Source organism: Sarcophilus harrisii, chromosome 1 (genome assembly GCF_902635505.1).
Source record: "Sarcophilus harrisii chromosome 1, mSarHar1.11, whole genome shotgun sequence".
In the NCBI taxonomy this organism is placed as follows: domain Eukaryota; kingdom Metazoa; phylum Chordata; class Mammalia; order Dasyuromorphia; family Dasyuridae; genus Sarcophilus; species Sarcophilus harrisii.
In genome coordinates this window covers 385,013,855-385,135,750 of record NC_045426.1, presented here as the reverse complement: position 1 = coordinate 385,135,750, position 121,896 = coordinate 385,013,855, and the positions used below count along the sequence as shown (strand labels likewise).

General features: G+C 34.4%; 1 protein-coding gene across 2 annotated transcripts; it reads left to right on the top strand.

Annotated features, from left to right (window-relative positions):
* The first annotated feature begins 7,358 nt into the window (after nt 1-7,358).
* SLC6A3 (solute carrier family 6 member 3) lies at nt 7,359-99,199 on the top strand. Of its 2 annotated transcripts, none has more exons than XM_031946102.1 (15): nt 7,359-7,909; nt 12,469-12,801; nt 19,847-19,978; nt 31,090-31,321; nt 44,335-44,473; nt 48,355-48,489; nt 57,819-57,922; nt 61,653-61,777; nt 78,619-78,731; nt 80,084-80,212; nt 81,398-81,497; nt 86,003-86,103; nt 89,983-90,150; nt 93,774-93,845; nt 98,615-99,199. In XM_031946102.1, the coding sequence occupies exons 2-15, from the start codon at nt 12,546-12,548 to the stop codon at nt 98,636-98,638; spliced, it is 1,830 nt and encodes a 609-aa protein (XP_031801962.1). In that variant the 5' UTR covers nt 7,359-7,909; nt 12,469-12,545; the 3' UTR covers nt 98,639-99,199. The 2 variants fall into 2 exon arrangements, with proteins under 2 accessions (XP_031801962.1, XP_023351663.1); XM_023495895.2 differs by lacking the exon at nt 7,359-7,909 and adding an exon at nt 9,552-9,772.
* The last annotated feature ends 22,697 nt before the right edge of the window (nt 99,200-121,896 follow it).

Here is a 121,896-nt window from a genome sequence, read left to right as displayed (position 1 = left end):
AGTCTGGGATTCCTATATCAGTTATTGCTCTACTGGTTGGATTAGATGCCAGAACTGAATCTTTGTTCTTTTCCTGGGAATCTGAGCTGCATGCTACTAGTACTTGCCCTTGAATTTCTTCCTTTTTTAGGAGGAAAATCCCAGAACCTCTTTACCTTAGAACATTACCACCAGGCACAAATCCTTTCTGCCCTGGGTCTGTGATCTGCAACTGAGTAAGTGGTGACAAAGTTGCAAGCTAGTCTTTATCTTGATCAAAGTGTTCCTTTGGATTAAGTGTTGTCCTGGTATGGATCTGGGACATCTTCTCTAGTCGGTGGAGCCTCTCTTTGGGCACTGGAAGGCTTCACATCATATCCCATCTTCAGTGTCATCAGAGCTCTGTTTATTTCCCTATGCTGATGTAGGATAGACAAATGACTTACAGTTATTTCTATTTCATCTGGTATATTTTCTAGATCTTTTGGGAGGAGTTTTGTAGCAGAAAGTTCTACTGTACTGCATCCTGCTACTCTTTCATCTTGCCTCCCTATACAGTTTTTGAGGGAAAATATAATCCTTTCATTTTTTAAATTTAGGTTGAAAACTTAATTGAATTTGTTAATTTAGAGCATTTTATTTCATGACTAAAATTAAAGATTTTTGAAATCTTCTCTTTTATGAAAGAGCTCTATATTTATGACACTGTGGTCTTAATTTCAATGAAGAAACACATTTCCCTAACTAGAGAAATTACTTATGAGAGAGAAACTTTCTTGCACTAATTCTTCCATCTTACGTTTTTTTTTTGTTTGTTTGTTTGTTTGTTTGTTTTAGCAAGGATTGACCCAAGCCTTTTAAAAGATTTATTTTTTTGGTTGCTTGCCTCTATAGATAAAAACGGATATACTTTTGATACCTCTTGAGATGGCTAGGAGTTACAGTGGATAGACAGTTGAATCTGGGGTAAGAAAGGTCTTAATTCAAACTTGTGAGGCTTGTTGTGAAGGCTGGGAACTGAAATTGCTTTCTGCATCGATTTCCTTATCTGTAAAAATTGAGCTAATAGTAGTGCCAACTTCCCAGAGTTGTTATAAGGTTAAAATGAAATAATATGTGTAAAGCACTTTGGAAACCTTAAAAAAATTATATAAATGCAAACTATTATTTTATAAAAGAATCAGCTAAATGGCACACTGTATAGAGCAGTGGGACCAGTGTCAAGAAGACTCATCTTCATGAATTCAAATTTGGCCTCAGACACTTACTAGTTATGTGACCCTGAGCAAGTTATTTAACCCTGTTTGCCTCAGTTTTCTCATCTGTAAAATAAACTGGAGAAGGAAATGGCAAGCTATTCCAGTATCTTTGCTAAGAAAACCTCAAACAGGTTCATGAAGAGTCACATAGGACTGAATAACAATAAGATGTATTTCATAGGCAAAGGGTTTTTCTTCTTCCTGCTAAAGAAATTTAGCAAAATATCATGAAGCAAGGGCAGCTAGGTAATGAAGTGGAAAAAGCACCAGCCTTGGAGTCAAGGTTGTCTTGGAGTCAAGAATCAGAAATCAGGAGGATCTGAGTTCATAACCAACCTCAGGCACCTGACACTTGCTATCTATGTGGGCAAGTCATTTAACCCAGATTATCCTATTGCCCTCCTCCACATACACCAAATATCAAGGAACAGTAGAAAAAAATAGCTTAGTGGCAATATTTTAAATATAGTATGAACATACTCATATTACACTTTTTCCTGTGTACAATGGCATGTGTGTGCCCCACTCTCCAGAGAGTAGGAAGTAAATTTTTAAGTTAGAAAATGATGAGCAATTGGAACTATTATGGATCTAGCACACATACAAGAATTGTGACTATAAAAAGATAAAGAATAGTGGAGTGGTTGCAAAGGAATTTAAGGTCAAGGTTGTTTTCCCCCCAATATAGGGAAGGTTTTCAGTTAAGTGGCAAGAAGGCAGTTTGATGGGGAAAACTCAAAAGTGCTGTGGGAGAGGAATGATATAAATAAGGGAGCAAAGTGCCCTGGGTCTGAGAAGGAACAGGATCTACATAGCACAGGGATTATCCTGTGAGTGGAAGAGCTACTTCCTCTGAGACTTCGGGAATAATTCATAATAATAGATGACCTTTGTATAGTGCTTTAAAGTTTACAAAGCCCTTTACATACCTTATCTTATTTGATCCTTCCAACCTGTCTGTTTGGAAGGAAGGGGAGTTATGTGAGGTTTAGTACCACAGGTATTATCTCCATGTTATTATTTTGGGCAATTAGATGGCTCAGTGGAAAAAACACAGGATATAGAATTGGGAAAACCTGCATTAAAATCCTGCCTCAGATACTTACTATCTCTGTGATCCTAGGCAAATCACTTTATATCTGCCTCAGTTTCCTTGATGGTGAAATGGGGGTAATAGCATCATCCACTTCATAGGACTGTTGTGGAGATCAAATAAGATAATACTTGTAATCTAACTGCCCTTTAGGTTAATCCCCTTTTAATAAAAATAGTTTGCATTTATATAGTGCTTTAAGGTTTACAAAGTACTTTACAAATATTGTCTCATTTTAACTTTAGAACAACTCTGGGAAGTAGATGTTACTATTAGCTCAATTTTACAGATAAGGAAACTGATGCAGACAGCAATTTAAGTTTCTATACAATTGACATTGCCTGGCATATTTATTTATTTGTTATTCAGTCATTTCAATCATACCAACTCTTTGGGGTTTTCTTGGCAGGGATACTAGAATGACTTAACATTTCCTTCTCCAGTTCATTTTACAGATGAGGAAACTGAGGCAAATAGGGTGAAATCATTTGTCCAGGGTCACATAGCTGTAAGGGTCTGAGGTTAGGTTTGAACTCAGGTTTTCCTCATTCCAGGTCTAGCACTCTATTCACTTTGCCACCTAGCTGCACTTAGTAGGCTTTTAATAGAAGCTTGCCCCCTTCTCTTTATAGATAAAAAATCTGAGGCTCAGCAAGATTCATGGGCTATGGGTCACATGGTAAGCAAACATTGTAAGCCTAGAGCTGTTCTTTAAGTATGAGAGAATAGTTGTAGAGATACACTGAGAAGAGAGTAGCTTGCCAAAGTTGTTTTTTTTTTCCCCTGAGGCAATTGGGGTTAAGTGATTTGCCCAGGATCACACAGTCCAAAAGTTGTTTTATTTATGAATAGTGAGCTCTTCCATCCTTTCCCCTCTCTTGTTAAGTATCTAAGACAAATAAAGTGTGTCTACTCCAAGATTTATGTGCTGATAGGGCTGATAACTTGTAAGAAAAAAGATGGGTTTGTAAGAGTGATAGTGGCAATTGTGGGAAGAGAAAGATGTTCAATGGATTTCCCCACATCTTCACAGATAAAGTGTCACAATAAATAATCTTCTTTCTTGACTTCTCTGTGAAACTCCTGGAGTTCTAGAAGGATATCATGAGAAATTATTATTAGTTTGGGAAGAGTATAAAAACGCACTTCCCCATCAACTTCCAGAGAACAGTAAAGTCAGGAAATGTAGAACAGATGCCTTTTAAGGGAAACACCTGCTATTAGTGTTGTAACTAAAGATTTACATATATCTTTAGCATTGTTATTGCTTATCCTTGAAGAGGATCTTGACATGGGGAAGATGATTATCATACCTTGCAAGTGAAATTGGTCTTAATCGAAGAAGGGGCTGTACAAAATCATCAGTTTCACTGATAAAAATATTGCTTAGGGATTGGTTATGTTTTCCTCCTTTTAAGAAGAATAATAGCTAAAAATTTCATAATATTTTAAAATTTGAAAAGCAGTCCACAAATACTGTTTCATTTGATCCTCATAAAAACTCTGTCTCCTTCAGTTTCCTCATCTGTAAAATGAGGATTATTATCTGAACTGAAGGAAACTGAAAGAGATCGAGATTAAATGACTTTTCTCAGCTAAGGTCACACCAGAGCATCTAAGGAAGAATATGAACACAAATCTTCCTGACTGAATATAACACTATCTACTATTCTTTAGTAATATTATGCACTGTTTATTTGCTAGTGGGCAGCTACTCTCAGAAAACAATGGCCCACAATAAAGCATTGTTGGTGGAATTGTGAAATGATCTAACCATTCTGGAGAGCAATTTGAAATTATGCCCAAGAGGCTATAAAACTGTAGGTGCCCTTTGATCCAGCAGTGTCACTGCTGGGTCTATAGCCCAAAGAGATTATAAAATAAGGAAAGAAATCCATATGTGCAAGCATGTTGACAGCTGCTCTTTTTGTAGTGGCAAGGGGTTGGAAATTGAGTGGCTGCCCATTAGTTGGGAATGGCTGGATGAGTTATGGTATATTCATGGTATATTCATGGTATATATCATGGTATATTCATATACCATGGAATATGGTAAATTCATATAATAGATTATTGTTCTATAACAACTGATGAACAGGCTAATTTCATAAAAACCTGGAAAGATTTACATGAACTGATGCTGAGTGAAGTGAACAGAACCAGGAGAATATTGTACACAGTAACCACAAGATTATGTGATGATCAGCTGTGATGAATTTGGCTCTTCTCAGCAAGGCAGTAATTCAAGATAATTCCAACAGATTTGGGATGGAAAATGCCATTCTCATCCAGAGAGAGAACTAGGGAGAGTAAATGTGGATCGAAGAATAATATTTTCACCTTTTATTTGTTTGTTTTCTTGCTTGCTTTTTTCTTTCTCGTGTTTTTCCCCTTTTGATTTGATTTTTCTTGTTCAAAAAGAACAAATATGGAAATATGTTTAAAAGGAGTGTGCATGTTTAACCTATATCAGAGTGCTTGTTGTCTTGGTGAGGGGGAAGGTAAGGGAAGGATGGGAGAAAAATTTGGAACACAAAATCTTACAAAAATAAATGTTGGAAATTATGTCTATTTGGGAAAATAAAATACTGTTGAGAAAAAAAAGAATACAATGTGGGGGCTAAAGGCTAAGAGAGTAAGAATGAGTGGATGAATCAAGCATTTATCAAATGGAAAAATAAGATAGGCCTTGTTCTTAATGAGATCACATTCCAATGGAGAAGACAAAGCATAGGGTAGATTTCAATTCCAAGTGAAATAGAAAGGTCCCCGTGGTCCTTGGAGTTCAGCATCTCTTTTTAAATATCATTTCCATTGATTATATCTATTTTTGTTGAACTACTTGATAGTCTCCACAACTTTGGTGTTCAAAAACTTCCTTTTCAGGCTCTTCAAAAAATGTTGCACCAATTGCAGGAGCATTTAAGTCTCTGGAAACTCATCATCCTGTAACATCACATCCAACTGTGAAATTCAAACTACTCAGTATCCCCTGCCCTGGAGTCCTTCCCTCCCTCTGATTGGAGAGAGTGAAGAGCAAATATCTGGAAGGTTTTCTCAGATCTTCCAGTTGTCTCAACATTTGTCCCATAACTTTGGTCCTCTGAACTTTATCATGCCCACACTATGACCTTTCCTTCTGAGTATCTTCTAATGTGTTATCTTTTCCCATCATATTGAGCTGTCTTTGAGGGCAGGGGTTGTTTTTTGCTTTCTTTGTATTCCCAATACTTATCACTGTAGCTGGCACATAGTGGTGCTTAATTGATGTTTATTTCCTGACAGACTAATATTTGTCAAGTTGATCTCCAAAGGAGAGCAGCTAGATGGTGAAATGGAGACAATACCTGGGCTGGAGTTGGAAAGACTCATCTTCCTGAATTCAGATCTGATCTCAGATAATTACTAACAGTGTGACCCTGGGGAGGCCACTTCACTTTATTTGCCTCCGTTTCCTCATTTGTAAAATGAGCTGGAGAAGGAAATGACAATCTATCTTTGACAAGAAAACCCAAAATAGGGTCATAAAAGGTCAGCCACTATTGAACAACAGACTCTACAAAGAGTTGAATCTCTGGATGATGACATTGGACGTTAGACTAGAATTTCTGTTATTCCAAAGCCTCTTAGGTTTAGAGCGCTGAGATGACTCCATTAGAGTCTGGAGGAGATGATGCTGGGATAGCTTGCCCAATTTGCATGTCATGATAACCCATCATACTGACTCCTTTCATTAGGTTTTAAGCTCTTTGAGAACAATATAGTGCCTGTGCCTAGCACAAAGCCTTCAACTTAGTAGTTTGTTTAATGCTTACATGATATTTTTGCAATGTACTTCCCTTTTTTTTAAATAGCATTCTATTTTTCTAAATACAAGTAAAGTTAGTTTTCAATATTTATTTTTGTAAAATTTTGCGTTCCAAATTTTTCTCCCTCCCTCCTTTACTTCCCATAGACAGCAAGCAATCTGAAATAGGTTAAATATGTGCAACTTTTTAAAAATATATTCATATTTGTCATGCTCAAGAAAAGTCAGATCAAAAGGGAAAAAAAAACACAAGAAAGAAAAAACAAGCAAACAACCAACCAACAATAAAAAGGTGAAATTACTATGTTTTAATGCACATTAACTCTCCATAGTTCTCTAGATGCAGATGGCATTTTCCATTCCAAATCTATTGGAACTGTATTGAATCACCATATTGCTGAGAAGAGTCAAGTCCATCACAGTTGATCATCACATAATCTTCTTGCTACTGTGTACACTGTTCACAGCATTCTGCTCACTTCATTCATTATCAGTTCATGTAAGTCTTCCCAGGTTTTTCTGACATCAGCTTGCATATCATTTCCCATAGAACAATAATATTCCATTATATTCATATACTATAACTTATTCAGCCATTCCCCAACTGATGAATATTCATTCAATTTCCAGTTTCTTGCCACCACAAAAAAAAAAAAAAAAAAAAAGGATTGAAAAGGATTGCTACAAACATGTTTGCACATGTGGATCCTTTCCTTTCGTTTATGATCTTTTTGGAATGTGCTTCCCTTTCCATTCTTATTTTCTATTAAGTTTCCTTCAAGAACTCTCCCTTCTAATCAAATGATCTGCTAGCTGCTGATAGAGAATATTTCATTTCTCTCCTTCATGACTTTATACAGGTCTGGAATGCACAGCCTCCTCTCTTCTGTCCTAGATTCCTGCAAAGCACAACTCAAGTGAGCACACACGAGACCTGTCCTGACTAAAAGACATTCTCCTTCTTGAAATTATTTTGTATTTTCGTTATATTTGCTTGCTTGTACATGCATCCTTCCCCACTCCTTTCTTAGAATATAAGCTCTATGAGGACAATGACTGCCTTTTTTTTTAATGCCCAGTGCATTGCAAGTAAATGTTTATTGAATTTAATTGAGTTGAATTGAATGTTTGTATTGTAAAGTATTACGAAACTCTCTCTTCTAAACCAGTAGTCTGTTTCAGAGTTCTAGTTCAGCCCTAGGGACTCCATGCAATTCAATTAATCGCAACTGTCTTGGAAAACAGTATCCAGCAATTGCAGCCGTTACGACAACCAGTCCTCTGGACCGATTCAGTTAGCCTCAAGGAAATAAATAGCTTAACTACTGAGGGTACGCTCTCTCCTCTGCAAACATCTTTGCGAGCTGGGGTGGAAAGTGGTGGGGTGAGCAAAGGAAAGAAGGATGCAGCGCGTTTTCACGCGACATTGTGCTAGCACTTTTTCTGCTTAGAGAAGGAAGAGTGGCTACTGAGCTTCTTGCTAATCTCTTCGGAGTCAACTTGCGCCCCAAGCATTGCTATTGGGAGCTCCCAGCTAAAAAGAGAAGAGAGGAGGGTTAAAGACAGTGCATACAGCAAAGCTAGATCAACAACCGAAAAAAAAAACGGAAAATCTTGGATAGACCACGGAGCCCGAATGGGGGCGGAGAACCTGACATCTGTGTGGAAATATCCTGAGCTGGGACTCTGATACTGGGCGCTGGAGGGTCTGACATGCCTAGGGGGCTCCGCTTAGCTTCAACGCAAAGATCTGGGAGGTTTGCCTGAAAGGTAAGTGACATGAAGGGTCGTTTTGATCTCCCTTTCCCTCTTCGCAAAAAGCTGCCTGGTGTACCCCAGTCCTGCTGGATTTTATTCTCTGAGTGCTCCATAATGAGTTAGACAAAGGAAAAATGAGTATATATTTTTTTAATCGAGACTTCGGGGCAGGCCTTCCAGGAGCTCCATCCCAACTTCTCGAGCTGGTCAAACAGGTCCCAACGAAGTCAGTAGTTGTGTGGAGGAAAGAGGTACTGGGGAAATTCAGGAAGCCCCAGTACTGATGCTGCCACTAACTATCATTTGTGCCACAAGTCACTTTACTTAAATCAAATCACCTCTCTGGGCGTCCTTATTTGTATACTAATTCATATCCTTAGATGCAGAAGAAGGGAGTTGAATTAGATCAAATCGAAACTGCTTTCCAGCTCTAATAATCTATGAATCTGGGAGCGTAAAGAGGAGATTGTAGTTAGAAGAATCGCTAAATTGGACTCAGGTTATGTTTTGAATAGAACTCATAATAACAGAAATTTTTACATTTGATACATATTAAGAAAAGCTCAGCTTTTCTTAAACATAAAAGACAAATTGTTTAGTTTATCAAGTACTCCAGTCTTTGTGCAAAGAAAAAAAGGTTTGTAGATAGGTTACATATATAAAGTACTTTTAAGTTTTGAAACTCACTTTACGAACATTACCTCATTTGAAGTTCAAAGCAATCCCGAAGTACTATTATTGTTTTCATTTTACAAATGAAGCAACTTAAAGAGGTTTTCTTTTTTTAATTTCCAAGACAATTGAACTAGTAAATATCCAAGATAGTTTTAAGAAGTTATAGATTTATGGATGGAAGGAATGTAATATTCTGCCTACCCCCACATAACAGATGGGCAAATTGAGAGATTAAGTGTTTTACCCTCAGTCATCCAAAGGGTCTTCCTGACTCCAAATGCAGCCCTCTTTCCATTACATAAATTTGCCTACCTAGGTAGTAAGTAGGTTTCCAATGCAGTCTGCTCAAACTACCTCTTTCTGATTAGATCAAATCCTCCTTCAAAACGTTCACACAAACAAACTACAGCGAAAGGCCTGAACTTTGATTCATAGCGATTAAACGTAGGTGATGTGGTTCAGCTACTAAAACTCATTCTCCTAGAGAATTTGGGAGATTTTAGGAAGCTTGGTGATTGGAATTTTGCTTAGTCCGGTGCATGAAGTTAGGGCTTTATCTGAGGACCTAGAAAAGGGGATTTTTCCCCCCCAGAGAGGAAGCAGAATCTCTCTCTAGCCAATTCTCTAAAATTTTGGAACTAAACTTTTAATGCAGAGATCTTCTTGCAGTTCTGAAAACAGGGTGCAGGGAATGTTGGGTGGGCTAGTCTCTTCATTTCTCTGCTTCTCGCTTCCCCTACTTCAAAAACAAACTCCTCGAGGGAAAGGGAAGAAGGGCAGAATGGAGGTGGGGAAGTCGACCACTTGATTTCAGTATTCTAAGAGCCTTAGACTTGGGAACGAGCTGGAGGTCAGAAGGCATCTATCTATGTAGTTCAGGGCGAGGGTGAGGGATGGGGGAAGGGAGGAGGAATTTGGTCTAGGAGTGGAAAGCGAAGAGTGAGGTAGGGCGGGGCGGGGCGGGGCGGGGCGAAGCAGGAGACCCGGCTCTCAGAGCTGGGAACCCTAAAATGAGATAGAAAGAAACCTTGAGGTCTCGAAGAGAGCCAAAGGGCGTCCCCACTGGCTCAAATCTTCAGACAAGTCTGCTAGGCAGTCCCACAGACTTGGAAGTCCTTCTGTGAAGGTGAAACTAAGACAAACCTGTCGAGTCTTGGGGGAAAAATAATAATCTGGAGGGACATCTTCCTCCATAGCCAGGTAAGGAAGCCTTTCGGGGAGAAGCCCTTGACCCCCTCACTGGGGTTAGGTACCTACTTGGCTGCATCTGTGTCCATCCACCTCTATGCCTCGGGGTCTTACGGACTCCAACCTTCTTCCCCCAAGCTCCCACATCTATCCACATTGCCTACTTTCCCCATTGTTCCTTCGGGTCAGCCTTTTCTTGCGAGAGGGGCTTTGCATCCACCTCCCTGAACCATCCCAGCTTGTCTTGAAGAACGATTTCTCCGTGACTGGGAGTCAGAGGACAGGGTGTCCCTTAGGGTAAGAGAACTTTCACCTGTCTCCACGTGGGTTTGAGGATGAGGGTCAGCAGAGGCAGCGATTTAGAGAAAAGGTAGCTAGAGACCGTGGCAAGTAGAAAGCACTCCCACTTCCCGAAAAGTAATATTATAAAGAGTTAGTATTGAAAGTTCTAGTCGGAATTGTTGAAAAACATAAACGTGGGCACGAATAGACCTGTTTAAGATAAACTGGGCTACCATTCTGCGCTGTTTCTTTAGCCATTTAGCCCCTGGAAAAAGTGAAGAGATGTCTTTGTTTTGTGCTCCGCTACTTTGAAGCCAGAGTCGTGTCTTTAAGAGAATCGGTCCTCTCTCAAACTCAGAAGAAACTCATTTCTTGGGCGTTCGGGCAACATCCCCTCTCCGGAGTCTGGGACTCCACTGCCCAATTACCCTAAGAAATCTCGTTCTTCTCAATCTTGCTTTTTCTAAAGCGCTGGTGAACTGGGAGGAGCTGCTGCAGTTTACCGAGTATATGCCATGCAAGGAAACAAATAAAGGGAAATCATAGGTCCAGAGAAAACAATCCTATCCATTTTTCTCAGGGCACTGACTTGTAATTTTTTCCCCCCTTTAAACAGTGGGTCTCTTCAGAGTATAGTGTGGTTCACCCAGTGGGCAGCCAGTACGTGTTTGTTGATGTTGGTTTTGTGTCATGATTTCTTCTTTAGTGAATCAGAGAATCTGACAGTACATAAAGAGTCTGATCGTTCCTCCCAAAGACATAAAGGGAACTGTGATCGGCAAGCATAACCCCCAATATTCATACACAAAATTAATTTTCTTAACAAATACACTGTCTACAGAGCTTTGTAAGAAAAATGATTCATTGGGGGCTAGGGTGGTGTGTCTGCTTTATGCCCAGCTGGGGAAATCTTTGCCTCTGATGTCACAGTACTCAAGAAAGCAAAAGGAAAACGTGCCCTGTTGCCCCCTCTCCACTGAACTTAGTGGAAATCTCTCTTTTTAGAGGGCAAAGAGGTTGAACATCCATGGCACTTTAAAGAGGGGAAAAAATACTTACTTTCTGCACCTGTTACTTTGGGATTTGTGTGCACCTATGTCCAAAACGTGGTTAGTGGGTGTGTGTTAAATGGATGTACTTACTTTTCATTTCAAGTTCATGGCTGAAGAAGAAACAAATTAAATGACCTTTTACAAAGCACAAATGTCAAAGCTTTGAAATATAGCAGAATAATGCCACTGACTACTAGAGTTTTTTTCTTAGGTATTTGTTAAACCAAATGTATCTTTAAGCAACAGAAATCTATGTGCTGGTTTTGCCCTTGGGGAAAGACATGAGTCAAACATTGCAAAATGTTTAACAAAAAGGAAATAATTGACCTTAAGGTGATTTCGTCTGGAAAAGAGTTGGAAATAATCACCTCAGAGATGACCATCATTTTTACAATTCCATGTTCTTGTGGAGAAGAATGTTACATGATAAGGTGACATGATAGGATAAAGGTGTGTGGGCTTGGAGTGGGCAGACCTGAATTCAAATCTTGTTACTTGCTTAAATAACCATGAGGAAGTCACAACTTTTCTGGACCTCAGTTTTCTTATCTTTAAAAGGAACTATTCCAATGGGGTTTGAATGTGTGACTTTTTAATTTCTCGTTGAACTTGAAAGCTATGATTCAAATTGGAAGTTGAACCAAATGAGTATTTTAACCCAGCTTTTCCTGTTGGGTTGTAAATATTGGGAGGGAAGCATCATATTAAAAACAGATATTGTCTTAATCATGAGTAAAACTGAGGTATCTTGGTGCCCTTTTAATATGCTACAAAGAAATTTACTTATATGATAAAGCTTCCAGATATACTGGATGCTTCTGGGTTTTCTCTCTTTGAATTGATAGTTGATAATATAAATCTTGAAGCCATGTGCACATTTCTTTGATATTTGGAGGAAGAGGAATGTAAGAGAAGTTATATGGGGTGAATATTATATCAGTAGGTCTTCACAGAAGAAAAGTTTGGTGGTGTCTTTGATTTTGTGTTGTCACAGCTAACTACATTTTTATTTACAATTTTCAAATGATTTTGCTTATCTATATTTTGCTTTATATTTTTAGAATGAACTTTAAAGCATATGTTATTTTTAAAGGTTTGTTGCTATATGATCTTGATGAATATTAAATTACTATTGATAAACAAACTCAAAACTGAAACACCAAATTAGAATAGTTACATTTTATTTTTCAATGTAAGGAGTACATTTATATTTATAATCCTTTCCCTTTAATAGGTGCTTTATAGCTTGGTTCTCCATTATCTCCCTTTTCTATTCCATCATGTTTAATGTCACATAATATATGGTATATCTACAAGTGGTTCTTGCCTGTTAAATAATTTTCTTTCTTTGTTTTATATTGATGACCGACACAGAGAGAAGCTGAGAAACTTCATAATATTTCTTCATTCCCAAATCTGTGCGTATTAAAGCTAGATCCCCAGTGGGACAGATGTCTTCAGTAGTGACCCCAGCTAAAGAATCTAATGCCATGGGCCCCAAAGAAATGGAGCTCATTCTTGTTAAAGAACAAAATGGAATGCAATTCACCAATTCAACTCTCATTAACCCAACCCAAACCAGCATTGAAACAGAAGAAAGAGAGACCTGGAGCAAAAAGATTGACTTTCTCCTTTCTGTGATTGGCTTTGCTGTAGACCTTGCTAATGTTTGGAGATTTCCTTATCTCTGCTACAAAAATGGAGGCGGTAAGGCCCACCACAATACTGTACATTTCTAATAGCTATAATTTGGGTATTTAATGGATAAGAGTAAATAGATACATAGACATCCACAAGTTTTACATAGTTTGTTGATAAAAATGATATTTAAATGGTATAATGGAAAGAGCACTGAACTATATGTCAAAAGAATTGGGTTCAAGTTTTGGATGTCTCACTAATTGGCTTTGCAACTTTGACCAAGGCATTTGACTTTTAGAAGTCTTGGTATTCTCTCAAATAAAATGGCTGGAGTGAATCTGATAATTTCTAAGCCTCTTTCCAAGTTGAGTTCTTTGTAATTCTATGATACTTCTGACCCATTATCAATATGGCATATTTAAGGCTATTTTTATACATCAAAGTGTTAAGATACTTCCAGTTATAGGAAAAAGGATGGATTTGTGATGCTCAATCTATAGTTTTAAAATCTCAAAATGTTAGTAATTAAAAAGAACCTTACAGATCAAGTTGAAACCCAGAAACAGGAAGTGATTCACCAAAGTTTTTTCAAGTAGCTAATAACAGAGCCAAGTTGATAAAAATTATTCTCCAAATCATATAAAGTTAGAATAAATGTAAAAGTTCGTTATATAAGGTACCCAATGTATTATAAAATATGTATGCAAACAAAAAGTCAACATTCTTTAAGTATCTACTGTGTATCAGATATTGTATGTTCTAAGTACTTAGAAACACATACAAAAAAAAAAATGAAACAATCTCCACTCTTAAGGAGTTAATACTTTATCAGGGGAGACAAAATATATAATTTAAGTATTTGCAGAAGAAACATGTGCAAAATAAATACAAAATTAATATTAGATAACTATCTTCAAGAGAGCTAAGGAAGGGGTCCACTAGCATTTGGATGGACTGGGAATGTCATGAGTCATGTCTTGAAGAAAAAGAGGAATCCTATGAGATAGAGGGTAAAGAAGAAGCACACATTAGACATGGAGGTTGGCCAGTACAAATGGATGGAACAGAGAGGGAATAGAGTGCCATGAATGAAGAACAGAGGGAAGGCCAGTTTGCTTAAATTGTAGAATGCAGGGAGAGAAATGATATAGAATGATAGAAAGAAAAATTGTGCCCGTGTTGCGAAGGACTTAAAAACCAGAGTTGTTTATAGTTTATCCTATAGGGAATCTTTGGAGCTTTTTGAATGAGTCTGTGACTTGCTCTGATCTTTAGTAAAGAAAAAATAACTGACAGCTATGTGTAGGATGGACTAGAGTAGGAGGAAAACTGAGGCAGCAGGATCAATTAGGAAGTCAGTTATCCAGGCAAGAGGTTTTGAAAGCCTGAACCAAGGTATGGCTTTGTAAGTAGAGAGGAGTTCAATTCTAGAAATGTTATGGAGATTATAACCACAAGATTGATTGATGATGGAATTGAATGATAACTTACAAAAAGATCCATTAAACCTATAAAGTATATGAATGAATGAATCATTATGAGTGATTTTTATTTAAAAAAAAATATAGTACTCTACTATATTAAGCAGCTAGGTAGCCCAGTGGATAGAGTGCTGGGCTTAGAGTCAAGAAGATCTGAGTTCAAAGCCAGCCTCAGACACTTATTAAGTGAGTCTGGGCAAGTAACTTGACCCTGTTTGCTTCAGTTCCCTCATCTGTAAATGAGATGGAGAAGGAAATGAAACTACTCCTGTAGATTCCCAAATGGAATTACAGAGATTTGGACACAACTGAACAATGATAACAACTCAACTGTATCATTATCATCATCATCATTCATTTAATTTTAAAAGTGTTTTAAGATTTGCAAAGCACTTTATAAATACTGTTTCATTTGTTAATTATTATCTCACAACAACTCTGGAAGGAAGGTATGATTATTTTCTTCATTTGACAGATGAAGAAACTGAGTCAGATAATGGTTAAGTGACTTGTGCAGGTTGACATAGCTTGCTAAGAGTCTAAGGCCAAATTCACCCTCAGATATTCCAGAACTCTAGTCATTGTGCCATCCATTCATCTGCCATTCAACTTTAAACTCATGTGTAAGCTACAAAAAATTTTCATTAAACATTTAGGTAATAATAATTGTATTGCCTATTTAGAATCAGTGAGGAGGCATAGTGAAATGGAAAAGGCACTGAATTTTTCCAATCCTGACTCCATTGTTTATTATCTATATGTCCTTGTATGGTTCATTTAATTGCCACATCCTTTTCATTATACCATAACTATAATTCCTCCTCTGATGCTGACAATATCTTGGTACAGGCCCCCCTCATTTCACATTTGGACTGTTGCGGTAACTTACTGCTTCATCTCCATGCTTCAACTCCCTTCTCTCTCCAGTCCATCCTCTACCTAGATGTCAAATTGATCTGATCAGATCCAGCCCATGTCACACCCCTATTCAATAAATTCCTATGAATCCCTATTACCTCTAGAATCAAATACAAAATCTCTTTTGTTTTTGCAGCCCTCCATAAATGGCCCCTTCCTATTTTCCTAATCTTTATTTACCTTATTCCTCTTCATGAGTTCTCCTATCCATTCCCACTGGACTCCTTGCTGTTCCATGGATAAGAAATTTCATCTCCCAGTTGTTCCTCTTTCCTGGTCTCCTGAAGTCTAAAAACTCACTTATAAAAAGCCCTTTTAAATCTTTCTTAAAGCTAGTGCCTTCCCTCTGGGACTATCTATCCATCTATTAATCTATCTATCTATCTATTCATCTCTCTACCTATCTTTTCATTTATCTATCTATCTACTTACTACCTACCTACCTATCTACATATCTACCTACCTACCCACCTACTTATCTATCTACCTACTTGCCTGGTTGGTTGTTGTCCTTCGTTCTTGAAGAGGACCAAAATGATATCATGATGTTACAGTCAAGTTAGTGTGTCCAACTGGTTGATTGGATCAATCTATTTATCTATCAACCTATCTATCTATCCATTCATCTATTCATCCATCCATTTGTCTACCCATTTATCTATTTATCTATCCATTCATCTATTTATCTATCTATCCATCCATTCATCCAGTTTTCTATCTAGCTATCCACACATAAACATATATGTGTATGTATATACAACATTCACACACATACTTATATATTTGTATATATGTGTATGTGGGTGTAACTGATTATACACATCTTATTTGTATATAGCTGTTTGAATAATACCTCCTTCATCAAACTGTTTGCTTCTTAGGGGAATGTACTGTCCTTTGCCTTTGTTTGTATCTCTAATGCTTAGTACATGTGCCTGGCACACTGTAGGTATTTAATAAATGCTTCTGACTTGACTTCTTTGGCCTATAATTTCCTCATACACAAGCTGAATGAGAGTTAAATTAGTAGATCTAAAATTTTGAGTTTAGAAACTGGGATCCCCTGACTTCCAGGACAAGGCTGTTTTTAAAAAGATTATTATGACAGATAATACCAATATGGGTGCAGTTTGGCGGACTAATGTAATCTATAACTCATAGGGATTGGACATTGATCTTGGCTTGATTAAGTCATAATAACTTAAGTCATAATAACCAGTTTAACTGATGAGGCATAGACATCAGTTGTATATAAAGTGTTTGGATACATCATTTGCCCACAAAAAGTTCAAATACTATTTTAGTTAGATATTCAAAAGCAATAAAAATATAGGTATCTAATATGAAGGCAATACTTTGCCTTTAATCATAAAGATTATATTATCATATTCAAGCCATGACAACCACCGTTTTTAAATTGTTTGAATTTTATTTTGGATTTCAAAATAAATAAAGGTACCACTTTTATTTTTATTTTTATTTAAAAGAGAAATAGATTCAAACTAAAAGGGTACTCCCTGGGTAAGGAATGCATACAAAGGAGCAAATAAAGACTTAAAATACAAGACATCTATTTAGACTGAATTTCCAGTTCCATATTGTAATTGAAAACTAACTGAACTACAAACTTAAAAGCCAATTTTATGCTGTGTGATTTTGGAGAAATTATCTATTTGTCTCAATTTTCTGATCTATATTAAGGGGAAACCCTATTTCTTCCTCGGGTTCTGTCCTATAAACTCTTGGAACAATTTTAATTCCAACTCTTCATAGTAGTCTTCCTGTTTAGTGGCAATGATAGCAGTGATGCTGCTGCTGATAAAAATAACCTAGTAATAATAATCAAATGATGTTTACACAACACTTAAAGACTGGAAAAGTGCTTTACATACATCATCTCATTTGGTTCTCACAACCCAGTTAGATGAAGATGATAGCCATAATTATTCCCATTTTCCCAAGATTCAAAGATTGGAATCTGAGGACTTCCTTCTACTGTGGAGTATTCACTAGAACACTTCATCTGTTAGTTGATATTGTGTGAACTAGGTCAGAAAATGCCAGTTATTTACTTCCATAGATGCCAAGAAAGAACTTTTGGAGGATTCTTCTCTTTGCTTCCCTATGTATGGAGTGATCAGTTGTGAAAACATATGCCATTGTCCTATGTTGTTATGCAGATGTTTCATTTGTGTCTAATTATTCATGACCACATTTGAGGTTTTCTTGGCAAAGTTATTGGAGTGGTTTGCCACTTCTTAATTCTAGCTAATTTTACAGATGAGGAATTGAGGTAAACAAGGTGAAGTGACCTGCACAGGATCACACAGCTAGGAAGTGTCTGAGGCCAGATTTGAACTCACAAAGCTGAATCTTTATGACTCCATCTATTATACCAACTAGTTGCCCTGCCATTGCCATGTATTGATGCTATACTGTACCCTGGGGAACAGGGGTGCAGATCTACTAGTCCTTCTCCCAACCATGGCAGACAAGCAGTCTATTCCATTTCCCCTTCTCTGTGCCATCTACTAAGGGAAAATTCCCTTCTCTCCGCTACTTCTCCCCCCATAAACTCATCCTCAGACACTTCAGTCCTAAATGTCCATAATCCATATCCTCTTCTCCCCTTGTGTTCAAGTATGCCCTCTGGATTTCCCACTCTGTTTTTAATAGACCCCTCTTAATCCTGAATCTTTCATTAAAATGTTTTTATTCCATCTTCTGGAATTAACAAGTCTTCTAAAAGACATTGCATCCATGGCCTCTTACTTAGTACCTTATGCACTTTCTCTCATGCTGCCCAGCATCCTAGATCAGGAAGAAGAGTAGACACAATTTTTGCTTCTCATTGTCCCTTCCAGCCCCCTTTTTGCCATTATTGAGTATCCCGTCCTCCTGGGAGTTTCATTCAATCTGGCCATATTACTCAGCCACAATTCCAGGGCAGAATTGTACATCGGAAAGAATTGGGTTTGGAGTTAGAACCTTGTTTCATTGCTTACTATCTGTGTGATTTTGGGAAAGTTACCTAAATTCTCTGGACTTCTTCATCTATAAAATGAGAGGGGGGTTAGACTAAATGAACTCTAATGTTCCTTTTAACTCCAAATATATAATCTATTAGTCTTCAGATCATTCTTTCTCTTATTTCAACGAACTTATGACTTGGCTTACTTTCTTCATCTCTACCCCAATATCTGCTTTCAGACTCAAAGATTTTGGTATCCACTTTCATATACTCTCAAACATCTTAACCTCTTAGTTCATCAGCCTTCTCAACTCCATGGCCTCCATCTTCATTTTACTCAAACACACATAGGAGTGATCATATCACCCATAATTGTGCTATTGCCATTATTTTTCTTACAGAGTTATTTTGTCTGATGATAAATTATTTTCCTTTTATCTATCCCTCTGCATCATACCTCCTAAACTCATTCTTCATTCTGACCATAACCTCCTATCCCTCTGTCTCACCTTATTCATCTAATTCATCACTCCTATTTTGTCTCACTTTTATTCTAAACTGGAATAGGAAGACAAATGTGGGTAGTTCAGAATTGTAAGCCAGAAAGGAATACAAGATCAAGTTAGAAATATCTTTATTTCCAGTCTGGCAACATTAATGAATATGATTACATAGCAAGTTGAACAGGAGAAAAGTTTCTAATGGGAAATAAAATTTCTAACATTACTTTAGGGACGATGAGAATGTGTAATCTACCCATAGTCATTCACAATAATATCTGGGTTTTTGGAAGCAAAAAAGAGAAGACAGGTTTAAAGTCTCAATTCTATAATCCTCATTTATCATTTTCTTATTTTGTATTTGTATGAGGTTAATACCTCATAACAAATCTGTAAAGTCAAGATGACTAAAACTGTTTTGCTGATGAAATAGCATTCTTGTCATAATCAAGTTCAATGAATTGTTGAAAATCTAGAGAGTGTTCACATTTGGTGATGGTGGTTTACCAGCAGAGATGTCAAACTTAAGGCACACCCACAAAACTCCCAAATGCTGCCTGCCCAAACCAGATTAACAAGTAATTTATAACAAAATAAAAATTCAACATAAATAATGTTAATTTGTGGTTTTCTAAGTCAATATGTAGTCCTTGGGGATCTGTTTATATTTGAATTTGAAATAACTAGTTTGTAGCACATACCCTGTGCTCCAGACACATATGGCTATCAGCAATCTACTATTCCCACAAAGCAGCAATATTACCAAGATTTCTACCAGTCCCAGGAAGTCTCAGTGCTGGCATATCTTTCCAGTTCACAGATTTCATAAAAATTTTCAATAATTCAAATCCCCCTTTAGTTCATATGCCTATATGTATTATGGGGAGACAACCTCTACTAATCCTCCAATAATCTCTTTAGCAACCTCACTCAATGCCATTTAGCATGGCATAAAGGAAAGAGTGATGACCTTAGAATTAATGGCTTTGATGCTGTTTAACACTGTTTCTGACATTAACCAACTAATTATAGGCAAGTCTCATAATCTCTCTAACTCTGAATTTTACTACTTGTAAAACGAGGACAAGAATTCTTGTATTACCTACTTCACTGGATTGTTATGAAGTATATGCATTTGGTAAACCTGAAGACACTAAAAAAAATTGAGCTTATTGCTTCAATGACAGGAATCCCAGCATATCAATCACCTTGGTGATCACATGTTATCCTTCCTTTTGCAGGAGCTTTCCTGGTCCCATATTTGTTTTTTATGGTGATTGCTGGGATGCCACTTTTCTACATGGAATTGGCATTAGGACAATTCAATAGGGAAGGAGCTGCTGGAGTCTGGAAAATCTGTCCAATATTAAAAGGTAAAGTTGCAGTTTGGGGAATGGGATGAAGATCTTATTTCAATATATAGGAAGAAGGAAGGAAGGAAGGAAGGAAGGAAGGAAGGAAGGAAGGAAGGAAGGAAGGAAGGAAGGAAGGGAGGGAGGGAGGGAGGGAGGGAGGGAGGAGAGAGAAGGAGACAGGAAGATAGGAAAGAAGGGAAGGAGGGAAGGAGGGAAGGAAGGAAGGAAGAAAAAGAGAGAAAAGAATAAAGGTAAGAAAAAAGGGAGGAGAGGTCTATAAAAGGAAGGAAGGAAGGATCAATAAAGAAGAGAAGAGAAAAGGAAAGGAAGGAAAAAAGACATGAAGTAACAAAGGAAAGAAGGAAATATGGAGGAAGAGAGGGGAAGGAAGCAAGAGGGGTTGAGAAAAGGAAAAAAAGTGGGAGGAAGGGAGGAAGAGAAGAAGACTATATTAAGCACTTACATTGCAAGTACAGTACAGTAGTAGGTGTTGATATAAACACAAGCAAAAAGAAAGACAGGCCCTACCCTCATAGAGGTTAAAATATAATGAAGGAAAACAAGAACCAAAATGGAACTGAGAAAAGGGGAAGGGGAAGAAGTTGAAAGCACTGAATATGGTGGCATGGTTTAAAATTCCAGAAATCTACAACAGAATTAGAAGAGGAATGAAGGCTGGCTTGGGCTGTTCTATAAAATGGAGGCCTCAGGACAAATTTAGTACTGGGAGAAGAGGGGAAAACTAAGAAAGAAATGTCCTAGGTTCAGAAAGCTGTAGGGGTGATTGGGTGCTGCAGGTCAAGGAAAACTGAGGTGTTGGGGGAAGTTCCAGGATGAGGTAACAGCAGGGGTATAATTTTGAGTCTGGAAGATAGAAACAGGGCCAGGGAGCCATTTTGCAAATAATAAAAATATCTAACATTTATCTATATAGTAGTTCAAAAGCATGAATTTTAAATTCCATTTCTCATGTATACACAATTATTTTAGCAATCTTTTTAAAAAATCAACATCTTTCCAAAACTGCAGTCCCTTACATTGTTGTACAATGTATAACAGTTTATTTATTGGTATAGGCAAGATAGAAATGTTCATTTGTTCTGATGGGTCCCCAGCCTTTGTCCCTGAGTTTCCCCAAAAGACAGAAAAGGAGAGATGATTGGTCAGAGCTGAGGATCTAGCCAAAACCACACACCTAGCTAGGGAACTTGGAGTAATAAAATCTTTTATCTGTTGCTCCTTATTTTGTCCTCTACAAAAACCCCATCCTGTCTGATTCATAATACTTTACTAAAAGACATCTTGCCTGATTCACAGATATTTTGCTAAAAAGAATCCTGCCTCCTTACCTAGATAAAAAAGGCATCCAGTCTTCTTACCTGACTCCTTCTTATCTTCCTTTTATAATTTACAGCCTTGTAGACTATTAGCATGCTAGCTAAGCCCCAAATTTTTGGTATATAAAGCTCTTTCTGAACTATTTCTAATTTGTTAAGATTTCTTTTAGAGGCTAGCCCATAAGCAATGGTGTAAATAAACTCTTTTATACTTTAAGAGTATCTCTTTGAATTTTCAAGCTATGAACCATGACTCTCACATACTTCATTTGTGGGTCTTGTTATTGATCTTTGAAACAAAGTACCATTTGCTTCCAAAATGCCTGACTTTGTACCCAGAACCTTTAAAAAGACTATGCTTTTAAAAATCAAAATAAGGAAATCAAGGTCATTAGGAGAGAGAACTAAAAAGGGGTATTCCCAGGAAAATAGCTGTACAGAAGGAAACCATAAAGCAGAAAGAATTCATACCAGTCAGTTCTCCAAAGATGTAGGTGATCACAAGAGAACATTGTTTAATTGTTGCCTCAAACTTCATTTTCTTTTCTGTGTAGACAATTTCATAGTCCTCCTCCTTCCCAAGAACTGCCTCCAAGGGACAAGTGCAAGGATCAATAGAGTAGTACAATATAGTGAAACATACATTGAATTTAGAATTAAAGGGTTTTGTACTTCCTTTTTTAAGTCCTCTTAAGTCTCTGAGTTTCAATTTCCTTCTCTATAAAATGAAGGATTTAGAATGAGTGGTTTCTAAGATTCCCTTAAGTTCTAAACCCTATGATACTTTGGGGATGAACATCCTCTACTTTAGAGGTAGATCAATCAACCTAACAGTAACCACCAATCCTAGATCTACTTTTACCCGAATTAATGAATAAACATCCAGGGTCTATTTTTGATTGTTCAATTTGCTGCATTTGACCTTGAAGTCATGACTATTTAGAAGAACTATTTATTATTTTTTATTATAATATTTATTAGAATAATTTATCCACTTTAATAAAGATAAACAATGTTCAGACATCAATATGGATATTTACTGAAAAGTTCTAATAGCCAAATGTGATAGAAGAGCCTAAAGCCAACATATTAGGAACCCAATGAATGATCTTGATTTCCGGATCAACTTATCAACTGATGGGTTGATTGCTTCTGTTTAGTTTTCTATTTTTCAAGCTAATTGTCTCCACTTCCTTAAGCCAGTCTGTCATGGTTTTAAAGTCTATCCTAGTCACTGTTCCCTGTGCACTTACCAATTTATGTATTTCCTAAAATATGGCACCTCAAACTGAGTACATTCTTCAAATATCATCCAACTAGAGCAAAGTATAGCAAAACAATCACCTCCCTACCCATGGGCATCATGCTTCTCTTCATAGAGTCAAAAAATCTCATTTGCTTTTATGGCAATCATATTATATTCTCGTAGTTCATTAAGACCTTCAATTATGTTTCAGATCATTAACTGCCTAGCTCATTTAATATTTCTGAATCCAAACATTTTTCCTGTTATATTTCATCTTTTTGAATTTGGTTCAATGTTCTAGCTGGTAAAAAAAAAAAATCTTTTGGCATCTTGACTTTATCATTTAACATGAAAATTATCCCTTCTAAGATTTTTGTCATTGACAGGATGATCATGTATTGCCAATATGTACATCTGGTTGGGCCAACTCACTTCTTCAGTGCTGAAAGCTCTGGTATCCCTGGTGATACTATTATACTGCTCTCTTCTGTTTTCTGTTGAGCACCACATCTTCACTCTGAGCTGAACATCCCTTTTGACTTATGGTTGGTGGCCTACTCTCTAATACTATCTGTTAGTTTTCAACTATCTAACCTCTTCGAAGCCATCTACTATTCTCTTCTTTCATCTGTTACTGTTACTAATAATCCTCTCCCTGGTAAGAAAGAACTAAAGTTCTTTTTTCATATAACTTGGAATTATGAGCCAGTACATCACAAAAATCAAGATCAGATGAAATACAATCTTTTGACAAATTTTTCTTTAAAAAAACAAACAAACCTATATTTTATTTTTAAAATCAGCAAAAATCTGTGCTCTTTCCCTTCCATCCCAACCTCATCTCTAATTGAGAGCAAAAAAAAAAAAAAAATCCCCATGCATGTATAAAACATATATAATCAAGCAAATTAAATTTCCACAGTGGCCATGTTAAAAAAAAAAAAAAAAAAAAAAAAAAAAAAAAAAAAAAAAAAAAAAAAACTCATTCTGTATTCTAAGTTCCTATCAGGAGACTGATAGGATGTTTCATCATTAGTAGTCTGAAATTATGGTTGCTGATTATACTAACAAAGAGTTCCTAATTCATTTTTAGTTGTTTTTCTTTATCATAGTGCTATCTCTCTATAAATTGTTCTCCTAGTTCTGTTTACTTCATTCTGCCTCAGTTCAAATGAAGCAGCTGTCTAGTGCAACAGATAGAACACTGGGCTGGAGTCAGGAAGATCTGTGTTTAAACACAGACATAGACACTGACTAGCTGTGTGATCCTGGTCTAGTCACATGACTTCTGTCTGCTTTGGTTTTCTCTGTAATAAAATAGGAATTATAATAGCACTTTCATGGAGTTATTATCAAGATCAAGTGACGTAATATCTGTGTAGGACTTAGCGTTGTACCTGGAATAAAGCATATGATTAATAAATCTTATTCTCTTTTTTTCTCTTTCCCCAAATAAGTCTTCCCAGATGTTGACAAAAAAAAAAAAAAAAAAAAAAAAAAAGAATAGAGAGTTGACCTGGTGGTGCAAAATCATCTTGATCTAGTCCTTTGGAATATTAAGAACACAAGCAGCTGAATCATAAAGTCTGTGTGACATTTTCTCCAGGGCCACTCACAAAAAGAGAACATAAATGTAGATAGACACATGGACAAAACCACCAAAGTAATTGGATTCACCAAAGCTGTGCCGCCTTAAATTAAATTATTATTATTATTATTACTTTATAGATTATTATAATCATTATTATGTAATATATTATATTTTTTAAATTAAAGAGATATCCCTTGGTTCAAAAAAAAGTATTCCCAGGTTTCTCTGAAACTATCTTTTTCTTTATTTCTTACAATAATATTTGATAATATTTATATGCCATAACTTGTTCAGCCATTTACCAATTTATGGTAAGAATCCCATTCTTTGCCACCTCAAAGAGTTATAAAGATCTGCACATTATTGGATTTTTTGTGTCTAAGATTAATTCGTCTTGAACTACTTTCCAATTAATTCTCCCTTCTTTCCTTTACTCCCATTTTGCTGTTGAATGAGATGTATTTTTGTACCCACCTGTGTGTATATATATATCATTCTGACTGCTTCAGAAAAGAGTGAGGTTCAAGTGTCAATTATTTCCCTTACCCCTTCTTCCTTGTTTGTAATACATATCTTTTGCACATTTCATTTTGTAAGATAAGATTCTTCATGATCTCTAAGATGCTATGGTTTACAAGGGACACATCTCTTTATATTAGAATATAAGCAGATTATTCTCATTTAGCCCTTTGTCAGTACTTATTTATTTGTCTTTTAATGCTTCTCTTAATTCCTATCTTTGAACTTCAAAGTTTCTACATAGATTTGGTCTTTTCATCAACAATTCTTGTAAGTTCCCTATTTCATCAAAGGTTGACTTTTCCTCCCTCCATGGATATATTAAGTTTTGCTAGATAAACGTTTCTTGACTTTGAGCCTACATCCTTTACCTTCTGGAATATTGTATTCCAAGCTCTTTGACCCTTGGTAGTAATGGCTGTTAAATCCTTTGTGAATTTGACTCTTGATCCGGGGTACTTGAATTATTAAATTTCTGACTGCTTGCCATGTTTTATTTTTTGTTTGTTTCTGTTTTTTGTTTTGTTGTTTGTTTGTTTTTGACCTGAAAGCTTTGGATTTTAATTAAAGTGTTTCTGGACATTTTTATTTGGAGGTTTCTTTCGACAAGTGATTGGTAAGTTCTTTTTATTTCTACTTTGCCTTCTAATTCTAATATATATGGAAAGGTTTTTGTTTTTAGCTTCTCAAAATATAATGTTTTTGTTTTAAGTTTCATCTTGATCATGGCATTTAAGTAGCACAATGATTTTTCATTTTTTCGCCTCATCAATCTGTTTTCCAGGTCAGCTCTTTAGATACTTTATATTTTGTTTTATTTTTCCCAGTCATTTGACTGAGTTTTAATATTTCTCATTGTCTTATGAAACCATTATGTCCATTATAATTATTAGAGAGTGTATTAATTGGGCAGTATTTTGAACTTCTTATGTCAAATTGTTAATTCTCTTTCCAATTCTTTCTTCCATAGCTTTAATATTTTTCTAATAGTTTTTTCTCTAAAACTCTTATTTCCTTGAAAAACATTTTAAACTCCTTAAAAAAACTATTATCTTCATTTCTTCCAGAAACTTTAGTTGAATATGTGTTGAAGCTTCATTTTTCTTTAAATCTCTTTAAGTCAAATTGTTGATTTTCTGGAGTCATTTTCTTCTTCTTGAGTTTGTCTTGAACATGTGTCATCATGATAGGTTTCTTTATGGTGAGATAATTTTTTCTGTTTGTTAATTCTTTCAGTCTATTTTATGACTTTGGACTTGATATTTGGGCCAGACTGCTGTGTACTTCTTAAGGGAAAGCACTAGTTGGTCTTTTTGCTACTTTCTTGGAGTATTGATTGTTGCATTATTCCAGAATTTCAGGCATATCTTAGTCTGGGAACCTGTAAGCTTTTAGTGTTCCCAAAGTGGTCTTCTCCAGGATAAAGTGAGATTCTTGTCTCCCATCCTTGTCTAAGTGCTGCAATTTCCTGACCAAAATTTGGTGTGAGCAGCAGTAAGACTGAGTGCTGCACAGTTCAGTGAGAGAAATGTAGGCTCCTCTTTGGTCTGGAAGCCCTTCCTTCTGCAGTTTTCAGAAACACACTACTACTGTTTTTTACTCCTCCTAAAGGCACACAGTGTAGGGCCTGATCTCATATTGGAGGGGAAAGGGAAACAAAATCACTTCCTCAACCTGACTGAATGGATAGTGGGTGACAAAGCTGCCATTTGGCACCAGATCCTGCCAATGAGCCCCAGTATGGGTCTTGAGGTACCCAGAATGATTCTTGGAACTTTTTGCACTAATACAAAGCCTCCTTTTGTATTGGAGTCCTTAATCTATAATGTGCTTGGCATCAGACCCCATCCCCAATATCTCCATACCTATCTGTCTTCCTGTGTCAAACTGGACTAGAAAAACGACTCACTCTGACTTCATGTTGAATTTCTCCAGCAGGGTTTGGCCAAGTACATTTTCTAAATCTTTTGAAGAGAACAAGGCACTTTGTGTTTTGATGCTCTAGCCAGTGGTTCTCAAACTTTTGTTTTCAGTATCTTTATCCTATTAAAAATTATTGAGGATCTCTCCAAAGCATTTTGTTTTTCTGGGTTATATTTATAGACATTTACCATGTTGGAAATAAAAACTATTTTTGAATTTGTAGACCCTCTAAAAGGGTTCAGAGATCCCCAGGATTCTCTAGACCATACTTTGAGAACCACTGCTCTAGACCTTCTTAAATTTTTTCGATTCATAACCCCTTTTTGCCCAAGAAATTTTTACATAATCCTGCGTGTATAGATATATAAAATAGTTATGCAAATAAAACATTTACTGATAACAAATCATAATTTTGTGACCCCCACATTCAGTTACAAGATCTTATATGGGATTGGGAATCAACTTAAGAAACTGTTCCAGACAACTCTCTAAAAGAACAAAAAGTTGCAGAGAAAGTGTCAATCTATAATGGCAGAGAATGTTTCCCTATTCAAGAGTTTTTTGTGCCTGTGATATAACAGGTCTATTTCCTTCCCGTTTCCCTTCTCCCCCTTAGCAACAAGAGCTGGTACAACAAAGTGAGGGCCAAGCTGTGAACCAGGGTAGTGTCATAGAAGTTCCATATAAAAGGCCCAGTAGAACAGAACTGATAGAAAAACCCCAAAGAGAAAGAGAGAGAGAAGAGAATAAAACCCATAGGAAGTCCTAAGACCAAGCCTAGAACAGAAGAATCTTGGCAAAGGACTTATTGGATCTCTCAACTATAATTCTTTTCCTATATACAGGCTATTGTATTTCATAAGGTTTTGCTTGTTTTCGTGTTGTAATTTTTATCTTTATAAACATAGGGTCAAGGATTTAGAATTACTTTAAGATTCCTCTATTTCTGGGGCTCTTTGGTCTCATGGGCCTTTTTGGCAGTTTGGTGAAATCAACAACCCCTTTAAATGTTTGAAATAAAGTACATAAAATCAAAAAAAGAAACCAATTATATTGAGATCATTATTAACACTCTAGACCTCAGGAGATGAACCCCCTGATTTCTAGCTCAGTCTCCTCATTTCAGAGAAGACTGTTTTGGAGACCAGAGAGTTTAAATTGTTTGCCCAAGATTACTTGGATACCAAATGACAGAACTGGGGCAGAAACTCAGATCTTCTCATTCACCCTCCAGTTTTGCTCTTTCTAGGAGGCCATACCGGGAACCAAAGTCATGATTGTCAAAGGTAGCATTTCATGGAATACCAAAATGCAGTCAGGAGAACAGAACCCTTTGTTTTCAAAGAGTGTCTCCTTCACTTCATCAAATGATTTAAGAAAAATAGTCACTCTTGAAAGTCACAGGGTATGCTTTCTGGGTTTTGCTTTGTTTTGTTTTGTTTTGTTTTTTTGAAACTTCAAACAAAAGTGTAATATTAGATTAGCAAGAGAATGAATGAAGTGATGGACAGTATGAACATTTTTCTTCCAAGCATGGATTCCAGATACTCAACAGCCAGTTTGTTTTCATGGCTAGGCTTGTTTTCATTGTTAACTTTTATAACCCTGTCATTGTCTAATAGTTTTAAATGAAAATTTGTCAAGAAAGCATTTTAAGACAAGTAAGAAAACTTGAAACAATCTGGACCTTGAGTTTTGTATAGTATTAGCTACAAAAATAGCAGGAATGTTTATTGAGAAAACACTCCCTTACATTACTTAGAATTATAAATTGTTAGAACTGGACGGGATCAGTTAATCTAACCTATTGATTGTTCAGTTAAGTCCAAAGAGATGACTTAAAAAATTTAAAATCAATTTGGTTGAAATCTTTGATAGATATTCTCTTTTGAAATAGAACTAAAATGTTAGCAGTTTTTAAATTATTCTTTGTGACTGCATTTTCACAGCACTTTAAAATATACAAAAATTTGTATCTCTATTGTTTAATGAACATTCAGAAAAAGTAGTTGACCTTGGCAACATTTATTTTGAAAGGAATCATGATTGTTTTCACTCTTTGATCCTTATGATTTAATAATGAACTGTAACTAATAAAACAATCATCAAGGAATGGAATTGTAAATATATATATATATATATATATATATATATATATATATATGCTCTTATTTTAATGAACTTTTCTCTTGAAAGGCACATGCCTTTCATAAATAAAATTTAAAAAGTAACGATCATAAACTATGGGCCCCAATTTTCCCCCAGAACCATCATCTCATTAGTGTTGAGAGCTTCTGGTGAGTATCTTTCTTTTCCACTACATATCATCACCTTCTTTGTAATTTAAAGTTTTAGAGAGCTTCCTATATACACTGAGTGTTTATGACCTGCCTAGGGAGCACTGACTATGTAAGAGAGAAACTCGGAACCCAAATTCTTCTAACATCAAGACCAGCTCTGTATCCACTTTGCCATGCTTCCTGATGATTTGAGAACTATATTAAATTTGTTATTGCCTCCAAAGCAGCTATTATGTTGATTTATTTCTAAAATATTTCCAAAGCAAAAATATGACTTGAATTCTCTAAAATGTAGCATATCTGGGGACTGGAGTGGCATAAAGATTGCAAAATTGGGAATCCTAAAAATTCTTAACCTTTGTCCTCTAACACACTAGAAATTCTAATCTTGACAAAATCTGGTCTTCACCCCACCTCCTAACCCCAGCTATAATTAGTAATTTGGCACCTGGAGCAATTCAGTTAGACAAAGCCCTCCCTTCTCATTTAATTAGTACCTATACTCAAATGACCCATAATGAGATACTTTTAAAAACTGAAAGATTCCCTGAGAAACATTTATCAAAATTATATTATTCAGTGATTAAAAATACCATAATAACTGAATTTGTAACAGCAACTCTAAGCATTTGTAAAGAATTATCTAGGCTATTTCACAAGCAGATATCAATCAGTATGACTAGTCTTTGGATTAAAAAAAAAAAAGCCAATGTTTACAACCTTAAAGTGAAATTAATTCAGGCAGTTGGGTCTCAGCTTTCTTTTATAAATAGGGAGATTAAATTGGTTGTTTTCTAAGATTTATTCCAATCTTAAAAATATATGATTCTCTGATACTAAGTATTGTAGTAATTCTAACTAGTATGAAAGAAAAATTCTGGAAAGGATATGTTATAAAATATTTAAGAAAATTTTAGTTTCTCATGTGTTCAGGGTAGCAATTCCTACTTCCGAATAACATTTTGGGGTTCAGCACCAAATTTGGGGGTTCAAGTCATGTGAAGAATTTACAATAGTCATTCTCTTTGGTAATAGGTAGGTTTATTTAGGAGAAGAGGTTGCAGAATAGAGATATAATAGACACCAGAAATAGTAAATATGAAATAGAGTTGGGGGAGCATATGAAAGACAAGTTCCTCACAAGAACTCACACTTAACCAGGAGAAGGGAAACACCTCATGAGATTAGAGTATGCCCTTAGCTGGCAGCCTAAATCCATAGAGGAGCTTAGCACCCTAAAAGAGTTACCTATAAGAGGACAGACACTATCAGGCATTGTGGGGGGATGAAAGGAAAGACACCAGGAGGCAGAGTGCTGTGGCAGGCTATAACCCCAAAAAGGATTCCACAAAAATGGCATGGACCATGGACAGATATTTCTATCTAGATTTCTGGCTGGATACATAATCTTTAATTTCTGGTTGTTTAAAAAATCAGAGCTAAGTTTGAGATTCTAGAGTTTAGAAATTATTGAAACTTGGAGCTTGTTCACAAAAAATAAGAGGACTAAATGGACATGGAGAGTTTAAAGTGAGTTTGCTTTGTACAATGAATAAATTCATATTTAAATCAAAATAGTAATGTATAGTAATGTAGTGAACAGCTGAATGGTGTAGTGGTTACAATGTCAGTCCTGAAGTCAGGAAGATTCATCTTTCTGAGTTCCAAGCTGGCCTTAGATACTAGCAGTATGACACTGGGCAAGTCACTTAGCCCTGTTTACCTCAGTTTCTTCATCTGTAAAATGAGCTAAGTATTTTAAAATAATTCTAACTAGTATGAAAGAAAAATTCTGGAAAGGATATGTTATAAAATATTTAAGAAAATTTTAGTTTCTTATGGCAAGGAAATGGCAAACTGCTCTAGTATCTTTTCCAAAAAGAACCCAAGTGGAGTCTTGAAGAACTACATGTATAACAATGATGTAGTGGTAGAATACATCTGAAATACTACATATATTAAGTAGAAAATTTTCATAGTCATTTAGATTTCTTGTAATAAGAAGAAATTGTAATAAATAAATAAGTTTCTTGTAATAAGTTCCTCAGTGAAAAGTAACACGATAGACACTTCCCCCTTTTTTTCTGTGAGAAAAGAGAATATTTGCATAACTATAAACATTTTATAGTAATGAAGATACTTTCTGAGATAAGTAAGTTGCTAATAGACTCAAAAGCTTGATCATTTCTTTCATTCCTTTTTCTTCATCTTAGGTGTGGGTTTTACTGTTATCCTTATATCCCTTTATGTTGGATTCTTCTATAATGTCATCATTGCCTGGGCTCTCCATTACTTTTTCTCATCCTTCACTATGGATCTTCCCTGGATACACTGTAATAATACCTGGAATAGTCTGAACTGCTCAGATACTCGTTTTTTCAACTCAAGTGACAACTTTGACATCAACGACACCTATAAGACCACTCCTGCTGCAGAGTATTTTGAGTAAGTAATAGCATGGCTGGTTCTGAGAGTAAAACATTTCATTTTCCTCTTCTAGAAATAGGAAGTTGTGAAAAAATGAAATATTTCCTAAAATAATTCTCACCCTCAGGCTATCTTGATTCTTAAATGCTATTGGCTGGCCCTTAAATTTCCATTGCTACCCCTTAAGGAATGGCACACTGGATAGAGTATTAGACCTGGAGTGAGGAAGACATCTTCCTGAGTTCAAATTCAGCTTCAGACACTAACTGTGTGACCATGGGCAAGACACATAACCCTGTTTGTCTCAATTTCTTCATCTATAAGATGAACTGGAGAAGGAAATGGCAAACCAGTCCAGTAACTTTGCCAGAAAACACCAAATTGGGTCGGATAAAGTCAGAGACAACTGAAAAACAACTGAACAACAAAAGAATATTTCTTCCAAAATCTATCTATTCTTTTTTAGATCTTTTTAACTTTGTATAATTACAATTATCTATTTTAACTTTTATGATTTAATCTATCCCTTTGTTTGATAAGGCATTTCAAATACACATACACACGCACTCTCTCTCTCTCTCTCTCTCTCTCTCTCTCTCTCTCTCTCTCTCTATCTCTCCCCTATATCTGTGGAAGGAATACTATCTGTTCCTCTTAGAAGTTTTGATAGTATGACATTTAAATTCATAATTTTGAATTGGTTAGGAAATGTAGTAGAAAATGGTGGTCTCAACCTCATTTTTTTCAAATTGGTTTTTATATTCACAATTTCTGTGTAATTTAATGAATTCACAGGATTCATTAGACATTGAGTCACTTTCCTTTGCATTGTGATGTTTGTTGAAAACTTTGTAGTCTCTTTGAAAATATTATTGACTTCATTGAGGTATTTAGGGATTTTGATTTGTCATGTACTTTGAAAAGAACTTTGAATCATTTAAATGGTTTCTTTACATCCTGTCTTTGAGATCAATGGCTTTGCCTTGCAGAGAGATCTTGTGTCCCTTTATTGATGCTGCCCTTTCTTTCCCTTCTACTACATTCCCCTCCATATTAGTGTTTTGTATTGCAAATTTGTTTATTTTTCTTTTTTTCTTCTTTGGTGAAGATTTCTATCATTAATTTGATGTTTTCAATTTTTTCATTGAGTTTCTCTCTTTCTTTGTCTGTCTGTCTGTTTGTCTCTCTCTCTCTCTGTTTCTCTGATTGTCTGTCTGCTTTCTCCCTACATTCATATATATATATATATATATATATATATATATATATATATATAAAACACTTTCATCACATTTCATTACTAATTTTTAGGATTTCAAGGCAGAAATAGATTTCCTTTCCTTTTGAGCCATTTTAGAAGTTTTAAAACTGTTTTATTCTGTCTTAGAATTCCACAGGATTCATTAGGCATTGAGTCACTTTCCTTTGTATTGTGATATTTGTTGAGAGCTTTGTAATACTCAACCTAGTTTTAGCATCTATTCTGTTCTTTATCTGCTTGTGCTCAGGGTTTTTACTGCATTTTCTTCCTCATAATCTTTAATATTTTAGCCTTTTTTCCCCTTATTTTTCTCTGATTTCTCTTCCTTTGATGATGCATCAGTGGGGATGGACTACAAACAGCATTACTTTCCTCCCACATTGGGCGATTTGGGTTTTACTGACTTTAATCACTTCCCTTAGATACTACCCTACCCTCTGGAGAGAAAGGATTGGACTCAAGTATTTTTTTTTCTTTCAGGATCAGCACAGTCATTCATGTTGCCTCAGTCCCTATCTTGGCTTTTATCCTTTACTTCTCTGACTGGTCTGGTTAGTATATACCACTATGGTGAGGGTCAGAGGAGGGCATGAGGAGTACTCTTGGCAAATTCTCTATACTCCTGAGTTTCTATATAATGACTTCCCCAAACAGAAGATATCATGCTTCCATTTTCTCTGTGGCTTGGCAGAAAGTATATGCTACTTGTATCAGAGTGGGGGATAAACAAGGGGTTAAAAAAGTATGCTAGAAAATCTTTTGCAACAGGAGACTAATCCAAAATAGACCATACGAATCTATTTGTGATTGCTTCTCCATGCCTGGAACAGAGAGGTTGGTGTGAAATAGGTGCTGAATGAGCATTTTGTAAAGATTAACATTTTCTATGTTCATTCATAAGAGTTTTATGTTGTCCACATTCTCTTTATTTTTTGGTCTGTGGATTCAATTGTAATTGTAGAAATCTTCAGTTTCTTGGATGTTATAAAAAAAGAGAGAAATATATTTCCATTTTTCTATTTTTTAATATAAATTGAATGCTAAGATATGGAGTTCAAGATTCCTGCTGGTCTTGATCTATTCTCCCAAATGAAAAAGTATGGTTTCTGACCAAGAAGCAGCATTAGTTACAAAATATCAAAAATCCCACCAAGTTAAAAAAAGTTGTCTCTGCTTGATTCCTATTATATTATTGCATATTTTGTTTGAATCAGCTTCCATATGTCTGATTGTATTTTATTAATTGCAGAAATGTTTCTATTTTTCATATTGATAAATAGGACCTATTCATTTCCAAAAAATAAGTTGATTCAGACCTTTTAAAAGTAAAGTGAATTTTAATTTTTTTTAGAATTGCAAATCAGGGAGTTTAAAAATTGAACAAAATAGATTTCCTGTGAAAATCAACATAAGTATTTCTTGTTAATTTTATTTTTTTTCTAATTTTGCCATCAACTCAGTAAAGTTTTAAATTAATTTTATTTTTTAAAAATATTCTTTTTGATTTTTTTAATTTAATGGATCTATTGTAAAAATTAATTTTGTAGGGTTTTTTTAAAGTCTTAAATCATTTTGTTTTTCACTTGAGAATATCCTACTACCAGATGAAAATGGGCCACTTTTTTCATGAGGATTACATACACACAGAGCTGTACTACATAAATATTACTCCTGTCAAGCAAATTTTGTATTTTTAATGAATCCAAGAGAATAGAAGTGCCTAGAGAAGATAGAAAATGAGAGACTTTCCATTTCCTCTTTGCTATAAACACTATCCACCTCTCAAGGAATGTACTGAGAAAAACATGAGAATACCCTTCCAAACTTAATTTTTTTCCTTTGATGTTGCTTTAGTGAAACCTATTGGTTGCTTAAAAGAGGTGATTCATGTAAGCCAGTTCATAGGGAGTCACTAATAAAATTATCAGGAAAAAAAAACCAAATTCAATTATTCAGATGCCAAGAGAAAAGAAATATATTTTTCAAGTAATCTGAATATGGTGTCTGTATAAAGAAAAATTGTAGGATGTTGAAATGATTTCTGAAGGGAGTTACAAAATTCTCTGTACAATTTCAGATTTCTTAAAATAAAAATTTCATCAAGTTTTAGTTGTTTAAAGTTCAACTGTTGCTTACATCTGAGGCAGAACTCTGACACCTGTCAACAAAGTGAATGAATTAGGGATCTTAATAGTAACATATAAAGCCAATGACTGTTCTGTTGTAAATTTTGCATGTTGGAAAGGTCCACACAGCTCCAAATACCTTTATCCTTTTCCCTCCATATATTTCTCTTCAGATTTTTCTTTGCTCTTTTTCATTTTTTTTCTTTGTTAGCATACTTGCCAATATTTCTCTTCTTGTTTAGGGGGAATGGTTCAACTATGCAGTTGCATTGCAAGGCCAGAGCACTGACATTGAAATATTTTATTCCTATGGGAATTGGGAGCCTGCCATATCTTATAGAGTCTTCCAATTTCACCAAGTCAGAACCAGCAAAGCAGACAGGCTCTGACAAAGGCAGCATTTGCTAATGTTTTGAAAAACATTAAATATTTATTTGTTTCATTGTTTTTTAGTAATTGATAAAATAAGTAAGGGGGAAAAGGTTCAAGGAATGAAGATGAGGTCTCCCCATATAACAGTAAGGTAAGTAACAGTGTCCCCATATGTAATGAGACTAAAAGTGACACATGTCACAATATTGGGGTTAAGGTTGAATAGCTAAGGAGAGCTTGGGTAAAGAAAATTATTTTTTATTTATTGTCCACTTTGCATAAAATAGTACAAAGCCATATGACAATGCTTTCACTTCAGATTTTACAACAGAGAGCCAGGGGACAAAATTGAGCTATATACCTGTTTAAAGACAGGGTGAACTCTCAGCCATTTGACCACTTTTAGAAAAATATGATGAAATCTCTTCAAGTTATAATAGCAACAGATGTGGCCTGCTTAGGGTAGAATTCAGGGCACCACTTCTTTATTCCTAGAAACTATGACTTTTTAAAATAAAATTCAAGATGACATTTGTTATTTCCTCCTTCCCTCCTTCTCTTCCTCTTTCCTTCTCTCCCTCCCTCCTTCCCTCTCTTCTTGCCTCCCTCCCTTCCTCCCTCTCTTTCTTCCTCCCTCCTTCCTTCCCTCTCTTTCTCCCTCTCTTCCTCCCTCCCTTCCTCCCTCCCTTCCTCCCTCTCTTCTTCCCTTCCTCCCTCTCTTCCTGTCTCCTTCTCTCTCTCCCTCCCTTCCTTCCTCCCTCCCTCCTTCCCTTCCTTCCTCCCTTCCTCCTTCTTTTCCTTCTTTCTTTCTTTGCTTCCTTTCTTCCTTCCTTGGTTCCTTCTTTCCTTGCTTGCTTTCTTCTTCTTCTTTTTTAACACTGCCTAATCACGCTAATGACTCATACTGGATTTACAACTCACTTAAACCTATTCATACTGATTGATATTGAACTTTACCTACCCCACTTCTATGTTTAGGAATTTTTAGTTGTTTTGTTTTGGGTTTTTTGAGTTTTTTAGCCATGTAAAGCTTTACATTTAGCTATCTATTATTACTTTAGCTATCTATATTGAATTTCCTCTTATTAGATGTAGTCCAATATTTCAATTTGTCCAGATCCTTTCAGATCATATTTCTGTCATATAATATGTTAGCTATCCCTCTTAGATTTGTGTGATTTGTCAGTTGTATTAAAATATATCCAAGTCATTGATCAAAATGTTAAACAGAACAAGGCCAAGCTCATATCCCTATGGATCCTGACTGAAGATTGCTTTCCACATTAATACTCAAATCATTTACAACTACTTTTGGAACTCTGATCAACACAATGATTAACTTTCATTCCAGAGGACTACTAATTAAGAATGAGACTTACCTCTTGATAGAGTCATGATGGACTAATATGCAAATACATTTTGGAACATGACCAACATGGGAATTTTTTATGCTTGATTTCCTATTTATTAAAAGTATTTTGGTTTTGGTTTTGGTTTTTTTCCTGGTAAAGTTGGGGGAGGGAGATGGAAAGTAAGGAGGAGAAAAATAAATGTTTGATAATTTAAAAATTTTAATTTAGAAAAAAATACTACTCTTTGGGTGTTGCCCTTCAACCAATTCTGGATGCTTCTAAATATATAATCCAAATATATAATCCATGCCACATCTCTCCATCTTTTTTACAAGAAGAGCATGAGATATTTTATGAAATGATTTGCTAAAATCTAGATGGACTATGGCCACAGAATTCCTTTTATCTACCAATTCAACAAACCTGAAAAGAAAAGAAAAAAGGGATGATGTTAATCTGGAATGAATTGTTCTTGATGAAGCCATGGTACCTTTTATGTAATCACAACTATCTTTTCAAAATGTTCACTAATCATCCTTGTAATGATCCATGCTAGAGTTTTCCTAGGAAATCTAGCCAAAATCAGTACTCTATAATTTTTTTATTAATTTCTTCACTTCTTTGAAAATCAGTTACCTTTTTTGTTTTCCACAAACTCAAGTATTATTGAAAATGACTCAGCAACCACTTTTGCCAGTTTTTTAAAGATGTAACACATCTTAAATCAGATATCACCTAAATCAGTGACTTAAAGATGTCAAGGGCATCAATAGGGTTTCTTACTGTCTCCTTACTTATCTTGGATATAAGCTCCCTATTGAGACATTTGTGTTCTATCATTTCCAGTATAAAGGTCATTCTCTTTGCTAGAGAAAACAGAAGTAAAATAATTTAGTAGCTTTACCTTCTGCTTGTTGGAAGTTATCCCATCTACTCCAAATGAAAGGTAATATCAATTCTTTTATCCTCCTTTCAATAAAGTTTTTTTTTTTTTTTTAAAAACGACTTTTATTTTGGGAAGCACAGTTAATCCTTCAGATCATTCTGAACTTTTAGCATTCATGATACTATTTTCACAAGACTGTGGAATGTTTTTATATCTGTTCTTTTGTTACCTGACTTTATTTTCATCATTTGTACATTCCTTTTTTTAAAAATTTAAGTTGATTGAAAAATTCTCTGGGTATACTTATTGGTCTCTTCAGACAACTTTCACTTTTTCTTTTTGTTGGAATTATTTACCTCTATGTATTTAGAAAGTGTTTCTTTCGTCTTAGGATGACTCCTCTTGTAGACATTTAATTCATGGAAAATACCACTGATGCATGATATATTGTATGTACTTGTGATTTCTCAAATGCTATATATACATGCATTTTATGTGTGCCATGTATACATGTGAGTTGCATATTATGTAAGATATAATAAGCACATGCCCTCCAGAGTTGAAAGATAATTTCTATTTCTTCTTGTTGTTTCTTATCTAATGACTATGGTCCATTAGTTCTTCACTTCAGAGTATGGATAAATAAAAAAAAGAAACAAACCACACTCAAATCTCTATTTTCCACTTATTTGCTGGCCTAGAAGACCATTTGAGACTATTAACCAAAATTGTCTCTAATTCATACAAATACAAATAAAAACATAATTCTTGCCCTCCTCTAATGGGAATACAACACATAAAAGAAAGCTCAAAAGAAAGTCCCATAGAGAAGGTGCTCACATAGGGGTATAGTAGAAAAAGTCTGGAGAGACAAGAGTGGAACTTGGTAAAGAGTAAAGACATGGCTGGCCTTGATATATTCCTTTAACTGGATGTTCTTGAAGGATCCCACCAAACATAAAAGGGGTTCCAAAGGCAGAGTACTTTTTAATTGTACCTGGATGAAGAGGAGGCTTCAGAGTAAAATGAACTTTCTGGATGAGAGAAGGCTATTGTGATGAGGTAGATAGAGATCAGAGGCATAGGAGGAGAAGCTGAAGATCAATGAAAGATAAAGCTAAGATATATTAGGGAGAAGATTGGAAGGGAGAAACAAAAAGATCTTCTTCTGAGGCTCCCTGAAGCATTGGATCAGAGAGAGACAAAAGGGAAAAGTGACAGATGACTGAGGTTTCAAGACTGAATAAGCTGGTGGCAGAAATAACTCATATTTCTCCAGAGTCTAAGAGACTAGTTAAGGAATTCATTATTCATTTTCTATAATGCCTTTAGACTGCAAAGGCTTTAAAAGAAATTGAGAAGTTGAAAGAAGGAGAAGACTTTGTGGGGGAAGGAAAGGAGAAATGATGAGTTCAATTTGGAGCATATTGAGTTTTAGACAACCAAAGAAGGATAGAGAAAGAAGAGAACAGATTCAAGATGGAGTATTGATGGACTTCCACACTAGAGTTCAGAAGAAAAAAAATAAATATGTAAAGGAAAGTGAGGTGTTAAATAGGAAGGAGAGAATCAGAAGAGAGCAGGGTATCCAGATTATCAAGTTGTAGTCAATAGTATCAAATACTGCATAGAAGTCAAGGGAAGGCAAGGGCTAAGACTGAGAAAATCTGATCACTTCACAGGATGTATCAAGAGAATTAATCTCTTAAAAAATTTCACTCAAGGTAACATCTTTTCTAGCATGAAATGAGGTGTATGTGTGTGGCGGGGGGAGACAATGGAGGAACACTGAACATAAATGAAGTATTCTCTTCATGCTTTGGTTGCTTCCTCTTTTTCAGCTGATTGTTTTACAAATTTTTATTAGAGCAGGGCACTAGTATGTGGTTATCTCACCTCTGCTGGGTTTTGAGAGAGAGGATATTAAATTATATGAACATTTTTACTTCTAAAGGACTGATTTTATTCTCATACTGCCAGTTTATTCAAACAATACCTGAGCATGGGCAGAAAGGGAATAAGCATTTATATGAGGAAATAAACTTACTTTTATGTAAATGGTTTCAATGGCCTTCACTATGATGGCCCTGTATTATTGTAATATTATTCTGATTAGTCTCCTGGCCCAGAGTCTCTCCCCCTCATGTCTATTATCCTGCCAAAGTCATTTTATTAAAGTGTAAGTCTGACTGTCATACCCTACTCCAAAAATTTCAATGGCCCCTATTACTTCCAGAATCAAATGTAAAAATCTTTTTTTGTTATATAAAACCCTTCCCAATCTGGCTGCTTTCAAAGTTTTCCATTCTTCTTATATACTTCATTCCTCACCATGTATTCTATTATCTCTGATACTATGTTCCATCTTCTGGCTATCTGAATTTGCATTGGCTGGAATTCTCTCTCTTCTCACCTCTGCTTCCTGGCTTCTGTGACTTCCTGAAAGATAGTCCAAATCACACCTTCTGCAGAAAGCTTTTCCTCTGTTTTCTTCTTTTCTATCACCCAGCTGCTAGTACTTTCCCTCTGGGATTACTTCCTTTTACATTTTATAGATTTCATCTGTACATAGTTATTTAAATGTTATCTCTCCCATTGAATATGAGCTTTTTGAGTGGAAAAGCCATGTTTTCATTTTATTTATATCCCCATAGCTTATCTCAGTACCTAGAACATGGTAAATGCATGCTAAATACTCACTGGTTGCTTGAATAGTTGTTGTCCTTTGTTCTCAAAGGGGGCCAAAATGACATCACTATGTGAGAATTGAGCTACAGTGTGTTCAGCAGTGGCTGCTTAGACCAATATGGGCTTGAAATGCTCTGCCACAGGTCAAACACAAATAGTCCATATGAACATTTGGGGTAGCTTCTCTAATTTTGTGTATCTTGTCTTTCTTTTGGGCTAATTCAATTCTGCTTTGCTCATAGAATAGAGCACCTTCTCTATGAGGGCACACCATGCTGGGCAGCCTTGTGCTAATGTCTCCTATTTCATACAATAGATTCTAAAATTCTTAAGAGATACCTAGAGAGTGTCATTGTATCACTTTTTCTGACCACCTTGTGAGCCCTTGCCCTGTGTGAGTTCTCCATAAAATCTTTTTTTCTTTTTTTGACAAAACTACATTTGACATTCAAACATTATAGCCAACCCAAAAGAGTTGTGCTCTCTACAGTAGAGTTAACTTACATTGATTTAGGGATATTGAAGTGATGTTTATCCTGATCCTTTATAGAGAGACTTCTGGAACAATAGTTTATGTTAACAGAACAGCAGCTTATTTCTACCAGATTCCTCCATGTTTACAAATTCACATGAAAATCTAATCAAAAGACTTGAAAGGTCATGTTTATTAAATTTATTTAAAGCCAACCAGATTTTGTAAATGTGTGGGCTGATTTGATTTCATTTAAATCCTGGATCTTCTAATTTATATGGTTAGTTACTATACTACTAATGAGACATAGAGCTATTATTACCATATTGGAAGCAGTAGAAATAAACATATATGTATATATGTCAATAATTTCCCAATCTTAGGGTGACAACACTTCTCCCTGGAGTTTATTCAAGGATTGCTATGAAATTTTCAAAACGAAAAAACAAACAACTTTCATTTGCCCTGATTTTTAAAATCCCCATAATTTATTTGTTATTTCTGTGACAGCTGGAGAAAATCATTATATTAAACAAAGAAGCTATGCTATTAACTCCAGAAAAAACATGAAAAATCACTGTTGTGTTCTTATATAACCATATTTGGTGTTTTGCTTAATCATCTTTTGAAAAATATATGTACATGTTTATATAATTTCCCCTCAGTCCCCCCATTTCAAGACATTCAAAGAAAAAGAAGTGAAGGAAAATCATATTTTTCTTTTTTGTTTTTGTTTTTTTGATCGTCAACAGTTGCACTTTTTTCTCAATACTATCTTATTGTTCCAAATATATGTAAAGATAGTTTTCAACATTCATCCCTGTGTAAGGGATGTAAGACCCTGTATTCCAAATATTTCTCCCTCCCTCCCTTAACTCTTCCCCTCCCTAAGACAGCAAGCAATCTGATATAGGTTAAACATGTGTAGTCCTTTTAAATATTTCCATATTTGCCATGTTGTGCAAGAAAAATCAGACCAAAAGGGGGAAAAAAAACATGAAAGAGAAAAAACACAAACAAACAAAAGGGGAAAGGAAAAATACTATGCTTCAAATCACATTCAGTGTCCTCAGTTCTCTCCCTGTATGCAGATGGCATTTTCCATTCCAAGTCTATTGGAATTGTCTTGAATCACTCCATTTCCAAGAAGAGTCAAGTCCATCACAGTTGATCACCACATAATCTTGTGTAAATGTGTAAAATGTCCTCATGATTCTGCTTACTTCACTCAACATTAGTTTATGCAAGTCTCTCCAGGGTTTTCTGAAAAAAATCTGCTTCTCTTGTATTTTGTATTTGAAAATCAAATTTTCTGTTCATTTCTGGTATTTTCATCAGAAATAATTGAAAATCTCCTGTTTCATTGAATGTACATCTTTCCCCCTGAATGATAATGTTAAATTTTGCTGGGTCATTGATTCTTGGTTGTAGTCCAAGCTCCTTTGCTTTCCAGAATATTATACTCCAGGTCCTCTGATCCTTTAATGTAGAAACTGCTTAGGTCCTAGGTAATCCTGAAATATGGCTTCTTGATATTTGAATTTTTCTTCCTGGCTGTTTGCAGTATTTTCTCCTTGATCTGATACTTCTGGAATTTGTCTATAATATTCCTTGGAATTTCCATTTTGGGGTCTCTTTCGGGGGTGATCAGTGTATTCTTTTGAATATTCCTTTGGCAAATAGATGAATGGCCATATGTCATGTTGGTCAATTGCATCATTCACATGCATGCTTATACAAAAGTCACTATGATGTTCTTCTCTTTCATTGCAATGTTTGATGAACAAGACTGACCAATTATGTAATTAAAGAGCCTGCACACTCATTGAACACCATTTCGGGGGAGAAATCATAAAAATACATCAGATATTTTCTTAAGCAAATTTTCATTTTAGTTGACCTAAATCATGTAAAGATAGGTAAGCACAGCAGAGAGATCAAAAGAGAAGCTGAAATAAGTGTTTATAACTGTTTCTGAGTCAGTATTAGTCTTAGTAAGAGGCAACATGACAGAATTGCTAATCATTTCCAATTGGTAAAAGTAACACCTTCTGCATAAAGCCTTTTCTGATTCCTCCAGGCTTCCAGTGCCTTATTCCACAATAAAATCTAATATTCTTGAAAGCAAACACTATTTACTTTTGTCTTTGTATTCCCAGTACTTTGTCTTTGTTTTCAAATGTGACTTTGTGACTCCATGGACTTATCCATGAGATCTTCTTAGCAAAGATTCTGGAGTGGTTTGTTATTCGCTTCTCCATTGCAGCCCTCAATGCTTTATCTATTGCACAACTTAGGTGTCCCATCAGTGCATTTAGTCAATAATAAATAAATATGTCGAAGGCAAAAATTGTTTAGTTTTGTCTTTGTATTCCCAGTGTTTTTGTCTTAGTTATCATATCTGACTTTGTGACTCCATGGACTTATTCATGAGGTCATTAGTGATTTATCATTCTCTTGTTCATTGCATTCCTCAGTGCTCTATCCATTGCACAACCTAGCTGTCCCAACAATGCATTTAGCCAATAATAAATAAATGTCTTGAAGGTAAACACTATTTACTTTTGTCTTTGTATTCCCAGTATTTTTGTCTTTGTTGTCATATCTGACTTTGTGACTCCATGGACTTTTTAGCAAAGATTCTGGAGAGGTTTGTCATTCCCTTCTCCATTGCATCCCTCAGTGCTCTATCCATTGCACAACCTAGCTATCCCAACAGTACAATTAGCCAATGATAAATTAATGTTAAGTAAAGGTGTAATGGAAAGAGTGCTCATCAGGAATCAGAAGAAACATGGGATCAAATATTGACACTTTACTAATTGTGTGGTAAACTCATGGTAAAATCACTGAATTTTGTATCATAGCTTTGGAAGCCTGAGAGGTCTTAAAGGAAATCTAATCCAGGCCTCTAACTTTGTAGATGAGGGAATTGAGTTCCTGAAAGATTAAAGGTCTTGTCCAAAGTTATAGAGGTAACAAATGGCAAAGGCTTCTATGAGCTTCCATTTCACACTGGCATTGATCTAAGCCAACATATGCTCTATGCATATGCCTCACTATGGGGGTAAATAAACAGATAGCTACTGAGGAGAAGGTAAAGAAGAGAAGAAACTTGAAAATTTTCAATATTTATAGTTGGGTTCCCAATTCTAAATAGAGGAAGCAGAATGCATGCAGTGCTCCTATCTGTATGATGGTAACAATTGTATACTATATATCTATATATGAATGTGTTTGTATGTATATACAAAGAGAAAGAGAATGCTATATACTTATTTCCCCAAGACCTTCTGATGTTTTAGAGATGTAATCTTAGTAATCATGGTATCCCTGTCCTGTGATATAGTAAAAAGAGAATCGAGAATTAGTCCAACTATTCTGGAAGATAGTTTGTAGCTAAATCCTCCTAAGCATTAAACCAAGACCACTTTTTGATCCAGTAAAGATGGAAGGGAAAATTTATTTGTACAAAAATATTTATAGTAGTGCTTTTAGTTATAGCATGGAAATGCATATTTCCTAATACATCCCTTCTCTTCCTAGAAAACATTCCATTAAAACAAATTATTAAAAAAAGAAAGAGAAAAAGTTTACTAAAACTAAAAAATATGAAGCATTGTACTTCCCATATACAGTTTCCCAGTTCTACAATGAAACTATGGGGGAAATCTTTTCATATCTCTTCTTTGGAGCCAATCAGGTTTATTGTAAATGAGGAAAGTGGGACCCAAAGAGTGATTTGTTGAAATTTCATGCAATCATTAAATACCAAAGATAAGGTTAAATATCTTAGTCACCTGACTCTAGATCCTTCATTTTGCCTATGTAGAAGTAATAGAATTGTATACAATCTTTCTCCTGATTTTTTCAGACGGGGAGTGTTGCATCTTCACCAAAGCAAAGGAATTGATGATTTGGGCCTTCCTCGATGGCAGCTAACCTCCTGCTTGGTTGTAGTAATTGTGCTGCTTTATTTCAGCTTATGGAAGGGAGTGAAGACATCTGGGAAGGTAAAGCTCATTGACAGCTAGATATTATGGAGTCAAAGATGCACATAAACTCAATTTGTTTTTGATAGTAACAGTATAGTAACAATCAGAGCCAGGATTCAGTATTGTTTTCTATTATTCATTAGTTTAAGTGGGACTACATTATAGATGTCAGTATAAGAAAGAGTTGGTTGAATCTGTACCTCTGAAATGAAAAACATGTAAAATAAAAACATACCTATAGAAATGAAAGAATTTTACCTAACTATCCATAGAGATAATATCTGTTGTCTAGGTTATGAAGTTTTATGATGATCAACCTCTATAACTTACCAATTAGCATATTTATCTTGCATAAGCATTACAAATGGATCATATCTGGGGCCTATAATTAAGTAGAAAGAAGAGAGCAGGCTAGATAAAGGCTTCTTAAATTTTTTCTACTCATAACTCATTTTTACCCAATAAACTTTTACATGGTCATATATAATAGATATACAAATCAAATATTTACTGATAATAACTTATAATTCTGCAATCTCCCCATTCAGTTTAAGAAACTTTGAAATGGATTACTTTTGGGAAACTGCAAACCTCCTTTAATGATCCCAAATTTCTCCTTGAAACAAAGATCAACCTTTTATCTACCTATCTATCTATCTATCTATCTATCTATCTATCTATATGTCTTTTTATTTACAAGATATATGCATAGATAATTTTTCAGCATTGACAATTGCAAGACCTTTTGTTCCAACTTTTCCCCTCCTTCCCCTCACCCGTCCCCCAAATGGCAGGTTGACCAATACATGTTAAATGTGTTGAAATATAAGTTAAATACAATATATGTATACATGTCCAAACAATTATTTTGCTGTACAAAAGGAATCATACTCTGAAATAGTGTACAACTGCACTATCAAAAGGAAAGTGAAGGAAATCAAAAGTGTAGGTGGACAAAAATAGAGGGATTGGGAATTCTATGTGGTGGGTCTTAGTCATCTCCCAGAGTTCTTTCGCTGGGTGTAGCTGGATCAGTTCATTACTGCTCCATTGGAACTGATTTGGTTCATCTCATTGCTGAAGAGGGCCACGTCCATCAGAATTGATCATCATATAGTATTGTTGTTAAAGTATATAATGATCTCCTGGTCCTGCTCATTTCACTTAGCATCAGTTCATGTAAGTCTCTCCAGGCCTTTCTGAAATCATCCTGCTGGTCATTTCTTACAGAACAATAACATTCCATAATATTCATATACCACAACTTATTCAGACATTTTCCAGTTGATGGGCATCTACTCAGTTTCCAGTTTCTGGCCACTACAAAGAGGGCTGACACAAACATTTGTGCACATACAGATCCCTTTCCCTTCTTTAAAATCTTTTTGGGATATAAGCCCAGTAATAACACTACTAGATCAAAGGGCATGCACAGTTTGATAACTTTTTGAACATAGTTCCAAATTGCTCTCCAGAATGGCTGGATGTGTTCACAATTCCACCAACAATGTATCAGTGTCCCAGTTTTCCCACATCCCCTCCAACATTCCACGTCATCTTTCCCTGTCATTCTAGCCAATGTGACAGGTGTGTAGTGGTATCTCAGAGTTGTCTTAATTTGCATTTCTCTGATTAATAATGACTTGGAGCACTTTTTCATATGGCTAGAAATAAATACAAATATTCTACCAATGATATTATATCACAGAGTCATGGAACACTATAATCACCAAAGAATTCAAAATGAGTATCACCTGGGGCAATGCAGAGATATGTGGTAGGTGAAACAAGCTGCAAGTCTTAAAACAAGCAACTAAGAAGAACCAAAGTAAAAGCATCAAAGAAATATATGACCAAAAAAAGAAGCTGGGCAGGTCTTATAGTCAAACTAAAAATAACTAGTGGTCAGCCTTTATGTCCATTCATATCCTTAAAGTGTCAAGAAAGAATGCCTTCTCCCTCTCCTATATATTTGTGGCCCATCTTTGGTAAGGATAAAATAAAAATCTTACAAGATGGATCATATTCTGCCTCTTTGGAATTGATCACACATCCACTCATGTATTTGAGTATAAAAATTAACACAGATTCTCATTTGTTAATAAGCAACAATGGCTTTAATGAAGGAAGGATGCTTTATTTAAGGCAAACCAATGGCAGTCCTTTACAAGCAAAAGAAAAAGTAGGACTCTAATTAATGACTGCACTAATAATATTTTCATCCTGTGGAAATTATCATGGTATTTGGAAATGAGAAAGAATGTAAGCAAGCATTGACCTTAGAGCCAGGAAGGCCTGTTTTTGTGTATTCTCTAGCTTTTTATCATATTCTGGATAGATAGGTTTATAAAATAACTGAATTGAATTGGAATGTTTCCATATACATATATAGATATATAATCTACATATATAGGGATATATACATGTAGATTATATATATCCTTATATATATATATATAGAGAGAGAGAGAGAGAGAAAGAGAGAGATGATCTAAATCTAATGCAGCGACATATCTAATAAGGATTTTATTAAAATTAAAAATGGCTTAGAGATATTTGGAGATAAAAATGCTACAAATTATTAGTCTATGAACCAAATGTTTTTAGTGATTTTATTTATGATATGCCCTTCAATTTCCCCATCTGCAAATGAATATAGTAGCCTCCCAGTGATGAGTTAGAGACCATTTAATTATGATAAAGTTTCTAAGTCTTTCCCACTGCTTCTTACTCTTAATGCTTTTTCTCTGAGATCATCTCCAATTTGCCCTATATACATGCTATTTTTACATTACTACTTTCATGTTATTTCCTCTCTTACAAAGTGAGCTTTTTTGTATCACCAGTGCTTAGCACAGTGCTTGGTATATAGTGGGAATTTAATAAATGTTAGTTGACTGACTGGTTTAAACAATGGGCCCAGTGTAACCTTGTATACTTACTTTAGTCAAAAAATTCATCAAGCTTTTAAAGGGAGAGCTAAGAAATTACCCTGTACTTTGTATGCTGAGGATAAATGCTTAAATTAAATCTGTGGTCTGATCTTGACCAAACCATTTTATCAAAAATATCTTTTGACACTCTTAAATCAAAGTAACAAAAATGTAAGCAAAAGACAATTCCACATTTTTGTGGAAAGATGCATGTATCTATTGAAATTAAGTCAGTAATTTCACTAGACTTTGAAGAAGTTACTAAATATGGGGAAGCAAGTTGAAATGCTAAAGATTAATTGCTTGAGATTAAGCATGTTATTTATAGAAACATCAATTTAAAAACCTTTAACCCCTCCAAAAATATTTATAGTTATAAAAAACAAATAACTAATTATGCCTCTGAATGAGGTCCAGAGAGTACCAAATCTGGAGCAGAGCATGAGAGCCAAGATAAAAGGAGAAAATAGTTGCTCTTATTTGACTGTCTTAATGGAGCTGAATTCTCTATCTTTTTCAGGTATGTTAGATATCTTAATAGTCACAATAAAAAACTTTTTTCCTTTTTAAAGCTTTCTGGTATATTATGCTCATAAATTTGGTGCCTACTTGTTTTTAATAGTTCAATTTGTAAGTATACAATACCCATAGAACATACTATACTTACTCCTTGTATAATGTATATATGTATGTGTATTTGTGGATATGCATGTGTGTGTGTATGAAAAAGGGAGAGAGTAATACAGAGGCAGAGACAGAGAGACAGAAACAGAGAGAAACAGAGAGAGAGAGGGGGGCTTGAAGGGAGGGAAGGAGGAAGAGAAGGAGAGAGAAGAGTGAGGGAGGGAGATGAAGAGGGAGGAAGCAAGGGAGGGAGGGAGGAAAGTAAGGAGGAAAGGAGAGAGAAACTAAAGTGATACCAAGAACAAAAATGAAGAAGGATAATTATCATGATTTTCTATTCAGGTGGTATGGATTACAGCCACCATGCCATATGTGGTCCTCACAGCCTTGCTATTACGAGGGGTCACCCTTCCAGGAGCCATTGATGGTATTAAAGCCTACCTGAGTGTTGATTTCTACCGTCTCTGTGAAGCATCTGTGAGTGTGTGTTCTTTATTCATTTATGAATTCATTTTATATCAGCTAGAATGTTTATGTCAGACTCATCTATTCTGCGGCTAAAGATTCATTAGGGAATCAGAATGATGGTATGTTATTTATTTCATCATGTTGTATTTGGTGAACACCAGTTATACACAAAAGACCAGGTTAGATAGGAAATTCAAAGAAATATGACACCATGCTTGCCCCACAGTAACATACGATAATGAGTATCTAAGGCATAAGGATAGGGAGTTATAATAAGAGGCAATCCATCATAAATTATTTAAAAGAGCTAGAAACTTTAAGTGCCTTAGAGTCTAGGAGATCACAGAAAGGAGAAATTGTGGTGACAGTCTTTAAAGAGAAAATATCACAAGTATTAAACCAAATAATCCATTAGTAAATTTAGGCTCTCCACAAACATCTAGGTATTGTTAATCCATATTAATGCTGGTTCAGGAAAAGGTATTACTAGTAAATGACTCATTTTGGCAAATAAACTTGTATAAATTACCTAGTAATCTTGTTAACATTATAAACAATCACATAACTCTAGAGTACTGTTATTTCCATTATTAGGTGTTAGAAGCAAAATAAATACAACTTTCTATACAAATGTAGCTCTTAGAGCAGCTTTCCCTTCAAAGCTCACAAAAAGTGAAGTGAATCCAGGTTTGAAGGATCTTATGGATCAACAGATATTCAGAATTGTTGATCATAAGAGCCCATTGTTGGGTTTTCTTTACAAGATCAGCTAGATGACAAGTAGTCCATAGCAAAAACACTTAAACACAAGAGAAAAATGATGGACAGTTTCTCCATATAAATACATAGATATGCTCTTCTATAAGTTAATATCCCATGAGTTAGGGAAAGGATATATATTAAAAACATATATCACCAAAGAACACATTTGGAGAAGCACACACACACACACACACACACACACAAGAAATATGAACAAAAACTGGCTATGCATGAAGGGATTACATGTTCTGTAAGGTATAGCTCTAGAAATTCTTTTTTTTTAATTCTTAGGATATAGATTCCAACTAGTAACACTCATTGGCTAGCTAAAGAATCCTTCTAACATGTTAGGTCTGAACTTTGAAATCCTTTGATTCTCTCTAAGCTGCTTCTCTTATGAGTTCAGGTCCTTATTTGGCTTAGATTGAGAAGATTTTACTCCTTTCAATCCCCACAGCTATCCTGGGCAAGTTGTCTTTCCTGAAGTATTATTTAGTAAAACTAGAGGAAACAAGACAGGACTTGATAATTAAAATTTTGCTCTGAACAGATACAAGTCTATATATACATATTTATGTTTATCATATACATGCACATGCATATACACATATATGTGGTGCACATGTATATAAATGTAGATTTGTGCATACAAGCATGTGCATGTAAACAAATGTATAATGTACCACACATAGGTACATATATGTGATTTCATCAGTGTAGGAGACTTTCATTATGAAATCTCACTTCACCATAGCAGACTGATAATTCATCCATAATTTTCGGTCTTAAAAAGTTACCTTCCCTTTATAGAATGTGACTTGCCCAGAATTACAGGATGCCAAGGTAGGATGTACATTCGCTCAGGTCTTCTTGATTCTAAGGCCTTGGTTCAGAAAAAAAGATAAGTGAAAAGGCCATGATTTGTGAAGACCGAGTTAGCACCCTGAATGTCTTAGAATCAGCCGGAGTGAAAACAAAAGCCCTTAATCTTTATTCTTGGTCTTTGGGGGTAGCAGTTAGGGGAATGGACACAGGAATCTCCACACCTTCTTTCTCTCTCTCAGCAGCCAAAAAGTAGCTCTCTTGCTTGTCTTACTCCACCCTCTAATCCCTCTTAAAATTCTCTGTTTCCACCAACAGATCGAGCCAGCACAGAATAGTGGGAAGGGCCATTTTCCAAGCATATGCTACTAGAGTATTGTCCAATTGGTAGTTAGCCTTAAATGCTCGGTTGTCCAGCTTATGTATGAATTCAAGAGTTTCAGCCCTTTATAATGATTATCTATAGATATTCCTTCTCCTTCACGTCTCAAATCCAATCACTTACTTACTAAGTCCTATTTAATTCCCTCTATGATATATCTCTTGTATCCAACTGATTGTTCCCAATGACACCACATTACTGTAGGTTCTTTTAATTAAAAAAAGTTGCCTAATGAATAAAGAACTGTTTCACTGTTTGTGACCCCATTTGGAATTTTCTTCAAAAAAGATGCTGAAGCAGTCTGCCATTTCCTTCTCTAGCCTATTTTGTAGATGAGGACATTGAGGCAAACAGTATTAAGTGGCTTACCTAGGATGATACTAATAGCAAATAGCTAAGCCCAAATTTGAATTTACGAATATGAATCTTCCTGACTCCAGGCCTAGCGCTGTGTCATTGGCCTTATTTCCTTTACTGGGAAACATGTTTATTAGTAAACTCATCAGTAAGGTAGGGGAAGATGCTGTGACAAGTTTGATTTCAGGAAACAGTCCCCATCATTATGAGTTGATGTTTTGTCCCTCTTGCTCTATCAGTTGCCTTCCTCCTTTAAGGGAAGTGATCCCAGCAATGCAAGCCCTCTTTCAGTTCAAACTGAAATCCAGCTCTACTTTATTTTATATGAACCTTGTTTATGTTCATTTATAATTCTCCATAGAAGGCCTATCCAATATACTGTGGTCCATCTTGTCTTTTTCAATTTAACATAAGTCAAAGCAGTACTTAAGCTCTCTCCACTTATTATCTCTCATTTGCTCAACAAGATGAGGCCCCATCCTTTTTATGATTATATATTTGCTCCCTGATATATATTTTATCATTTTTTGAATATAGGGCATAACTGGAAAAATGATGCAGCCTATCCACACTCTATATTTTTTCTCTGTGACTTTTTGGATTATGGGCAACTTTGATCTTTCAAAGATTATGATAATCCAGGGTTCTCAACTGTATAACATTTCTGGGAGAATATTTTTTAAAGATGTGTTTTTATTCTGGGGAGCAGCCTGTGGTTGTTAAAAAGCACTGCTCATTTTACAAATATAATGCCATCTTTTCATCCATTTGTTTTATTTTGGCTATGATTCATATGTCCATATGCAATGCCTGTTTTGGATATTTGTACCACTACATGACTTCAATGAACTGATCATTCAACTTCAATTCTTAATCTGGACAACAAGCATTTTTCATCCTAGAAAATGGATTCTTGAAGCAATCTCTTTTGAGCACATAGAGAAGGCTTGATAATATCCTAGGACTTGATGCATTTAGCTCAATATTATTCATAGGAAAAAAACATATGAAAGACCTCATTGTCAATTGAGAATTCCTCTTTCATTTGGATCTTGGGAAAGACATTAAAGGCAGAAAAGGCACTAGATTTGGAGACAAAGGATCTGAGTTTGAATCTAGACTATCTAGATACAAACTAAGCCACTCTAGGCCTCAATTTTCTCATCTGTAAAATGATAGGATTGTTCCTGCTAGCTTTAAAAAATATATATGATTATCTTCCATTACAATACTGAACACTTTTGCTGACAAAATCATTCTGTTTTATGTCTGGATTGACATTAATGACCAAAAGGCAGATACCAAGTACAGCCAGAGAATATAAGACATGATAGTAGCACATAGGAAATACAGACACACTACAATTATCATGTTCTCCACCCACCACTTCACCCTCTGAAGCTGCTTTCCTTGGCAGTCACCTCACAGGGCAGAGCACTAAGAATAGCCAGCAAAGTAAGGGTCTGTTCTTCCTCAAGACATTTCATTCAGTTATTTCACTGCAACTATACCAGTTCTGCCCAAAAGAAAGCTGTGACCATTCTCACGTCCACAAAAAAATGGAACCAGCCTCTCCTGCTTCAATGCTTATTCATGTTAGAATGGCAGCAAAATCCCTCACAAGTGTTCTGATTGATCTAATTTCTATCTAGTTTCTGCTGGTTGTATTACTAATAGGAATATATCCCTATATATCCCAATTATCCAAAATATCCATTTTGGAAAGGGATCATCTTCATCTCACAAAGGGAAGGGATTGGAGAGGACCATTTTTGCTCTTTAAAAAGGACCTAAAACAAAGTAGGGTTTGTTTTTTTTTGTTGTTGTTGTTTTTTTTAACCGCAGTAGGGGATGTAAGGATTCAAATGGTTCCTTTGCTTGTGAAAAGGCCAAAAAAGTTTCAGAGCATTTCAGCAAATACAAAGTTCTTTTCTCCAAGGCACCTTCTTCTCCTGCCCCTTGGGGGCAACTTGAACCCAATGCTATTTGATGATAATTGGGTAAATGATGTTTGCCTAGTTAAAACTTAGCCTATAGAATTAAAATTTGGGAAAATGTACTGATTAGGTTTCCTAACAAGGAAGAATGTTGAAAGAAAAGGCCCAGAAGGAGTGATAGAGCTAAGATGATGGAGTAAAGGCAGGAACTCACCAATATCTCTCCCAAACCACTCCAAATTCCTTTAAATAATAACTCTAAACAAATTTTTAGAGCATCAGAGCACTAAAAAAACTGAAATAGAACATTTTCCAGCACAAGAAAATTTAGAAGCTCAGCAGAAAATATCTTTGACAGACACCAGGGTAGGAGTCCAGCATGCAATCTTGGTGCAGGCCACACTAGTGCAGCCCTGGCCCCAGGCCCTGGCTGGCCCCAACTTCAGTAAAGCAGGCCCTTTGAAAAAAAAATGCTCTATGTCCTAAACCTCAGTTTTAGCTCTCTGAATTTAGTCTTTAAGGAAACACAACTGGAGAAATTTTTATCATTTTTAAGACTAGGAGTGAGCCCAGCCAAAAACTGAAGATAAGTCTGAAATTGGAAATGTCAAAGAGAAACAAGAGTTGACCAGTGATCCTCTCAAAATCCAGACTTGAAGAAAAACTTGTCCTTGTGAATACACATGGAAGATGCCTAACAGATTGTGATTGGCATTGAAAAGTGTCAAGCTAGGCATTGCTAATTCTCCTTATTTCCCTTTTTTCCCTTATTTTCCCCCTATTATAGTTCTAAAGCCATAGGTGTTACTACTATCCCCACTGAACAGATAAGGACTGAGACCAAGAGGTTAGGTTACATGCCCAGCTAGTAAATCACTGAGGTAGGATTCAAAGTCTTCTTGGTTCCAGGTCCTATCTACTATCATACCTGGTTCTCTCTCTTAAGAGGAAGAAGGGGAGAAGGAGACAAGAAAGGGAAGAAAGGGTAAGGGGGGAAATGAAGTGGAGGGAGAAAGAAAAATAAAATAGGAAGAGGGATAATCAGGAGTGAAAGAGGGAAAGAGAGGAAGAAAGGAAAGAAAGTGGAAAGAAGATGAGAAGGAGAAAGGAAAGGAAAAAGAGAACAGAGGGGGAAAAAGAGGGAAGAAGGGGGAAAGAAGAGGAAAGAGAAAAGTGGTGGGACCATGGAGACTCATCTATTAATTCATATTTTTGAAAAAGAAATGATAGCTTTCTTCCTTTATTTCTTATCTGATGAGAACAATCATTTAACTGCTCCTTATTACTTCTGAGAGGTTTTGATAAGTGTAATTGAATCCTCTAGTCTTTCTTTCTTTCTTTCTTTCTTTTTTTTTTTTTTTTTTTGCTGAGGCAATTGGAGTTAAGTGACTTGCCCAGGGTCACACAAAATCTTCTAGTCTTTTGAGAACTGAATAGAACCCAATAATAATAAAGTCATAGATTCTTGAGTCATTGTAGATAATTTGGGATTATCTTCCAGAGTCATTGTAGATAATTTGGGATTATCTTCCAGAGTCATTGTAGATAATTTGGGATTTGGAGTAAGAAGATTTAAGTTTCAGTCCTAGCTCCTGTGTGGCTTTTGTCACATGACTCAATTTCTTTAAATCTCAATTTCACCATTTATAAAATGAAGGGTTAAGCCTAGATGGTTATTAAATTCATTTATAGCTTTAAATATGTCTCAATTCCACATCCATACCTTGATTTGCATCCATCCTCTCTTTTCTAATCCCATTGATACTATATTAATATAAATACATCTCACCAACCATCCCAACTATCATAATAATTTCTCTATAAAGGCAGCATTTTGTAATGAATAAAGAAGTTACATTCTTTGTGACCCCATTTGGGATTTTCTTAACAAAGATACTGGAGTAGTTTGTCATTTCCATCTCCAGCTCACTTTACAAATGAGGAAACTGAGACAAACAGGATTAAGTGGCTGGCCCAGGGTGACACAAAATTGAATTCAGGAAGTTGAGTCTTTCTGACTCCAAACCAACACTATCCACAGTACCAGTTAGTCACCCCATCATGCTACTACCATTCTTGTTTAACAGATGAAGGTCATAAACTTGACCCCCGGTACACGGAATATGCTTAGTCTCTGCATCCCTCTTTAGGGATTGAGGGTGAAGTAAATTTGGATCCAGCGAGCAGAAGGATTACTTCTGTTATAGGTCCTTTCCAGAGAATAATCAGGACTCTTTTGAACCCATAGTTGCTGCTCAACACCCCTCATTATTGACCTCTCTATCTGAAGAGAATGAAAAGTCATGAGTTTAGGATTATAAAATGAGGGAGAATTATAAAGAATGCTGAAAGAATATTTATTACCAAGTTCTTCCTGGTCTCTTCCTCCTCTTCCTTCCCAGTCTTCTATTCATTCTATTCACTGAATGGATTTCATACATTTTTAGGTCAGCACAGTAGATGGGCAGGAAAAGTAAGTATGCTTTATGTAGTTGCATCAGGGCAGGAAAGAATTGTCTGCAAAGGATAAATCAGGAAGAAGGCTCAACCACAGGGTTAACTCTGTCCAAAGAGCAAGACCTCTTAATTTTTTTTTTTTGCTTGTGTTTTGTTTTTTTCAATTATATGCAAAGATAGTTTCAAACATTCATTTTTATAAGATTTTGAGTTCTAGATTTTTCATTTTTCTTCCCTTCCTTCCTCCTTCCCTAAGACAGCAAGAAATCTGATATAGATTATACATGTACAATCATTTTAAACCTTTTCCACATTAGCATGTTTTGAAAGAAGAATCAGAACAAAAGGAAAAACCACAAAAAAGAAAAAAAAAATTTAAATGGAAATAATATACTTTGATCTGCATTCAGATTCCATAGTTCTTTCTCTAAATGTAGATAGCATTTTCCATCACAGGTCTTTTAGAATTATTTTGGATCACTGTATTGCTGAGAAGAGTTAAGTCTTTCACAATTGATCATCACACAGTGTTCTTGTTACTATATACAATGTTCTCTTGATTTTGCTCATTTCACTCAGCATCAGTTCATGTAAGCCTTCCCAGGTTTTTCTGAAATCAACTGGCTCATTATTTCTTATAGCATAATAATATTCCATTACATTCATATACCACAACTTATTCAACTATTTCCCAGTTGATGGGCATCCCCTTAGTTTCCAATTATTTGTCGCCACAAAAAGAGCTGCTATAAGTATTTTTGTACGTATAAGCCCTTTTCCATTTTTTATTATCTCTTTGGAAATAGTATTGTTGGACCAAAGGGTGTGCATGGTTTTACAGTAGTTCCAAACAAGAACAAGAGTTCTTAATCTGGGATCTGTAAACTTGTCTTTGTTTTTGTTTGGTTAGGTTTGGTTTAATTGGAACTATATTCCAATGCAAATTATTTCCTTTGTAATTCCATGTATTTTATTGCTTGTATTTAAAAATGTTATTCCCAGACAGGTCTGTAGGCTTCATAAGGCCAAAAGGCTCCAGGACTCAAACAAGTTAAGAACCCGGATATAGAGAATGAGAACAAACTTCATATGGATAATGAAGAATTGATTACTATACACTGTATTTGGTTAGAACCAAATTTTTGAGAATATTTGTAATACAACTCACTGTGTCAGTATAGAAATTTATCCATGACATTTATATTCATCCAATATCTATAGACATTTCACTTAAGTATAGCATTAAAGGGTCTATTTTATTCAAGATAGGGAAAATATGACTATATTTATATAAAGCAGTAGCTGTCCTCAAAGAGCTAACAACTTGACAGAAAAGAAAAGATGCTCAAACAAATAGCTTCTATCTCTTCGGGAATAGAATGAATACAAAAGAAGGAAGGAAAGTGTCATTATAAGCCAAAAGATTGTGTACTAGCTAACCTGGGTTTTAGAAAAATGCTTTATATATTTCTTAAATGATTTTTAAAAACATATTTTTATTACTATTTTTTGTTTTTATGTCATCTTCATTTCTGGATATATCCCTCTACACATCCACACACCACACACCCTCATATCCAAAGAATAAAAAAGGAAATCCAAAAACAAATATCCAAAGAATAAAAAAAGGAAAGTTAAAAAAAAAAGCTAAAACTAACCAACACATCAACCAAATTCAACATTATATACAATGCTCCACATCCACAGTCCATCAACTCTGTAAAGAATTAAGAGGGGTATATTATCATATTCAGGGTATGCCAGAACCAGCTCAGAGATAATTGTTAAATTTTCAGTATGGGTTGTAAAGGCACTTTGGAAATCAGCAAAACCTGCAAGTCAGGATTTGGTTTATTGTTTAAGCTTAAGAAAGTATTAATATTGTAGAATAGACTTTCAAGTGGGCTGTGTATGTATCACCTCCCTTCCCAGAAATAGTTGTTAAACATTTACCAGTGCACTCCTGCTTATATCTCTTCTGAGCCAGGCTTAGTCATGGACTTTCTGTTTCTTAAAGATGCCATAGAAAAGCATTTCATTAAGATTTTAGGACACGTATATTCAATTTATGAATGGACAGAGTAACCTGGGTTTTATAAATTCCTATTCTTACAGATGTTATTGCATTACAGTTTTATTTTTGAAATCTCTTTTTAATAGCACTTTATTGACATATTGGGTTAAAACAGCAATTAAAATTATCCCGAAAAGATACCTCTTTTAAGAATATTCTCTTTTATGTTAGGGCTATAGGAAATATTTATTCCTTAAAGTATAAATTGATACTGATAATGTTTTGAATACTGTTTTCTTTTTGATAATGAATTGAGTCTAAACTCATGCCACTTTGCATAAGAAAGAACAGGACGCAGGACCCAGGCACAATTCCCCTCTGCAAGAACTCAGAACATGGTTACTGAAAACAATAATCTGAGGGGCAGGATTGGGTACATGCATGCATGCAGCAGTAATTTGCAAAATTACCTTGTATTCAACTCTTATCTTTCATCTTTGGACTGAATGAGTTTCCTGCAATTATCTCTAATAACAGCTTTCTCTCTTTCTTGCTCTCTCTCTCTCTTTCTCTTCTTTTGTGTATCTGGTTCTGGATCTGTTTGTAGGTTTGGATAGATGCTGCCACTCAAATATGCTTCTCTCTTGGTGTTGGGTTTGGTGTGTTAATAGCATTCTCCAGTTACAATAAATTTACTAACAACTGTTATAGGTAAGCTCTGAACTCTTATCTTTGAAAGTATTTGAATAATAAACTGGTGGGTCATTTATTTATTGAGATTTTAAAATAACTGATACAGAAGTCTTTGCCTGGAAGACAAGAAGGAAAACTGCTTATAAAACTTAGAAACTAGACCTTCAATTTACCCTTTTTGTGTATCATAGATTTAGGTAAGCTGGTGGATTCCTCAGAGTAATGTTTTTAAATACATAAAATAAAAAAATTGCAAAAGAAATAAATCATATTGAAATATATGAAATATATTATCATATGAATTTTTGGACTGCACAGTACAATTCTCCTACACTATCTTTTTGAATAACTTAAAATTAGAATAAGGATGTTTGTCTAAAGTCAATTAAAATACACATATTAAATGTGTAAAACAAAGAATAAAATGATATCACCCCTCTAATTCCATAGGATTTTCATGTTTCTAGAATTGATGACTCTAGATGACACTTAAGAGTACCATGTATTGGAATTGAAAATTTTATTGAAAAGTTCCGTTAAAACCTATATATTTTTTTCTTTATAAATTCAATCTTCCTCTACTATCCCTCCCACATCATCACTTTCAATCCCTCACATTTTCTTGATAAGTTTTCTCCTAATAGTAGTCAGCAGTCTGGCATCATTATATTTATTGGAAGCTCTTCTAGGACAGCTAGATGGATAAGTGGAGAATACTGGCTCTGTATCAGGAAGATTCATCTTCCTGAGTTCCAATTTGAACTCAGACACTAGCTATTTGACCCTGGGGCAAGTCACTCAACCTGGTTTGCTTCTGTTTCCTCATCTATAAAATGACCTGGAAATGGCAATTGACTTCAGAATCTTTCCCAAGAAAATGCCAAATAGAGTCACAAAGAGTTGGACACAACTAAACAAAACTATCTCTTCTAGATCACAGGATCATATTTGAACTAAAAGGGACCTCAGAGGTTGTATAGTTTAACTTCTTCATTTTACACAATGATTTAATTAAGGCCTAAAGAGATTAGGCTTGGCCAAGTTATAGATTTCAAGAAAGAGAGGCAAGATTTGAACCTAAAAGGGGAATTTAAATCTGACATATTCCCCTATCTTCTTAAACAAATGATTCTAAGCTTAAGTTAACCTTTTATTGAAGACTATTATAAATATGATAATCTCATGTAAAACAATAATGCTGTCGGGATCATTTTTCTTATACTAAGTGACTACAAAAGTGACCTCCCTGATCCATACTATCATCTTAGCTTCCACTTCTTGTCATTGCTAAATGTTTTCCCCTCTCTGCCTCACTCCCTTTCTGATTCACAGAAATGTGATCAAATGCCAATCAATCAATCAACAAACATTTATTAAATTACTGTGTGCCAGAAACTATGCTAGATCCTGGGAGTACAAAGTCAAAAATGAAAAAATATATAATCTGAAATTAAAATCAATAATATTCAATCTTAGTCCCAAGGAATAAAACTAGAAAATCTGAAGCTCATTGAAAGCACATACCAAATTAAGGACAGTGCTTAATATATATTCATAACATGCTATAAAGATAATCTTTAAATTATTATTTACACTCTCATCTACTACCTTCACTTCTGCAGAAGAAAATCTGATATATGTTATAAAGAACATTTAATAATTCTTTGTAGCACTAACCTGTCCCTGGATGAGTCGGTAAATGGGAACAATAAGGAATCTGATTGCCTTTTATCACCATGTTACTAAATTTTTCTTCTTTCAAATGAGATCAAATTAGATAATATCTCTGATGATCAAGTGAGATAATTTTATAAAACAGTTAGCATACTGTGTGGCATACAATAGGTACTTAACAAATGCTTAATAAATCCTTTCCCTTTTCTCTTCTTTTCTCCCCAGAAGCATTTAGGTAAACTAATTTTGGGCTGTGTTGCCTTTTAAAAAGTGGTAACATGCAGCTTGTTGACATGAATTCACTGACCAAAGAATCTGACTGAAAATAACCCGGGGATTTTAAGCTGGTGTCTTTGACCTTTATAGACTGATTATTTACCTTCTTTTGTATCAAAAGAGATACTATACACAGGAATATGGGAAGACCAAATGAATAGCAGGGAAAAAAATAAAGCTTGATTTCTGGACATTTTGATTGCTTTAAATAATGTTTATGTTTCCAATTTGTCTTCATCACCTACTTAACTGAATAATTCTTTGATACTATACTAAATTGACTCCCAGAAGTCTCCTTTTTATTGTCATTTTTGTAAATGTATCTACGTATACTTTGATTTCTACATATGAGGCCAAATGAAGTCATAAAACAGTTTTTTCTGTATATATCAGCTAAGTAAAATTAACTGAAAGTCATAGAAATTTTATTTTTCGATATGGGAGTGTGTTTGTACATAAATCAACTTAAAAAGAGAAGCATTATATAGATTAGTTAACTGGTGGTACAGTGGATAAAGTGCCAGGATTAAAGCCAAAGTGAGTTCAAATCTGGCCTCAGACACATACCAGCTAAATGACCCTGAGCAAAGTTACTTATGAAACTTTGTTTACCTTAGTTTCCTCATCTATGAAATGAGCTGGAGAAGGAAATGGCAAACCATTCTAGTATCCTGTTAAGAAAACTTAAAATGGGGTCATAGAGTCAGACAGGACTAAATAACTACACTAAGTAGTATAGTTATTTAGTTATAGTTTAGTTATCAAATAATTATACTGAACTTCACCTAGAAAATGTATATTACCCTGAAAAAAAGTTAATATGCCCATGATACATTGTTCTAAGAAACATACAAATGGTCAAAATTTGGCAATACAAAAGTCTTTTGGCACAGGTTTTCTTTTATGATCAGTATTTGGTGAATCAGGGAAATATGCTCAATAGCTGGCCAAGTTCTTATTTTAATTGGTTTTTGTGGTAGAATGAAAAAACTTCCAGTCTTCCATGTTGTTGACTGGTTATATCTAATACTCAAATTACGGGAGGGAGAAGAAGTTTTATTTTTCCTTTTCTTTTGACACTGCAATTGATTCAGCTCCTGAACATCTGACCAGGTTGCAGTCAAAATGGAGCAAACTTCTGCTTTCTTTCTCCCTCTTTTCTCTTCATCCTTCCCTTCACTTACTTTCCTTCTACCTTTTTTCCTAATTTCTTTTCTTTCCCTCTATTCATATCATTTCCACAAAAGACCCAAAAGAGTGGATAGAGGAAGCTGCATGGTCTAGATTGATTAGGGAAATTTTTTTCCTTCCTATTTTAAGCCCAAATTTTGCTTTAAAAACAAAACAAAACACTGATGAATTTTTGCCATTGAAGATAAGGAGGTTCTGCAAAAGAGTTCCTCATTTGTCCCCTATTAAGTAATAAACAGGACCATGAGAACCTGACCATCTCAGACTCTTGTTTGCAGATGCCCACTTGAGCATATTCATCAATCAGAAAGGTCCCTAGAGGTGAGATTGGTATTGGTCTTCTGTGGGGTTACTATAAACACAGGAGAGCTGTTCTGGATAAAAAAGCTTGCAGGAAACTACTGTGTTAATCACTGAGTTGATAGATTGGTCATTTTCATTCTGAAAAAAACAGGCTCCTTTACAAAAATGCCTTAAATGATGGCCCTGCCCTCCCCCTTAGCCCCACTTCTTCAAGTCCCAGTAAATTAAAAATAATGAGTTGAAAATTACATCTCTTCCCATAATCTTCCTCTGCTTCATAATGACTTGTTTTGTGTTTTCCCAGAGATGCGATTATCACTACCTCTGTCAACTCCCTGACAAGTTTTTTTTCTGGCTTTGTCATCTTCTCCTTTCTGGGCTATATGTCACAGAAACACAATGTGCCCATTGGTGATGTAGCCAAAGATGGTGAGTATATGACGATGACCAGTTCTTACACATGAAACTGTCTTTGATCTGAATTCCTTAGTCATAATCCTATCCTGACACATTTTGTCTTAGATGTCCACATGTCATTTGTAAATTCCTCTTAGAAGAAGGTGACAGACTTCAAAAATTGGAAGAGAAAGTTTTAAAGTGACAAGAAGGTCTCTATTTGAGTTGTTAATTAGAATGGTTGAGAGCTCTCCTAAAATACTTTCAAAATGCAGCATGGTTAAATAGTCTTAAAGATAATGGCTTCTTATGTCATTTGTAAACTCCTTCTTATGTCATTAGTAAACTCCTCTTAGAAGAAGGTGACTGACAGACTTCCCAAAATTGGAGGAGAAAGTCTTAAAGTGACAAGAGGATCTCTATTTGAGTCATTTATTAGAATGGTTGAGAGCTCTCCTAAAACACTTTCAAAATGCAGCATGGTTAAATAGTCTTAAAGATAATGGCTTCTTCTGAAATTTTCCCAGTCTATTTCTCAATATCCTATATTATATTTATGCTGGAAAACAGAGGCTCAAGACTGTTCCCATAGAATAGGTTATCTATATTATGAGAATACTTTTTTTTTTAAACAGATGCTACTCTTTTGGGTTAATAGGGTCAGATAAAAGGGAGTCAATCAAGGAACAAGCATTTATGATGCTAGGCACAGTTCTAGGTAGATCCTGGCTATACAAAGCCAAAAATGAAATCATTCCTGCCCTCCACTCAAGGAGCTTCCATTTTATAGAGGGAAAACAACAAAAGCACATAGAGAAAATAATTACAAATTCATTTCAGGAGAGAGACACGATTAAATGAAACAATCAGGAAAAGCTTCATACAAGCTATAAAGAAAACAAGGGATTCTAAAGGATGGAGGTAAAAGATGAAGTACATTTCAAATACAGGCAAATATTTGTATAAAAACATGGACATGGGAGGTGAAATTTCACATGTGAGGAACATCCAGAAAACCAGTTAAGTAAGACTTTAGAGTGCATAAAATGGAGTAATATATCAAAGCAGGTTGTGGAGAACTTTAAATAGCAAATAAAGGAGTTTTTATCTCATCCTAGAGGAGATAAGGGGGCATTAGATGGAATCCAGTGCTGTTGTGCCCAGAGTAAATTTGTTCAATTTCTTTGCCAGTTGAAAAGTTAAAAATTAAATGTAATTCCAGATGAAACCACTTGAAAGCATGTTAATGAATTTCAATTTTTGCCTTTGAGCATCTAGAAGGATAGATGGATATCTATGGATAGAATGGATAGAATACCAGTGGATAGAATACCAGGTCTGAAGTCAAGAAGACTCACCTTGTTCAGTTCAAATCTGACCTCAGACACTTATTAGATGGGCAGATCACAACTGTTTACCTCAGTTTCCTCATCCATAAAATGAGCTGGAGAAGAAGATGACATACTGTTTTAGTATCTTTGTTAAGAAAACCCCAAATGGGGGTCACAATGAGTTGGACATGAAAAACGACTGAAAAACCTCAACAAATGATGTTAATGGCAGGGAGAAGTCACACTGGCAGAAGAGTCTTCATGTGTTGAGGTGAAAATTAGGTCAAATGGATGGATATTAGACTTGAAATTAAATGCATAAATTGTTTGAGACAACCTTTAAACTCCCTTCTAACATTTTTTTTAAACAATCTATGTCTAAAAAGAATAATCTATGTGTGGTTTAGAAAAAAAGAGACTGGGTCAGGCTTTCATATATACATATGAAGAAATACAATGTTCACTTGCATAATTTATTCCATCAGCACTTAAATGAAAAGGAAAACTCTAAGCTTTGGAAAAAGCTACCATTTCTATAAGTCATCAATGATGACTTTGCCAAAAATGAGCACATTCTCAGACAGTGTTTTGGTAGCCCTAAATTATGTCTCAATTTGGAGCCACAGGAAGTCTCTAGAAAATTCAGCTGCATGTTGAATAATTTATTTGCTTTTGGAAAGTTAGACGAGTTCAGGTAATCTTAAGCTAATTTCACTCTGGGACATTTTTTTTTATGTCACCACTTATTTGATAGTTTAGGCAGGGCCTTAAAGCTCTCGTTCCTTTTCTGTAGTTGTTGTTACTCATTGACAATCCTCAATGCCAATTTTGGTGCTATTTCCCTAAGGTGCTGTTTGTAGTTTGGATAATTCTTTCCACTAAAATTCAATTAGGGCTATACTTAGGCCAGTTGAACAAGTGATACTTGTGTTCACATAATTATAAACCATAGAACATTTTAAAATCTTGGGACAGAATTAGAGAAAGAAGTAAAAAAAAAAAAAAAAAAAAAAAAAAAAACCAAGGCTAGTGGAATTTACTGACTATTACATTTTTGCATTTTTGCTGCTGGTTTTGCCCTTTATTATAAATAGTAAGTGCTTTTGCTTATAAAAACCTCCATTAACCCCTGATAGTAAAGGTTAAAATCTTCCCTCCGCTTCAGTGACAAGCAAAGTAAATGTCATTTATGGTTTTAATTCTCCAGAAAATATTAACCCAACTAAAGAAATGAAAGAAGAGGATGTTGATATTACATTCTGCAAAGCTTCCTGATACCTTTTTGTGTGTCGTTTGTGGCATTTGGAATCTGTAGAGGTGTCTAAAGGCAAAGACTCTATTTGAAAATGTGCCTCTGTTTATTTAGGAATGATGAAAAAGCTTAGTTTAGAATGTACATTATAGTCTGTTCTTAACTCCTTCTAACAGGAAGTTTCAGAAATCTGTAACCAGATCAGAAAGAGGACCTATATTTAAGTCCTATCTCTCCTTATGTCCTTCAAGTCCTATGTATGCAACTTTAATTTCCCCATCTGTAAACAGGGAATTTTTTACCTCTGAGTTCCTTCCACTTCTAAATCTGGGATCCCTCAAGGTCATGTGGCCTTAAGGTTATTCCTACATACTTCCCAGGAGCTGCACCACATCACTGTGATAATATGTTTAGGTTCCAGAAAGTTTGAAATAGAAAAACATTAATTGCTAGAATCTGTATATCTTTGAGAAAAGTAAAAACCTATCATATGACTTGATATCCTGTGTATGACAAACATGTTAGAATTATGATCAACTTTTTAAAAATTATCTTTGGTTAAACTTTCTATTCTATGGGGTATAATTTGCATCCTGATGTGACTCCTCCTTCTCTCAATATATCTAATCATTTCCATCTTTAATCCATTAGTGTGCATCTACAAGGAATGCAAACCTTTTATTAATAATAGTATTTATGTAGCAATTTAAGGTTTACAAAGTGCTTTAGATAGTTTATTTCATTTGACTTTTAATAAAACCCTGTGAGGTAGGTGCTATTAATAGCCCCATCTTACAGATGGGGAGACTGAGACAAGGAAAAGTAAAGTGGCTTATCCAGGGTGACACAATTATTGTGTCAAAGGCAGGATTTGAACTTTGACCTTGCTGATTCCTAGTCCTATACGTATTTATTATATCACCTACTTTCCTAATATTCAATACTTGAAAAAATATGTGATATAATTGGTAGGTGGGTTTTCTTTATGCTTTAAATAAGAAGGGGGGAAAGGGGAAAAAAGGGAAGGGGAAATGAGCATTTATTTGATCTTATTACTTCATGAACTGTCAGACCTCAAAAAATTCATCATCTAGTGATCAATGTTCTGTTGTTAAACCTAGGCTAGTCTTTAAAAAAGTCAGAGTCCATTTGGTAGCCTGTATTCAAAGCTATTTCCTTTGTGATATGCCCTTCAAGAAGGGGAAAAAGGGAAGAGAAGGAATAAGCATTTATGTAGAGCCTATTTGGGGGAGAGGGGAAGGTTAAGCGGGACAGTGGATAGAGCAGTGGACTTGAAATCAGGAAGATCTGAGTTGAAAGTTGATTTCAGACATTTCCTAATTGTGTGTCCCTGGCAAAGTCACTTAACCCCAATTGTCCTGAGTTGTGCAATTTGTAAAATAAACTGGAGAAGGAAATGACAAACTATTCCAGCATTCTTGCCAAGAAAATCCCATCACAAAGAGTCAGATACAACTGAACAAGATCAAAATGCCTATTATGTGCTTATCACATTTGATCATTTCATTTGGAAAATCATGATCACTTTCATGCCATCATGAGTCATTGAAGCAGGACTTGAGAGGAGAAATTTTCATTCTTAAATTACACGCAAAAAATTATACTAGATGTCCAAAAAATGTATAAAGGATCATTGAATTTTCTTCTGTTTGGAGTTATTTGTGGTATACTTCTTTTTGCTTCCTTCACACAAATGAGCTTCAGCATAGAGTCTACAATTCACTTCAAGAGAATCATGATGTGTGCTCTGTATTTTTAGCCTATGATCAAGCCCCACCCATTCTTTGGATTCTGTTGGAACCAGGGCTACAGCTAAAAGAGATACCTATCTGAGAAAGACAATAGATTTTGTGATTTTTTTTTAACTATATAGAACTGGGTAGGTCAACCTAGAGAAGTTGGAAGGAAGCAAAGTTGTGAATTTTTTATCGCTGTTTGGCACTGGCTTAGGTGAGAGAATAGAACTATTAATGTAGCATTTATGTTTTATTTTCTATTGTCCATTACTGGCAGTCACATCAAAATTAATCTTCACAATAGTTCTGAAATAGATGAATGACAGTTCACAAAGGGGGAACTTAAAGTAGAGAATGGTTCATTATTAATAATTCTTACCTTTTTACAAAAAGTTACAAAGTTACAAAAAAAGTTACAAGACATCCATAAAACCTGATTATTCTCTCTTCCACACTGTTTCCCAGTTTGAAAAGGGAGGGCTTGCCTATCTAATCTCATGTTTTACTGTGGCTTGAATAGTCTTATATGAAGAACCAAGTTTCCCAGGCCTTTATTATCACAAATTAAGTGACTCCAATTAAGAATTATGGATCTTTTATAGGGTAGAAGGAGAAAGGTGAGAAGAAATAGAACTCAAGAATATGTTGTTGTACTGATTCTGACATAGCAAACTTCACTTCAGCTTCAAGCCCACCTTTTTGTATGCTCATCTTTCTAAACTGCCACCTCCTGGACATGTAGCTCTTTCCCCAGGATCTTGCTACTCTGAGAAAATCTGGAAAAGGTTAGAGGTTGTGTTTCCTTACCTTTATGCTCAGGAATTCAGATGACTGGTATTTTGAACTTGGAAGGGTAAGAGTTACAATTTTTGCAATTTTTGCATTCATTTGCAATCATTTTTAATGTTATGTTTTCTACATTCTGATGCTTATGGAAATAGAGCTCCCTCCAGGAGATAATACAGTCCCAGCCACCCTCTCTAGTATTGGGTATTCCTTGGAAAGGCTGTATGGTACAGCATAAAGAATACTGATTCTGGAGTTGGAGGACTATGGTCAAAATCCTGTCTTTGACATTTGTCACTTGTGTGAGTTTGAACAAGTCCCTTAATTTCTCTGAACCTCGGTTTTCTTTTCTGTAAAAATAAGAGGTTTAATTAAATAGCCACTCTGTTTCTAGGTCTAATATATGATCCTATGCTACCTCAAAATTCTTGGCTAAGAAGAATCATTCTCCTTGTGTTTTGCTTTTGCTCCCTTATCATTGTTTTGTTATCATCCATCTATAACTTTTCCTACTTAGAGATTCATTCCATCCATCTTCATACACTGAATCAGATCTTTTTCATAATCTTGTAGTCAGTAGTCATAATCAATAAACATTTATTAAGCCCTACTACATGCAGGCACCATACTAAGTATTGAAAATATAAATATTCAGAAAAAATGACATCTCTTGCCTTCAGGGGGTTTATAATATGTGGGGGAAGACAAAACACAAAATAAAGTTGAAAAATAGGGAAAGAAGTACCCAAAGATTCCAGCCACAGAGGCAAGGATGATGGACAAGTCAGAAAAATCCCATAGTAATGGGGAGCCTAGGGAGAAATTATTTTTTTATCTACTGGCTTTCAGGCTTTTCAGACTTCTTTCTGGAGGAGTTCATTACTTGCTTATAATCTTGCTCCCTTAGTTTTGGACATTTCAGAATCCCTTTATTTCATTTAGTCTTCACTACTCCAGTGTCACATAGTCCTTCTCCTTGCTATAGGCACACAATCTATTTGGCTTTAGCTCTCATCTCCCATTTCTGCCAACAGTTTGTCACCTTGATCGTTCAAAGAATCACAGTCTCAGAATTGAATGAGATTTCAATGACCATTTGAAAAAGAATCCCCTCTGCAACATACTTCAAAAACAGACAATCAAACTTTGCTTCAAAAATGTCCAATTTAAAGGGAAGCAACATTATTCGAGGCAGTCTATTTTACACTTGGATAACTAATTATTTATCATATTATCAAACCTAATCTACTTCTTTGCAATTATTTGCTTCTGTCTTCAAGGGCAAAGCCAAACAGATCTAACCCTTCTTCTAGGTGATAATGCTTCAAGTTCTTGAAAATATCTATAATGTTATCCTTTCAAGCCATAATTCTATATTTCTACTTTCACAGCCAAATTTCTAGGCGTTATCTGTAATAATGCAGTTCCTCGCCTCTTATTCATTGGAAAACTACTAATGTATAAAAAGCTAAATAAGCATGGCTTTCATGGCTCTTATTTGGATTTTTTTTTTTTTTTTGAGCATACACAACATCCACAGTAATGAAATAGCTAATGACTAGGGAGAGGTTGAAGATGACAGTGAGGGATGATTGATGGGTCATGCTCTTAGAACAGGTGGAGAAGGTTGAAAACCAGGACATGAGTAGAAAGATTGTTTTTGACATCTTTAACCTCAATGACTGGAACAAAAATGGAGAAGAAAGGCAAAGGGAGAGTGGGATATTGAAGAATAGGACTGGGAATGTTGATAGATAGCCATAGATGATGTTTCTGTAAAGCAGCATGTGGGAGGAACAAGAAGAGAGAAATTAAATCTGGGTTTAAGCACAGAAGAGCCCAGTTAATCAGAGAAAAATAAAAGAATTGCCACTGAGCAGTAATGGCCTAGTTGAGATTAGATAACTTTGAATTGAATTGGCCTTTCAATGTGTGTCAACTTATGTAATGATCATGATGGCAATAATTAAATGGTAGATAGCTTCAAGAAAAATACTTGACTGAATGATTATAGATCCTAGAGAAATAACACAATGAGAAAAGAACTAAAGATTTAGTCTGTCTTTTTTGAAAGTATTATTAGTTACAGACAATTGTGAGAAGTACTTACTATTTATACTTAATTCCTATGCTAACAATAACAATTCAGCAATAAATCCAAAGAAGCCTTTTAGCTATTATTATGACTGTAAATGATAAATACTAATGCTCACTCAATGACTTATTGTTCATGTAAAATGGTTATTCTGCTTATCAGCTGAATAAACTAAAGGAAACATTGCCTTTGGAGAGGAGGAATATCTATCTCAGAGGCAGGTAAAAGTGTAGAAAAGAGAGGTTAATAATGGAGCTGATGATGAAATTAGATCATACTTGACTGTTGGATCTAATTTCATTTAATAGTCATTGAAGTAGACAACAATCTCCATTTTATTTGTCAAATTCACTTTTAATATTTTTGAAAGTCAAGAAAACAATTTATTATTTTGGCTAAATACTGTCATCTGTTTAAATAGTACCAAGAATAGTAAATATGTCTGAACAAATAGTGCTGCCTGAAAGATGAGTTGCAGTTGGTGTCAATTTCAAAATAACAATTAGTTTAAATTCCAAACAGACATAATACATATATAAAAGAAATAGAAGAGATAGGAGAATGTTTTGTGTCTTACCTCTTGTTTCTAATATAATTTATATAAAAATACTTATTAATTTTAAAGAAATTATGAACTACTGTCCACAAGTCATAAAAGACATAAACTTTCCACATTGCCTGCATCCCAGTCTGGCTTCCTTTCCCTCTATCACCTTGAACTCTTCTGTCCTCTTCTGAAAGTATTTGTGCAAGAAATGCAAAGTGATTGTGTATTATTTCATAAAAAGAAGATAGAAGAAGATGAAGACCCAGAGTAGTTGTGAACTGACTTCTACTAAATAACCACATCCTGTGGATGCCAGCTGTTCTCAGCTGCTCTTTGAATTGTGACTTTGGCAGGATGCTGCTAAAAGCCAATCAAAGAAAGTCAAACAAGCTAGCTTCTTCTTTTGAAAAATGTCCAGAAGACTTTCATAGGTCAGGAATCCACAGGAGAAAAGTAATTGATATCAAAAGTAAATTTATCATATCAGTTCTTCACCAGTTAGCCACAAGGTCTACCAACCAGATTAAGAGAAGGCAGATCTTGCTTCCAGAAAGTATAAAGGGGAAGGAGAATTTTGCAATGAACTGCATGGAGTACACAATGTCTTTCTACCATGACCACATGACTTTTATCTAGGCTTCATATGCAATATGTTTCTTCCTTGTAGGAAAAAATGTAGAAATATTGAAGGAATGTTTCTCTATATTCCAGGATTTTAGGGGGAAAATTAATTGTGCAAAAAAAAATGAAAGGACTTTAAGGGAAAAGGGTGAAAGAATTTAACACAGAGAAGGAAAGGGGGAAAGTATCACTAAATAATTGGAACTGAATATATTTAACATACTCTTCCTGTGGAAAGAGGAGTTGAACTTTCTCTTAAGGAAAAATCAGCTATTTGTGGACTTTAAATTGACAATATGGATCCATAGTTATCATCAAAAGAGAGATGATACTTGAAAGGGTTAGTGGAAGAAAAAATGAATAGTAATGATTAGTGACTCTGATGAAAGATTAATTAATACTGGTTAGTTCTTTGTCAACCTGATAAGAAGTTTGCGCTTATATATCTGGAATATATCTGGGATGTGATGAAGCACCCACCCCTACCTAGATTTGTCAAACATAATAATTATTACCCAGGGCTTACTAGGGATTCAAATGGGGTGGGACAAATAATGCTGTCAAAATAAATCTAGGAAGTATTGTTAAGGATTAGGAAATCCTGGAGGAAAAAAATGAAAGCTTTATGGAAACCACAGTTAGTTTTTTGTTTGTTTTTCACTGAGCTGTTGATTGAAAGCAGGAGCTTTGAAAGAGAAAACCAAATTTGAAAAGTGAGCAGCTGGATTAAAAAGATGTCTGAAAAATCAAACAATCAACAAGTATTTATATGAGTACATAGTATGAGTTAGATACTATGCTGGATACTATGTTACTGAACAGATTAGCAAATGAGTTACTGTACCAATGATAGCAATCTTTGACAAATTATAGAGAATAGGAAAAGTACCATAGGACTAAAGAAGAGAAAATGTACTGATTTTTAAAGAGAGAGTATGAAGACTGCCTACAATAGGCAAACGGGATTGATTTGATTTCTAGCCACATTCTGAACTGTGCTATGGTCTCTAAAAGCCTAGAAAGTCATTAAAAGCTATGAAGCATAGCTTAGTTAAAAAAAAAAAAAATAATGACAGAAAACTTAAGTTTCTTTTTTTTGATAGAGCTACTAGATGAGCAAATCAGAATCCTGCTGATACAGTTTACCTTGGTTTCAACAAAGTTTTAACAAAATCTCTCAGTAGTTTAAATCATGGTTTAAATGATTAGACTCAATATATTGCCATTAATGGCTCACATTACTTGAAAAGAAGTCTTCAGATGATTCTATAGGCATCAGTGCTTGACCCTCTCAACCTTTTATCTTTTTATACTTTGACATGTTTTATTTTTATGTTTTAAACATTTATAAATTACCTTCATTCTCTGAGATATATCTATATCCAAGAAAAACAATTAAACAAAAATTAACAAAAAAGTAACTGCATCTGAAAGTACATGTAATATATATGCATATGCTTACAGTATATCCTTGCCTGTTATTTTAAAATGTTTTTAATTTTTTAAAATGTATTTTCTCTTTTCACTGCCCAGCCCATTGGAAAGTAAAAGAGAAAAAAAATTCCTTGTAACAAATATGTAAAGTCAGGCAAAACAAATTTCCTCATTATTTGCATACAAAAATATTTGTCTCATTCTAAACCTTAAATCTATTGCTTCTGTGTCTGGTGAATAGTGTATTTTGCCATCAGTCCTCTGGAATCATGATTCATCATTGCATTGATCATAGCTCTTATAGCATTCAAAGCTGTTCGTCTTGACAGTGTTGTTATTATATAAATCATTCTAGTTTTGCTCATTTCATTATGCATAAATTTATAAAAATCCTCAAAATTGGTTTTTACAATATGGATATTCCAATATAAATTGTTCTTCCGATTCTATTTACTTCCCTCTGCATCAGTTCATATAGGCCTTTCCATTTTAAAAATATTGTGTTTCTTCATTTCTTACAGCACACTAATATTCCATCATATTCATATACCACAATTTGCTCAGCCATTCCTTAATTGATGGACTTCTCAATAATTTCCAGTTTTTTGCTATCCCCAAAAGTGCTGATACAAATATCTTTTTCTTTAGAAACATTTTTTTCATCTTTTTTTATTTCTTTTGAAACTGGAATTAGCAATGGAATAATTGAGTCAAAGGATACACATTTTTTCATAATATCTTGTGTATAATTCCAAATTGCTTTTCAGAATGGCTGTATTGATGATGCCCCATCAATAATATGCCTATTTTTTCATAGTCTGTCCAACATTTATCAATTTCTTTCTTTTTAGTTATCTTTGCTAATTTGATGGCTATGAAGTTTTCTCTAATTAGTAGCCTTAGACTTTTTATTTTCCATGTGCCTACAGATAGCCTGGGTTTCTTTCCTTGAGAACTACTTGTTTATATCCTTAAATAATTTCTCAAATGGGGAATGAATATTACTCTTATAAATTTGAATTTATTATTGACCTTACATAATTTTATAAGAGAAACTTACTAGATTTTTCCCAATTAATTTGTTATATTTCTCTGTATAAAAATTAATTTTATGTGATTAAATTATTTCTTTTATCTTCTTTGAGCTACTCTATCTTTTATTTGGTATGAACTTTTCTTCTATCTGTAGCTCTGAGGCAATTTTTTTCATATGTTTCTCTAGTTGTTTACAATGTATTTTATACCTAGGTCACTTATCCATTTGTAGCTTATCTTGGTATAAAGTATGATGTATTGGTTTAAATCTGATTTCTTCTAAACTCTTGTCCAATTTTCCCTAAAATTTTTATCAAATAGTGAGTTCGTATCTTAATCGCTAAGGTCTTTCTGTTTATTGAATATCAAAGTACTAGGTATTTTTTCTTCTCTTAATTGTATACCTAATCTACTTCACAGATCAATCTTTGTACTTTTTAGTCAGTACCAAACTGCTTTGAGAATTACTTATTTGAAGTATAGTTTGAGATCTGGCACTGCTAGACTCCCTTTGTTCTACTTTGTTTCCTTATTTCCCTAAAGATTCTTGAACTTTTTTTGCCTTCATATGATTTTTAAAAAATTGTTTCTAATTCTCTAAAATAATCCTTTGATAGTTTGATTAGTATGGTATTGAATAGATAAGTTAATTTAAATGGTATTGTTATTTTATTCTATTCATTTCTCCTACCCATGGATGATTAATATAGTTTCTAATATTTGTCTGTCTTTATTTCCATAAATAGTTGTTTGTATATAATTTTTATATAGAATTCCTATTTCTACCTTTTCCTACTGACTTTCACTAGTATTATATGGAAAGGTTGATAATTTCTGTAAACTTGTCTTATGTCTTTCAGGTTTCTTGAAGTTATTGTTTACTTAAATTTGGGGGAGGGGAGAGGATTCTTTACACTATCATATCATCTATAAAAATGATAATTTTGTTTCTCTTTTGCTTAAGCTCATTCCCTAGGTTTCTTTTTTCTTATCTTATTGCTACAGCCAGCATATTTAGTATTATATCAGATAGAGATAGTGATAATGGACATCCTCATTTCACTACTTTTTAATTTTGTTGGAAAGGACTTTAGTTTATCTCCATTACATGTAATAATAGCTCTTGGATTTACATATAAACTTTTTGTCATTTTAAGGAAAGATGCAGTTATTCTTTTTTTTTTTAACAGAAATTTATTTTGTGTCAGCTTTTTCTTTACATATTGATAAAATTATGTTATTTTTATTAATTTTAATTTACATGGTTAATCAAGCCAATTTTCCTAATATTAAACCAACCCTACATCCCTCACATAAATTTAATCTGGTCAGAGTGGATATGTAATCTTTGTGGTGTATTTAGTCTCTTTGATAATGTTTTACTTAAAATATATGCATTAATGTTCACTAGGAATTTTCATCTATCTTTTTTTTTTTTTGGTTGTTTTAACTCTCTCTGCTTATATATCAAGACCATATCTATATCATAAATTGAATTTGGTAAAACTTTTCTTTTTCCATTTTCACATATAATTTATGTGATATTTAGAATTAATTATTCTTTGAATTTTTTCTAGAATTGTTCAGTTTCTTCCTCTGAAATATATTTGAATTCTCTATTTCTCTATTTAAATTCTCCATTTTTTTCTCAACTAATTTGGGTATTCACATTTTGTAAATATTTATTTCCTTTCAATTACTGATTTTATTGGAATATAGTTGATCAAAATGGTTTCAACAATACCTTTTATTTATTCCATGCTTTTTATCATTCTTTTTATCAAAGACTTGTTTAAAGGCATGGATACCATCCTTATTAAATTTAAAGATAACACAAAGCTGCAAGGAATAGCCAATACTGGATGATAGAAGCAGATTATGAAACGACCCTAGGGAAGGTAAAAGTAATAAACCAAATATAAAACTATGCCTTTAAAAAAGAACAAACCTAAGATTTCATTGATATAAGTAACTTTCAGTTTAGAAAACCACCTTTCTCTTTTAATGAAGATTGGTACCTGTTCTGTTTTAGAGTTACCTGGGGCACTGAGAGCTTAACTGATGTTCCCAGGGTTATCAGAGGCAGGAAGAAACCGTATGTCTTCATAATTCCCAGCTTTCTGTCCATTATACCATACAAACATGCAAGATTTAATAGAAATAAATGTAAAATCCTACCCTTGAATTAAAAATCAATTCCCAAAATGTAAGGTGGAAGAGGCATGACTTGACAGCCATTCTATCTGAAAAGATATAGGAAATTTAGAAGTCTATACCTTATGAGTTTGTAGTGTGTCTTGGTATCCAAAAAGAAAATAAAACCTCATGGGATCTTGGACTATAATAAGAAATGTAATATTTAGAATCCTGAAAGAGACAGTTTTATTGTACAGATCCAACTCTCATACAGAGTTTTCAATTTGGACTATCATCTTTTTTTTTCAGTAGTATTTTATTTTTCCATATATATGTAAAGATAGTTTTCAATATTCATTTTTGTAAGACTTTGTGTTCTGAATTCTTCTCCCTTTCCCTTACTTCTCCTCTCACCGAGACAGGAAGTAATCTGATATAGGTTAAATGTGTACAACCCTTTTAAACGTATTTCCTTATTTGTCTTGTTGTACAAGAAAAATCAGACCAAAAGGGAGAAAAAAACACAAGAAAGAAAACACACAAGGTGAAAATACGGTGCTTAAATCCACATTCAGTCTTCATAGTTCTCTCTCTGGATGCAAATGCATTTTCCATCCCAAATTTATTGGAATTATCTTGAATTATCTGTTAAGAAAAGCCAAGTCTATCACATGTGGCAGTTTGTCAATAGGAAGATCAGGGAATGAAGTTATCACTAAATTTGTGACTGGTCACAGTAGACTAACAATAATAATAATAACTACTAGTAATTATATAGTTTTAAGATTTGCATTGTGCTTTGCATCCATCATCTCATTTGAGCCTCATAATCCAGAGGTTCTGTAAAGGGGCATTTGTGAAGTATCTTTTAAAGAAAATTTCTACTTCTGCTTCTTGGCTTTGGAGGTGCAACAGTGGGTGGAAACTACAGATAATCAAATTTTGGTTTGATGTATCTGGAAGGGGAACACTTATTTTATATGGTAAAAAGTTGCATGTCCCTTAAAACTTTTCAGGAAAAATCTGGATAACCTTTTATTGTGTGTGTGTGCATACGTGCGTGCATGTGTGTGTGTGTGTGTGTGTGTGTGTGTACAAAGGATTCTCATAGATACATTGGACTTGATTTCGCTAGAGCTCCCATCCAACTTTGAAATTTTGTGATTTATTTGATCATCCTAAGCAAAACATTGCTATGTGTGCATGTGCTTTAGAAATAATTAGCTGTTTTACATTACCTATGCCTCAGTCTCCTTCCGTTAATTTAGATAGCCAGATGTCAATTATATTAATTTTGTTATGTTTCATCAAAACAATGTGGCATCAAGATTCTTCCTGGTAGAAGGATTGTCTAAGTTTAAACTGTATTAGATTGCTTGTTGTCTCAGGAAGGGCAAAAGTGGAGAGAGGGAGAAAACAATAGGAACACAAAATCTTACAGAAATGAATGCTGAAAGAGTCTTCTTGGTAGTATGGTGTTGCAGTTCTGTATTTCAAGCTATTAATACCAGATGATAATCTTAGACTCCTGTAGAGTGAATGTGTATGATGTGCTCATTATCCATTGACTACAGAATGCATCTACTCTGCTTGGGTCCCTCCTATATGTATTATTTAAACTAATAATTTGTATTATTTGTTCTCCCTATATTTAATGGTGTTTTTCCTTTTTTTAGAATGAATTCTTAACTCAAATATGCAAATGAATCTGTAATCTCACTGATCTGACTATTCCCTATGCAACCTATACATACCTACAATCTGGGTGACTTTTTATGCATGTTCTCCAATGTTCACTGCAAATGATCTACCCAACTTATTTAAGATATTCCTTGATATCTCCTGCTATAAAGAATATACCTGTGGATCACTTGGAGCAGCTAGGTGGCACCATAGTGGAGTTAAGCCTCGAGTTAAGAAGACCTGAGTTCAGGGCCAGGAGATTATTATATACTTCAACAAAATATTATATAATGACCAATTCTGATGCCATCCTCAGCAATGAAATGAACCAAATCAGTTCCAATGGAGCAGTAATGAACTGAACCAGCTACGCCCAGCGAAAGAACTCTGGGAGATGACTAAAAATCATTACATTAAATTCCCAATCCCTATATTTTTGCCCACCTGCATTTTTGATTTCCTTCACAGGCTAATTGTACAATATTTCAGAGTCTGATTCTTTTTGTACAGCAAAATAACAGTTTAGTCATGTATACTTATTGTGTATCAAATTTATATTTTAATATATTTAACATCTATTGGTCATCCTGCCATCTGGGGGAGGGGGTGGGGGAAAGGAGGGGAAAAATTGGAATAAGAGGTTTGGCAAATGTCAATGCTGTAAAGTTACCCATACATATAACCTGTAAATAAAAGGCTATTAAAATTAAAATTTAAAAAAAAAGATCTGAGTTCAAATACAACCTCAGACACTTATTAGTTGTCCCTGCACAAGTCACTTTGCCTCAGTTTCCTCATCAGTAAAATGAGTTGGAGAAGGAAATAGAAACCATTCTCATATCTACCAAAGAAACCCCAAATGGGGTCATGAAAACTCAGACATGACTGAAGCAACATCATCAAAGTAGATCACTCAAGCTGTGCACCTGTTATTCCTCAATCATTCTTCATGTGATCAACCATCTTTTACTGTTGATACATTTTCCTGATGACATCTCTTATTTCTATTCTTTCAAGTTTTTCCTCTGTTATCTTTTAGATTTTAGGTCCACTCTATGCCTCTCCTTTATTTTCTCTGTGATATTTATTTTCATTTCTTCCAAGTATTTACTTTGGCCTTATTAACTTAAAGCTTTTAATAGTTTGACTGAGGCAATATCCATTCAGTAGTAAGGCAAGGTAAGAAATGAGGCAAAGAATGGCCTCTTTTACCTAGCCAAAAAACAAAAAATCTATTTGGGAGAGGAAGACCTTCCTGGTTTCTGTTCAAAACAGAAACAATTTCTGTTTACATGCACTCTGAGTTAATCAAGGTCCAAACAATGACCAATTTGGGGGCTTGACCTGGGACCTATTGTTGGCCAATCAACAAGAACCAGAGTGATTTGGGTTTAAGTCTTGTCCTTAAGAAAAAAATCTATTCAGAAAGCCCTGGAGAGACTTACATGAACTGATGCTAAGTGAAGTCAGTAGAATAAGGGAACATTATAGACAGCAGCAACAAGATTATGTGATGATTAATTGTGATGGACATGGCTCTTTTCAACAATAAGAAAAATCGGATCAAAAAGGAAAAAAAAAATGAGAAAGAAAAAAAAAATAAAGCAAACAACAACAAAACTGAAAATACTATGTTGGGATCCATATTCAGTGCCCGCAGTCCTCTCTTTGGGTATGGATCTCTCTTTTCATCACAAGTCCATTGGAATTGCCGTGAATATGTATAGAATTGTACATGTTGAACATATATTTTAAATAGATATGAAGCTCTGCCATTGTGCCTTACTCTTTCCTTTTCTTCTCTTTTTCCCTTTTAAGTCCCTTCTTATCTCCTTTTCCAGATTCTATATATGTGGTTTGGTGAGGGAAGAGCATTAGTCCTAATGAATGGTGATCCAAAAAAAAAAAAAAAAAAAAAAAAGCTTTTTTTTTTCCTCCACCCTAAGCTCCATGTGTTGTTATAGAAGAAATTTTAGTTGGAGATATTTAAAATATAATTTCTTAATAATAGAAGGATATGAGAATGGGAGGAAAAGGAAGAAAAGAATGAATAACCAAGATTAGAAAAAAAGACTGTACAAAATATTTTCAGCTGGAAACTTTGCAAATAAGATAATTGCCTATTTTTTTTTTTCAGGATGGCTTAGGTACAATCAAGAAGAAAGATCATTCAATGGCCACTTTTCTTTCTCTTTAGGACCTGGGCTTATTTTTATCATCTACCCTGAAGCAATTGCTACTCTCCCTTTGTCCTCTGCCTGGGCTGTGGTTTTCTTCATTATGCTTCTCACATTAGGGATCGACAGTGCTGTGAGTAACCTTGGAAGAACCATGCTCGGAGATAAGGCAGTAGTAGCTGACAGAGCTAAATCTTTATTAGTTCCATATAAGAGAATTTAGAATTTAGATCTTTACAAAGGAGCATCCCTTCTCAAGATTCCATACAGACTGATGTCCTTTGAGCATTACAATATCATGTTTTTTCTTTATGTTGTCATGTTCAAGCTTACTATTTATTGTATAGTGATCACATTTGAGGTTGTTTCCTGCTGTACTTTTATCTCAGAGAAACTATATCTCTAAAAAAAACTACACACACTATAAGAGATTATTTCTGGAAGATTTCCTCTAGATCTTGCTCATCATGTGTGATGTCATGATGGAAAGAAAGAGGGGTAAAATAATCTCATGATTTGAATATTTGGAAATTATAGAGCAGATGATTCAATAAATTATTTTTCTTATGTGAGTTCTTACAAGCTACTCTTTCTTTATGCAAGGTTACCTGTTCTCTTCCTGATTTTTTTTTTATCTTAATCATCTCCTGTCCTGGATCTTGGAGACCAATGCAGTTCAATTCAATGTTATTTGAATAACATTTATTTTAATTAATAACTTTGTTAATTACTAACTTAATGTCATTAAATTCAGTGCTAATTAAGACTTAATTCTGAGTAAGGCATTCTTTTACACCATGGCAACAAAAAATGCTACTGAACACTTTATATTTTACTTGGACAATAACAAATTTATACAAGCTAAGTATATTACACATTACGGAAGAAAGGGAAAATAAGGAAGAGATGAGACAAAGGCTCTAAGAACATTAAAGGAGGAAAGGAGCACTAGCAAAACTAAGACACCATATTTGTGGTCTCTGGTCCATAGAAACTGTATCCATGACCAGCCTAGTTCCACATTAGAAAACAAAACAAAACTCTGTATTTGTGGGATTCATGTAGATGTTTGCCTGGAACTTTACTTAAATGGATCAGGCAACAACTACAAAATTGAACAATTATGATGTGATCAAGCACCAACATAGTTAATAAATTTTTTCTATCAGTGATCTAAATTTTGTCCACCCAAGGAAATTTTCCTGTCCCCTGAAACAACTGAGAAACCTGTTATTGTCATGTGCCTGCATATTCCACAATCATTTTGTGCCTAGAGACAATAAGAGATATTTGGACAGCAGGGGGATTGGGATGAGAAGGAAAAAAGAATAGTTCCATTCCCTTAGGACAAACACCTTGGACCAATATAGAACTGTATAATCCTGTTTTCATTCCTGTTCAAATCTACTATGATAAAGACAAACCCTGCAAGGCACAAAGAGCTTTACATGTAATTTCTTTCTTGTTCTATTTATTCTATTTTAGATGGGAGGAATGGAGTCTGTGATCACTGGGCTGATTGATGAATTTAAGTTTCTCCACCGGCACCGAGAACTGTTCACCCTGTTCATTGTCTTGTCAACATTTCTAACCTCCCTCTTCTGCGTCACCAATGTATGTCACCGACACTCTAAATGTTAATCTGCCAACTTGATTCTTGAACTAGGTCTTCTACTGACGAGAAGCCCCTTTAAGCATGAGGGTATCTTTCCTGTGTACACAGTGTTTACATATTACATTTGGTTCTGCCAGATCAAATTTAAGCCCCAGAATTTACAGAAAGCAGCAACTTCTAAGGTGCCTATGACTCGTCAGACCTTCTTTACCATCTTGGTCACTGAACTAACTTTAACATCAAGGCATTTTGCGGAATTAAAATTTATTCTCAGGGATTTTGAATTTAAGATTGGAATTGGAATTGTTCCAATTAAAATTGGAACAAAGAGTCAAGTTGTTTTGGGAAATGGCTAATAAAAGAATTTGTTTTACTTGATTATGAATATTTATCATGAGGGTTTTATTTTCCCTCCATGGGAAGGGGATACAAGGAAAAAAATTATTAATTTTTTAAAGTGTAGTTTTCATAGCATTTGCCCCCTTCTACTCTTAAATTTAATATTAAGTCTTTGGAGAGAACAGTATAGGTAAAATCCAATTTGAGGAATATCTGTATTCCTCAAAAGTTTCATGTAAATTGAGTGATGGTTTAATTAGTGTCGATTGTTGTTTAATGACATTCTGTTGTGAATCCTTTTGTAAGTAAACAGTAACTTTTGTGAAATGAGTAATCACCTACTAATCAAGAGCAATGTGATCTGGAGAAAACATTGAATTCAAAGACACTCTGTATTCTCGTCTCTGCTCAATTTCTTATTATAGCTTGTACCTGAAACAACATTCTTGACCTCTTTGGGTCCAAGTTTCCTCATATATAAAATGAAGGAACTAAGAATGAGCTCTGGGGTCTTTAGATTCTATGATCTTTAGTAAAAATAATAATGGACATGCTTATAATACTTTAAAATTTAGATCTCATTATTTGTGACAACCTCACGTAATGCATTCATTTTTACATTCATTTTACAGCTGAGGGAATTAGGTCCAAGAGAGGTAAAGTATCTGCCTGGGTCTTTCTGATTTCACATTCAGTGTTTTAGGCATTATATTATAATTTCTTTTCAATTCATATTTAACGCAATACCTAAAGCAAGATATCCTCATATCTTTGAGTATTAAGATATTGGCTATTAAACGTTCCGAATATCTTGAATCTCTGAAAATCTCCTACCTCTTTCCTAGGGTGGCATTTATGTCTTTACACTGCTGGATCATTTTGCTGCAGGGACATCTATTCTTTTTGGGGTACTCATTGAAGCCATTGGGGTTGCATGGTTTTACGGTAAGAAAAGATGCCAAGTTTTATGATGGTATTATATGGTTGGGAATGGGTCAGAAAACCAAGTTTCCTTGAATTCTTTGTGACTAGGTCTGAGTTCCCTTAGCATGTTTATTAGTTATACTGATGTTTTCATTGACAAAGCTCATTTAAAGATACAATAAATATCAGCTCATGAAATTTAGTTTCTGATTCCCTAGAATATGAAAGATTGTAGAGTTGGCAATTGTTTTGTTAAATTAGAACAGTATAAATAAGCTGGCTAATCAAGGCATGCAAAAAAAAAATACTACATTGATCAACTTACCCATATAATAATTAAATTTCCACTGAACTTTGTGCTATATCAACAATTTTGTCATTTTGTTTTGTTTTTTGGCTGAGGTGATTGGGATTAAGTGACTTGCCTAGGCTCACACAGCTAGGCAGTGTTAAGTGTCTGAGGCCAGCTTTGAACTCAGGTCCTCCTGACCTCAGGGTTGGTGCTCTATACATTGTGCCATCTAGCTACTCCTATATCAACAGTTTAAATATGTTCCCAAGTATAGGTTTGTTTTTTTTTAATGTAATTATAAATATTGATAGAAGTTAGTTGGTGATACATAAATGTCAAAAAAGTAAGTTAAAAGTTCTTATTTATCAACTCTAAGGCAGCTTGGGGATATTTGCACAGTAACTTATAACTTACAATTTATAACTCCTGGCTCAGAACCTACAGTTCTGACCTCAAATAAACTGTGTTTGAAGGAAACCTCATGGAGATTTCTTCATAATTAATTTTATCTGTATGTATTATAGTCAGAGGCAAACCCTCTGAATTTCTCTTTCACAATTTTCCCCCCAAAAGTTCTCAGCTCCCAAAAGAACATCAGCCTTCCAAGGCACAGGATATGGAATGAGTTATTAATAAGCAAAAATTACAGAAAGTACTTGTCTCTAACTCCATAGTCAACTAAGAAAACTATCCCCTCTGGTGGGAGCCATATATAGACTCTGGGTATCACCCTGGGTTTGAAGTCTCCCAATTTGAGAAAAGAACTAAATATTCCTAAAAAGTTAAGTAATTTTTTTTTCCTTTATTATCCAAAAGTCTTCCCAAAAAGTTACCAAAATCTTTCTCAAGTTTTGTATTGCTATCCTACCATAGGAAAACCTCTTAGGATTTCTACAGAGTTGATTCCTCTCTCCTGCTCCTTCCCAACCTTCAAGACAGTATCAATGAAAGGCACATCTGGTTTTTCTTTTCTTTGTGGATATGTTCCTCATTGCACTCAAATATTCTGTGGCTTCCTCCAGCCCTCCCTGCCCTTCACATACATATACAGTATCATTCTCTCTTTTGGAACATCATGTAGAACTCAATAACAAGGTCTCATCACTCTATTGCATTATTAGTACAACATCTACAGCTACCATCTGCTTCCAACTCTTTGGCTTTCTCAAAGAGAATTATAGTCTTTCTCCCACTAAGAACCTGTCACCATGTTAGTTAACAGATATCCAAGTTGGTTTTATCCAGAAGCTAGTAGACAAGTGGATCTCTAGGCAGCTATGAATACTCAACTCAACCCATGGTTTCCAGAGCACACTCCTAGCAAGTTAGGTGACTACATTCTTTTCACTTCTCCCCCACTCAGGATGCAATCAGTTGACCATCTCCTCATCCTTTGTGGTTAAATCTTTTTGACTTTAGGTGAAAATACTTGTGTCCTCCTTTCTAGTTCCTTTTTCAATTCCATTCATCCCCAACCTTCCCTAGGTTTAGGTCACATGATTACCCTGATGCTCCAAGAAGTATGAAGAAACACTAGAAAAATTTGAAAGGAAAGGGCAAATCTAAACCCTTCAGTAATTGCTCATCCAACTACTGGAATGTCAACAGTTTATGTCCCCATTATACTTCTACTAGTGAAACAGTCTGAGAGTGTTCCTTTATATGAGAAAAAAAAACAGAAAATAGGCTTTTCCTTTCCCATAATCATTCCCAAATGGAATGAGTTATTAATAAGCAAAAATTACAGAAAGTACTTGTCTCTAACTCCATAGTCAACCAAGAAAACTATCTCCTCTGATATCCTCTATGATATCCTGACACAGTACAGTTTCTTCCTTTTTCCTTTAGCCTATAGAGTATGTATAAGCTAAAAAGCCCTTGCAACTTTTAAGAAAACAAATATGGTTTTTGAGGAGCAGAAAACATATTTATTTCCTCAAAAGAAATATGGACAAGAAAGTAGACTTTTATATATTCTGAAAATATTATATGATATGATGTTATATATATATTCTGATTTTTTTTATGTCTGATGCAAAAAGTTCCTACTAGAAAAGTTTTTCTAATTTCTCCCATATTTCAAGGACAAAAGTTCACAAATAGCACAGCAACATTTATAACAATTTGGGAAATATGTTTTGAATTTAGGTGCCAAAAAAATGCCAAAAGTCTCTTTCTCTTTGTCTCTTTCTTCTCAACCTTACCTCCATTCCAAAGAAGTGTTATATAAACTTGTTTGCTGTATAATGAAACTTTCAAATTCAGCAGTAATTGATATTCACATTTGGGGAAAAATAATTGTTTTAATCTCATGCTAAATTCAGCATTTAGCACAGTGTGTCCATAGTAGGTGCTTAATTAATGTTTATTAATTGATTGATCATAAATATCTTAATTTGAAAAAGAGTGATTAGGTCTGGACAGTAATTTTTCAAGGGGCTCCAAAAGATCACTTATATTTTCTGCTCATGAATAATGTATTTTTCCATTAACTCAATACACTTTTCTATAGTTTATTTTTCCATCAATTCAGATGGAACATAATTCAGAACATTGCAAATGGTTTCCACCACATAAAGCCCCTTAAAGACTGGCATACAAGCAGTACCTTACATTAATAAAAGCCTAAATATGCCAAAGAACCAGGCCTGTTACATATATTCTAATTGCACCTCAGCCAATTGGAAGTCTTCAAATGATTGATTAGGTAAATACATGATGCAGACATATTGAGGCCATATGCCTAAGGAGTTTCTCCTTATTTTTCCACCATAAAACAACAAGAGAAAAATTTTTTCCAAAAGAAAAGCTCTAGATATTAGATGCATTAAGGTTGCTTCATTGTATCCATATTTTTCTGGAAGAAATGTTTTTTAATATTGCAGCAATAATAATTTAAAATTGAAATATCATTTATAATGGTTAAGAGAAATATATGATTGTTAAGATGTGAATTTATTGCTTTGATTAGGATTATAAGAACATTATAGAATGTAAGATATAGGACCATAAATACTAAAAGTTATACATACTTCCAAATCTGGGTCTCCTTGATAGCAATCCAACTGGCAGGTTTGAGGCCTTCAAAAAGACTCCCCCGAAATGTGCCTAAATTTGTTATTATTAGCTAATTTCTGGATTAACACTATAATGAAATTCAAATGTTACTAGAGAGAGAATACATTAAGATACTAGTATCTCAGTTTGAATTGTTTTATTGTTAGTTACCTGACTAATTTAATCACAGTTGTGGTGAATGTGGGGTCATGATAAGTGTCTACTTTGGTAGGGGCCTTGTGAAGGCCCTCTGAGACTCAGTTCCTGATTTAATCTAAATTTAACTCTTCAGCCATCTGCCATATAACTCATCATATTGAATTGTAAGAAGAGAAATGTTGGGATTGGGATGATCCAATCAGTGATAAGATTTAATTGATGGAAAGAGATATGTCATGGATAAGATTTGATGTGGAGATAAATAGAGAAAAAGATTAGAATATAAGACCCTCCCCAAATTGGTAGAATCTCACAGGACTGGCCCCAAGGAGCTAGAGGTGAGCATTAGGATAAATTTTGTAAAAGATAGGTATGGCAATGAAATGGCAGAAAAAAAATACAAATAAAGGAAGCCTATAGATGGGCTTTACCTGTTTCATATTTTTGTCTGAGTTGCACCTGTGAGATAGATGCATTATTTTGCCTCTCAGAGGAAGAACAAAAAAGAAAGAACAATAACAACAAAAACAAGAAGAATAAGAATAAGAACGAGAAGAATAAGAACAAGAATGAGAAGAATAACAAGAATAAAAACAGGAACAAAAAGAGGAGGAGGAAGAGGAGAACTTCAGGGAGGATCTGAGAAACTGGTGCTAAAGATCTCCAAATGAAGTAATTGTTGGCAGAACAAATGTACTGCATAGTCTGATTATCACAGGTTAATTAATTTCTGAGGTTCTGAGTCATTTGCTCCAATTCATCGATAGATGTGTTTAGCCCTGGATCATCCCCATTGCAATCCTTCCCTCCTCCCCAAACTAATATGGCAGGTCACATGGCAGCTATCAGAAGAGTTGTCAAGGAGGTGTCCAACATGGCTTCAGAAGGCCCCAACCAAAGTAGATAGCTTTCATGAGCCAAATCCACATCCCTTATGATCATCAATGTACCCAGTGACTCTCCATTATCTATCATGATGATATATATCCATTATTGAATGTTTTTCTCTCTTTTTCAGGTGTTGGTCAGTTCAGTGATGACATTAAACAAATGATCGGTCGAAGACCTGGCTTGTATTGGCGGCTTTGCTGGAAGTTTGTCAGCCCCTGTTTTCTTTTGGTAAAATAATGTTTTTTTAAACAACATTTTAAAAGGATAATTGTGTGATCATTTTTCACTCTTCACAAGTCTTTATCACTCTTTACTACTTACCTTTCTTCATTGCCTTCGACAAACAGACACACTCCTTTGGATTTTAAGGAGGAAGCAGGCTTGATTAGGGGAAAGAATTATGTAGAGGACTAGTAAACCTAGGTACTAAATCTAGTACTGAAATTTACAATTTGGGGCAAATGATTTAACCTCTCTTGGCCTCTGTTTCTTCCTTTATAAATTGAGTACATTGGAATAAATTATTTCTAATTTATAAATTCAGTTTCCCTATTAAGCAAACTGAAGGAATTTGGAGTATATAATAAAGAAGGTTTCACCAGGGCTATTTTGAAATGAGGGAATTTAGAGGTAGAACCTGTCACATTTCCTTAAGTGATATCTCCAGAAATAATGCAGTATTGGTTTTGGTTTTTAAAAGCCTTTTATCTTGGATCCTTTTATTTTCTAATTTCTTCCTTTTATGCCTTCCTAGAAAAATGCAGATTTTTGAATCTTAAAAGATTTAATCCTAATCTAACAAGCTTTTTAATAGCTACTGGCTATACTCTTGCTACTTCTGTCTTCATTCCTTTTTGATCAGAAATAACTGATACTTAATTGCTCTTGGGGAAGAGATAGGACAGAGTAGAAGAGTACCTATACATGCTCATTTATGATCAAAATAGAAGAATTTACATCTTCAAAATGGGCCAAAAGAAACTAGGAAAATTATCCTCTAATGCTTAAGTAAATCTAAAAGCTCAACACCTTCATCATTTCCTTTTGTCAGGACAGGTTAGTTCTCATGGTTTCATTGTGGTTATAATGAAGTAAAGGTCAGTAGTTCAATCCCTCTACTGTCCAGTTTGATTTATACAAATAACAAAATGCTTTTATCCTCAGCTGCCCTATGGAGTTTGAACCTGGGGAACAGTGGTCACAAAAGGAGGTCACAATAGAGGGCAGCTGAATCAGTGTAAACCTGTCAACATTATGAAAATAACTCAAAGAATATTTCTGCTAATGAGTCAGTAATATTGTTTTGTTAAGGTATTTATTCAGTGTCAGTCACTAAATATTCAATACCATGCTAAGTTCATGGGGAACTCAAAGGAAAATTGTTACACTCTGTCAGGAAAATAAAATTAACATATGTGAAACAATTAGAAAACAAATCAGAACAAGGATTATCTTTGTTTTTGTGTCCCTCATAAAACTTAGCATTTTAACATGTTCATAGTAGATACTCAATAAAAATATGTGAATCAGTGACTGAATTAATATTGTAGAATGTTCTGTTATAGTTGTTCAGAACCAAGATAATTTCATTTCTAAAATGATGACCATTTAAAGCAATTTTATGAAAAGCCATATCATATAAAACCATACTATAATTAACAGAACAATTTTAAATTTCTTTCTGTACCTTAGTTTTGTGTTTTGCTGTTGAAACATTTCATATCTATCCAATTCTTCATGACTCCGTTTGGAGTTTTCTTGTCAGAGACATTGAAGGGTTTGGCCATTTCCTTCTCCACTTCATTTTATAGATGAGGAAACTGAGGTATATAAGGTTAAGTGAGTTGCTCATGATCATATAATTAGTAAGTCTCTGAGACTATTTTTTAACTCAATTGACTCTAGGCCCAGCACTCTCTACTGTGCCCCCTAGTAGCCCTAGTTTTAGAAAAATTAGGAAAGTTCAAAGAAGAATGAAATACTTCTAAAACTCATTTGAAATTCCCTCTCTTTTTATTAGCACTCTTTTATATTTCTCAGTCTAAACTTTTAAGATGTAATGATTTTCCCTGACAGATCTTTTCTGTCCCCTTTAACAATTAACTCTTCAATACATGAAAAACTAGTAATATTTTTGAGACTTATTTGAGATCAAGGCAATTTTCACTTGTGAGAGAGAGAATTCAAGTCACACTTTATGAGACACATGAAAGACAATATCAGGAGATTTTGGTAGATCTCATAAGATGAATTTAACAGCTATTCATTTCCAAAACAGAAGAAATCTTTATAATTTTACTCATTGTAGACATGTATCACAAAAATTTGAACCTACAATACTATTTTCTATAATAACATGATTGTTGTGTAGTGGAAGGGGATAATAAATCATTATTATTTTATATATATATGACAATTATTTATGTGGCTGATCATTTGAGATTTTCAAAAAAATCAAATTTATTGAGAATGGCACATATGTAGAACAAGTCTCTCCCAGATGGTTTCTTTGATTTAATCAGAGTTACAATTGCAACTCATCTGAAAGATAATTTATACCAAATCAAAGCTGTTTGACATGTGAAATTATAGCCCTGTTGAAAACAGTTCTTTTTCATAAATGTAAGTGCTTAATGTGTAACTAGTAAAATGAACCCAGAAAAAAATGTTACAATAACAATTGATGAGACATTGAGGTATACCATAACCTCATCTAACAAGAACATAGCCAAAAACAGGAAATAAGCCCAAACAATTTTTGAACACCTAAAATAATTGCAAAATCCATACATTAAAATTCATGCACTTTAATCCCAAGCAAGCTCCTCAGGTTCTTATTTACATTTATATCAGTCTTTTTTTTTTTTTTTTTTTTTTTTTTTGAATAGCCACATCATTTAGCAAAGAGCACTGGACCTGAGATCAGAAGACCTAGACTCAAACCCGAAGCTATTACTTCCAAGCTTTGTGATTTTGGATATTCACTTAACTATATTGAGTGACAGTTTCTTCATCTGTTAAATGGAGTTAATTATAGTTCACATAGTAGAAAGAGTGCTGACCTGGGTCCAAATCTCATTTCTGACATTAGCTGGGCAACCATAAACCAATTACTCACCCTCTCTGAAGCCCCATTTTATAAAATGGGGATATTTACCTGTAGTACTAACTTTACAGATACTTCACACTCTTTTGTGTCATCATAAAACATAAAAATTCCTAACAACTTTTCTTATTTATTCATATTATTTTTACATTTTATAAATAGCTTTCTTGGAATTTGAAATTTTATTCAGGTATGGATTGCTTAAAGAAGTAGTCTTGTTAAGAATAAACACCAAAAAGATTTTAAATAATATTGATAGCTTTTGTTTTCACATGATCTTCATTTTTTAAAATCTTTTCTCCTTCCTACCTTAATGCATCTTTTCTCCTTCTCCTATCAAAAGAGTCATTCCTTATAACAGAAGTTTAAAAGGAAATGGAAAAAAATAAAGCAGTTCAGCAAAACTAACCAACATATCACCTGAATTTGACAACATATATACCATTCCACATTCATAGTACCTCATCACTGCAAAGAATAGAGAATGGTATATTTTCTCTTTTCTTCTTCAGGAAGAAACCTAGTTATCAGAATCACGCAATGTTTGGTTTCATTTTTTTTTTTACAAAGGACATTTAATTGAATAATCTAATCACATGATTATTGAAAAATTAAGGAAAAAATGTAACATGTTCTAGCAAGTAAAATTATTTTCTCCTGCTAAATAATTGGATGTTGAGGGAGTGTGTGACATATCAGATAGAATTCTGTTTTTTGATTCAAGCAAACCAAATTCTGATAAATATAGCTATGTAAATTTGGATGTCATTTAACCTCTCTGACTTTAATTTCCAATGGGGATATAACAACATGTGAAACATTTTTTTATCTTCAGGATTGTCGTGTGATTTAAATGAGATAACATATAAAGCACTATGTGCTTTAAAAGTGATATTCAGCTATCATATTTTCCTAGTATCTTACACTTAATAAATTAGGCACTTAATAAATGCTAGTTGAATTAAATCAAGTTGATTCTTCTTTCCCTCCACTGTTTTCAGTTTGTGGTGGTGGTCAGCATTGTTACATTCAGACCACCCAACTATGGAACGTACATCTTTCCAGATTGGGCCAATGTGGTGGGCTGGATAATTGCCACTTCTTCCATGGCGATGGTACCGATTTATGCTACCTACAAATTCTGCAGCTTACCTGGATCTTTTCGTGAGGTGTGTATTTTGTCTAGGGCACTGTACTGGGTATTTTGGTGTATTCCAGAAGCGACCATAGTGTGTTTTCATCTCCTGCATTTCAGTTCTCCCTTTGTTCAGGAAGGTAAAGAATGGAGATAATAGTCACTACAGCAGAGAAGGGGATATAGAATGCATATTTTATATGTGCATGTTTGTATATATGTATATATCTATCTATAGACATATATGTGTGTGTGTATAGATAGATAGACAGACAGACAGATAAATATTGAACTTGGCAATGCTGATCTAGGTGGACAGATGCTTGAATGTAGGTAGGGGTGAGATTGGAGGAAAACTGATCATCACCTCACGCTCTAGCATATCCAATGGTATGACACAAATTTTAAAATATTTGAGAAACATTGGTATGGAGAATTCTATATGTTCACTTTTCAACAGTAACATTCTTCAACACATTTTGGACTAAAACTGAATTCTAATCTTGGTTCTGATAGCTGCATATAACTTTTCTAGACTTCAATTCATTTATTACCAATTAAGCAGAATGAATTCAATTATCACAAAGGTCTCTTTCAGTTCTATGATTCTATGAACACACAATTCTTAGGGAGGGGAGGAACAATGTTGAGGCCTGATATTCTCTTTAAAGTTACATGAAGCCCATTTTAACATGCAGAAAAATTAGAGATTCCTAGAAATAATCCTTAGTTTTCATGCTGTGATATTTCTTAGAAATTGTTAAAATTGTAATGAACATTGAAATGATGTTGCTCAACATCAGTTGTGACAAATGGTGGGGTAGTGTTTCTAGAGGAGAAAGGGAATGAGGGAAAGGAGGAGAAAGAATTGCCATGAGCTGAAGACCTTCTTAAACTGTCATTAGGTTTTTTATGGGGTTTAGATATAGTTTATAAAGATTGAAACTAAAATTGTATTCCAAAGTTTGATTTTTTAAAAATTACTTTAGCCATATACCTAGTTGGTATAGAGTTAAAACTGCTGCTATTATGTTGTATAACTTTTGTTTTCATTGAACCAATTTGAAGTTTTATTGGAAAAACAAACTAAATAGGTTAAACTCTATGAGGTGACAGAGCTTTACTAGAGCAAGGGTTTCAAATCACCAGTGCAAGGGCCAATTCTGGCTTGTAGCAAAATTTTGCTAATCTGTAAGACTTTTGGGGTAGTTAGGATGCACAGTGCATAGAGTGCTAAGCCTAGAGTCCAGAAGACCTGAGTTCAAATTTGACCTCATAAGCTTACTGGCTGTGTGACCCTAGGCAAATCACTTAACTATATTTGCTTCCATTTCCTCATCTGCAAAATGAGTTGGAGAAGGAAATGGAAAACCAGTCCAGTATCTTTGCCAAGAATATCCTCAAATGGGGATACAAAGTGTCAGACACAATTGAAAACAACTAAACAACAACAAAACTTGTATTACTAAATGCTCTTCCTATGAACTCAAAAAAAATTTCTTCCTTCTCTATGAATCTTGCTTATCACACTCCTGCCTTCCTTCTCTTCTTGGGTCCCCATACTTAATCATTGCATCCCTTCATAAACACGCACACAACACACATACACAATTGGAAAGACATTGCATGAAAGCTGAAATGGAAGAAATAAGCAACATAACATTTAAATATTTTATAAGACCAAAGCATATTCAAAATTGAAAAACATTGATCTGGAGTGCCTGGAGTGCTCTCTTAAGAATTAAAGTTGCATCTCTCACATACTGTTCCCACCTTTTCTTTTTCTTACTACTATTCTTTTTTTTTCCTTCATAGCATTTTTTATTTTTAATAATAGCTTTTTATTTAAAAAATACATGCAAATATAGTTTTCAACATTCATCCTTGTAAAGTTCCTCTTCTTTCCCACCTCCACCATCCCCTAGACAGCAAATAATCCAATATAGGTTAAATACATGCAATTTTTCTAAACATATTTCCACATTTATCATGCTGCACATGAAAAATCAAATCAAAAAGGAAAAAATGAGAAAGAAAAAAATCAAGCAAACAGCAACAAAAAATGTAAAAATACTATGTTGTGATCAACATTCAATCCCCATAAGCTTCTTTCTGGATGCAGATGGCTCTCTTCATCACAGATCTATTGGAATTGACCTGAATTACCTCATTCCTACTACTATTCTTAAACAAATAAATATGGAAACATTACTGTAATGAAAAAAAAAAGAGAGATCCATGGATATTTCAAAATCACTTAGAAAGTATACTGCCTTGACTATAAAAGGGAGGGAGAGAAATATAAAAATCAAGGAATAATGCTGAAGAATTGCTGATTTTAAAAGCAATCTGTCTATCCAATAGTTACCTGCCATAATTTTCAATGACTTAGAAGAATAAGAAGCACTTTGGCTTGGAAATCTGAGTGTCAGGAAAGTCTAATCCAAGATTTCCCAATAATAATAAGTAAAGCTAAGAATTTAAGAATCTGCTACTCTTGAATCTATTTGCAAGAGAAGTCACTGTCAAAGCATGTCTAGCTTTGTAATTACTTCTTCCTCAAAAGACTGAAGATTTTGGCAAAACAGTTGTCATTTCCAAAGAACTGTATAAGAAGAAAATTGGAAAAGTCTTCATAAAGTATTTGACAAATGGAAATGTGTGCTTTGCTTTGTAATTTATCATATCTACACACATTTTGTGATAATGATGATACACAAGACAATGTATAGAGTTTTCAGAATATATTTCTCTCATTTTGAGCCTAGGAATTCTTACTCAGAGAAAATCATTTATCTAGGCCAGCTAGATTGTAGCAGATTATGGATTAAGGGAGGTCTTTGGGTAAGTTCCTTTTGAGTCTTCCAATAATTCACAACTCTTTCTACAAAAATCCAGTTATTGGACAATATAATAATTACTTTGTGTGTAATGGTCCATTTCAGGCCTATCAATTTACAGTATTTAATCATCTTGACAATATTAGTGAAGACCTCTCATCAAAGAGATATTAGCATTTTTTTAAACAAAATACCTGGAAAAAGCTATCTAAATCAAAGTCATGAGTCACTAGTAATAAGTTTTAGGTTATCAGGGAATTTATTTTGGAACATAAGTCACAAACTTTAACCACATAAGTGGCTATTTATTCTGTTAATATAAGTAATATATTGTAGTAGGAAATATTTCACTTCACCTATGAAATGAAGAAATGTCAATATGATTCCTTATATTTGTAAAATCTTGATTTAGGTTAAAAAAAAGTTATAGGTAGAACTAATTTAAATATAATTAGTTGAGTCCATAAGCCCTGAAGTTAGAGCTAGACCTGGGATCAAATCCTGATTTTGCCACTTGCTACCTATGTAACTTTGCACAAGTCACTTATACTATCTGGGCCCAAGCTTATCATCTATAGAATGAAGTATTCTGATTAAATGTCCTCTGAGGTTCATTTAAGTTCTAAACCTATGGATCTAAAATCTATTAAATTGTTTCTGAGAAGATGACAAGCTTTTAATTTGATCAGTTCATAGACCAATAGTCATCCACTGTTTGCTTTTTCAGAAAAGACATTGATATAAAAAGTAAGCGAATCTCAATCCAGCCGTGGATATCTTCTTATGTTAACTAATATTTTCCATGGATTTCTTTCAGAAATTAGCTTATGCAATCACTCCTGAGAAAGAACATGGCCTGGTAGAAAATGGGGAAGTGCGTCAATTCACCGTAAGTAATAACTTCATATGTAATCTGATGGAAGTGGATTTCTTTGACAAAGAGACCTAATTCAGTTTCAATTGATCAATGATGGACAGAAGCAGCTACACCCAAAGGAAAAAAACACTGGGAAATGAATGTAAACTGTTTGCATTTTTGTTTTTCTTCCCAGGTTATTTTTACCTTCTGAATCTAATTCTCCCTGTGCAACAAGAAAACTGTTTGGATCTGCACCTATACGTTGTATCTAGGATATACTACAACATATTAAAGATATATAGGACTGCTTGCCATCTAGGGGAGGGTGGGAGGGAAAAATCGGAACAGAAGTGAGTGCAAGGGATAATGTTGTAACAAAATTACCCTGGAATGGGTTCTGTCAATAAAAAGTTACTATAATAAAAAAAAAGTAATAACTTCATAGAGAAGAAAAGGTTTTAATCTTGGGCAGTGGCAGATGTTTCAGTATCTCCTGGCCCTGAACATGTACTGATACAGACAGCAACCTCTCTACCAACTTCCACGAGGTACCACTGATGAAAGCATCTTTTACCTGGTGACCCACTTTCCAATAGCTACAGCTAGGCTGAGCCTTGAGCAACAGGTGCAAAGTTCATTGCTAGGCATATACCCAATGTCTTTCCAACTTGTTAGGATCTAACAGAACTTGTGTGCCTCTGAGAACCCCAAATTACATCTAAGCTGTCAAACATGAGGCATCAGACTTCAGAGAGGGCTTAGATTATGTATTAAATTGATGAAAGTATATTTATTGAGATCAAATACAATAAAATTCCTAAAAATGGATAACTCGTTATCTATATATTAACTAGTTATCCAAAATATTATCTGTTTAATGTTCACATATACAAGGCACTATTTTATATATACTGCTCAAAAGAGCCACACATCAAATCAGAACTATAGGACATCTTGCTGGAATAACTTACACATATAGTAATAGCTACACTAATTAGAGCAATGACCTAGCTTGCTAATTATTGAGAAACTTTCCATTCCTGTGATTAGATGAACAATTCTGGGTAGTTTAAATTCAGGAAATTTACCCTATTATTGCCTTGACTTAAATACTCCATTTTAGCCTTTTGAGAGAAGCTTCAGTGATGCATCTGAGTTAAAGGCAGCACTGAGACACATATCACTCGGGTAGACTTTTAATATTTGAGATAGAATTGCACATAGATGCCACCTTCCAGACTTCAAAGAAAGCCATTTTGGATTAAACCACTGTTAATAAAAGAGCAAGAATATTTCTCCTTTTCTATTCCCCAATTAAGGTATGAGAGTATGAATATATATATATATATATATATATATATATATATATATATATTCTAAAGACTTGGGTTCTATATAAAGAGAAAGATGAGTTATCCTCATGTTTGCTATGGCTACTGCTTTATATATCCCTATTGCTAAAGCAACTATACAATACAGTGGATAGAGCTCTGGCCCTGAAATTAGGAAGACCTGAGTTCAAATACAACTTCAAATACTCATTAATTATATGATCTAGGGCAAGTCATTTAACATCAGACTCCATTTCCTCAATTGTAAAATAGAGAAAATAATAGCACCTATCTCTCAGGATTGTTGTAAGGATCAAATAAAATATCTGTACCTGGCTTTAGGTGTTATATAAATGTTAGTTATTACTATTAGCCAATAATGGTGCATGAGCTGATTTGCTAAGGTCCTGATTTCATAGTTGTTGTCAAATAGATAAGATTCAAAATTAGACCAAATGAAGAACTGCCATAATAATAGGGTGGATATGAAATGTCACTTGAAGCCTAAATGCCTATTTGTTCAAATACATCAAATCTCAAGAAACTAAAATAGGCGGGTAGATAGTCATTATCACTGGTTTGTATGCCTGAGATTTTCTTTTAAATCTACAAAATAAAATAGAGATACAGATTTTAAACCTCTCCTATTATTTGATTGAGGATTTAGAAATCCTTTCAAGGTCTAAATCCTAAGACCCCAGCTATACAGAGCAATTGGTCAGCCCTGTTATTTGACTAGTTGGGATAAAATTTACCAAGATCTATTATTTGATCCTCACAACCCTGCGAAATAGAAAGTCTGGATATTGTTCTCATTTATAGATGGGGAAATTGAGCCTCAGAAAAATGAGTTGCAATGATGTTGATAAAATATTAAGAGATGGGATTCAAATCCAGGTCTCTATTCTGACTCCAAATTCAGAGTCCTATGCCACATAGCCTATTTTCTATATCATCAGCCAGCTGAGGGATTCTGTAACCAGAGCACTTGATCTGGAGTCAAGAAGTTATTGTTGTTGAATCATGTCTAACTCTTCATGGAAACCCATTTGGGGTTTTTAAGCAAAAATACAGGAGTGATTTGCCAATTCCTCCTCCCATTCATTTTGGAGATGAGGAACTGAAGCAAAAAGAGTTAAGTGATTTTCCCAGTGTCACATAACTAGGTATTTAAACTGTTGTCTTCCTGATTCCAGAGCCACCTGACTTTCTGTTGTCAGGAAAACCCAAGTTTAAATTTGTCTTCACTACCTGTATGAACAAGTCACCTAATATCTGTCTTTCTCAGTTTCCACAGCTATGAAGTGGAAACAGTAATAGCACTTACCTCTCAGGGTTATTGTGAGGATTCCATGAGATATTTGCAAAGTGCTTCACAAACTTCAAAATACTATATATATATATATATATATGCTATTTATTGTTGGTATATCAGTCACTTCCTAATGACATATGTCTTTTGTTGGACTGGGCGTTCTCAAAATGTGGTTTGGGGACCAGACTAGTCTGTGACAGTTACCTAAGTGATCTAAGGAATGCTCAGAGAATCATAGATTTAGAGCTGAAAGGGGCCTTGGAAATCATGTAATGACCACTCCTCACCCTTTTTCACCCAAGAAAATTTTACATGACCCCATCTTGAATCTGAGCTGAGGTGTTTCTAGAAGTGTTCCTGTGTGCACAGTACAAAGTGTGCATGTTGTATGTTCAGAACCAAGGCTGCAGTGAATTTGCATGGGCTGCTGGAAACACTTTGGATTCATCACTTGTTTGATTTTGAATTAATTTTTGGCTATTGTGTCCAAAAATCTTTTAATACTGCCTAATTTTTTTAGGGTCCCTGCATCAGATTACATAACCCCATGTGGGGTCATGACACAGAGTTTAAAAAGTTTTGATCTAGGCCAAAACTACTGATAAAGAAATTGAGACTAAGAGTAGATAAGCTAAGGGGGACAGGTGGTATAGGTAGATACAACACTAATCCTAGAGTCAGAAGGACTTGAGTTCAAATCCAGCCTCAGATACTCTAGTTATGTGACTTTGGGCAAGTCATTTGACCCAAAGTGCCTCAAATTACAAACAAACAAAAAGTTGATCTAAAGCCACACAGTTAGCAAGAGGTCTATTGTTACAAATTAAAAATACGGGGTCCCTATACTTTTGTTTACAAATTAATAATAATTGCCATTTCCAGAATATTTTACATATGTATATGTAAATAAATATAAAGTACTTACATGTGTACATGTGTGTATGTATATATATATAAAACCTCATTTGACTGTAATATATAAAAGATTCCCTTTTTGTTACTTCATCAAAAATAATGCTAATCTTTCCTTATATTTCAGCTGTGTGACTTTGGTGTTCTGAGCCAGGTCTCAGAATAATATTTCTGAGATCTTTATAGATAATAAAATGGGATTAAAAACAACTTTACTAATCACAAGAATTTTTTTTAAAAAAAATAGAACTATGAGTTGTATAAAGAATATAAAATTCTACTATATTCCAGTTCCATAATTAGCAACAGACCCCACTCAATCAGGAAAGTATTCCCTCAAGCAGAAGGACCTTTGATAAACCTTTTGACACCAATTCCCCCTTAGCTACATCTTCTGTACTATAAGCAGTGGAAGTCAAATAGCTTCTTCACCACCTTAAAACACAAGCCCCTCCTGATTTAAGGACATTAGATGAAAAAAGAGAATGAATTGAAGAGAAACTAGAAGAAGGGAAAGGATGGTGGGATGGAAAGAAAAAAAGAGTTGGAGAAGATCCTGCCTGGCAATAGAAACATGGATATCATCCCATCTCCTCCTGTTCTCTGATTGAATAGCTTGACCACTCTTGTTCAGTGAAGGCATCTATAACATTCCACTCAGCAGAGGGATAGAACAATAAAGTCCTACCAAACTTGGGAAAGGCCCTTCAACTCTTTGAACCCCATTATCCTCATCTCTAACTGAGGAATTTGAATTGATATGCTGAAGTTAACTTCTACCAGCTAGACAATTGGCAAATTGTCAGTATAAGCATTTATATCTTTGAAATCACAGCAGGTGCTACAAAAAAGGACTTGATTTGTTGTTTTGCTGATTTTCTAGATTTAAGTAAGTTATGGAGAAAATATTAATTAGGCAGATTAAACTTAAAAGGATATAGTGAGTCCTTTGGGGTTTTTTCTGAAGAACTTTAAATATTTACCAGCGCTCCCCTGAATAGGTGCCTTCCTGCTTTGATATTCTATTATTTTATGTTGAGTTTTCTTTGCAATTGGCAAGTAGGAGCAGAGATAGTGAATGATAGTAGGCTAAGTGACTCATCGATTGTTTAGCCTTGTTGAAATGGTTTGCAGACTGAAAAAGATTGAGAACGATTGGCATCAATTACTTCCATCCACTCCTTAGATTTCCCATATAAAGCACCATTCATAATAGAAATTTATTTTTTTCCTTTTTTCAGCTTCGCCATTGGCTAATGGTGTAGAATTATGTGAAGAAAGAAGAAAATGTGAATCATCATAGAGAGAATAATCAAAACATGGACTGATGGAGAAGGGAAGGCTATTTTTACTATGTAACCTCTTTACTGCAAAGGAGAAAAAGAAAAAAGAAAAAAATAATTTCTCTTCTGACTGCACAGTGTCTGCACCAAGGGATAAGTTATTGTTATTGTCCTGTGCTGGTTAAATATAGCATACAGTTAGTGTGGTGAGTTCTTTGGTTCAAATGCTCAATCACTACTAGGAGGAAAAAGTAAATCACTTTATGCTATTTATGCAGAGCCCTTTGTCCAAATCACACTTAAGGTCACAGGAACATAACCTACAGCAACTTCTTTATGTTTTCTTGGTGAATTTGGAGAGAAAGGAATGTCTTAGTCAATATCTATCAGAAACATGTTATGCTGCAAATTTGAGTGTCTGTTACTAACTTATAGATAATTTCTACAGAAATCAACTATTCCATTTTGTTTAATTGTGATAATGTGAAACAACAAAAAAAAAAAGTAATTCTTGATTTTAGACCATTTAAAAAAATCTCTAGTTCAAAATTAAGGCTACCAAAAAAAGAATTATGATTATGTATAACATATAATAATGGTATATTTAGGAAACCATCAAGGTCAAATGTATGCTAAGTATGATCAGAGATTTTAAAAAAATCATTTTCACTTAATTGAGAGGAAAAGATAAATTGAATTAGCTTTATGCAACTTTACACCTAGTAGCTTGGAGAATTCAGAACAATCCAATATGACTTGGCTCTGAACTGAGTTGACAGAAAAGTAAGTCACATTTATTGAGCAACCTCATGGACACAACAAAACAGAATTTCAGAACCACAAGGGGCATTCAGTTGCCAAATGCAGGTACAGTTATGTGAATCTCATAGCTGTGTATCATCATAGGGACATCTAATTATGAAGTGGCCAGCCAGTCTATGCCCAGTTTTATAATATAGCAAGAAACATGTTCTGGAATATTAGCTGCCTACATAACGTGTATCTTGATTTTCCAATCACAGCCCCTCCTCAGACATGGTACCATTTGTGAATGATTCATTCTTGCATGTCTGTGTTTGTAACAATAATGGTACCGTGCCACAGACTGTAATTTGCTTATGGAATGAGACAAAATTTTGAAATGTCATACAAATACATTGCACCTTTTGGGTATATTGATTAAAAATGCTGTATTATAATAGTTCAGATTGATTGGCAAAGCCTGTCTGAAATTATGAATTTATTTCTTTCAGAGATGAAATAAAATTCATTTGTTGACACTGAGTGCCAATATTCTGCCAAGGAATTCAGAATAGCACAACTTATAGCCTAATTCTTCTTTTGACTGAGCTATCTGCCAACAGATTATGTTTGACAGCTCAAGTATTTTCATTCTCTATTGCTAGAGCAGTGACTTAGCTTGAATAGATTTTTTTCCCCAGTGGTTATGAGATGATTTTTCATGATTGAGTTATTCAACTCTAAATTTATCCACATTGGAGAGTCATAACAGGTTGTAGAGAAAACAAAAAAGATAATAAGTAAGACAGAGATGCCTTATAATCTAGCCATGCACAACAAAGCCAGAGTCCATATAATTCATGTTGCTCTAAACCCAGAGTTCTTAACCTTTTTTGTGTCATAGATCCCTCTAGAAAGCTGGTGGAGCCTACACCCCCCTTCTCTGAATGTTTTTAAATGCATGCAATAAAATACACAAAGGAAACCAATTATATTGAAATAGTTATTTTTAAAAAATGTTTGAGTTGATGGAATTAAGGTCAAGAACCTCTATTCTCTAGTCACAGTTGACATTATAGAACAATGTATCTTATCACAGATTCACATATGAAAACTCAATTCAAAGATCTGAAAGAAAAAAAAAGTTGACATAGGAGAACAATGATGCTTAAGGAGGAATACATTCATACACTATAACTACCTAAAAATAAGCAATCCTAAAACATACCCAAAATGTGGAATAGAGTAGCACATTTGTACTGTCAAGAGGCATATTCTAATTTCTGCTGTATCTTTTGCTGTCCTGTGAACTTTTAACAATTTATAACCAGAGTCTCACTCATATGATATAGGGCAAGTACCTCTCAGAGTTGTGAGAACCAAATAACTTACTTGTATAACCATTATTTATGATTTGTGAGAAAAACTAGATTCTAATACAATGTTAAATGTAGAACATGCTACCCTGTAATTAGTAATGGAAAGAACCTTTTGTGTTAAAAAATAATAATAATATTTTACTCTGGTGCTGTACCATCTGAAAGGATGAAAGAAAAAGGAATGAAGGAAGGAAAAAAGGAAGGAAGGAATGAGTAAACAAAAGAAGGAAAGAAGGACCTCTATTCTAAACTGAACAACTTTGACTTAAGGCTAAAGGTACTAATTATTCATTTTATTTATTTTAAATATACACACTAAACAACAATAATCATTTTAATGTTAGGAGAATATTTTTAGATATCCTATTAAATAGGCAGAAATACTACATAATGGGGTGAGATTAAAATTTTAGCTTTTATTATGGCTGCTTCCAATCTTTAATTACTTAATGATCCCTAACAAGAATATGTCATCATAGAAATTTTTCAAAAATTACCGAGCCTATTATGTGACATTTCCCATAGAAGGAATACATGTGTCATTATTTTAAGCACATGTTGAGAGCTTTTAAGTCTATATTGTTTGTATGAAGACTTGTATAATAGCTGTTGAAAATTGAGGTGCTGTTAATGAATGTGGAAAAATACCAATGACTTTTTTTTAAAGCAACTTCTAGTTATGTCTTACCTGTAGATTTCTGAACCCATGAGTCTATTTCTCAGATGTCTAATGCATGTGGAAAATGAAGTCTGACCAATGCCTATAGAACTTTGTGGGACATCATAGTTTGTTGTCTATAACTTTGTTTTGTGCTTGTGGTAGAGAGGAATCCAGTTTATATATTCTTCTCAGTTTCCAGTTTATTGTTTCTATGTACTTTGTGTAGAAAACTTGATGTAATAAATGTTGATTCATGTTTCACTACTCAATAAATATCGTCTGGATCACTACTAACAATAAAATTCTAAATAGAAAAAAAATTCTACCTTAAGAAAATGGGCACTATTTGTTTCTGTTGGTTCAATTTTTGATTGTTTCTCATAGCTAAAAATTCTTCCTTAAGTGAACCAAGTCTTTTAGTAAGTAAATCATGAGATCTTTGGTGCTATTATATAATTAAAGATAGGCTACACCTGAGTATAGGACATCCCACTAAAATGAGATCTATTTGAAAGAAAACTAATGTACAGGTAATCACTGAAAAATAATACATCATTGGTCATCCTGCCATCTAGGGGAGGGGATGGGGGGAAGGAGGGGAAAAATAGGAACAAAAGGTTTGGCAATTGTCAATGCTGTAAAATTACCCATGCATATAATTTGTAAATAAAAAGCTATTTAAAAAAAAAAAAGAAAAGAAAAATAATACATCTCTTAAGCTGCCCTTCAGTTTGAGAAAGAGAAGATGGACTAACAGTATGAGAAGAATGAGGGGTTACCAACAGGTAGCCTGTACACTATAGTCACATTCTTGGCTTATTACAAGAAAGCAAAGAAAACTGCTGGAATGATGAGTGGATCTCTTAGAACAAACTTAGAGGAGTTAGAAAACGAGAATCATTCAGGGATAGATGGAGAGCAATCTGAATCAGTCATGTTTCTTTTATATAGACTTTGATTGAGTAACCAGCTTTAAAATCATCCACATTGGAGAGTCGGGATAGGTTGTAGAGAAAACTAAAAGGACAACAAAAGACTGAGAGATGTCTTATACTCTAGTCGTGTACAAGAAAGAAAAGACCATATAATTCATGTTGCTCTATACCAGGAGTTCTTAACCATTTTCATATCATAGATCTCTTTGTCAGTCTGGTAAAGCCTATGCCTTTTCCTCAGAATATTTTTAAGCAAATACAATAAAATATAAAGCATTACAAAGGAAATCAATTGTTTTGAAATAGTTATAAAATTCTTTTTAAAAAATTAATGACGTCCAGGTTTAAAAACACCAGCTCTACCTTAAGGATAAATGTTCATTATTTTTGTTTCTTTTAAATACATACACTATATAATCATTTTATTTTATTATTTTAAATGCATGCACTATATTTTAATGTTGATTTTGTTGAGTATTGTTGTTTAATGCTGATTATCAAAGATACATTGCTTAGATTGCCTTTATTTGCCAAATTTACAAACTATGTACCTACATTACATATGGCATAGGGAATGGAACTCTGATTTCATTGGTATGGGGAAATTTGGGATGAGGTAATTCCCTCTACCAATGCAAGTTAGGGCATTCTTTGCAATTTATAATCTTAAGAGTTCCCTAGAACACAAGGAAGTTAAGGGATTTACTCTATTTACAATTCCACTAAGTCAGAATGAAAACAGACCTAGATCTTGCTGGTTCTGAGATTAGCTCTCTTTGTACTGAACCTCAGTCACAATGAACTCCACATTCTCTGTCACTGTCTGTCTCTGTGACTCTGAATCTTTCTTTTTTAACCACCACTTCTGCTAAGCAGATAGATCTGTTTTGAGAAAGCTAGACATAGATTTGAAAATAAATCTAAAGATCTATCTTGGTTTAAGTATAGAACACTTAAAGTAATAGAATTCAGACAAACATAGAAAAATACCTAGATTTATAAAGTGGGAAGGGGAAATCAGAAAAGGCTTCATGTAGAAGATAGTATTTAAAGTATCTTGAAGGAAGAGATTATGTAAGGTAAAGATGAGGACAGAGTACATTCCTAACATGGAATCAGCTAGGGCAAAAGCCAAAATACAGAAAATGGAATACCTTGTGAAATGATTAGAAAATAAAGTCAATTGAGGGTCATTCCCAAAAGACAAAAGAAAGAAAATGGCATAGGACACTTGAGGAGAAAAGAGAAGATTGGGAATAGCTGCTGTGAAGGGTAAGTAAGAATTGATCTAAAATTTATATATAGCATTAAGAGTCTAGTCCAGATTAGATGACATCAATTTATAGTGGTCTTATTGGTATGTTTTTCTGACTTTCTCAAGCGACACTTAGGAGAGAAAGAAACACAGAAATAGAAAAAAGGGGAGAATGGAGACAGAAACAGAGACAAAAGAAGGATAGAAGGCTATGATCAGAAAGGAACATAAGGTCACAGCTCATTGATAGGTCCCTATTGTGGGTCATGGTGTGATCAAGGCCCTCTGGGTGGATAAAGTATAATGCAAGTATAGATCATGAAAGATAAGGGTAATATTTGATGTCTATATTGAAGTCCTTGAATATGAAAGCAGGGGTTAGGGTGGAGCAGGTTGTAAGTTAACAATTGAACAATTTAAAAAAGGAATAAGAGAGAGAGAATGACACTTGTTACTTGACTACAACAAGGATCTGGACAGGTTCATTTAGATGGATGGAGAAAATAACAAGGAAAGGTTGAAGCATAATGCAGAAGAGGAAGGGTCTTCATGTGGCATTGAGGAAGGAGAGAGGAGTGTGCTTCTTTCTGGGCCAATGTCCCAATGAAAGAGATTCATTTAGGAGAGCTGTGCTTCAAGAGTACAAGAAGGCAGAAGGAATGTAAGAAAATTAACGTCTAAAGTGAAGGGGAATTTGTTAACATCAGAATGGAGGGGAATGGGTGGAATGAAATAATACAAAGTAAAGTAAGCAGAACCAAGAATATAATATATACAATAATTACAACAATGTAAAAGAAAGAAGAAAACAAATACATTCCAAAAAATTTTTAAATGAATATAACAAAACAACTACATTCTGAAAAATTAAAAACAACATTAGAAAGATCAAGCAGGAAGGGATAGAGCAAAGATGTCAGAGAGTAGACATGTCTTTGTTTGAGCCCTTCCTGGCTTCCCTCAGATCAACACCAGATCAAGCCTCTGTTACAGGTTTTGGAGTGAGTAACAACTCACAAATATTTGGAGTATAACAAATTTCTAGCAGAAGATATTTTGGAAGAACTTCAGAAAAGAGCTGTCTCAATTGGGTGGGGTGTGGGAAGAGAGGGGAGGTGGCCCAGTTCAAGCTCGGTACAGGGACCCAGCATGGAGAAGTATCTTCAACCTGGGTAATCTTCTGGGATGCTGGTTACTCTGTCCTAGTTCAGAAGCCAGTGGATCAGCAGAATACCGTGAGAGCTCCAACACAACTACAGAAAGCAAATAGTGAGCCGCTGGACCCTAGCATAACACTGGAATGACTACCCTTACTCAACACAGGAAGGAAGCCACCAGCACTGGTCCCAAGGCAGCATGAAGCTGATGCTACCTATAGAGGAAGTTTGGGACAATCTCCCCTAAGAACAAACCTCACCCTTTAAAAATGAGCAAAAAGAGCTCTGACCATAGATAGCTATTATAGAAACAAGGAAGATCTCAAACCCTGAGGACACTAAAGGCAAAATGTCTCCAAATGAAGTCTCAAAAGATGTGAATTGGTCTCCAATTAAAAAGGCTCCCTTAGAAAAATTCAAAAAGGAACTTAAAAGAGATAGCAGACTGGATTAAAAGCCAGAATCCTACAATATCTTGTTTACCAGAAACACATTTAAAAAGCACAGTGATACATACAGACATACAGAGTAAAGGTAAAAGGCTGGAGAAGAATCTATTATGCTTCAGCTGAAGTAAAAAAGAAAAAGAAAAAAAGCAGGGGTAGCTGTCCTGATCTCAGATCAAGCAAAAGCAAAAATAAATCTAATTAAAAGAGATTAAAGAAAGAAACTACATTTTGGTAAAGGTTACATAGATAATGAAGTACTATCAATACTAAACATATTTGCACCAATTTGTATAGAATCCAAATTTCTAAAGGAGAAATTAAGAGAACTGCAAGAAGAAATAACAAAGCTATATTAGTGGGGGATTTCAACTTTGCTCAGAACTAGATAAATCAAATAACAAAATAAATAAGAAAGAAGTTAAGGAGGTAAATAGAATTTTAGAAAAGTTAGGTATGCTAGACCTTTGGAGAACTGTGAATGGAGACAGAATGAAATTTATTTTTTTCAGCAGTACCGACAGAAAAATGACTATACATTAGGACATAAAATCCTCAAAATCAAATGTAGAAAGGCAAAAATAGTAAATTCATCTTTTCAGATTATGATGCAATAAAAATTATATGTAATAAAGGGCCAGGGAAAAAGACCAAAAATTAATTGAAAACTAAATAATCTGATCCTAAAGAATGAGTGGGTGAAATAACAAATCATAGACACAATTGATAATTTCATCCAAGACTAAAATTTATAGGTTACACCAAAGTAGTTGTTAGGAGAAGTTTAATGTCTCTAGATGCTTTCTTGCATAAAATAGAGAAAGAAAAGATCAATGAATTGGGCATTCAACTAAAAAAGCTAGAAAAAAGAACAAATTAAAAACCCTCAATTAAATACCAAATTTGACATTCTGAAAATAAAAGGGAAGATTAATACAAAAGAAAGAAAACTATTGAACTAATAAACAAAACTAAGACTTGGTTTTATCAAAAAAAAAAAAAAAAGCAACAAAATAGATAAACCTTTAGTTAATTTGATTAGAAAAAGGAAAGAAGAAAAACAAATTGCTTTCATGAAAAATGGAAAGGGCAAATTTTCCAACACTGAAGAGGAAATTAGACTAATAATTAGGAACTATTTTGCCCAGCTATATGCCAACAAATCTAATAATCTAAGGAAAATGAATGAATATTTAACAAAAATATAGATTTTCCAGTTTAACAGAGGAGGTAATAAATTACTTAAATAGTCTCATTTTAGAAAAAGAAATTGAACAAGTTATCTTCTTAAGATGTCTTGCTAAGAAGTCTTTAGAGCCAGATGGATTTACATGTGAATTCTATCGAACATTTGAAGAACAATTAATTCCAATATTAGGCAAACTTTTTCAAAAAATAGGGAAAGGAGTCCTACCAAATTCCTTTTATGACACAGATATGGTGCTGATACCTAAACTAAAGAGGGTCAAAACAGAAAGGAAATTATAGACCAATTTCCCTAATGAATATTAATAAAAATAATGAACATTAATAAAAATCTTTAATAAAATATTAGCAAAGAGATTACAACAAGTTATCCCCAAGATAATATACCATGACCAAGTAGGATTTATGCCAGGAATGCAGGGCTGGATAAATATTATGGAACTATTAGAATAATCGACTGTATCAGTAATCAAACTAACTGAAATCTTATGATTATCTCAATAGGTATAAAAAAAGCATTTGACAAAATCCAACACCCATTTCTATTAAAACACTAGAGAACATAAGAATAAATGGAGTTTTCCTTAAAACGTTCAGTAGCATCTATTTAAAACAATCAGCAAACAGCATATGTAATCGGGATAAAATAGAACCATTTCCAATAAGATCAAGGGTGAAACAAGGTTGCACACTATCACCATTACTATTCAATATTGTATTAGAGATCCTACCTTTAGCAATAAGAAAAGAAAAAAAGTTAAAGAAATTAGGCTAGGCAATGAAGAAACAAAATTATTACTCTTTTCAGGGGTAGCTAGGTGGTACAGTAGATAGAGCACCAGCCCTGAAGTCAGGAGAACTTGAGTTCAGATCTGATCTCAGGCACTTAACACTTCCTAGCTGTGTGATCGTGGGCAAGTCACTTAATCCCAATTGCCTCAGGGGAAAAAAAAAAAAGAAAGAAAGAAAAATTATCACTCTTTTTAGATGATATGATGATATACTAAGAGAGCCTCACAGAATCAACTAAAAAAAAACTATTAGAAACAATTAACAACTTTAACAAAGTTGCAGGATACAAAATAAATCTACATAAATCATCAGCATTTCTATATGTTACCAACAAAGTTCAACAGCATTAAAGATTCAAAGAGAAATCCCATTTAAAATAACTGTGGATAATATAAAATATTTAGAAGTCTGCCTGCCAAGACAAAACCAGGAGCTATATGAACAAATTACAAAACACTTTCCACACAAGTAAAGTCAGATCTAAACAACTGGAAGAATATCAAGTGCTCATGGTTGGGCTGAGCTAATATAATAATAATCGGAATTCTACCTAAATTAATCTACTTATGCAGTAACATACCAATCAAACTGCCGAGAAATTGCTTTACAAAAGTAGAAAAATTTATAACAAAGATCATTTGGAAAAACAAAAGGTCAAGAATTTCAGAGTAATTAATGAAAAAATTGCAAATGAATGTGGCTTAGATATGCTAGATCTAAAACTAGATTATAAAACAGTAGTCATCAAAACCATTTGGTATGGCTAAGAAATAGAGTTGTTGATCAGTGGAATAGGTTAGGCTCACAATTCACAATAATCAATGACTATAGTAATCTAGTGTTTGATAAACTGAAAAACCTCAACTTCTGGGATAAGAACTCACTATTTCTCAAAAATTGCTAGGAAAATTAGAAAATAGTATGGCAGAAACTAGCATTGACCAACACCTTATATCAAGATAAGGTTAAAATGAATTCATAATTTAGACATAAAGCATGATACTATGAACAAATTAGAAGAACAAAGATAATCTACTCAGATCTGTGGATAAGAAAGGAATTTGTGGCCAAAGAAGAACTAGAATACATTATGAAATGCAAAATGGATAATTTTGATTGTATTGTTAGAAGTTTTTGTACAAACAAAACACAATGTAGACAAGATTAGAAGGGAAGCAAAAAAAAAAAAAATGAGAAAAAAGTTTACATTCAAGGGTTTTAATAAAGACCTCATTGGGAATTGACTCGAATTTATAAGAATACAAGCTATTCTCCAATTGATAAATGGTCAAAGGATATAAATAAACAATTTGCAGATGAAACTAAAACTATTTCTAATCATGAAAAAAAAAAGTTCTAAATCACTACTGATCAGAGAAATGCAAATTAGGACTCCGAGATACCACTACACACCTCTCATTTTAGCTAAGAAGACAGGAAAAGATAATGAGAAATGCAGAAGGGCATGTAGGAAAACTGGTACACTAATGCATTGCTGGTGACGTTGTGAACTGATCCAATCATTCTAGAGAGCAAAATAGAAATATGTCCAAAAACCTATCAAACTGTACATACTCTTTGATCCAACAGTGTCTCTTTTGAACCTGTATCCCAAAGAGATCATAAAGGAGGGAAAGGAATCTACATTTGCAAAAATGTTTGTAGCAATCCTTTTGTAGTGGCAAAGAACAGGAAACTGAGTGGATATCAGTTGAAGAATGGCTGGATAAATTATGTTGTATGAATGTTATGGAATATTGTTGTTCCATAAGAAATGATCAGCAGGATGATTTCAGAAAGGCCTGGAGAGACTTATATGAACTGATGCTAAGAAAAATGAGCAGAACCAGGAAATCATTGTACATGGCAACAACAAGATTACGTGATGATCAGCTGATAGACATGACTCTTTCAACAATAAAATGATTCAGGCCAATTCCAATAGACTTGTGCTGGAGATAGTCATCTGCATCTAGAAAGAGGATTATGGGGACTGAATATGAATCACAACATAGCATTTTCACTCTTTTTTGGTTTTGTTTCTTGCTTTTTTTTCTTATTTTCTTTCCTTTTTTGATCTGATTTTTCTTGTGTAGCATGATAAATGTGGAAATGTGTACAGAAGAATTGCACGTGTTTAACATATGATGGATTACTTTCTGTCTAAGGGAGGAGTGGGGAAAAAGAAGGAGAAAAATTTGGAACACAAGGTTTTGCAGGAGAGAATGTTGAAAACTATATATATATATATATATATATTTTGAAAATAAAAAGCTAAAAAAAGGATAAAGCAGGATTTGAATGAAGAGATATGGGAGGACAACCCTAGTGCACCACTTTGCAGAGGTGGGAGGTCTACAGATGTTATACATTGCACAGGCTTGCAGACTTTTTCAATGTATTGATCATTGTATTGATCTTGTCTTTCTCTCAAAAAAAATTTTTTTTTTTTGCTATATGGGATGACCCTTTGGGAGGGAGTTGAGGAGAAATTCTCAAAAATTATGGTGATATAAGAAAAAGAAGTCTGAAAACTTATTTTAAACGTTTTTTAAAAGGAAGAAAAATGAATAGGGGGAGACTGGAGGAACATAGATTGAAGAAGGCTCAGTGGAACAAAACTAAGTAAGATAGTATTTAAAGAAGGATAAAAAAGAGAAGAGGCAAGTAGGTGGCTCAGTTGAGTCAGGAAGACATGAATTCACATACAACCTCAAATACTTACTAGCTGTTTGACACTGCTAAAAAACAAAAGCAGAGTTAAATAGAAATAATGCAAGCCAATGTTAGAAAGGGAAGGAGGTGGGGAGGATGTACCTCTGTAGCTAGAAATGGAATCCAAAGAATTGGAATCAAGGGACCAAGAAGTATAAAATTGCTAATTAAAAGAGAAATTTAAGTATCACTTGATTGGAATTTCTACCTATATGTAAATTGGTAGGCACAGGTAAGTTTCCTCTAAAAAGAAATATTTGCTTTTATTTACACAGGTACTGAGGCTAGAGAGACAAGTACGTAAAGTGATGATGCCCACTTGCCTGCTTTGCAGCCGGTTTGGATCTCCACACAATTATCAGAAAGCATGCCTAATCTTCCAGTGCTTGTCCCAGTTTTATCTCACCTCAAACTAGTGTTTAAAATTCTAACATCATTATCATACAGTATTTCATAAATTTATTCAAATCGCCTTGCCTCATCCCCATCCCATTAAGACTTTTGTCACTTTCCCTATTTCAAGTGATACCAAAAAATGTACACTCTCTAGAGATTAATGTGCATATAGATTAATTTAATAGTCTGAGGAATTTAAATGATACAATGTTAAAACTTCAAATTTCCACTGCTCCAGAAAATGTCTTAGATCTCTACCTCATTTTCAGCCAGATAATAGCTGTTCCACAGAAGTCATTTATGGAATTGGTTTATAAGGCATCCTCCTAATATCACAATCATAAAGAAAAGAAAAATATGGTCTTCCCCGACACCAACTGACTGGACCTTCTATGACTCTTTTATATGGAAGCCATTCACCAGCTGATTGACCAATGAATGTCTTCAATTGCAGTGATTTCCAGAGGGTCTCTCTAGTGTCTCTAATGTTTTCTTGAGTTGCTTCACAGGCCCAGTTCTAACAGTCATCATTCTTGCCATGATACATTTCAAATTGGCTAACATTAATTTGAGTGATGACATTAATAGATAAATGGAAGGATGTATGAATAGCTAGATGGATAGATAGATAGATAGAAGATTTAGAATTTATTGAGTCTAACCCTCTCATTTCACAGATAAGGAACATAGACACAAAGACATCAAGGTGACTTGTCCAGGATAATACAACTAGTAAATGTCAGGCAAGGAATCCTGATTCCAAGTCTATTGTCTTATCTATTAATTCTTGATATCACTCTTTAGAATATGAGTTAACTTGGGAAAAAAGGAGGTCTATGATTAGATCTCAGGGGGTTGGTAAATATGAATAAGGAATATGTATGTACATATATATGGATATAATATCTTCATCTTCACTAATCGCTAATTGACATTTACATTTCCTTCAATTATTTAAAAACATTATTCTAAAATGAAGTCTATAGGTTTCATCAGATTGTGAAAAGAAATCATGGCATGCACACACACACACACACACACGATAAAGAATTCTTGTACTAGAATTTTCTTCTTGTGTTGAAACAACAAATAGGAAAAGATGGAGGAGAAAGTGTCAAGACCTCAAGAGATTGCTGGAACAAGAAGCCTCTTGTGTGAGATTTTTTTCCTACTCTGAACTGATAAGAACTAGTAGAGGTGGTTGCAATAGGGAACATTTGACTGCAGTCCCAGTCCCTTGACATTATCTAGGAGCATCAGGAAGTAGCTAGAATATTGACATAGTTGATTTGGAGGTGATCGGAACCTGGCTGGGTGCTGTCAGTACAGTTTCATGGAAGGAGAAATGAAAGTGAGATATATAGACATATAGATATAGATATATAGTGAGAATATTCCTTCAGCCAGAAAGCAGACTCTGAGCATCTACAATGATGTACTCTTAAGCAGTGACCTAAGAAAAGAGAGAGGTGCAAAGTGAATGAATGTGTAGGATGATGGCTTGACCCATATGGAGGCAAATTGCAGCAATGCCCTCCCAAATGAAAGTGATAAGGATAAGAACAGAGGCTGAGAAGCACCAGGGTTTTAGATGTGAGTAGAAATATTGTGTAGCATTTATATTTTTTCACTTTTAGATTCTCTTTTTATATTTTAATAGACAGTTATCGGTGTAATAGCATGTGTAAATAATTTATAAATAAGTAAATAGGCACCTATTGGAGGACAGTTTTAAAAGTTTTTTGTTGATAGAGATGCATAACTAAATATAATTTGAGACCACTAATATTAAAAAATACATTCTTTACCTCTGTCTTCAGAAGCTTTTTCTCTCCAATAATACTTGTTTCTCAACTACATATTTTTTTATTGATGTTGAATTGCTTATTTTGTTCTTTGAACTGCCTTAACTCCTTCTATTCCTTTAATTTTTTTGTTTCAGTTGTTGATTAAGGAATAGAAACTGAACCTGCTGTTTCATTTGCATGGGAAACTCCCCAGGTAAGGGGAGTATTTCATATATATATATATATGAAGTATATATATATATATAACCCTATAAGAAGTATATATATATATATATATACACTTCTTATAGGTTGGCACTTATGATGATTAATGTTAGTAAGGTAATCAATAATCAATAATTCTTTTGTTTTCAGGATTCTTAAATAATAATAATGATAATAACTCATTATTATTATTATTACCATTGGAAAGGTTCAGGTAGAGGCTGGATATCTACCTGTCAAGGATTTTGTAACAGAATCTTCTACATTGCTTAGGAAGCTATGAGATCAGAAGATTTATAGGTATAAAATATTTATTCTAAACCCTTAGTTTAGGCCCACAGCTTTCCCAAGTCATAGAGAGAGAGAATAGCAGAATTGGAATTCACAATTTCTCAGACTCCAAAGTTGGTCTTATCTCCTATGTCCCTTGTACATGCATGTGACTAGTCCAAATTTTATATTTCCTCTCTTGCTGAGCAAAGAAATGGTACATCTGGTATTTACTCTCCAGAAGAGAGATAGTTCTGATAAATGAAAACATGCTAATTTTATACTGGCTGAGGAATTATGTTTCTTTTCCTATTAAACACAGGGAACAAATAAACTTGAGATGAACGCAGGAAGTATCTTGCCCGTATATCATCTTTCATCTTATTTGAAGAGTGGTCTTTAGTCTTAATGTCCACATTGCATTTTAACATAGAATTTTACACCCTTAGGAATCTGACCTTTAGACTTAAAATCTAACAGGAAAAAAATCAAGCAAAACATTATAATATTTCCTGAAGGAAAATCTATCTTAATAATAGTTTGATGTCAATGGAATAAGTAAGTTAAAGGGTAAGTGTGTTCATCTGATTCTTATTTCCTGTTTTATTGACTTAAAAAAAATCTTAATTTAACCACACACATGTTTGTAAGGACAACCTCTGGATGTTCTAGCAAAGACCATGAGCCACAAGTCCATTCCCACCAATTGAAAAAAATTGACTAAAATGCCAAAGCGTATATGACATCATGCAAGAACAATTTGCATGCTTCTGTCATAATTAAATACTGTCTCGTAAGGAGAGGTTATAGTAAAACAAACCACCTTGCTTATTTCCTCTGTTCATTGTACTCTGACTTGACTTCCCTGCTTTGAAACTACTGAGGCAAATTCTAGTCTTGTTATTTCCTCTCTGAATTTGATAGGCTAGAGACTATTGGCATCCCCTAAATCCCCAGGTTTCATTTCTCTCTCTTAGTTTAAGACTCAGGCCATATTCTCTTTTCCCCAAAAAGTATCTCTCTCTCATTCCTTTGCTTTGCAGTGTAAAGGGGTTATTTAAATATTTCTCCAGGACTTGGATATTTCTATGTAAGTTGATATTCTCTTTCCTCCAAAAATGCTAGATGCCTCAGAATGTGAGTTTAGATTTGATGGTTTCACATGCATGACACAAGCTATATGATCTGTATGTGAAGATGGAGAAAGTTAAAGAAGAAAAATTGACATCCCAACCAGTTGTCTCTCATGAGTTAGAAGTATGACAATCAATGTATATTTGAGCAGCATCTATTCAATGAGGTTATTGTAGAATAAGACAGGTGCACAAATCACAATGATGTTATAATTTTTAGATCTTAGAGCCATACATAGGACTATAGAATCAGTCATCCCATTGTCTTATTTGCCCTTGAACTTATAACTAAGAGAATCACCTAAAGTTTCTATAATTACAATTCATGTGTGATAGCCTATTATGAGTTAACAGTTGGGTCTCATTGGTGCTCTATTGGAATACAGGAGGTTTACAAAGACACTGTTTTTCCAGGCTGTATCTCTCTTGAAACTTGTGAGATTGAAGAGGTTGAAGATGAACTCCAACAAGAAAAAGTATTATAACTGACAAGTGATCAGTATGTCATATTTTGGGGAAGGGTTAATACTTCTTCATATTTTGTTTATATTAATTATAATAGTTATGAATTTGAGACTGAGTGCCTTGTAACCAACCTAGAGTATCTAAGAGGAAGTCATAGAGGAATTGGTACATATGAGCCAATGAAATTGAGTCTGGGAGTAGGGGAACCTGAATATCTATTACATTTGGTACCCAGAACTGAAAAAGGACCCTACTTCAAGAGCATCCTTTGTCCTCTTATAATGGAGGGCACCATTATTGACTGTGGAATTGGTCAGAAGATTTGTGTGAATACATATACATGTGTATGTATGTGTGTGTGTATATATATATATATATATATATATATATATATACATACATACAAATACATGCTCATCTTCCTCAAGGATGGGAAGAAAGGAGAAAAAGTGAGAAATATGCAAAGGAATTTTAAAGAGTGAAGGAAGGAACCTAGGAGAGGTCAATCGGAATGACTTTAATCTTTATAAAGTGGGAGAACTGACCAGCTATAAGTATGTTTTGAGAGTCACAAGGATCTGCTATTATAAGATTAAGGAGAAAGGAGTTTAGAAAAATTACTATGGAAAAGGATAGAGAGAAACAATAAGGTAGAATAATAACAGTCTAAAACTTCCTACTTTGTGTTCCTTTTATGGAAGGTTGTTTGTTATAGAGATGAAAGATTCAACCGGATAGACAATTATTTTCTTTTTTATTAAATTCCTAAAGCTATGCTTAGTCATAACTATCAAGAGATTTGAGGATTATATGTTTTGCGATATTTACACTATGTATCATAGGTTTATAAAAAAACTTCTTCAATATTCACTCTGGCTGGGCACAGTAACTAATACATTTTAATTAGTTTAAATCTCACAGTACAGTTGACTTTGTTGTTTGTCCTTCATTCTTGATAATTAATTAATCTCTACTTTGTATAAGTATGTTACACTTTTCTAGCTTTTCCCTTTGGGAGTAAAAAAAGTACAATGGTAAATTATAAGGTTTCCTTCTACTCAAGAAAATTCTAAGGATCTTGATTTAAAATCTAAGATCCTTAGAATCTTGAACTGAGTTCTTTAAGAACTCCCCTCTACTGTCCATCCATATTCCCTGGTGTAGTGGAAACATTGAGTTTGACTTTTGATCCTGAAGCCGGAAGGACCTTAGTTCAAATCTGACTTCAGACACTTAACCATTAATAGCTGTGTGACTCTGGGCAAGTCACTTAAAAAAAAAAAAAGAATAGATCTGAGCAGGGGTTTTAACATTGTTTTGCCATGAATCTCTTTGGCAATTTAGTAAAGCTTATCAGTCCTCAAATTTTCAATGTATAGAATTAAAAAGAAAATCAATTATATTAAAATAAAGTTACCAAAATATTAAAAGCTCTAAACTCATGAATCCTTTGGATTAAATGATTCCCCAACTCTGGATCCTGCAACTCCAAAATTCTGTGTTAGGGTTATATGCAAGGCCCTCTGGATTTGGCAGATATAAACCTAACTAATATGATTTGAGGTCTCCTGGAAAGGTTCCCAATCCCCAAATATCTACTTCCTCCTTATATATTCCATTTTTAACTAAACATTAAACACGATTATTAAAATAGTATTTCCTCAAAAATATGTACTGGCATATCCCCTTAATATTGTCCTGAACATTTTTGTTTTGGACTAAGTTATAGATATGTTATAATCATACCTCACCATAACATCTTAAAACTGTTGAACAGTTATCCAATCTGTAGTTATCCTACAGAAAACAACGTAGGTAGGTATGACTTTCATGTTGGTTTATTTTATATCTTTTCTTTAGAAAACAAATCAATGAAGGTAGATGGGTTGTTTCTGTAGAAAAAGAAAAAAAAAGTTTTTAATTATTTATCAGACCCCATCATTTTCTTCTCTGGAAGTGGATAGCATTGTTCATAACAAATCCTTCAGAATTGCTGAAAGTATTGTTGAGAATAACTATCATTCCCATTTGATCATTGTACATGGCAGTATTGTGTAGTGTTCTGATTTTCCTCACTCCACTTTGCATTAATTTGTATAAATCTTTCCAGGTTTTTCTGAAAGCATCCTACTCATCATTTTTAATAGCACAATTTTATAGTATTCCATCACAATCTTATTCCACAATTTGTTCAGCCTTCCCCAGTTGATGGGCATCTCTTCCATTTTCAATTCTTCGTCATGACAAAAAGAACTGCTATAAATAGTTTTGTACATATAAGTAATTTTCCTTTTTAAAATCTCTGGGATACAGAGTTAGTAGCAGTATTGCTGAGTCAAAAGATATACAGTTTTATAGTCTTTTGAGCATGTTCCAAATTCCTCTCCAAAATACTCTCCAAATAAACACCCAACTCCACCAACAATGAATCGTAAGATATATTTTTGTAATTAATAGATTGAGTTAGGTCAGATTATAAACAGCTACTCTTGAATCTAAAGACTCACTGGAGTCCCCAAAGATCCAGTTAGAAAACGGTGGAATTGGTTTTCAAGATATTGTAGTATTCATTTGATTTGTGTTCACATGGGGGAAAACAGATCTAAAAATAAATTTTCAATGAAGAGAATTGCTTTCATCTTCAGAAGACAGTCAGCATGATGGAGGGCCTGAATTGAAGTCTTGCTTTGTCACTGGGCAGCAATAAACCTCTCAGTGTTGCAGACAAGTCTCTAAGACTAGAAGTTGCTTTGGTGAAGGGAGTTTCCTCATTTTGAGTTCTTTGCAATTGTTTATGGAAATATTTTTGCATGAATACACAGTAAAAATTATATTGAACTTATTCCTGTTTAAGGAAAGGGGAAGCAGCTAGAAGGAGATAGAGAATTTGGAACTCGGAATTTTTTTTTTAGATGTTAAAAATTTTACATGTAATTGGGAAAAAAAGAAAGCATTTTAAAAAGAAAAAAGTTTGTCTTTCTATCAATACTAGCACCCAATATGCCTGTTGATAAGTCTGCCATTATGAAATACATCAATCAACCACCAAGCATTTATTTCTTGCTTACCCTCTGCCAAGATTTGCCAAGTTCCATCAATACAAAGTCAAAGATGGAATATCTTATTCTTGAGGTTAATGATCTTATTGAGGAATTTCATGCCTTGTTCTTTCTATTGCATTCTGCATGATCACAAGGTTTTACTTTTCCTAATTTGTCATAGTTTAGATGCTTAGATCATTTCAGGCAGCTGCACTATAGAATTACACAATTTTTCTTTGACCTTCCAAAGTAACTTATAGTCTATAAACATTCTGTGGATACAACTGTAATAAATCACCCAATACTGATGTCCACACAATGAGCAAGATGTTCATCAGTCAATCTACAAACATTTTTCAAAATCAGGAGGACCATAATATAAGAATACGACCTCAAATGGCATGAAGTGTTACCATCTGACAGATGTCAAGGATTCAAAAACATAAATAAAACAATCTTTCCTCTCAAGGAGCCCATATCCTACTGGAGGACTCAACAAGGACATATATTAAATAGAAACAAATACAAATAAATAAATACAAGGAAATTTGCATGGCGGAGGGAAAAGGGACCAGCAGCCAAGGAGACCAGGAAAGGCTTCACATGGAAGGACATGCTTGTGTTAAGCTTTGAAAGAAATGAGGGCATTATGAGAGAGGGATAAAAAGAAAAACTGAGTATTTTCCTCCATTTAAGGAGGTGGTACAGGTCAGCTATCACTCCATTTTCCACATGTCTCTGCACTTTTTGGGATTTCTTAGGACTTGTCCATCATGCCCTATACTAGGTACATCTCTCTATTCATCCACTTGTCAGTTTGCTTTTTGTGTACTGGCTCCCCAGTTAGATTATAGATTGTGAGATCTTTAAGGGTTAGGAGAGAGGAAGGAATGGGAAGGGGAGAAAGAGAGGAAGAGGGAAGGGAGAGACAAACAGAAAGATATCTGGATGGTGTATGTATATACATAGATTTATATACATTTATTACATAAGTTACATTATTACATATATTTATGTACATTATATGTATATATTTATATACATGCTTGCATATATGTTTATATGCATGTATATTTGGAAAGGTAAATTGTAGTCAGTTTAATGACTACAATTGGTTTTTTGTAACAACCATTAAATGCCAAATAGGGAAACAATTGACACATACATCACATAATTGGCATTTTAAAAGGATGTAATTTATGTATAACATTATATAATATATATAATAATAATATATAATAATGTAAACATTAACCTCCATTGTCATCAGTCCTTTTGGTCCAGTATACCTCTTACATTTATAATGTAATGCTCTAAGGATGGTTATTCTAAGTAGCTAATAATAATTGTGATAGAGAGGAAAAAATCTGGAGCTGAGGATCAGAGGTTATGAATTCCGATCTGAACTCTGGTACATAGTCCCAGTGTGATTTTGGATAGACTGTGACTCATTTTTCTCACCTATAAATCAAAAAAGGTTGGGCTAGATGGTATCAAAATTCTCTTTCAGCTTCAAATCCCTTGAAAAGTTACCTAAGCAACGTCCATACAAATTCTTTCTCTCACATGAGGATGAAGATGTTTCCCTCCCCAGGAAATCACAATAAAGTGTGTGTAGCTAGCTTGTGGGCTTCTGCATAAAGGTACGGAGCAGAACCGCAGAACACTAACAAGCCCTGTTTATAACTCTGACTTTTAATTTTCTAAAAAAAAAAAAAAAAATGCTAGACAGTGGGTAGTCATGCAAAGAGCACCTGCCTGGCCATCATGAGACCTCTATTTATATGCTGTCTCTGTCACTGCCCTTCTGCAAATCTTCAACTCTATTTTCTCAACTCTAAAATTTAGGCATTGGACTCATCAGAGATTCTTAACTTGGAGACTATGAACTTTTGAAAAAAAATATATTTATAAAACTATATTTCAATGTAATTGTTTTCCTTTTTGTATTTTACTTTATATATTTAAAAATATTACTCAGAGAAGTGAGTTTATTGGCTTTAGCAGATTGCTAAAGGGCTCCTTGACACAAAAAAAGGTTAAGAACTGTTGGATGATTTGTAAGGTCCCTTCCAATCTTGACATCCTGTGATTCTAAAGCAGAGTTTTTTAACCTTAAGGGTCATCCTATTTAAGGGGGCTGCTTGTTTACCTTATTAATTGCCTTTTTTTTCCTACAGTCTGGTGGGACAATGATCTTTCCTGTTTCAGGTGGAAGTGATTATCTGATTTTTCTAGAAGTGGACATGCTAAGAGCTCTTTGGTCTCACTGAAGAGCAAATGTAATGCTTCACTAGGAGAAAACCATTGCTCTCTATTCCAGAAGAAAGAATTCACAAAGAGAATGGAAAACACACAACCACACACACACACACACACACACACACACACACACTCACAAGACCACCTCCAATAATTGTCTGGTCAGTGTTTATCCTGATGGGTAAGTCATTAAATGAAAACCAAACTATGGTTTGTACACGAAAAAATAAAAGCCAAACCCAGCACATAGCCAGGACTAAAGTTGGTAACAAAATTACATGATCCATACAAAGTTCCATTCAATACCACAGCATTGGATTTTTTGTTGTCATTTTGGTGATTTGATTTTCTTCTCTTTAAAAAAAATCAAATTAACTTAAGCTTCATCAAGTTTGTCTTTTCAAAACTACTTTTTAGTTTTATTCATCAATTTCATAGTCTTTTTGTTTTTCATTTTATCTTTATCACTTGTCATTTTTAAATTCCTTAATTTAGGTTTTGTTAAATTTTTCATTCTCTATTATAAAAAATAATTATATACAGTTCATAAATTTTCTCTTCTAATTTGTTAAAGTGTGTTTTCAAAGATACAATTTTTCATCTTAGAATCAGCTGCATTTCAGAAATTTTGATATGTTTTCTCATTATTATTGTTCTCTTTCATATGCTGGCTCGTTGTTTCTATGATTTGTTTTTTGATCCACTTGTTATTCAGGATGTTATTAAATTTCCTTTTAGATTTGTATCTTTTGTTTGTATTTCCTAAATTAGCTATAATTGCTATAATGTTATAGTCGAAAAGGTATCTGATTAATATTTTTACCTTATTGTATTTACTTATTATTTCTCTTTTTCATGATCTATTTTTGTAAAGGTATTGTGTGATGTTGAGATGTTAATTCTTTATTATTTCCACATCAAAAAAAAGTCACATTATTTGGATCAAACTTCTCCAAAGATCTGTTCAGTTCTGTATTTTCCATTCTGTTTAGCTTCTATTAGATTTATCTAGCTTTTAATGAAGGAAAATTCTAGATTCCAGCAAGTATTATTACCATGTTTGTCTTGTTTGTTCAATTTCTTTTTCTAAAATGGGACTATTTAAGTAATTTATTTCCTCTTCTTAATCTGGGCAATCTATATTTTTGTAAATATTCATCCATTTTACTTAGATTATCATATTTATTAGCATATAGTAGGGCAAAATGGCTCCTAGATTATTGCTCTAATTTCCTCACTGGTGGAACGTTCACCCTTTTCAATTTTGATACTAACAATTTGATTTTCTTCTTTTTTTAATCAAATTAATTAAAGAAAAGGAACTCTGATATTTCTCCCAATTCTGGGTTTTGTGTTTTTTTTTTTTAGTATTGTTTTAAAATAATTGGGGTTAAGTGACTTGCCCAAGGTCACCACAGCTGGAAAGTAGTAAGTGTCTGAGGCCAACTTTGAACTCAGGTCCTTCATCTATTATGCAGACTCTCCCCTGAAGAAATATACATCACTGCTCATAGGGTGTTATGCAGTCCTGGGAGACACAATTCTTGTTCATAAAGAGTGGTCAGAATCTCATTTTTAGATGAGTAAATAGATGTCTAGAAGGCAAAATTATCTACATGAGATCACATATCAAGCCAAGTTTCCTGACTGTCAATTCTGGGGCCATTGGCACTAAAATAATTCTGTCTCTCTCCTGAAAACAGAATAGAAAAATGGGTGGAGCCATATTTTAGCCTTATTTTAGGACATGGAATAAACTGCCCATGAAGAAGTGTTTTGAGTAAGTATTGGACCATATGGCCTCTGAAGTCCAACTCTGGGTTTTTATGGCTCTATAAATTTCAAGATCCACCCAAAGGCAAAATCAGCCCTGTTTCATCATGCATTAAGCATAGAATATAGTAGAATGCTTTTTCCATTTTCTCCTTAGGTCCATTAAATTTTGTATGTTTGTTTATTTGGTATGAACTCATGATTACATTAGAGTGGTGAACTCTTATTATGGAAATTTTCTCCATCAATGCAAATTAGCAGTTTATCTGTCAGAGAATTGTCAAAAGCATTGAGAAGCTAAATCACAAGAAGGCTTACCCAGATTAAGACAATCAATGCATTTCAAAACTATGCTTTGAACTTAAGATCTCTCAACTCTAAGATTGATGCCTCTCTAGATGTCCTTATCTGACTTCCATAGATTGGAGTAAGGTGGGGTAAAGTGAGGAAAATTCAGTTAACCATTTAAAAAAGCTTTTTCCTTCTCAAGATTCCTGAGCTACCTGATACCCTTTTCATGAAGAAAAAAAAATACAGTTTTAGGATAACCTACCTAGGGATTTTATTTTACTGTAGAATCCAACCAGCCTTCTCTAAACAA

Excerpts from the sequence above, each read along its gene's own strand:
- SLC6A3 (XM_031946102.1), top strand. The coding sequence starts at position 12,546 with ATGTCTTCAGTAGTGACCCCAGCTAAAGAATCTAATGCCATGGGCCCC. Across the intron at positions 19,979-31,089 it reads AATCTGTCCAATATTAAAAG|GTGTGGGTTTTACTGTTATC; the intron begins GTAAAGTTGCAG and ends TCTTCATCTTAG. Across the intron at positions 57,923-61,652 it reads TTTACTAACAACTGTTATAG|AGATGCGATTATCACTACCT; the intron begins GTAAGCTCTGAA and ends GTGTTTTCCCAG.